Source organism: Telmatherina bonti (assembly GCF_933228915.1).
Source record: "Telmatherina bonti genome assembly, chromosome: 20".
Classification (NCBI taxonomy): Eukaryota; Metazoa; Chordata; class Actinopteri; order Atheriniformes; family Telmatherinidae; genus Telmatherina; species Telmatherina bonti.
The window spans coordinates 22,816,163-22,960,341 of NC_136618.1; the positions used below are offsets into that span (position 1 = coordinate 22,816,163).

Below are 144,179 nucleotides of genomic sequence, written 5' to 3' on the forward strand. Positions count from 1 at the left end.
TTTATCTGGAGTTCCTTTTGTCCAAACAGTTTTCAGATGTTTCTGCAAATAAAATCTACACTAATGGCAAGGCTGTAGTCACATGGTCCAAAAAATAACAAATTCATGATGTGGAAACAGCAGTAACAGATTTTTTTTTTTTTTTTTTTTGCTAATTAAAAATCTAAATTAACATCAAACAGATCGGCTTTATGTATTTCAACAAAATCTTTAATAATAAAACTTGGCATATTTAGGATTTTTGTGCGTTGTTAAATATCTTTTTTTTTTTTTTTTCCTTAACACAATGCCTTGTTTAGCTGAAAAAAAATAAATTGTTTGTTGTTTATGGTGCTTTGACAGCCACTGGTCAAATATAAATCCACTGCAGCAACATCTGGAGGCTGTTATCACCAAAATGTAGCTTCTTTAGACTCCATTTACATAATGATAATAGTTATATTTCTTCTATATATTCACACAGTGCACTCTGCTTGACAAGATGCTTTGGGACTGAATTTCACTGACCAGGAATTCAGTAAAGAAAGTGAAAAATTGGTTAACTGGCAATAATGAAGTGTTTTTATTCTCCATCTGGAAATCTGTAGCACTTTTACTTGATATGAACCACTTTTACTGAGACAACACACAATGGTCTCCTTTTTGTGGTCTTTTTTTCTTTTTTGCCAGAAAAGTCACAAGAAGAAAAAAAATGCTTTTGTCCTGAACCGTTTTCAGGTTCAAGAAGGTTCTAGGACGAAACAAAACACTGAAAACACACACTGATGTTGGTTTTCAGTGGGTTTCTTCCTGCTCCATAAAACGGTTTATCTTTGATCATCTCAGGATAAAATCTGCTTTTAAAATGTCCCCGTCACACATCAACACAGATAAACAAGCATACGTTCACACACACATACAAACACGTAGAGTGCGGGTGGAGAGAGCTGCATATAGGGGCTACTACACCTCATTGTGTTTTAGGATCCACCCCATATAGATTATTATATTTATGTACATTATTTATATTTTTACAATAATCTGGATGCCCCTGTTCTAATTGAAATAATACCACGAATCTGGGATTTTGTTTCGACCAGTAAAACATGTTGACAGGTACGGTTTCTAGTACTCTGGTTCTACTTCAACCTCCTAAAAGCTCTGAAAGACAACACGCGGTGTGACAACCGGAGCTGTGGCCCCGAACACAGTGTTCCTCTAAGGCTTCCTGCAGCGACAAGCTCCTGGTAACGGTTACGAGATCGAGCGAGGGTGTTTTACCGAGCAGTAAGTCAATCACTCAATGAGCCAATCAACCAACCGGCACAACACGAATTTAAAGAAAACGGACGACTGACGACCACACCATATGCAGGTTCAAAAATACAGTACATCTTGATTTTGAGAAATAAATGAACAACAACCGCAATATGCACAGCATACAAAAGCATGCTCGCTCTCGCTCACACACACACACACACACACACACACACACACACACACACACACACACACACATACAGAGAAACACAAGCGCAGTCAGGCTACATGTTGTAGGCCACATAGATGGGGTCCAGCTGGTCTTGTAAGAAGCCATCGCGGAGGTGCATGCGCTGTTTCTCGCCACGGGAGTTGATGGGGATGACACCGATGTCTGTCACCACGACAACACCCACGATCAGGTAGTGCTCCTCCAGCACTGCCTTGGTCACCATGGGAACCAGGTCCAGGGCTTCCTGCTCGGAGCCCTCCAGCTCCACCACCACCACCAGCAGGTTGGTCCAGGTGAAGACGGCACTGATGAGGACAGAGCATCACTTTTGACATCGATATGACTTCTGAAGTTAAATCTGTGTGAAACTGGACTTTTATCGCCAAACAGGAAGATGTTTAGGACGTTAATTTAATGATAAAATAAACCCACCACTCCATTATGCTCTTGTGTGCGCGGATGACGGAGGTCTCGATGTCGATGGGATGGTACCTCATCCCTCGCAGCTCCATGGCCTCCTCCAGTGCCCCCACCACAAACAGGGCGTCATGCCTCTCTGCTCACAAAGACAAACAGAAAAATCAGTTCTGGCTTTGGCATCAGCAGATAGAGGAAACTTCAGAGACAGAGGCATCATCACCTCCGTTGGCATCGGTAAGCTCAGTGCGGCGCAGGAAGCCCAAGTAACCTGTCCTGGCCCAGACCGTCTGGGTGTCACCAAAGCTGAGCCGGGAACTGAAGTGGTCCGACTGAAGGACCTCCTCGCCGTAGCCACTGTAGTAGCCGCTGCCATTATGAGCGCTGTGGACCCAGATCTGCAGGGGGAGCAAAAATACCCATGAACACATTTTTAAAAACACCTAAATAAAATTTATGTTACAAATATAAACGATAAAATATGGTAAAGACAGTAAAAAGATAAAATGAAGGAAAGGATGTTAAGCACATGAAACATGAAAAAACTAAACAAAATAAGAGGAAAGTAGAGTGACTGGTAGAAAAACAAAAGGAAAGAACTAAAAATAAAAGTAAAGACTTTGTTTCTGTCAACCTCTCCAAGATGAGAGTCTCCCAGCGGTCCTTTGGTTTCTGGGTTGGCGATGATGATACGAACTCCAGGAAGTATCTGTGTGTTTGTGGGGTTGGGTTGGGGGGGGGGGGGATTTAAAAAAAAAAAAAAAAGAAAAAAGAAAAAAGGTTGCTATGGTTACTAGTTCATTCTGAATCACACCTTTGAAATAGATGCAGCTGTTTACATTGAACAAATACTTTATTTTCACCTACATGGACTTTCATGACTGATATCACCATTAGATTTTTCCTCTAACACAACAAACAGTAAAACCTCATGTTCTACTGGTTAACTTGGAAACATTTTTCTTCTTCCTCCTCCTCCTCCCACACACAATGAGTCAAAATCAACAGCACACTGATCGATAACCGGCCCCCAAGCATGACGTCCTGCCTTTGTGTGTCAGTGTGGGGGAAGATCACATGTGACCAACTTTCAATGCTCAAAGTTAAGTTCAACAGTTTAACGTGCTTCACTTTCCTCACAGATCAGAGCTCCTTTTGAAACAACGCAACTTGATAAGCGGCAAGTTTCTGCCATCTGTTTAATGACTTGTTTAGGAAAATGTAATTGTTTTTGCTCAGATGTAAGATGTATAAAATGATTCAGTTGTATGCATGTTTGGTTCATTCATCTGATAGTCTGGAATTTATTTGTTGAATTCAACAGCATTTATTATCAAGTTGCATTAAAGAAGTCAGGAAATCCCAGAAGCCAGCAGGATGCCATCATCACAAACGCTGCACCAAATTAATGGAGATAAACAACATTTCATGGCTGACAAATTTCAGTCTGAAATTGCTGACCATCACTTTTATCTATGATACGAAATGTAATGATGAAACTGGAGGTGAGGAATAAGCTGAATAACGACAGCTGTCAACAAATCAAAATACTCCTGGAAGAGATAATGAACTCCAAACTACACTTCAATTGGTTTCTCACTTCTAATGTGCTTTAAACAAAGTATTTGCTGAATAAATGTAATACAAACAAGAAGAAATGTGCTGTATTAGCCATCTTGGTAAATGATGCAGTCTAACAGCATTCACACTTGCTTCATACACGACTGACACTTTTAGAACATGATTATTGTCAGTAAAATTGAACCAATAAACAAAAACGGTCATGTCTGTTTCTCCCCCTCAGACTGCCTGTTACACATTTAGCCACTGCGTACTGGTGCGAGTCATCCTGCCAACCTCTGTGATGGAGTACACTGGGATTGCACAAACTCTGTAATGAGACTGAAATGAGTGCTGCTCGGCCATTACATAAGAAGTGTGTAATTTGCTCCTGATTAAAACTGGAGATTTGAGACACCACAGGAAGACTCAGTATTTATTGAAGGATAAAAAAGACCAAATTGTTTTTTTCCCTGTGTTTGTATGGCTACTGGAAGGACAGAGTGGTGAGAGGTGGATGAAATCCTTACATGTCATCAAAAAAGTAATTAATAAGTAATTAAAAAAAGATAACTAAGGAAAACATTAGGATACCAGATTAAAGTACAATATGCAAAAATAAACAGGATACGAAACCACTATGTCAGAGTATAAGCGATCAGCCAGTTGCCATGGTTACTAGGCTCTGCCTCCTGCTTATGGTTACTAGGCTCTGCCTCCTGCTTTTAGAGGAAGAGCTGAAGCACAGCAGAGAGTGAAGTGGACAACACAAGACAAGATGTTTACACTTATAGTAGTGATGCACTTGGTTTTTTAAATAATATCTGAAAAAGTATACACTTTACATGATCAGACTTTGCATGTGCAACTGAACCGAGAATCTCCATCGCATGGTGTGGATTTATATTAATGTTACCCGTCAGCATTTTTGATGGAAAATATATGTTAATGTTTTATTTTTGCAGATATAAACTTGCATCATTACTTCTGTAATGAGGCTTATTTCTAATGATCTTAGGAAACTTGAGTCCTCCACATATTTCTGCAAATGTAGGGAATATTTAGGGTTTTGTTTCCAAGATGCAAAACTTCAATGAGCGAACATCCAGCATCCCTGCGTTTGTTATGTTAAATCTGGCAGAGGAACAAAGAAAAAACCAGCTGTCCTTCCACTCAAGAATGATGACAGAAATGGACGTGATCAAGAGGCAGATAGATGCTGCTCATCCTAAACCACCACGACAGCTGCTGTCTTTAAACCTGTTCTAAAAATAAACTCGCTTCACTGGACTTTATCGAGTGTGAACAAGCTCTCCACCCCAGGTTAGGATGTTTCTTCTGTTTCTTCATCTGTCAGTCTTTGATTAGTAGTTTATACCTTATTTTCTCTTCTATTCTCTTTAGATCAAAAAATGCATAATTTCAGTCTGATAACAACACAAATCCTTCTATTTTACTTAACTGCTTAGTTGGAGTCGACACACGCTCACACTCAATACTAACAGGCATGTGTTTGGACAGTGGGAGGAAGCTGGAGTACTGGGAGAGAACATGTAAACTCCACACAGAAAGGCCAAAGTTCAAACCTCCTCCCAGCTGAAACCATCTTTCTGGTTTTTTTAAGATAAACAATTTTAATCAAACAGTCCTCTAATGGTTGGCAAGAATGTACATAGTAAAAAATACTGCTTTATTTTTATATTATGGCTTCAATGAGCAGAAAGAAATTGCACACATAACTGCAGTCACACGATTACCGTCATCACCACTAAACAAACTTGTGTCTGACTCCAGGGTATCTGCACGAATCTCAGCTTCTCTGTCAGATAAGCACAGATGGAGGAAAGTCACCTTTGACTAAATCTAGTCAGCCAGTTAGCAAATCTATGGAGCAGCATTAATACATATATGGCCTCTTTATCTGTTGTGAAGCCTCGGCGAGCTGGAAGGACGGGGACAGTTTTTATACGCCCTTCTAAGAAAAAAGAAAGAATTTAGGCAAATATGAATAATTTTTCTTTAGGCAAAATAAAGGAAACTGGACACAAACCTACACAAACTGTTAGTAATCTACAAGAAAATTTAACTCAAGTTAAAAAAAAAAGCCAACAATAACGTGGTCACAAAATCATATGCTCCTATGGTCACGCCAGCCGACATCATTAACCAAATAACCTGACCACCTGCCCAGACATGACATAGGTACTTCTCCCGATCATCAAAGTGTCCAAAAAGCCACTTCCGTCACCACGAGGTGTCTTAATAATAGACTTAAAACATAAATCACTGTTGCTCATAATTTACATGACAGCCATGTCTGATCAAAAGGAAATGAAATACACATAAATGGCTGATTGGCAGATCTGTATTCACTCTAAACAGAGCAGTGAAGGAGTGACTATTTATTTATCTGTTAGGTTAAAATGTGATGAATCTGTGGTTTGATCAACCTGCTGCTCCTCTTCTCACAGACCACCACTAGCTGCTTTGAGAATGACTGCAGTCTCTGCAGGCAGCAGTCTAAAGCCTCGTATAGCCTCATGCTTCTCCTCCACTGCAGCTGCTTCTTTACACACAGAGGAGAACCATTTCAGACTTTTCTCATTTTTGGTTTCATGACTAAGGAGCAAAATGTTGTATCTGTTCTAAGTGCTGAATATTAGCTTTTAATGAGCTTCACTGGGTGACATTAATGGAGCTGAAGTGTGCTGAGATCGACAGTAAACTGAATTTAAGAGAAACTAAAACTGGGGAAATTTCTTAGATCTGCAGTTCTGCAGTGTTAATAATGGAAGAAGCAGCTTTCTTAACTATGTTTTGGAGTTTCCTCTCCCACATACTCACAGACAGAGAGGGAGGATGAACACTGAAGGCTCAGCGTTGACTCAAACCTGCTGTGTGTTGTGACTCACTGAATGTGGGAGGACATGCAATTAAAGCAGAGGAAACATCCTGAAAGGTGCTGTCAGTCACTTTTCACTCTAACATCTTAAGAATGTCCTGATTTATTTGGTATTTAAGACTTTAACAACTTGCTGTTCCCAAGCAGAGTCCAGAGCAAATCAGGTGTGTTTAAACTGATGTCTAGTTTAATCCACTCACCTTTCCAGACTCCATTAAGGGCAGGCTGTGAGGGGAACCTCTCTCCACTAACCGAACCCTGGCAGAGACAAAGGTTGACACGTCAAACTTTTCTACACCGAGGAGAGAAAACCAAAGCTGACAAGACCAACTCACAGACTGTCGTACCTGTCATGGCGCAGTGCTCTCATGTCCACGTACACCGTGGTGGGGTCTGGTCCAGAGGTGCCCTGCAGACAGTCACGATGGAGACAGTTTATTTAAACAGTTTCTGAGTTTTCCAGCTTTTTTTTTCCACAGAAGAATGAGTCTTAAGAATATATATATATATATATATATATATATATTTCAACCTGTAGACAGATGGCCAGGTTCACTCTGCAGCCGAAGGCCGTGCTAACAGATCGCGGGTGAAGGCCGAGGTCTTTGAAGAGCTTAGAAAAGGAGTGTGTAAGTGACATCCGGGGCCTCTCCTCGGCCACGACCACACAGGCCCGAACTCGGGACAGGTCCAGACCTCGAGCCTGGATGAAAGATGTAAAGATAACAAAATATTTAAAATCCTTTATTCTTTTTAATGCTTTAAAGCGTATTGTTCTCTCTTTTATTTGTACATTTAATTCCTTTTTTTTTTAAAATCTCAAGTCCCGTTCAGTTCTGAGAAATCCAAAAAGCTGTATCTGAAATCTCCTAAAGGTAAGAGAGCTCTGCTCCTGCTTCTCGATCTGCAAATAAACTGTTCTTTAAGGAAAAAGTCAGTAATAAAGAACATTTCAACTCCTCACTCTGTGTTCAGTCTCCATGGAGACTTAAAGACAGATAATGACTAAAATTAACTCTGCCGCATGTATCGGTGAACCATCAGAGGCATGTGTGTGTTACTCCAGCTCTCAGACGGTGCCTCCGGCTGAGCAGATGGAGACAGAGTTTATTACCACTGAACCAGAGGACAGACGCCTCCTGAAGAGGATGATGAAGCGAGTTAGATAGCAGCAGACTCTGTAGCGCTGCTGTCTCTGGGACTCAGGCTGTGGGTTTATGTGGCATTTTACATTTAGACTTCAGTCAACCTGTGCTGATGCATTCTGGGTAAAATGACAACACAGATCACCAACAAGGATCTCAGTGGGGGACTTTTCAGGACAGGATCAGGAGAAAATATGTTGTTTTTAATTCGCCATGGAGTCAAACTGTCTTTCATTCAGTTAAATATCTTTAGATGGCACCACTTTCTTACATAATTAAACCTGAGGTCATCTCCTGCAGTCAACATGAGTCCATATAAGACAGGAGAGTTACCAGAAAGATTTCAATAATGTGGTTAAATAACAGCATTTAGTTTTATGTCAAATGTTTCTAACGTTTCATTCAGAAACACCTGAGAAAGTTTTGCATGCTCACGACTGGAACATCATCAAGTGGGATATAATAACACATTCATCGTCAGTTTTCTCTCATGTCTCATCAACTTCAAAGTTCATATGAGTGTACCAGGCTATTTGTGGTTGTGTAAAACCCAGCAGCACTGCGTGGAATATGTTACATTTTTACATATGGCTGGTTTCACACTCTTGTAAGTTTCTTTGTAATTGCAGTTCTCCTATGCAGTTGCCACAAGATTAAAGGGAAAGGAAAGTTTATTTGCATAGACACGTCATGTACAAGACAATTCAAAGTGCTTTACATAAAACATTACAAGAATAACAACAACAAATCTGTGCAAGGCCAAATACTGAAACAAGGATTAGTAGAACCGATGTGTGTGGCATGCCGACCTTGAGTGCTTCTGTCTGCAGACCGAGTCCTTTGGTGCAGAGCTCCATGACGCTGTAGGAGCAGAAGGTGTCTCGCACCCTCAGCTGGCTGACAGCCAGCAGCCACAGTGCCGGGTTGGACTCCAGCTCCACTGGTGGGATCAGGATGGACTGGTGGCCAGAGTAAACACTGCAAACAACACAAACATTTTCTTTGCATGTGTCTCTGACAGTGGAACATAATTAAAACATAAAGTTTCCTGTAACAGTGTTGAAGCATTTTGCCTACTAATCATGAAATGTAGGAAATGATGAATTAACAAAACTAACTGCACTTCATATAACTATCCAATCATGTGAGGATTGGGATATATGTCCCAGAAAACCTTCAGAGCCAAAGCCACAGGGTCATATCTCATAACAAGCAGCCGCCAACTTCAGAATTTATGGAGAGAAGTAAGGAGACGTGCAAACTCGAGGATTTAGGGTTTGCAGACCTGTAAGGTTCATATGAGGAGCTTCAACTCAGCTCTTCCTATTTATGAGCTTTTTTATGTAGGTAAATTATAATCTGAGGGATCTGGCTTTTTTTTCCCTTTTATTCTGCTTGTCAGTATCATACAAATTCAGATTTTAAGGCTACAGTAAAAATAAAACATATTCAAATAATGGTTTATTTTGTTACTTTAAAGTATCTTTGTTGATGTCTACTTGAACACAGAAATCAAAATCAAAACCCCCTAAATAACATGCAGTGATACTGAGTTAAGAGATGTTAAATCTTTCTGCTCGTGTTTTTGGAGCTGCAGCTTCAGCAACACTTAAAATGAACATCCCAACATCAGCTGCTTGGAGGTTTAATGCAAAAGTTTCACATTGAATCACTGAAAACTTCATTATTGGTGTCAAAATAAGTGGCGGCACATATAAGGGTTTGACCAACCTGCAGAGACACCAGAGGACAAAGCCGAGGCCACAGTAGGGATCCAGACAGATGGCTACCTCTCTGGACGGGTACAGCTCGCACTGCAGCTTCACCGAGCGACAGAAGGCTCCAACTGCATTATGGGACATCTGAACAGCAGAAGGGAATGACAGAGAGACAGAACAACATACACACACAGACGAACAAGGAACAAAGTAGAAAAAGTGACATTTAGTTTTACACAAACACTTCCGTTGATTTGTGTGTTTTTGAGCTTAATGTGTTTTTTTCCTCTGCTCATGTTGCTGCCTTTCCCTCTCGAGAGGAAAAATAATTAACGAAGGAGGAGGAAAGCAGGCCCTGGTGACAGTGTGGTGGGGTGGACAGGATTAACGCTGAGCTGACCTGAACTCCGGCCAGCATGCCAGTCGTTGACACACTGAAGTCCAGATAGGCCAGCCCGTCGGGGTTGGTGGGCTTATGGAGAGCTGGAGGCTTTTTCTTTGGCAGGTCATCTGGAGTACAAACACACACACACATATTTATTTCATTACATTTAAGAGAGCAGTCTGTTGGGTTTTATCCGTTTCAGCAAGCCTGACCTGCAGCTGAACCTACAGAGTCACTCTGGCACCTCGGAGAGGAAACCAGAATATTCTGATGTAGCAGCTCACATGCTCCACTTTCTTTACTGGCAGCAGCTCATTAAAACACACGTCTTGTCATGTTATTAGTTTTTCCCTCATTGTCGATAAAACCCACGAAAAGACACACACCAATCGTTTCTCTGATGATCATATTTTCTGTGTGTTTATTCAAAGGCTGATGCAGTTTATTGCTCTGTGCTGCAGGGCTCCATTCTGGTCTGAAATTACTAAAAATCAATGACTCACTCTGGTAGCAGGTTCCTTTATAACCATGAAAACACACACTGTACTTTAATTTCACTACATCATCGACATCCACAGTCGTGAAACAAGCAAACCAGTGTCAAATGTGTGTTATTGCCTTGCTGAAAAAAACTCAAATAAAAAAACAAATTTTTTTCAAAATTAAGAAATCCTCTCTATTTCTTTGGAGGACTTTCCGGTGTGAGATGCGGTTTATTTAGTGGAAGAAAAATCATAAAACCTCTTGGCTCTGTACTGAATTCCTCTTAAGAGATAAAAAAAAAGATGACATGTCTTGTACATCTTCATGCAGTAAATAAGCATTTGTAGCTGTAAAAAAGGTGTTAATTATTGAATTCTGCCATTTCTATGGTAACGCTGAAGATGTAGCAGTGGCAGGGCTGAATGAAAGGATGAATGTCTCTATGCATGTGTGGACACAGTACCAGTGTCCAGGACAGGTGGCCAGTTTCTAATGTCCACAGTGGCCATGGCCTCCTTGGAGCGCAGCAGCTTGCAGATGACCGCTGTGGTCATCACGCAGGCTGAATGGCTGACCTGCAAGATGCAAACAGGACAGAAAGAGAGGAGGAACTTTGCATTGAAAGAGGTCATGTTTAGAGCATAATATGGATACTTATTTGTAACTTAGGAGGGAAGGTCATCATCAGGTCATCATTAAACATAGTTACATAATGCCTGTCTAAAGGCCAGTCTTGCATATTATTACTGTTTTTATGTGGTGCCACACAAGCCACTTGGCTTGAATTCAGCTACACTCATTAAACTCTGGAATTAGTTGGCAGCAAAGTCTGCATTCGCTGCTTGAAAACTGGAAGTCTGATTGGCGAATGAAGGACAGTTTTAAAGCTCTTTTTTGGATGTTGCTCCCTTTTGTTCCATTCTGCCAAGATGGTCCCAAACCGCATCAGTAAGGTTGACGCTACCTGTGGAGAGGATTCACCATAAGACCTGCCATTACTGGCATTCAGTCCAGTTCTCCCCCATTTCCCTTCCTTAAGAACCAGGAGGAGTTCCACTGCACCGCTCCTCTATCAGGTCTTTGATGGAGTTTTCCCATTATCTACTTAACATCATTGTGAGATACTTAAAATCTGCAGAAGATGGTCTTTTTAAACACCGACACTTTGTCTGTTCTCCTCCACTTGTCCAGTTTCTTCAAATGTTTTAAAGGACACACTGCGCTGCATGCTGAGAAATGCCGAATTTTCACGTAACACCTCTCTGAGAATACTGTTTCATGTCTGTAAAACTTTTATCTTCATTTTCATCAATGTCTACCTGAGAGGTTGCTGGTAAAAACTGTCTACAGATCCAATTTAAAGTTGGATCTTTCTTTTTGTCAGCTATGCGTCAACACAACACTGGTTCATGTGGCTGAACACTTGGCTAAAAACATTCAAGCTCAAAGACTGAAGAAATTTGAGTAAAAAACGAGTCATTTTCCAAAGAAACCTTCTCACAGACCTTCTGAAAGCCTGAAGAACTATTAAAGACTGCATTAATAAAAGATTGCAAGAAATTATGGCTGCTTAAAGGTAAAATATAAAGATATGAATGCTGGCTCCTCCAGTACAAAATGAGAGTCTGACCTCAACGATCATCTTGACGGTGGGCAGGGTGGTGGCGATGTTCTGAGGATGAGGTGGTCGGACTGTGATGGGAACACAGCCAGCATACAGGCAGCCATAGAACGCTGCAATTAGATCTATACCTGCAGGATGAAGACAAAGACAGACAGGGACAGGTGTCTTAGTTAGGACTTCTATGTTTTGTAAACAAAATGTTTTAACATGTGCATCAGTTCTGACCTGGAGGGTAGACCAGAGCAACATGGTCTCCTTCCTGCAAGCCTCCTCTCTCCATCAGCAGAGCCGCCACTCGCTCTGCCCTCTTATGCAGCTGCAGACAGGTGAGGGAGCTGGACACTGCCCCCTAGAGGATGGGAGAAACACGATAGATGTTGCGGAAGAAATGTTTTGTCATAAATGATTAGATGTGGTATAGCCTACTTTTATGTGGCACGAGTTATGACCATGGTCAGAAGTAGGGCTGTGATGGGGTTTTGTCCCGATTCGATTCTATTGCAATTTTTTGGGTGCCGATTTGATTTAAATTGCGATTCTCACAATTCTTCCATATTAATGATTTTTGTAGATTAAAAAAATAATAATAATAATGTCGCTCTTCATTTTTCTTGATTTCAGTTAGGCCAAACAATCATTCTGCTGCTATAATAGAAGGCAAGGTAAAAGATTCATAAAAACGATCAAAATGACAGAAATTTTAGAATGGATCATTTTTACTTATTTGAAAAAAAAAATTTTTTAACAAAAAAAATCGATTTTTAAATTGTCAAACAAAAAAATCCGATATTTTTTAATTAGATTTTCCCACCCCTAATCAGAAGTGTGTGCCGTTACCCGAGAGCTGAGAAGAGTGTAGAGGACATGGTCCGGTGTCGTCTGAGCTCTCCACTGCAAAACCTCTGACAGGAACAGAAACTACGATACAGAGGCATCAGTTATTTTCTATGTGCAACATTTGATCAAAGTCCTGCTAATAATCTCATATGTACCTCAATCTGAAAACTGAAATTCATAGTAAGTAACAACAGGAGTGCTTATGGTGTTTCTATCTGAGTTTTACTGTAACATCACCATGAAAAAATATCTCTTCAAACTGCAAAATTCTTCATTTTAGCCAACGTCAGAGAGAATCTGCAGAGCGTCTATGCATACATCTTCGGTTTATTAGCCATCAGATGGCGCCTGGGAAGATGTGCTTACTCACAGCTGCTGCACAACACAGTATGATTTATTTTTACTACTGAGTCTCCATCTACTCATTAAAGTGGTCTGATCAATATCACACCCTGTGAAAATTAAAAAAAAAAAAAAGTGAAAATATCACAACCTGCTGAGACACAGAATCAGTTTATTGATGAAGCAGCTGAAGCTTTGCTTCATCAGGCAGCTGGAAAGGTGATCAGCTGCTCAGGATGCTTATTGCTACTTTATGATTGTAAATAAATAAAGGCCTACAATGAAGTCTAGATGATTAATTATACAAACTCAGTAAAATTACCAACTTTTCAAATGAGCGTAATTAATTTAAGCAAAAATAAGATTTACTAAGTTTACTAAGAGCTAATTGTTTTTATCTTTTCTTTTCTTTAGAGCCACTAAACATTAGATTTCAGTCAGTAAAAATCAGTAAAAATCATTCGGTTCTAACTGTGTTGTATCTATTTCAAGTAAATGAAATAGATACAACACTGTGCCACTGTTTGTCAAAAAACAAAGTCGTAATTCAGAAGCAGTAGGTGAAACACTAACTTCATCCCATGATTCAATATCTTGTAAAACCTTCTTTACCGACAATAACTTAATGTAATTGTTTTCTGTATGCTAAGGTCAGTTTGTGACATCAGTGAGTGCAGAGAAGTTTATTCCCCCTCTTATTTACAATGCTGCTTCATTTCACTGAGGTTAACCAGCATTTGTCTTGCATTTTGGCTGGATCATTGCTGCAACTTCACTCTTTTATTTTCAGCCATTCTACTGTAGGTTTGCTGCTTGGTCCAGAATCCGGAGCATGACTAAAGTTCAGCGAAGTTTTACCTGTCAGACAGGGGCCTCACATTGGACTCTATAATACTTTGCTACAGAGAGGAGTTAATGCTCAACTAAATGACTGCAGGACATCCAGATCATGTTACTGCAAAACAAGTTCAAATAACCTGCCCTTCCCTACTGTGTGTAGCACAGTAGGTGCTTGTGTTGACATGGTGTGTTTGGTTTTTTGACGTCCTGATGCCCATTATGACAAGTTTTTTGTTTCTCCTGTAACTTTTAATGCTGAATTTGCTGTTACTTACAGCAAATTCAGCATTAAAAGTAACTTACTTCTTCTTTATAGGGATGCTTACACTGACTGGCAATCAGTTAATCAAGTGTATTGATTAACAGCTTTGAACAACTAGTTCAATCTCTTTCTAGTCTCTTTGCCACAGGAAAACAGATTGAAAACTTTTTTGTTTTGATGCAGAACTGAGTCTTCCTTTTTCAGGGGAATATTTTTTATTATCATGATAACACTGAGCGTGTGCTCACTTGGTCGTTGTCATCGGTCTGTCCCAGGTCTCTGCCGCTAGCTTGAGCGATCCTCTTCCCTGACACCAGATTCCCCACCATCACAGAAGCAGGTCCGATCTCTGCAACACAAACACCACATGGTTCAGAAAATGTCCACACAGTCATGACAGACGCTTTGAAACAGAAAAAACACGCTGTGAGTTCAGTCATTCCCATCCAACCTGGCTGTTTCTGCCGTGGTTTGGGCAGGTTGGTGACGCAGGTGTGAGGGCACATCAACACATTGCAGGGGTGTAGCCCCCCCTCCAGGTACAGTTGTTTGATCTCTGATAGATGGATGCCCCCCAGAGGAGTCTTGGGAAGGGTGTTGGCCGGAACTAGAGCCAGACAGAAGACTCCCACCCCATGGATGCTGTCTATAGCCTGAGACAACAGGACAAGAGGTGATATTGTTTAGCTTATTTGTTTTATTCAAGTTTTTAACTTTTTTAAATGTCAAACTAAACGTATTTCTTATTGGCATTAAAGTCCGAATAAAGGTCTTAATCTAAATCTTCTATCTTCTTCTGGGTTAAGTAATTAAAAACTGCAGATTATGGCAGAAACTAAACACAAAAACACCACAAGATTATGAGGATTAAAGGTTAAGAAAAGTCTGCAGTTCTGTTTATTATTACTTAATTTGGGGAGCAAATAATAAAGATGTTACAGTAAATGCTGGACGGTTACTTAGAATAAAATTGCATTATTATCTGACACAAACACTAAACACAAACACTAAACAAACAGCTTTTCTGCAGGACAGCTACCTGCAACACACGGCTCATCCATTGGAAGCTGTCCTCCTCTGTGGAGTCCGGCCTCTGTTCAGCTACCACCACAATCCTCTCGTCTCTCAGGACCGTCACAGAAAACACGGCTATCCTGCAGCGGCAGAGCAGAAACATCCACAGTCCAACCTCACTTTACCTCCCCCGGCATTTCAGCAGCATCATCATTTTCCATGCTCAGCAACAATAAACTTTTTGTTTTTGCATACGGACAATAAAAACTGTTCAGAAACACTAACATAAATCTTTATATGAAGAAAAAAATATGCAGCAGCTTCACGTATGAAATTCCTCCCGTTGGAGTCTGCATTTGGAGTCACATTACAAGGATCTAAAAACAGGTGGGAGAAACTGATGTCGTCACTTCTAGACAGAAACTCCACTACAGAAATATCTCACTGTGTTAGATGCAGGTGAGCTCCTGCTCTCACTTTATTCATTTTGCTGCATGTTTAGATAATGTGTTGCACAATACTACTACTTACTTTACAATTTTGATAACAAAAAAGGTGGGCTGAGTTGCTAGCCGATGATATGTGGGCTCCCCATGTGAGATCAGAAAATATGTTGTATCGGTTTCATGTGAGCAGAAACAGTTTAAACGTTAAACATTACATTTCAGCTGATGCACAAACACAAGGCAACGTGATGAAGATGTTGGATCACTGTCCGACAGACATCCGCTCAACCAACAGCTGATCAAGAATTATAAAAATACCACCGTGTCCCGATGTGTCAGCTAGTATAATTAAATAGTTAATTTCCTTTCTAAAATCCCCCGAGGGAAACAGCAACTCATCATCTGCTTGTGCGTGTGCTCCGTTATCTCTACAATCACTCTGATGTGAAAGTCTAATCTTTCCAAACTGATTTAGTCAAGTATGAACTTTAGGCTCCTTCAAGCCTGATCGTGTAAAAGTGGAGCAGATTATCAGTTTGCTTCAGGAATATACAGAAGATACACACAACCCCCCTCAGGTGCTATTAAAGCTTTGCAAACAGATGGAACTGAAGCTCCAGCACAAATACAAGAAGCTAGAATAGAAATGATCAGAACTGGATTGCAAACACTGTAAACCACAAAGAAGCTGATATTAACTAAAAACAAACAAGCAGCTTTCTTTACGGGGGTTTAACGGGGATTTTGTGTGTTAACAGTTCCTGCAGCTGCTCTACCCCCAAGTGAAAACTTTAAATAGCTCCAGACGACGTCATCAGAGCCTGTCAGGTAAAAGATGAATTTCCTCTTTGTTGGCTGTGGACACAATTAAACCTCACTCCGTTGCCGTGTCTGGGTTTATGCGCTACTGCTTTTCTTTATTAGATTTATAATGTGTGGGATAGTGCTCATTTATCAGCCGGACATTAAATGTGCCAATGCTGGGCCTGGCTGGATCCAGTTGGTTTTATATGGCTGTCAGTGGGAATAATAAAGTATTTGCTCTGCTGTGTGGTCGTCATGTGGCAGGAATATCACAGAATAAATATGGTTGAAGACGTCTGCCGTTCCCTTTCTTGAAACATAAGTAGGAGTCATGCTGACCTGCCCCTGTAGACAAACTTCATGGGCTCCACCGCCAATGCCGTGGCAACGATGTCGTCCGCGTTGTGCCTCCGTCCGCTCACCATGATGAGTCCGTCCATCTTACCGGTGATAAAGACGAGGCCGCCGGGTCCGATGAAGCCCAGCAGACCGGTCCGTACGAAGGCATACTCGCTGATCAGCCCCCCAGTGGAGCTGACCGGGTAAACCTGCGAACACATAGAGAAGATCAGCTGCACAGTTACTATGGCAACCAGCCAGAGCTGGAGCTAAAATAAGATATTTCATTACTCTTTTAACTTCTGAAATCCGACCGATATTGTCATCCTGCTTTTTGCTTTATGAAGTCATAGTGAACCAGATTTCCATCTGGAATATATACAGGCACTCACCTAACTTTGTTTTCTCAGTCATATAAAAACTTTGTTCCGACCACAATTACATAAAAAATCATGCCGCAATTCAGCAACCTTTAAACGGAAATCTTGCTCCGAAAGGTGACAGATACCTATATATATATATATATATATATATATATATATATATATATATACACACACATATATTTATATATGTATGTGTGTGTGTGTTTAACTGTTCACAGTAGCAGTTGTAGCCTTATTTATAGCCTGAAGAAAAAGGAGAGGCAGATAAGTGAGGGCAAAGTGAGACCGTGCAGGGAACACAAGCACCCGAAGAGGTTGGACACATTTTAGTGTTTTTCTCCTTATTGACCTTTTAAAAACAAAACAAACAAAAAAGCAGCCGAGCCACCATTAAAGCAAAATGACATACACTTCTGATCTTAAAACTTCTGACTTGTTTTGATGGCAAAGTGACATCCACTATGTGGATTCCTGGAGTCGTTGCTGCCCTGCAGCACCCAGGACTGGGAGCATTACATGACAGCTACAAAATGAGTTATGCGTCTGCATCACATTGGCGACTTTAGATGCGCACCATCTATTGATTGGAGAGCTCAGACGGAAATGGATGGAAGATCTGAATTAACCTTTGCTGGGAGAAAAAGTCCTAAACTTTGAATCAGTAATTTTCTCACAGTGAAACACAGTGGAAGCCAAAGCTACAAGACTAAAGCAGAAAACTATCAAAGAAAGAGATGTAACATGTTTGTTTTATAATAAATAATGTCACTTTAAAATAAAATCAACTTTATTAAATCACTTCTTCAAAAACAAATGAATGTGATCTGAATGGCTGACATTCAATCATTCTCACTGCACCTTGGCTTTAATTAAACATCCGCTAAACAGTAGAGTAAGGATGTTGCATAATTTCTGGGAATTTTCAGAGGGAATCTTTACAAGGATTACTCAGAAATGAAGGTGTTGAATGCATACATGTATGTCATTATTGTCAGATGGCTTTTACAGTGATCATTTGTGTTGTAGTGGTAATGAAAAGTTACAATCATAAACAAAAATGGAACCTGGTTTTGGCCTCTTCCATCAGCTGCTTACATTATAGGCCTAAGCCCACCTCACCTCAAAAGTACTCTTGGTCATGCCCGTCAGGCCATAGTAGGATGTGCCGGTAGCGATAGAGCAAACGCAGAGTTCACCAATTTCATCTGTCTGGCAGAGCTGAGGGACACCCTCTGGCTTTACCACACACACCAGTCCTGAAGAAAACAGATGGATTCACTTTATTCTTCACACACTAAGAGGATCCCAGCCACTCTTATGTCATTTCTTACCAACCTTTGAGCATAAAACAGGTTTGTTTGAGCTGACAAAAACAGGTTACAACTATAACTGGGTTAAAAACAGACTTGTAAAAGAAAGAAATTATTCCAACTTTCTGACTTTTCTAACTTTTCTATATAAACATTACACATCATGAGGTGAAACTTTTGCTTCCAAACTTTCTCCGTAAAGTTAAAAGATCCATAAAGTTGGTCTTAGTTTAGTTAGATAATCTAACTAAACTAAGATGTAATTCCCATGGTGAACACTTGGTGGTGTGAGTGGACAGCGAGAGGATGTAAGAAGCTGTGGCAGCCAGTGTGTTTGATCAGCAGGGTTTACATGCTCCCTTCTGCAGATTACTCACGTCTTTTTGGATTAAAGGAGAGCAACCTTCACTTACTCATGTGAACGCCATTTACATTCAGTCAGAGTGCTCACTGCACTGCAGCAGAAAACATAGACTTTTACTTTCAGTACTGGATGAACTAACTACATTTTACAACCATCTGCATATTTTCTACGGAAAACAACTGTAATACTGGTATGACTTTCAAAAAACGATTGTGAGTCTGGGTAGGAAATGGGTACTTCTACTGACTTCACTGCAAGTAATTCAATTCAGCTCAACATATGTTGAGATAAATATATATATATATATATATATATATATATATATATATATATATATATATATATATACATATATATATATATATATATATATATATATATATATATATATATATATATATATATATATATGTATATATATATATATATATCGAATTTCCCTTTAGGGTTTAATAAAGTATTTTTCATTTTCATTCATATGAACAAAGAATTGCATTTTAATGCAAGCCCAGTGGGGATGTAGTGCAACAAAGTGTTCTTCAAGATGGCATTTTAGATTTTATATTTAAGATGGATTATTCGCACAAAGACAGATTTGAAGTTTAAAATTATGTGTTTTATACCTAGTCTGATGATCAGCTTTCTTTACAAAGAAATCTGAACAAAATACCACAAAGTGAACATGCTGGAAGAGTCATTGTAGTCTTTACTGGTTGATACTACTGAGGTGACGATACCATGGTTTACGTCCTCATACAGGATGCTGTAAGACTTCAGTATCGGGGGAGTGATGAGTCAGGTTGTTATTTTCACACATACATTCAGCTTTGTAATGTTTTTGCTTTTAATAGTTGACATGTGTGTTGTTTTTTTTGTTTTTTTGTCTTTTTCTTGGACTTATGTTGTGGTAAAATTTCCTAGTTTGGTTCAATCAGTCTTGGTTTAATGAAGCACTTTGTTGTTGAATTAATTTTTATCTGTGTGTTGCCCAGATCCTGCTTATTGTATCTGCTTTGCTAAAGGATTTCTGTTATTTTTCTAACTGTATTCATTAACCTGCTTCTGCAGCACTTCGTATTTTTTGCTCCAACCTAGTGAATCATTAAAATGTAAAATGTTTGTTGGTTCAGCAGCATTTGAACAAGCTGTGTGGATGGGGCGTAGGATAGGCTACTTCATAGAGATGAGAATTCATCAATAGCAAAATATTAGACAGCATTTATTACTTATCATAAACTGAATTAATCCATCTATGACATGATGATAATAAGAATTTAATAAATAATCAGACTGGTGTGTGTGGATGAATTATGTATGTGTCTTATATCCTGGCGAGTGAAACTCAGCTGATTAGGATGGATTTTAGTCGTATTGAAAACTATTTTATCTTCTGTTTTTTTCCTCTTTTCATTCAAGCAATCAAGGTTTTGATAATGTGAAGCTGAACACACTTAACTTGCTCAGTCAGGAGCAGAGAGGGAGGTCCAGAAATTGGACAATGATGAACAAGAGAGGACACTCATTTTCTCATTCTTATAACTAATTTAACAATTTAATGGACTTAATGGACTTTTTGCCATTAAGTCATGCGGTGCGTGAAACAACGGAGGGCTGATGGTTTAACTCTGAGGAGCAGAGAGCAGCCGCAGGCTGATGCTTCATCACATACAATAACCTTTACTTTGATTTAAGATGTTATATTAATGCGGCTCTAGTCTAACTTTGAATACCACATGGGGTATTAAATAAGTTTACCTAACTTTTTTAATGAACTGTCAACAAAGCAGCCTTAGCCTTCATTTGTAAGTGTGCTTATGTTTGTCATTATTTTTCCTTTCTTTCTGGTCTCTAAGAGCACATCTACAGTGTCTTCATGTCTCTTTATGTGTTTGTTTGTTGTTTGCCGTTTTACAAATAATATGCAGGCTTTTTGGATCTTTTACTCACTAAATAGGGTACCAACAGATAAAGTAGGAACTAAAACAATAAAGAAGCTATGAAATGACCTGAACACCATCATAAATCTCCCTGTAGTGTTTTCATGTTCTAATTTTCTAAGGTTATACTTGACTGAAGGGACTATTAACAAAAACAGGCTGCACTCTTTGTTGGGAAATATCTCATTTACTGAGTCGTTCAGATTAATTGTGGATTTCAACGGTTCACTCCCACCTGTGAGCAATAACATCAAACTTCCTCATCTTTCTCTCCAAACAACTTCAACTTTCTCTTGATTTTTGCTTTAATATTAAAAGCAAATTCCTCTCAGCAGCTCCTATACAAGTGTTTTCTTGTTTTCTATCAAATCAAGGAAATCTGACTTCTTGTAAATGGTCTTTATTATTTAATCCAGGCAGACATTAGAATTTATCTTATAGCTGCTGTCACTACATGCATACACTGCTGGTCATAAGTTTAGGAACAAGTTTTTGGACACAGAAACACAGATTTACCTCCTGGAGTGACGGTGCCCACATCCTGCACGGTGAGCACAGACAATCGTTCTTCTGTGTCCACCCGGACCACTCCGTAGCTCAGACCTTGCATGGACAGGACGCCTCGACCTGGAGGCTGGCTGCTGTCCTCCACCGGCCTAAACATCAAGCATGACATGCACACACACACACACACACACACAAATACATTGATGAACTACAGCACATCATCATGAGAATTGTTCAGACCAGCAGCATTACATAAAATCCACTAGATCTGTGTGTGCCAGTGTTTGAATAAGTTGTTCATGGAGTATTTGACACATTTGGTCAATACTAAATGTGTAAACCGATTAATATTACTGACTAGTAAACGACTGGTTAGTTACAGTGAGTTAAACATTTGTGCATCATGGAAGTTTAAGTAAAAACATGACCTTCTCGTGTTATACTGTGTATTCACTGTAGATTTTTGTGTGTGTATGTGTGTGAGGCTGTTTGCATATTTATGCAAATGTTTGTATTTGTGTAAACTGAAAAGTTAGTGTGTACCTCCTGATTGCGACAGTGAGGGCCTCCGGGGAGCTGGCGCAGGGACAGATGACCTCGGCTCTCAGCCCTTTCGTTTGAAAGACGTTGAGGAAGGCGTCACATGACGAGATGGACCCTATCAGACAGAAACGGTCGCAAACATCAGAGCAGACATAGAGCTGCTTCTACACAAGCTCCTCAGATCTGATCATCAATCAAACACCATGAAACTGAACTTAATATATTGCTCTTCATGAGTCCAGGTGAGCTGTTATAACTTTAGGATGTGATTGTTATCATCAGTTTGGTCATCAGCGAGGTTATGTCTTTCATGTGTTACAAGATATATCATGAGCCAAATCAGTTTTGTGCTATGTATGAAGAGGAACAATAGAGGAACCAGTTCTGACAACTTGTAGGGTGAAGTTTCAGAGCGTATTAGGATGTGCTGTGAAGAACTGATGAAGAAACAATGAGATATAGGTATGCTGCTAAGATGAGCATAGGCTAATATCAGCGGCTGGCAACATGTTCCCCTGCATAATTTTGCTTGCTCTTGTTTAAAACTGCTCTTTAGAGTAAAGAAGTAGCCGAAGCACAGCACAGTCAGGCTTTAACAGAGCAGGGACTTCGTTGTTGGAAGGTTTTCACACAAGCACAGATCTCCATTCGTGTAGTGAGGAAAAAAACTTGTTGGATGGAGACATTTTAACACATTAAAGGTAGAGTATGTAAGATTTTCAATATTTTCAAAATAAATTAGCTAAAAAAATTACTACAATCATAATTAGATAGTTTTTTAAACATGTAGGTTCCAGTCTGTCCATATTTGATGCATTATTAAATTACAAGTTTAATTAATGACAAAGACCCTTCTTGAATGTTTTCTGACCAGTAAAAAAAAAAAAAAGTACTTTTTTCCACCAGTAGGGTGAGTATAAACCCATTTATTGCAGAGCGGCTCTGAGCTACAGCTCACAAGCAATTCCTGCTCTCATTGGAGCTGGCAAGGAGGGGGGTGAAGGGTGAGTTTTGCTCATTACTGGTCGTTTGTGGAGGTAGCAGTTTTGTGGTTTTGCTCACAACCTGGTGTTTGCCACCTAGTGGTGGAAAGAATCGCCTTGAAATCTTACATACTCTGCCTTTAAACATCTTTCATTGCAAAACTATAAAAAAAAAAATACAAATCTTAAGAACACATTTGAGTTTAATAACTGCTGGAGCAAGACTTAAAACATGGTTGGGAATTATTTTTCCTTATTCCATCACTGTATAAACAGAGATGGAAGAAGGAGGCTACAGTGTGCTACTGCGACTGAAAGGGATGAAACATGGTTGAGTCGTTGAACCACTTCTACAATCTCAGCAGGGTCTTGAAGGGAGTATAGTATTTTTTTTCCCAACCAGATTGTGCCTTGTAGGTTTGGAGAAGTTATTCAATTATGTTCCTTGGAAGGTGATGTGGGGGAGTGCTTTCTGTTGTCAGAGCTTGACCCGCATTGCTGGCAGTCAGTCAAATCGGTTTACACTTATTTAAATATGTTATAATGTTCATAATATTTTTCTGGGGACAGCGGAGTTGTAAGGGAGTCCAGTTTGGTGAACTCAGGATGATATAGTTCTGTTTTTTCATTAGGTTGGGATCTTCAACTCTTCAGAGTTTGAAGCAGCTGGTATGAGAATCAACACTTCCTAATCCACAATCATGGTCCTCAGCTGGAACACTGTGATGTGTCCTCTCTGGGTTGCGATTGAGATCCACCCCAAGTGGAGGAGTTCAAGTAACTTGGTGTCTTGCTCTTAGATGTGGGAAGAATGAGATATGTGGATTAGTCTGGGCTCAGCAGTGATGCGGCTTTACCGTGGAGAGGGAGATGAGCTGAAGGGTAACACTCTCCATTCACCAGTAGATCTACATTGCTACTCTCACCTGTGTTCATGAGCTGTGGATAATGACCAAAGGAACGAGATCACAGATACAAGCATCAGAAATGAGTTTTCGCTGCAGGGTGAGTGTCTGACATGAAGAAAATACTGTTGAAAATTTCATGGCTGCAATGCTTGACTGAATAGCTGTATTGTCAGAAAAACAAACCTAATGTACTTCTGAGGGCAATAAGACCAAAACTAGACAGATGTGGAAACAGTCTGTCTGTATTTCAAGTTAATGTTTTGTAATGAAGCACCAAAGAGAGGCATCACCTTCTACAAATAAAAACAACATGTGATCATGATGCTGGTTTCACTAACTCAATGGTGTATCGGTAGGAGTGGGAAATCAAATTGAAGAAATTGAATATCTGGATTATTTGTGGGCTGCACGGTGGCATAGTGGTTAGCACTGTGGCCTCACAGAAAGAAGGTCGCTGGTTTGATCCTTGGCTGGGGCAAGGTTTGGACAGTGGCCTTTCTGTGTGGAGTTTGCACGTTCTCCCTGTGTATGCGTGGGTTCTCTCCGGGTACTCCGGCTTCCTCCCACTGTCCAAAAACATGCATGTTAGGTTAATTGGTTACTCTAAATTGCCCCTCAGAGTGAGTGTGAGCAGGAGTGGTTGTTTGTCTCCGTGTGGCCCTGCGATGGCCTAGCAAGCTGTCCAGGGTGTACCCTGCCTTTCACCCAAAGACTGCTGGGATAGGATCCAGCTTCCCCACAACCCTGAACTGGATTAAGCGGTTAGGAAATGAATGAATGAATGGATTATCTGCTACACAATTTTAAAATCAATTTTTTTTTTGGGTTAAAAAAATCAATTTATTATAAAATTGACAAAAATAATTCATTAAAAAATTTTTTTGGTCAATATTGATCTTTTTACTTGTCTTCTTGGGCATTACAGCAGCAAAATGATGGTCTGGCTACTGTGCTGTTTCTTTCTGATTGAAACCAAGAAAAATTACGAGCAAAATATGTTTTGCAATATTTTTTATGTTTTTAGTCTACAAAAGTCAGCGATAATAAAAAAAAAAAAAAAAAAAAAGGGAGCATCTCAATTTAAATCAAATTGGTGCCAAAAAAATCATTATTGAATCAAAACGCAACAAAAGCATATCGTCACAGCCCTGTATGTTAGTATGCTAACATCAAGGGAGTTTCATCCACAGCTAGCGATGCAGGAAATAAAAGTGGTGAACTCGGAAGTAAAACATACAGCATTCAACATCAAGACCTAAAAGACACAAACACCATCTGTGTAACTGTTTTTTCAACCTTTCTTTCACTTAATTCTGGCTGGAAAACATTTACAGTGCCAAATGTGCAGAGCTGGACACATCTTAAGTCTATTCTTGTAAAGTGACCCAGTTTCCAGGTATCCCAAGAGAATATATCAACTTCCTTGACATTTTCTGTCTGAAAAGCACCTTGCTAAAGAGCTAAGCTGTGGAGGCCGAGTGTGACCTTACAAGGGTTTGATCCATCAGCCACCAGCAGCATGCGCAGCGAGCTCAGGTTGATGTCCTTCTGGTCTTTGTGAGCCACCAGAGCCCAGTGCATGTCTCTGGACTTCACACACGCTACCTTAGCTGCAAGGCAGAATCCACGCACAAACAAAGAAAGAGAGAGAGAGAGAGAGAGAGAATGAGCATTTATTTGCTTGAGAGACGGGAGGATGGCATGACATAAAGGAGCTGAGCAGGGAGGGGTTTGACCTTTGTACTGGCAGACTTTCTGGATCCACGACAGAGGATTGACCTTCATCAGCGAATACGGCACACTGATCACATGCATCATGTTCATCACACTCTGCAGAAACAGACATACACACAAAGATTACTTGGTATATTTGAAGCTTTTGCTTCATGTTATACCCTTGCAACAGATTTATAATTAAATCTGTAGATTTCATGTGTTTATAACAGACATAATGAATCTTGAGTTGACACATCTGCCAAAAAAGGCTTAGCAGCAGGTTTTACCGTCAAGATGCCGTGCCAGAGGCCCACGTCCTTCTTAAAGTCCAAGACGTTCACTATGGTCTCGGCTGCAAGTCAAGATGGACACAGAGAGGCTAAGTGGCTCAGTCAGGGCTTGGACAAACAGAATGTGTATGTGTTTTTGTTGTTATTGTTTTTGGGTGTCTGTGTGTTTGCCTACCCTCAGTGTAGCTGCAGGACTGGGTGAGAGCCTGGCAGTGTGTGAGCAGAGCGATCCTCGTCACTGTGACTCCCAGCACGCTGCCATCCTTACAGGTTTTATACTGCCATGAAAACAACAGATGGATCATTCAAATTTGAGGAATGGGAAGCAGTCAGGGGGATTCACACTACGCAAAAGTCACAAAAGAGGCACAGTTCTCAGAATATGTGTTGAAGGGTCCTCCGCTGCTTGTGAAAGAGTTGCAAAAGGTTAATAACAATTCAAATGTTCACTTTTGCTTTTTACAGTTTAATTCAGATGGCTGAGCACGGAAGAAACCTCAAGGACCTCAACAGGACAAGCTTCAGTATGTGACTGGCAGCTGCGGTTTGGTCTGGGGAAACAGTTATCGTTTCCAGAATTCATTGCTGCAGCAAGACTCAGGCCAAACTCGGTCATAACACCTGTCTCCTCCAAGAGAGTGGTGCTTTTTGAAACTTACAGTCCCCTTGGGAAGATCCAACGGAAGAGGCCAACAAGCAAAAACAACAAAAGCAAACTATCAAGACTTTGCTGAGTTCTGCAGGGAAATGGATGGAAAGCCCATTGCAAACCCATTACGAAGGGCACCAGAGGGTTGCAGAAGAGGAGATTCACTAAGAACATTAGTAAAACTAGAGGTAGCACACTGCTTGGATACAAGCCAGGGTCTGACCGTTGCTGGATGGGTCACTCAAGTGAAGGTGTCCAAATGATCTAGGAATCTAAACAACTGATAATCCTGAGTTCTTCACTGATAACATAACTAAGCTGCCCATAAATAAAATAATGTTTCCTTTAAACTAGCAAAGTCAAATATTACTGGCCAATACTGACTTTAAATGCAATATCACAAATTATTGATATTGGTTTTTACTTTTTTCATGACTTAGCTTGTACACAAAATGTGCATGTTATATATCAAACTCTTCAGCTAAGTTGCCTCTAACTCAAAATGACAAAATAAAAGAGATGTCATGTATAGTTTTCCAGTTATTTTTGTTTGTTTATTGCACAACTCGCTCCAAAAATATCAGTATGGATTGATATTGACAGAGTTGGACAACATCAAATCAGATATTGGTAAAAATTACAATATCATCCCTATTTTAAACTGATTCTTTTTTCATTTTGAATAGATTTTCATGTCAAATATCTTGTTTTTGTTTAAGGTAAACAACAAAAGGCAGAAAATCCTCTTGCTGGCAAAGACTAAATTTAAATATCTGGCTGCATTTATGTTAGTTTATACAAAATGGTACTAGATCACTCGTAATGGCTGTTTCAGTTTGGATGTTGATCTGTTAATGTAATTGTAATTTAGTTGACATGAACCCTAAGTCTGCAGTTTTCCTTACATATGCAGTTTACAGCAGGAGATCCTCAGCATGACAGGTGTTTTAACTGCAGCAAATACTATAGTGTGACATCTGCGTAGAGCTCGCAGGAGGCTAAATATGATGCAAAAGTCACATTTTGCTTTGTTCACAGATCAATGAACACAGCAGAAATGTTTGTTCGGTGAGGATGGCAGACGAGGCTCTCTACTCATCTGTTTTTATGTTTATGCCAGCGCCATCTGTAAATAAAAGCTTACACATATAGACATGCTGAAGACAATATTAAGGCCAGCAGAAAAATGCAGGAGGAAGTAAATGTTTACACAGAATGCAGATGTTGTGTTTTTTAAGATTGAGAGCCTACAAAAATCAGCAATATTGAAGAATCGTGAGAATCGCAACTTAAAACAAATCGGCATCAAAAAAATCTGAATCCAATCGCGTCGGGATGAAAGCATATCGTCACAGCCCCAGTATATATTACGTTCCTGGAGGTTGCACAAACTTTCAGGAGAGAAGAATCTCTATGACTTAAAAAAACAAACAGAATGCGTTTTCTTGCCTGGATGCACCATGTGCAGGTGAAAAGATAGGAATTGGTGAAAATAATATTCATAGTTTTTATTTTCTTAAATCTAATCTGGAAACTAGGCTCTGCATTTTAACCATCTCTACATTTATCAGAGGGCAGCAGGTTGCCATATTTTGGCGCTAAAGGAGAGGTTGAAGAGTCAAGGGCCTTGCCTAGGGGCCAACAGTGACTCATCTTTGTTGGCACGCCAGAGACTTCAGCCAGGGTCCTCTCGTCCTAAGCTCACATCTGTAACCACTGGCTACAACCCCCCCGTTTATGATGCAGCTTGAATAAAACCATGTGGGGAGGTAATTTTAGATGAGAGGATTATGTACCCACATATTTAATGGAGTTCCAGATGGGATGTAGGCACTGTCAGAATTCACTGAAATTGATGTCAGAAAGCCGTTTACTGTCCGCAGCTGCTTCTATGGTACATTCTCATTTAAATCAGGCTTCCAGTGTACGTGGACAAGCAACCGACTATGACCCCTTGCTGAAATACAGCTCGACGGAGGCGTGGTGTGACGCACTGCAAGCCGTTCTCTGTTTTCCTTCTTTCATGTCTCCATTGATCTACCTTCTCTAACTCTGACACATGTAGTGTTATACAAGGTTATATATGTTGAGCTTTGATATGCCGAGTGTGATATGGCCAAAACCCACCACCTGATCTTTTAGCATTAGGTTGGGATTTTAAATGACAGTCTTTACTGTCCTTACACACTGATACGTCAGGAATTATTTCCCAAAGCAGCCTTTCCCAAACTGGATGTCTCGTGTACGTTATCTTGTGAGCCATGGCTCAAAAAGCTTTGGAACCACTGATCTAAAGTAAAAAACTGCAGAGTAGCAGTTCTGTTCTCTTTATCCTAACATCAACAATTAATTTCTCTCTGGTGGAGGGATGATATTAGACCTGGCCATTGTCATATCCATGTCTCTCACACATACCAGAACCATTATCATTAGGCTGTGATCTACGATATATGTGGATATATTCTTCCCTTAGTGCTATATAACTGTGGAGTTGTGTGATTTTTAAGGGTAAAAAAAAGTCTGTTTCAGTAAACATAGTTCTTCCTATATGCTGTTTGCCTGCACATACTCACTGTGGTTGCTAATCTGCAAGTGATTGACTGCTGCACCTCAAACCTATGAAGCTGAAACTTTACAAAAATACTCTGAGTCTGAGTTTGAGATTTGTTTTCTCACATGCAACGCTTCTGAAAAAATGCCCAGATATTCCATTGTTTGTAGAATATCTGTGAAAACATGTTCACACATTTATTGCAGATAAATACATATTTTGAAAAACATAAACAGAATAGATTAATTAAAAATACCCCGAGGCTGTGATATGTGAGCTTAAATTAGAATTCCTCATGCTGATATTCCTCTTAAATCATCATGCTCTCACAAATAAGCTGGTTAATGTATTTCTATATTAATAAAACAGCTGAATAGAAATATCAACTGCATACAACATGGCTAAATGTCCACTGTGAGGGAAGATGTAACATACAATGTCAAACCCAGTGGGCAGTGAGGTGATCAGACGAATGTCAGTTCAAATTTAAGCCAAGTTGATGCGCGTGCTTATATTGGTGTGTCAACAATGTGTCATTGTTTGCTTGTGTTCGCTTACCTCTATGTAAGCAGTGTCATTGTTTGCATCTTTGATGTGAGGGAACCAGTCTCTGGGAGGTTTGGAAAGGTGCTTGGACTCTGTTACAAACCACAGAAGCTTGGGCCAACCTGCAGGGACGATGCATGACCGTTTGGAAAGAGTTACAGGATGAAAGGATAAATTCCAACAGAGCAGAAAGATTTGTTGTCATAAATTACCCAACCAGACAAAAGAACTACTTGTCTCTGAAAATTGTGAACTTTCTCAGTATTTTAAGCAGTCCCATTATGTGCACCAATACAAGCAACCCTCCAACCCTCCCCCCATTAGGCTTTTACAATCCCAGCTTGATTGATGATCTTTTGCTCTCACCTTTGAACTGTGGGATTTCGCCTGTTGCGCTTTTGGGAAGTCCCTTATGGCAAGCATCGCTGGTCAGCGCCACGGTAACGCCACAGCTGCCTAACAGGAATCCAATCTGCTGGCTGCCGGCATCCTATTGAATAATGCAAATAGTAAATTAAAAAAAAAAGAAAAGTAAAAAGGCAATAATTTTGATTAAAATGTGAAAATAATTCAACTACTGCAAATAATTTCATTGTTATTTGGGAATAAAAAGGCCTTGTCTGAAGTGGTTAACATTACAAAGGCTAAAATGATCATTAATCTTTTACTTTACAGCAGATGAGTCACTGGTTGGATCTAAATTCAGAGTCCCACTGGTTAGAAAGTGAAAGGTGCCTTGTAGCCTTTCCGAAACTACAAACGTTCCTGTTTTTAAGTATATCATTTAACTACTGTTCACTTCGACATTTTGATTTTAAATATCTGGGCAGCGAAGCATTAGGGGCAGGCGAGGGGCAATGGCACTAAAATCCCTCCTATGGCACAATCACTATTTATTGATAGTAAACTGACCATTTACAAGAGCCCCATGGGCAGGTAGTGGAATATATATGTGCCAAAGTACATAAATGGGAAAGATTGCTAGCAAGTTTTTTTTGGCTTCTACTTACAAGATCCCTAATCAATAATCACTCAGGAATTTATTGTTTTAGACTACACTCAGCCTGGAGACACACAGCATCCAGTGGGACTCCGAACTAACACTGGATCCAATTGCTGCTTTAACTTTAAATGCCCCTGAGAAGATTGTATTGCTTATTGACCTGCAAATTCATTCATTCATTTTCTGAACCGCTTAATCCAATTCAGGGTTGCGGGGAAGCTGGAGCCTATCCCAGCTGGCTTTGGGCGACAGGCAGGGTACACCCTGGACAGCTCGCCAGTCCATCGCTGGTGAGCTGTCCATCAATTTTATATCCTCTGATTACACAACTCCCTGCAACCCTGCATTACACTAAGCGGTATAGAAAATAAATGAATGAATGAATGATTATGCAATTTAAAGGACAATATTGTAAGATGATGTGAAAACTGAACTCATCAGTTGACTAGTTTTAACACTTATACAACACCACAGAAAAGATATCTGATGGGGTGAACTCCTGATCCATACTGCACCTTCTGCCCATACAGAACAGTCGGCACTTTAATGTATTCTCTGGGTAGGTTGCCCAGAGGTTTTTTGTTTGTTTTAGAGTAAGATACTAAAAACTGCATTACAATTAACAAATACAAAATTGACTATGGACCCTGAATTGTTTTTTTTTTTTATTAGAAAGTACAAGATTCCAAGTCATGGTGAAATCACAGAAAATGTGGTTGATCTGCATGATGGCCGCCAATAAACCATTAGCTCAGAGGTGGCTACCTCCCCATAAATTCCCAGTGAAACACTGGTTTCCCAGCAAGGCAAAGCTGTGTTCCATCTTTTACTTTCCAAACCTGGTGGAAAGGAAATGATGGAGTGAAAAAGCTTCCTAATACTACTTGACTTGATTTTGATTGGTTAATGTCATATTTTATATTGTTAGACTTCTCTAAAATATATGTCCTTTCATGTATTGCACTATTGATCTGTATTATATCTTCATCTGTTTATCTATCTTGTGTTGGTGTTCTGGAAAGGGGCGGAAACATTGCTTTTTGTAAAATTGGATGTTTTCTTAGGTTATAAATATCGATTGAAACATAAAAAAAACCAAAAAACTTTATATTAATTCCACAGAAACATAACACATGGTAGTAATGCTGATCTAATAAAAGTGATTTTGTTGCATAGTTTTTCCTGCTTAAACTGGACTTTTATGAGAAATGGTGCAGCATGTATGCTGGCTGGAGAAAAGGGTTCAAAAAAGAAAGCCAACGTTTAGCAAACAGCATTTTGTACTGCAGCAAGTAATCACTGTGTTACCATGCCAACCATAGTGCTGCAAAGACAGGCAGTTATGTCTCACTGCTGGTCCACAGTGACCACAGATTCAAGCACAAAGAACTGTGTGTACTGAAAAACAGCTGTCAGCTCAAAACACATTAAATCAAGAGAGAAAAGATTTTTTTTGTTTTGTTTTTTCCTGTACAGTCCAAACATGAAGCGCTATGTAAAAGTTCAGCCTTTTAGAAGATTTAGTTTAAGTTGCTGAAATTCAACAGTTGGATGTAAAGGATGACTGGGCAGCAGGGGGGCTGGCAACTTGCGTGTCAGCCATGTTTTTCTGCTCCCTGTTCAGAGAGGATTATCTCCTCAGAAACACTTGCTGCCAGCAAACAGCTGAGACTAAAGATCCAAAACACTTTTTTCAAGATGGCTTTACAAACTGAAATGACCACATAAATGGGACTGACATAAAACGCAGCAGGAGTCTGGAGATTCTTCTTGCGTGTGAGATGAAAAACGGATGTGATCAAACCAAAGAAGATTAACACGAAGCAGCGGCGATGAAGAAGTTTACATTACCTGAACTCCAACAGGGAAACGATCGTCCTGCAGAACAAGCTGTGAGTGACTACTTCAGTGTTTCTCAATGCAGGTCCTCAGGACCGATTCCTCTGCATGTTTTAGACATGTTCCTCCTCCATAACACCGCAGTCAGATTATTGCATTCCTCATCAAGTTCTCTGCAGCCTGTTAACAAGTCCTTTATTTCATTCAGGTGTGTTAAAGTAGGGTTACCTATAAAACATGCAGGGCGGGCTTCCTGAGGACCTGGATTGAGAAATGCTGAGCAAAGGCAAGGGTGTGGAGAGCTAAGATCTAATGTAGTCTGTTTGATCTGCTGTGAAGTTCCGTCAGGGGAAAACATTTTCTGTTCAACTTGACCCTTATTTAAGTGTATTTGCATACAAACCTTCCGACTTAGGGGTACTTCTATGGGAACAGGGACCACCTCAGCCAGTAGACATCCATAGAAGGCCACCATGAAGGCCACTGGGTCGTTGTTAGGAAACACTAGCGCTACCTGTAAAGGAAAGAGGATATAGGTGTGTTGTCAGACATTTGGGAGCCTGTTTTTGGGACAAATCCCTGTCCTTCTTAGTCCTGCTATTTTACACCACATCTCTGTTTAGCAGAGGTGATGCACCTGTTTTCTTCTTTTTTTTTTTTTTTAAAAAAGGCACATTTAGTGCTTATCTGGACCCCAGTTAAAGGACTAAAAGGGGCCCCTTTCATCTGCAAGATGGAGTGGTAGTGCCAGGGGGAAAAAATCTGAAATTAGGCTGTAAAGTATTTCACTGCTATAAAAGTAGACAAAAGGGTGGAAAAGCAATAAATATTAGTTCCGATAAAATTACAGCTGGGCTCGTTAGTAGCATTAATTTTTGTTGACGGTTGTTTCTGACAGATTAAAAGAGTATTAGAGAAATGAGCATCAGAAATATTTTACTGGCAAACAGAAATTTATTTCAAACATTCCCAGGTAAGATGCCAGGGAACTAAGAAATGCAAGACTCTAATAATAATGCTTAAATTTGAACTAATTTTGTCCCTTAAATTGGCTACAGTTACATAATATTTTTAATTTGGAATTAATAATTCTGGATTAAATAAGTCTGAATAAAAGTATTGTCGTTTGAGTTTACATGGAAAAAATAAGTCTGAATTGAGATTTACATGGAAACATCTCATTACTTAATTCCTCTGTAGATCGGCGGGTTGAGAGTGGTTCTGATTGGACAGAGGGTGGACGTGGCATACTGATGTCTACCGGAAATGAATAAAAGTCCACTTCCTGCTTCTCATCTTTTCGGTTTGCAACTACATAATCCGTACCAGTTTTACCTTTATATTGATTATAATTTTGAAGTACCAGCTCGACACAAGTATACTACTTCACTTTTTTTCAGCAGCTGAGAAGGAGAAGGAAGGTAGACTACCAGAGACTGGAGGCAGAACACCACACGGGATATGTGGGTCATCGGGAAAGGACAACGTAACGAACATGTGCCGAATGATTGGAATTAACTTAAAGCAAAACAAACATTTACATGATAAAGAAATTAGTCAGTTTGGATTTAAAATGTGAATAAACCAGCCATTTACATGTTTAATTCTGAATGATCTTTTTTCATTCAGAATTATGTGTTACGCAATTTTTAAATTTTTTTTTATCAGATTAAAGCTGCAGATTTAACTTTTACTTGGAATTAAGGAGGAATAAAATCTCTCACGTAAATGTCGCGATTAACTACTTATTTTTACATTATTGTAATTGAGAGTGGTAAAAATTGTGGTTTTACCATCTCTGACATTCACCTTTTGCCTTCTTAAAGGGATCAAGCTTTTCCTTCTCATCTGACAAAAAAAAAATAAAATAAAACACAAAAATGAGGGTGCAGATTTTGGAAAACAATTGAATTCTGAATGAAATTTGTATTTCTTTATTTTCATCCAACTTTTTTAAACAGGTGAAACAAAAAATAAAAATCAGCTCTAAACATGTGAAAATCAACATAGGTACTTCATCATCAGCATAGACTTGGCACCTCTATTAATAAATAACACAAACACTTTTTTTGTGGGTAAAGTGTCAGAGAAATGTATACTAAATAATGATTATATGTTTTTTTTTCAGCCATCTTCCAGAAGAAATATATTAATGTCTTGTATTTAGCCACTTTTATGAAACAGTAGCCTTTACGCGATGGGTATAGACATAGACAAAAATTTTAAAATGGGATCAGAAGCATTATTTTTTAAAGCAAATTAAAAAATAAAAAATACATTCTGATTGGCAGAGCAGAGTCGGGCTCACAGTCTCTACAGCTGCTCTTCGCCAAGCTACGCTAACTACCTGCAAACTGTCATTAGCAGGTAGTTAGCGATGTTATAAATTGGTGACAACATTCCTCGAACGAAACAAATAAAAAAAGTAATAGTTTTATAACACAGAATGAAAAGGAAGAAACAAAAAAAGACTCCTAGGTCATTACGAACAGCACACAAACAAACAAATATGTCAGAGTAAAAGGAGCACAATAACAAACTAACTACAATGTGTGTGTGAGATGGTGGGAGAGTGTGACTCACCCGATCGCCTGGTCGCACCATGGGTTCCTGCTTGCTGCCCAGTTTGTGGAGGATGTTGTAGGCAAGCTTGATGCTGCGAGACCAGAGCTTCCCTGCAGGGAGCAGACAGCACAGACAGTATGAAGGTGTGAGAGGCTGAAATCACATGGTCTGAAAGTATCTTTGTTTTCTTTAAAAAGAAGTAAAAACATCTAAAGTGATCATATTTAACAGTTATCAGCTGTCCAGAAAAGTTATTATTGATTTGGCTGGATGGGGATTATCCTTAAAAGCAGCTGTTGTTTATTGGACTGTCAGACACAGACACAAAGAAGAAATGGATTAATGTTTAAAGGGAAAACGTCATCCTGCTTCCTGTCAGTGATCGCATCATTAAAAATGCCCACACAGTTTCCTGAATTAGACTCTACATTAAAATAAGACCAATTTAGGTAAAATGAGAAGACTTATGGTGGAATAAAGGAAAACACCAAATTTTAACATAAGAATCTTATGCCAGCTGTGAAACATGGTGGTGGTAGAAGCATGGTTTTAAAAAGCTCACCATCTTTGATCAAACAATCAACCGGAAATAATCTGTGGATTCAGCTTTATAAACTAAAACAACATCCCTGAGGAGACATGTGGTTCTTCCAAATAAAGGTGAAAAGAAATTAGATTTAACAGTTTGCAGTGCTAAATATAACCACTTACATTAAAATATACCAAAATAATGATGCAATTTGTGTCTGGTTACCGTATGTGAGGACATAGAGGGGTTTCCCTGCTGTGTCCAGGCTGGTGAGGCAGGGGGCTTTTGGGGAAATGGTACCCCAACGTTGAAGCGCAGCCTCCAGGGAGGGTGGCCAGTTGGTGACAACTCCCAATGCTTCTCCGCGTACCGGCATCATCTCTGCACCCTCTGGCCGGGGCTGATTGGGGTCCGGTTGCTGGACTGGAGATGAGAAGACAAACAGGGTCATGAGTTTTTACTTTATGGTCTGCTTGGGTGTGAAAACATAACATGGAAATATTTCACTGTAATGAAATGATTTAGAACATGTTATTACCACATATTTACAGGTGGAGATGTTTAGATTTTAAGTCTGAACGGCTGATTCATTTTTGGAGTGTAAACAGCAGGAGGGGGGGGATCTGGCAGGATTCAGCTGTAAGCTGCTCACATCAGAAATGGAGTGTGAATGTACTGAAAGTCTTAACCACAGCAAAGACTGACTGGAGATGAATATATGTAGAAGAATGAAAAACACAGATGGTGAAGGCTGAGCAACCTCAGCAGTTTATCTCTGTGCTTGATATGTGCTAAAATAAAAATTGCATTTTAAAAAATGTTTGAAAACTTGTTAATATTTGTGCTCTCTATGAGCCAATCAGATCGCGGTGATCTGTTGCACGAGGCTATCTGATTGGAAAATATTAATTACTCTGACTCCAGGATGTGCAACTGAAGGCAAAAAAAAGAGTGCCTGAATAGAAAAAAAAAGCTGACGTATTGTGAGTATTAAAAGAGGACACTGATTTTATTTTTTTCCAGCACAGTTTAAGCTAAACTTTCTTGTATTACCAAAACTACACAGAAACCATGTTTGTACGATAATACCTAACTTCTAACTTTCATTCCCCAGTATCACTGGTTTAATTATACCCTAACATTGCTAAACATACCCAAACACTATACTAGTCTTATCAATTTATTTATTAAGTGCAGAAAGGTTTTTTATATATACCATTTAATAACAATTAATTTTTGTATCTAATTTAAATATTTAAATTTGAAATTAAAATTTAAGATATCTAATTTAAATTCTGGTGTTCCTCTCCAAACCTTCTCCCAACTTTGGGAACCACTGCTTTCTAGTCAATTTTAGGTGGTTGAATAGAAGGAGGTAGTGGTGGGAAAGTCAAATCAAAAAATCAAAAATCAAAGATTTTTTGCTTCACAATTTTAAAATCAATTTTTTTTTATTAAAAAAATCTGATTTTTACCCAAATAAATATAATTAATTCATTATAAAATGTTTGTCATTTTTATAGTTTTTATTGATCTTTATACTTGTCATCTTGGGCATTATAGCAGCAGAATGACAGTCTGGCTACTGTGCTGTTTTTTCCTATTTGAAATCAAGGTAAATAACAAGCAAAAAAAGTTTTATGCCTTTTTTTTGTTTTTAATTGACAAAATTCAGCAATATCAAATAATTGTGAGAATCGCAATTTAAATGGAATCGAATCTGGACAAAAGGATATTGTCACAGCCCTAGAAGGAGGGGAACCAAAACTTAACTAACCAAAACTGATGACCTTTTAGTCCCAGCTTAAGACGAACATCTGTCACTTGCTTTTTATTTTTATTTATTTATTTACACCCTTTGGTCTACTGCTGCGGTTTTTTGTCTCTGTGTGGCCCTGCAACGGAATGGCGAGCTGTCCAGGGTGTACCCCGCCTTTCGCCCAAAGACTGCTGGGATAAGCTCCAGCTTCCCCACGACCCTTCATCGGACTAAGCGGAAAGGATAATGAATGAATGAATGTTCTACTGCTGCATGACTTCAAGTATTCAGTTAACAATATGCATTTAAAGCATGTTAGGTTTGGTCATAAGGTATTCGGTTTGGGTTAGGGTTAGGTTAAGAAAACATCCGTGTTAGACTTAGATACACTGCGACTGCTACAGGTTGGGACATAAATATAGTGAGCTCCAAAATCAAGTCATCACCTTGGGATATGCTGCTGTATTCGCCCGCTCTTCACCAAACCTAACCCATACAAAGTGTCCAGTTCAACTGTCAGAAAGCCCAACCTCTTTCCTGTTTTCCACCCATAAGCTAACAGGCTCGCTTCGCTGCATCCACCTGCAGTCTCCATTCTCTCTGTGATGCTGAACAAAGATGACAAGCACCGTTCAACAACACTAACATGCTAAAATGTAAGGCAACAACTTCCAGTCTCCCTCTCCGTACTCTAACATACCACCAACATATTCTTTCTCAAACATGCAAGAGGATCTGCAACATCAACACTCATAACGCTTGCCCTCATCATGTCCCTGCATCATGCCAACCATGAGCTTTCACATACTGAGAACCACAAGATAGAGACTAATTATGATCATTTATCAGATCAAAATGCAACCAAAGACAGACAGATGGACAGAAAGGATGTCATGCAGACAAAAAGACAGTTTCTAACCCTCTAGAAGCTCATCGAAGTCATCAACAAAGAACTCTCGTAGCGGCGGTCTGCGAGGCTGCTTCAGCGTGTTAACGAGCTGCTGGATCTTAGCCGACACACGACTGCTGACTGGAACACCTGAAAAAATCCCAATGGGAAAAAAAAAGGCCTCAATAACTTTCAAGACTGATCTTTTCAATAACAGCTCCGAAAAACCACAAGAGTTACACGTTTTGCCAAGAATGAGTTCGTATCTCAAGACGGGCTTTTAAAACTTACAGAAAATCACTGAATGACAAACTCTTTCATGATCAAGGAAATCATCGGCCTGCTTTGTGCTGATAAAGATGAAGATCATTCTAAACTGCTCGCAGTTTTTTTATTTACCCACTATAAATGAATAAAGGTTCTCAGTCAGCTTTGCGTAGAAAATAAAGTGTAAAGAAGAAAAAAGAAAAAAGGACCAAAGCATGTTTTGTTCATCCAGGACATCAACAGAAACAATGTAATTGGCCAGTTCTCTGAGGCACTGGTCCAATTTGAAAACACTTTCTGATTAAAGAGCTGCTATTTTTAATCAGACTGGCTGCACTCAGCCGAACAGTGTGCACTGTATCTCAAGGCGATGACTCTTACCATCGCCTGTCTCCATGCGCTCTGCGTTGCCGTACTTCTGCGTGTTCCTGGCAATCGTTCCCATATTGGACATGTGGTGACGCTCGGTGTGGGAGTGGGATGAGTCCGATGAGTATCCCGTCACATCCGGGGGGGCTGAGTGATTCTCTGTAGAGAGACGGAGATAAAAACGGTGAGGCAGACGGGTGGAGACAGAAGAAAAAAAAAAAAAACAGCAAGTGGTGACTCACTATTCATCTTTATCACTGCACTGTTTGTCAAGTGTTGTTTTGTCTCCATGGTCAATTAGACAGATTTTGATGGTCATTTTCTTTCCTGCATAACTGGGTCACATCTCTGGCATACACAGAAGTGAGTTGCACTTCTGCTTGTTTCAAGACAGCGATCCATTTATAGAAAGATAAATAAATGATCATACAAAACATAGAATTTCCAACTGATCCTACTCTGAAAATATATTCATAATAAGATTTTTCTAGCTTCAGCTTATAAAGCGTACACTTATAACAAATCTCTGGTCATTTACTGTAACAAAATGTAAAGGCCACTTGTCAGAAGTCCTCAAGTTCTGATCAAAACTCTTGACAAAAATAAGCAAAAATGTGCTAAAGGCTATACGTTTCTAAAGTTATCACATTTATCCTAACAACTACAGGCTCCACTGGGATGAAATGTAGGCTACATTCAGAGACAGAGATGAGGAAAGGATTTTAATTTGTTGGACTGACCATCAGACTCCAGAGGTGGCGGCCACAGCATGTCAGACCCAAACTCGCAAGATCGTCGCAGAGATCCGCCGTTCTCTGCTACACTCAGAGCTCCCTTCCTCTTTAGAGAGAGGTGGCCAATCCCTGGGGGCATAATATATAATGTTTAGTGTGTTTATTGTGAAGCTAAATGTACAGTTGTTGTTTCCTTTTGTCCCTCTGAAGGGGTCACCCCAGCAAATCATCGCACAGGAGAATTGGCACAAGTTTTATGCCGATGAAACCCTCTGCATTTATCCAGGCTTGGGATCGTGTCCCCATCGGGGCTGCAGCAGCGTAGGGGAGCAGGACTCGAACCTCACACCATCAGGTCAAAAGACAAGCAGCTCTACCACCTGAGTCACTGCTGCTGTAGCTTAGAGTGAGTATGCAAAATAGGCAAGGGTTTCTTATTTGGCTTAAAAAGTAAGTTACTTAAAGATTACTTAAAATGGTGGATATTAAAAGGTTAAAATGTAACCTCTGCCATGTTTAAAAGTCCATAGCCCATTAAGCATTTAGCTTGTCAAACTGAAGATAGAAAAAGAAATTAAATTGATTAAATAACATAAAAAAAAAAAAAAAAGCTTCAAAACAGATGTAGGATGTGGAGTCAAAGCAGCAGTCGGACATCACTCTCCCTCATCTCCGACTGCATCCCTTCATTTTGCTGCTCTTTTATATCTTTATGTTACTCATCATGTTTGTAAATTTTGCCCAATAATTGAAAAAAATAAAAGAAATAATGTTTGTAGCAGCATGTAAAGATCCTGCTCAAAACAGCATGTACATCCGGTTCGCAGCATTTAAACTACTGTTTAAATCACATTTCCCCCAAGAGGACATAAGCCAGTGTCTTCCCTGTACTGATCCCAAGCCTGCGATAATGCAGGAGGGTTGTGACAGGAAGGGCATCTGGATTAAATATACCAAATCAATATGCGAATCGCTTTAGTATCTTGGAGACAAGGCAGATGATTCGCTGTGCCAACCGCTGACGGGAACAGCACAAAGGAAAAGAATCTGTGATATCAAAACCCCAGTTTGCAGGAAAGCTACTCGAACACAATGAGCTTTGAAGATAAAACTCCACCCGATACCTAAAGAAATTCTGATTTATCTACAGGGAATAAACATGCGTTGAAGGGATGTTTAAAGTTACTTCATGACACAGTAGTGGCTCAATCATTTATCTACTGATAGCTATATCAGCTCATAGTTCTGTCATACACATTTATTGAAGTGGTTATTTATTGAAGACTAATTAAAGGTGATGGATTTGGTTCATGTAGTTGTCATGGAAATTATGAATAACCTAAGAAGAAAATATGCTGTTTATGTGAGCTTGAAAGTCCATCTGTGGAGACGAGTCTTAAGTCTGGAACTGCTTCTATATAGAGATCATGTTCTTGTATTCACAGCAGCAGTCTGGTAAAGAAAATGCTCCAAATTCAGCTTATTTTGTGCTTTCTGGCTTTGTTTACCTTCGGCTTAATGCAGACAGCGATTTGGTACAGCAGCTGCTTTACAAAACTAGAAATATAATAAAGCTGTCGTGTGTGTGTGTGTGTGTGTGTGTGTGTGTGTGTGTGTGTGTGTGTGTGGGTAATTTGCAACCGATTTCATCATCAAACGATCATTTTAAGTACATTGTGAAGCATAATAACATTAAATGAGGGCTAGCTCTATGTTTCTCACACACTCAGAGGAATAGAGGTCTTACCATGGTGTGACTGAGACAAGTGGCTTTGCTGGTGGTGCGACTGGCCCAAGTGCGTGTGCCCCAGGTGTGTGTGACCCAGGTGCGAAATGTGCGCGTGCGCCAGTGAGTCGGCCAGGCGCCCAGCGTTTCCGCTACCTCCGCTCTGCGTGGATGAGGACGAGGAGGAGGTTGAGCCGAGGTGGGCGGGGCCAAGCTGGGAAGGGCGGCTCATCCAGTGCTCCATGCCCGACATGTCGTCGCCTGGCCCCGCCTCCTCCTCGGAGCCCGACGACGAGTCTGAGCACAGGGGCGACAAGCCTAGTGAGAGTCAGTTATAGGTTAATATCAAAGCTTCAAACAGCAGAGAAATAACAAGAACACAGTAAAATATCAATTAATATATCAAAAACAATGTTTCACAACAATGAAAAAGGAAAGTTTGGGAAAAGTTTTTATCTAACAGCCAGTTTGCTTAGCATTAAGTGTTGCCTGGTTACCGGTTTTCCGTCTTTAAATTGACTTTTGCTACATTGATGCAATATGTAAAGTATTAAGATGCCTTTTCTCAGTAGTAGAGGAAATCCTGTCTTCTTGTTCACTGTTGCTGGTTATATTGTTAAAATGCATTAATTATGTAGTAATGTACAATGTCTAAACGCAGTGAGTCTTCTTTCTGGGTATTGTGGTGAGGCAAACACAAAGTTCATTCAGCCTCAGTTTAAATTCATGTGTAATTGAAGAAATAAATATAAGACTGAACACTTTACTAGAAATATTCATCAAGATGGAGAGGATTCAAAATGTGTGAAGGTGAGAGTGAAGGAAAGTCTGGCATCCATGACAACAGCTGAGAGTTTCAGCCATCAGCTGTATGAGCTAATCATGTTTGGGAGTCTAGGTGGGTGATTGATCGAGAACCGCTTCATTATAGTTTTTGCAAAGATTATGGAGACCATTCAGTTCACGTCCAAACTGTAATGTGATGCAGTTGTGGCTCAGTTTTGCTACTCTGGACGTGGACTTTTGTACGTTTGAGGTCTGAATTCCTGAAAGCAGTGCTAAATCTGATAACCAATGACCACAGGGGTGTGTCCTTGTTACCAATTGTTGCTGTTCGTGGTGATTTGTGAAAGCAGACGTAATTGGCTTACCAGCATTACCTTGGGAGTAATAATATCAACAGTTTAGTTCTTATATCCTGTGACAACAAGCAACACCCTATGAGTGTATTTCTATTGCACTAGTAGACAATACTACTACTACTGCGAAGCCAGTCTTCAGAAAGCTGTCAGAGGTAGAGCTAAGCTTGCAGGCTGGATGTCAGAGTATGCAGTGGAGTACAGTGCAAATATAAAACAATACTTAAGTATCAGAATCCAATGTTTTGAGCACAACCTCACTAGACCTTGAGTTGGCAGACAAACTTTGGGAACGAGGCCATTTTTGCTAAGAATGGTAAAAGAATTTTTGGTTTTGGGCCGTCACAGTTACATTTAACTGAGCTGCCTTGCCCTTTGAAGGACAGATCTGATATCGACCCGATCTGATGTGAAAACTTATATGCCATGTCAGTATATCAACTTATCAGTTTAATATGATACAAAATAATCCAGCAAATTTCTTTTAATACAAAGCTGCTGCAAATGAAATAAAGTTGTGTACAAGATGTGTAGCTGAACTGAAAAAAATGTCACATAAACTGTGTTTGTTTGGGTGGCAAAGAGGGACTTTGTAGTCTTTGTAGTCATTATGGAAACTTTCTGTTGTGTGGACATTTTTGTGTGTGGATCAGGAAGCTTGGATAGTTGTGCTTTAAATTTAAAACAACCAGGGTGGCGTATCTAACCCTCCATATTGATTTTAGATGTAATAACAATATATACTTGTCAACAAAGTCCTTAAATGACCTCTGAGTGATCAAAACAACAAGCTGGAGATCTTGTAGACAAAATAATCTATAACTAGTCAGTTTACACAGACTGGCTTCAGGTTGAACTTTAGTAAAGACTTAATCATTTGAGGACAGGATCAGACAGAGGAGGCCCAGTTGGCATCAGTTTGAGAGAAAATATTTAGATCTGAATAAAAAAACAGTGTTTAATATTCAGACAAAAAGTTACGTGAGCCTTTGGGGAGATGTCAGTTTCACTTAACAAGGCTCTCAAAGGTTAAAAAGCAAATTACCGAGGGAATAAAGTTATTATATTTCCTTCATTAAAATTCAATCAACCTCAAAAATTATACCATCGACTCTGATTATGGTCAATCTAATGAGCTCATATTTGAGGTAAAGGTCAGCTCTGCAAGCCCTTTCCAGCCACGATTTAGTAGTCACAGAGTGAACAAGAAACACTGAAATATTGCTAATAATCTGTATTTCTCTCTATTCAATTTTACATTTAACAAAAGCTGACAAGGTGTAACCTTACAACTCTCAATGGCCAGGTTTTATCTGTCATTGTGTTTGCCATTTTTTGATGAGTGTGTTTCTATTGGAACCACAATGTTTTAAAAAGTTTAGCCTATCTGGAGTTATGTGATAATCTGCTTTTATCATGTTTTTAAATAAAAAAAAAATTGATGCATCTGTCCCTCTATCTATGAAGGACCATGACAAAGAAGAGGAAGTCCAGGTGAGAGTTTTTGTCTGTGTGTCTTTACCTGGAGGAGTGTATGCATCCATGGAAGTCTGAACCACCAGGGAACGTCTTTTGGAGGGCATGGGCACTGCCATCTTCCTCTCTACGTGTCGTGCCAGCACAGCCTGAACTGCCTCTGTGTGGACGTCTGACAAACAGATGGGAAGTCAAGATCAGGTAGCAGAGGAGGAAAATTTTATCTGAAAAGTGTAACAGTAAGGTGTTGTGTAGTGGATCACTTTGAATCCTCCTGTGCATCAAACAATAACAAGGTTTAATGAAACAGCACTTTTTTGCACAAGTAAAGTCAACGGAGGAAGCACTGACAGTCAGGGCAAGAACAGACAAAATCATGCACTACGTTTCTTAAATTAGAAGACGAAAGAAACGCTCTGATTTTAGCTGAAACGTTTGACCTGAACATCAACATTAAGGTTAGAATTAGATATCCCTCCAAGATGTCAAATAATGTGGGTGATATCTGAAAGACTGTCAAGACTAGAAACAATAAAAGGGACAGAACTTTAGCTAACAAACAATCTGCTCTGTTTGCTTTTATGTCACTGAACTTAAGGAAATTTGGAGCAATCTCGGATTGGATGCCAGAAAGACAAACTGTGAGACTTGTAATGCTAGTGGGTTTTATGCACATGTACAGTTGTGAGTTGGGGCAAAGAAGAAAGAAACGGTTGGTAATTGTCAGCTTCATCAATGTTGTAAAGACACAGGAAGCCAATTCAGAGACTGAATGAAAGGCTGGTGTCAGATAGACAGTTTTATCTTTTTCAGTTTTTTTTTTTTTTTTTTTTAAAAATATAAATCACATAAGGTTTCATTAGCGGAGTCTTAGGGTACATCCACATCAGGATAGTCTGCTAGACTGGGTAAAACGGGGTACTCGGCTCAGTTATGAGGGGGTGTACCCATGTGGACCGGTACAGGTTGCACTATTCTAACCAAAGGTGGCGCTGCACTAGTATTTAGCAAACGAGAGGAAAAGACCCACGGGAAGAAAAAAACTGTTTCCTCCCCTTGTGAGCTAAACATGGAGCACAAAACTAAAACTTTTTTAATTTTGTCTTATGTAAGTATACTGCAGAAACACACTGCAACAATGGACACAGTATGAACAAGAGACGAGGCAGAGAACTCTTAACAGATACCCAAAATGCAATATTACACCAAATGCAGGAAGTGACTTTTTTTAAAGTACGCTTCCTGTATTTGGTCCACATGAAACAAACCGAGACCTGCGTTTGTAGGCGGACCGAGTTTGCTTCTTTGATCCGAATCAGAATTTGTTTGGCGCATTCACATTTCAGCAAACGAAGCAGACTTTCTGAGCAAACGGACTCAGATTCAGATCAAAGAGGCTGATGTGAATGTGTCCTTAGAACAGTGTTCCTCATTGCACGGCTCGCGAGCTGCATGCGGCTCACTGACTCTTGACTTGCGGCTCGTGAAGCAGCCACTGGCTTTCTGAAAATGCGATCTAAATAAGTCATAATGATCCTCAACAGTGCAGTTCTCTTCACAAACAAGATCTGCAGGCTGCTTGCAAAAACTTTGCTGTCGTAAGGGCTCTAACTTACCCTGTCAGAGTTGCCAGTTTTGGCTGATTTCAGCTGCACTGAACTTGCCAAAGAGTGGCTCCATTGGTAGCTCCGTATATATATTGAAAAAGAAACGCCCATATTCTGAGGGGCATTATTGTATTTCCACCATATACTGTTGCCTAAGAATGCCATTACTCCGTGCAATATTTAGGATGATTCCTTGCTAAAAAGCTGAATGTTACTGATTTGGCAACGTAGCATGATACGTAGCATATATAAAAAGATGGACGGAGCCTCCCTGACATCACCCATAGGTTTCTGAAGAGCTAAATTGAAGCTTGGTGGGCGGTTCCTTCCATCGCCATCTTGGCATGGGCATGCATGTCGTCTCTCATTATATGGGCAAAGAGGTAGAGCTGAGGGCGGGTCTGTGAGCGTCCTGGTAGATCATTGACATCGAGCGAACTCCGACCTGCCTGTAGCTAAGAGCTAACTGAGTTACCCAGAGATCGCAGCAGCTAATCAGCTAACAGAGGTGACGAAAGCTAAGTCACATTGTTAAGCTGCTAAAAACTGTGGTTGTTCTAGGTTCTTTTTACTTGAAACGGGAGATTGGGTACCTGTCAGTCAAAAGGACACGCCCCTAAATATGCAGAATTTTGAGATTAAATTACTTTTCAACGGGCAAGTTAGAAAAAAAATTCACTGCCCCCCCATAGTTGTCATGAAGTTTAACCTGACCTATTAAACCAAAAATGGATGTTTGAACCAGGCTGTAAACATGTTTATGTCTACTGTGAAGTTGGCCTTTTTAACATGGGAGTCCATGGGGATTTGCTCTGTTTTGCAGCCAGCCCCTAGTGGATGAAGGGGGAACTGCAGTTTTATGAACTTCCACATAGGCTTCACTTTTAACCGCCGGAGGTTGCCGCTTGGTGGGAACGCTTTTTTGGGGGGTGGTGGCTCTCCTCTTGTCTTAGTATATTGAGTGCAGCTCTTGCTGAAATAACAGTGAGGATCACTGCCTTAGAATATCAATATAGAGCAAGAAATAAGCACAATGAGGCTCATTTTGAGTTATCATAGCTGTGCAGCATGTGGAGAAAACATTTAGTAAACTTTAATAATAAAGGACAAAAAAGCCCACAAAGATGGACTACAGTTTCAAAGAAACGTTCTTTACAGATCATCTAGTATGCTATCTTATAAGTATATATACAAGTATTATTATTATATAAGTATTATATTATTATACAAGTATTAAGGTAAACATGATTTTACTGCACGTTAATATTGCTAAATATAAATTAGACAAAAATATTGCTGAAATGTCTTCCACTATAAGTCACTGGATACTCTAAATAAAATATGTAAATTAAAAACAATTTTCCAATCTGCTTAAAGGACGCAACCAGATGATGTCTTGTAGTTTCTGTACCTGATCGGTAGCGCTCATCTCTCGTGCCAGAGGTTCTCCGCCGGTGGAACCGGGCAGCAGAAGGAGGGCCAAGTGGGGCTCGATGAGACATAGGCCCTTCCATCCCTAAAGAGGCAGGCATGTAAGCAAGCGGACGGACACACACATATATGCAGACGCATTCACATTTGCACATCCACATTTGACAAAAGCAATAGATAGAGTGCCAAAAAGAAAAAACAAACATGGAGGTGACTTGATTTTGCAGAAAAATTTGTATTTTTCTGACTTTTTAACATAAAATAACCAAAGGAAATAACAGAAAACAAAAATTTGAAAATATGGTAATTTCATCTCTGCTTTGTAGCAGAACATCCCTCAGTATCCTGTGACCCTATTACTGCTTAAGCTTGTGATGTATGACAGGGATAAACCCGGGTGTGTGATGGATGAGTGTGTGTTTTAGTAACTTTGAGGCCTGTTGGGGCCTGTGAGTGTGGAGGCAGCAAGTGACTACAGAACGATTAGCTACAGATACAGAGGAGCAGGCCCAAGCTGAGCTCTAGGGAGTCCTAACCTACAATGACGGCGGCTGAAGACTGAATCGATTGATTAGAGTATGGTGTCAACGCAACTGTATTTGTCATGATACCAGATCGATGCTCCAGTAGAGGTATAGGAATATTTTAGCTGAGTGAGGGTGTGTGGAGGGGTCAGAGGTTGCTAAATTACCTCCAGCATATGCCCTTATCAGCTTGGACCTCTTCTTCTCATAACCCTTCTGAGTGATGTCCCCTGTAAACAGACAGAAATAAATAGAGTGAAAGAGCTGGAAATGGCTGAGTGGGCCGTTTTTGTCTGTTTATTCATATCAGTCTGTTTTATTACCATTAAATCAATTCTGTTTTTGGTAGTTGCTCATACTATTATTATAATCTTAATCTTTACTTTGTATAAAGAATTCTTGAAACTTGTTGAAGAAATAAGTTTATCTGGTCTGAGACATTTGTCTCACGTCACCCAGCCAGTTCCATCTCTCCCAGTCTTTAATGTTTGTCTCTGACCGGTAATTAAAGATGAAAATGTGAACATAAATAAAACATAAAATGAAGTTGCAAATAAGGATGAAAATGTAAAATTAAGAAGAAAACATTGCTTTTGAACAGTGGCATTTCTGTGTGGGGTTTGCATGTTCTCAATTTGTGGGTTCTCTCCAGGTTCTCCAGTTTCCTCCTATCCATCACTTTGGTTAATTGATCACTTCTCACATGTAAGTGGTTTTGGATAAAAGCATCTCCAAATGACTGTAGAGTAGAAGAGCTTAAACGAAATGGTTTACATCACATCACAAATGCTGATCTTAGCTGACAGGTAAAGAGCTCCTCAAACTTCCAGTGGAGAGATTTCACTGGTGTATTCGCTTTAAAGGATGCAGAGTTTTAACATTTACATGAAGTTTTTTTTTCTTATTTCACAAAAAACTTTGTCACCAATAAACATCCAAATGCAGCACAACCATAAGCAAAATCCATTTGAAGGAGAAAAAAGACAAGCATGTGGGTCCGTAACTGTATCTTTTGGCATTCAGACCATCAAGCTGTTTTAATGAAGGAGGCACAATGACAAAACCAGGTTCAGCAGATGAGTGATGAGGATGAAGAACTGACAAATTACGAGTTGAAGACTGACACTGGAAATATCAATTGTGATAAAAATGGATTTATAATAATCAGAATTCAGAAATTGTATCAAAACAATTTTTGATCACCTGAATCTTCATGACAGTTGTCTGACTGAGCTGTTGGTCACATGAACGTTGATGTCTGTTGATCTTCATGTAAGTCACAATTATTGACAAACAACCTGATGTTGCTTTACTTTTGTGGTTTGGATCATTGTCTTATTGCAACACCCAACAATTCCTAAGCTTCAGATCATGGACATGCATTACAGTTTTTGATAAACCTTTATCTAAATTACGACAAACATCAGAATCCTGAGACAGCAAAACAGCAGTTTACTTCCTTCATTCCAGCCTGTAAAGTAACTGATTGTATAGTCAATAAAGAAGTAAACAGCACAAGAGTTTGGCTTGAAGGAATGTTTTTGTAGCTCCGCAACTATCTTAAAAATCCATATCATGACAGAAAGCCAGTGTGAGACACAAATCTGTCCATCTGAATCTTGCAATCTGATATGACTTTTTTACAAGCCCATGATAAAGGGACCTGCTGTAACTGACAGTGCTGAAAACTAGACAGTGGCTACGGTTACATGATGTTTGTTTTTTTTATCTGAATGAATTATTCCGAATTAAATAATTTTCCTTTTTACATGGAAATAATAATTCTGAATAGAGGTTTACATGAAAACACATCGATTCCGCGTTAGATGTAGGGGTTGGTAGGGGTTCTGATTGGAGAAGGGATGGCGATGACGTACTTAGGTATATGGAAATAAATAATATGCACTTCCAGGATATTTTCTTTTCGGTTATACGACAAAAAACCCCATAATAATTTTTATTACATTTTACAAGCTCGACACAAGCTCGACACAAGCATACTACTTCATTTTTTTCTTCAGCTGAGGAGGAGAAGGAATACAGAGTGCCAGAGACTGGAGGCAGAAGACTGCATGTGCGTCATCATGATGGGACAAAGTAGCAAGCATGCGCTGTATGACCGCAATTAACTTAGAGCGGTATGAACATTTACATAATAGAGGAATTAATCATTTTTGGCCCAAAATGAGAACAAACCAGACACTTTTTTCAAAATTAGGTTTAATTGCAAAACATCCTTTCTATTCGGAATTAGGTGTTTACATGATCACGCAGATTTAATTTAACTTTGGAATTAAAGAGGAATTAAAACTCTTATGTAAATGTTGCCAGTCACAGGATACAGAATATCTGACTTTAGCATACTTACATGTGAGGACTCTCATGGTATTTGCTTCCTGTTTACATGACTTTACTGGTCTGCTTGATTTTCATAGCAATGTAGAAAACACAAGTTAATCAGGAAGTTACAGGGCAGGTAAAGCTTGTTACATACTCCACGAGAACAAGAACTGAGTTCTTGTTCTCGAGGCTGCAAGAAAAAGAAAAAACATCTTGTTCGTCAGGTCCATACATACTCCAGGAGAAGCAGGTCTGCAGCGGGGAGGGATCACTGCGGGGGGCGATGTCTGCTTACATGTGCAATGAACCCGGTTGTTACCTCCGCCGAGGAGGTTATGTTTTTCCCTTTAAGTTACCTTTGCTCAAGGTAACTTAAAAGTTTACGGACAGATTTTTTTAAATATTTCAAGAGTTGTTGCAAATGTAAAAATGAAGAACAGATTAAGCTCTGGTGGTGATCCGGATCACCGTTTGGATCCAGGAATTTTTTAAAAGGATTCTTTAACATTGTGCTTGGCGGAGGTTTCCGCTCTCCGAGTGCTTTTCTAGCTTCATATTTAACGAGCAACTTCGTCCGCGGCTAGGTGGGTCGTGCACTTGGCTGGGTCCGAGTGTTTTAATGCCACATGTAAAAATGTTGGTACTTTCTCACCACCTCGATCAGCTGTTTTATCAAAACAATTCGTTTTACCTACAACAGCAAACACACGGAAGCAGCAACTCCGCTTCATGCTTTCTTCGTGTTTACGACGCCCACTTCAAATGTCCGACCAATCACACAATACTTCTCGCAGCCCTGCAAGAAAAAAGTTCTGCCAACCCGGTGTGTCAAGAACTGTCTTCAAACACGTCCGTGAGAACAAAATGACGTCATTTTCTTCTCGGAGCCTCGAGAACAAGAAAAAAGTTCTCGCTTCTCGTGGAGTATGTAACAGGCTTAAGAAGTCAAGTTAATAATGTGCTGCCCTTCACCGTTCTTCTAATGCTCTGATGCTTCCATCTACAGCTTCTAGTCTTTGGTACTTTCAAATTATATTCTGTAATTAAAAGGGAGTACTAATGATTGAAGTTTCCCCACACTGGAACAAGTGTTCAAATTCTGAGGGTAACATGTGCTAGTATATTACCACTTCAGCCCGAACTTGTTTGTTTTTGATTGTGACTTTTGATTTTGGGATTTTGACTTTGGTATTTTAGCAAAGCTAATACAACTCAGGTAAGGACTTAATTAAAGTTATTCTTAAGTCATTAAATGGGCTAAAAATGCATGTAATCTGATTCAGGAACAACAATTTTATAGAGCATCATACATTTCCTTTCTGTGGCCTTACATTTTCATTTAAAAAATATAAAACATCTAAGATACTTCTTAAGACGAACAAGCATCAGCCACCAGCAGTCATGACCATGGAACTGGACTCATGTCGGTAACAGGTAGAGACAGATCAGTTTGGAGGGCCTCTATGGTAAAACTCATTACAGTCCCTGGGGGAGGTCTGTGTTACCTTGGCAACCTCCCTCCAATCGACACAAACAACAAGCCTATCAATCACAGCACCCTGGGGTCCTCACAGCAGGACTAATATGAGCTAATACTTCCTTGTTTGTCCCAATTAAATGCTGTTAAACTGCCTCACACCAGTTTGCTAATTACTGACGCTCATTTAATTGTCAGAGAGACTGGAAGTCTAATCAAATTCAATGATAAGAGAGGAGGTGCATCTTTCCACACCAGTACTCTAAAATATCATTCTGCACAGAATAAGTGGAGGCAAATTTGGTAGAAGCCATTTTGAGCTCTTCTAGAAACCAAAAACAGATATTTTGGTTTGATGAAAAAGTTAAAAAGCACTCAAGATTTTTTTGCTAATATCAAAAGACAGAATTGTTTTTACTTTTCTTTGTATTTTTATGATGATTTTTTTTAAAATAACAACTGTAGACATTTTAGAAAATGTTACCCAAACATAAGACGGTGTATCTGTTAGGGACTATTTTCAGCGGTAGATTAATCCAGCGCTAAGCGAGTTCATCCAGCTGCAAGATGATTTATGTGGGATTAAATCCAAACCTGTTAAGAGTGTTGTGTTTCTGTGGTTCAGAGAAAAAATACAAGAATTTTAGATACACCATTGATAAATATAGCTCTGGTTTTGATCCTTTTATTTGGGTTGTTTTGATAATGAGAAAACCATAGAGCTGTTTATGATCTGCACATTTATACCGCTACAGCTCCTCATGCTACATAATCTGACATTTATCTGATAAAACTAAACAAAAAAAGCACACCTAACAGTAAAAGGGGATACCTTATTACACCAGAGTGGGGGTCTTTGTCAGATTAGAAAAAGACTAGCTCAGCAGTTCATATACTGGCCACGTGAACTGAGAGCGCAGATGCAGACGTAAAGCTGTTCAGGCTACAAACAAACACTGAAAAATTACATTTTTTCAAACCGAAGCTTCAGTAATTCAAGTAACCCTAACCCTATCCGTGCACAGCAAGTGAAGCGCAAAAGTCTTCTACTGCAGCTCTGTAAATCCTTCAGGTAAAATGTCAGAAATATACAAAAACGGACAAAGAAATAGCAACAGATCTGTGGTGTCTGTGAGGCAGGAGTATTTGTTTTAAAACCTAAAAAACTGAATGAAATGTTGTTGAAAAACTGAATGAAAAGACGAAAAGATATAGTATCATATTTCCATGTTTTCATGAGGCAGAAGAAAGCCAAACTCACAGAGAGACAAATATGCTGATTTGGAAAAGAGATGCAGAAAAAGAGTCTGCTTTCACAATCTGATGGTGGAAAACAGCCAGAACATCTGGGTCCAATCAGCTCATCTGTTCTGCTCAGCTGTGTGTGTGGATCTGAGCGAGGCTCCTCTCAGATCAGCCGCAGTGTAACAATATTATTGGTTCTTCCCTTCTCTCTCTTGCTCACACACACACACACACACACTCTCACACACGCAGACACTCTCGTGGTCTGTGGGGAGACGCCATCTTCCACTTGCAGCGCAGCAGAGCAGGGAGGGAGTTGCCTAGCAACGGTTCTTCTGGAGAAGGCCTAAGACAGCCATCTTGGATTTGGAGCATCAGATGTGAGAAGAAGGCTAATGATACCTGCTCAGGTGGATGCATATGTGTTGTGTCTCTTATGTGTGTGTTTTTCCTCCCAGCCTGCATTGGCAGTCTGATTTCCACCCTGCTCCTCATTGCACCTCTCCTCCCTCACACTCGGCTGTTTTAATGACACACAGTGGAGCAGATCGATTGCGGCCAACTTCAGATTGGAGTTTTTTCTGCCCACTGAGACTGTGCTTTGTCAGGAGCAGCGCAAGCTAGTGATATCCTCTGCAGCAAACCCATCCATCCTGATCTGATGTTTTTCCACCCGTTTTCTCCCTGTCTGTCTGCAAGCTTAACTGGTCACAACTCACAGAAGCTGCTGCAATCTGTCAATGCATGAGCTGATTATTTATGTTTGTGTCTAGAGCTGCAACTATCGAGTACTTTTGGAATCGGGTACTCTGTCGATTATTTTTACGAGTAATCGAGTACTCTAACGATTATATTTTTTTTATTATAATTTTTAAAACATATACTAGAAACTCATCCAAAGTAAATCTATAAATGTATATTTGTGAAGCTGTTGCATGTGTTGTTACTACCTAATGTATGAGGATTTGGTGCAGCCAACATGTTTGTGCATGCGCTCAATGTGTGGAGAAACAATTCTCAACCAATCGCAAATTCCTGCCTTTTAAAAGATTTAAAGAAGAATTCACGTACAAAGAAGGATTGACTTGTAAACATGTCCAAAGTATCTAAGAACTAGTCTATGTCTTGGCGGACGCCTGTTAAAAGTGTGTCTGTTTATTACGGAATAAAAGAGGCTACGCCTGCCGTCACACGCTCCCTAAAACATGCGCTTTGACTCTGCGTGTGTGCAGGAGAGACAGATGAGGGATGGATTACAAGACTGTTAACGTGCGTTAGCAGCATTACAACGTCATTGCTGACTAATATCACAGGTTATAACACTGTAGATTTTAACAGTCGCTGCTGTTGTTGATATAAATCGGAAAGTTGAATCTCCGCTTGGAGCGTTGAAATGGGGGGCGGGGTTCCTTTCAGGTTTGAGATTTGCTTTACAGCACACACACTGCACTACGTTTTCTGCCCTTTTCAGTGTGAAATGGTCCCACACTTGCGACTTTTTCGGTCTTTTCCTCCCCTCTTCTTCATTCTCTGTCATTAGAGACCAAAGAAAAGAGAATCTTTAGACAGAAAGCAAACCGCTCGCCGGTGCTGTTGGAAATGTCCGTCATCAGTCCGGGTGAAACAGTCATACTGTACAGACACACCGTAGGCGACAGATTGTGTTTTTATATATTTTATAAATGTTTAAATATTTTACATGTTTACTGAAACAGTGACGCAGCGCACAGCGCAGTGGTCTGAGAATTCCACAATGACATTTAAATTAAAATATATCACCACGTGATATTAATTAAACGGAGACTTGAGGCAAATAATTTGCCTCGATCAATTTTTGTACTCGAGTTACTCGAGTTAGCCGAGTAATCGTTGCAGCCCTATTTGTGTCAGACATCATCTGAACAATAAATGGTTGTTACAATTTCCTTAATCTCCACTGAATATTTTGTTTTGCTTGTTATATCTGACCAACGCTGCCAAACCCAGATATTAAAATATCTTCTATATATTTTATTAACTTCAGTAAAAAATATAAAAGCACTACAGGCACTGCTGGGGGCAGTGTTGTCATTTTGTGCATCGTCTTTGTTTAAACAACGAAGAACAAACTGACAGTGGCGCAACCTGTCTCCAAAGTTTGGGGATATTTCACGCTAAACAAAGTGTCAAACAGGTGAAATGTGTCGTCTACCACGCAGAGTTGGCGTACCACGGCAGCACGACAGTCATGCATGAGCATCTGAAACTAAACCACCCCGGAGTCATGGTTTCAAGCGTTCTGGATGGCTAAGTTAGCATTAGCGAGTAGCGATGTGCTGTTGTTACCTCTGCCAAAGAGGTTGTGTTTTTACCGGCGTTTATCTGTTAGTTTGTGTTCAAGATAACTCAGAAAGTTATGGATAGATTTTTTGTTACATTTTCAGGAATTTTTGGAAATGTGAAAAGGAAGAAGTGATTTAATTATGGTGGCGATCCGGATCACCGTTTGGATTCAGGAATTTTTTAGAGGATTCTGGCCATTCTTTACCTTACAAAACATGTTTTTTCAAGATGTAAATAATCATTTCAATGGAATTCTACAAAAATTAAGTTTTTGTTTTCCTTTTGAGGCAAATTCTGTATAGCTTGGATATGACACTATAGCTAAGTTTGAATGTTTCTAAATAAATTAGTAGTAAGCTGTTAAGCTTCAATTTATTATTCAACTGGTTCAGGAATCATTCTTTTAACTTTCTAAAGGACATTATGTTGTGATGACTGGGAATCAGGGTGACATTCATATGATACAAATGAAGAGAGTGGGGTAAAACATACTGGAACCAGTAAAAAAGAGCTGCGTAAACTGGAAGCACAGATGGTGGGCGTGACAGAAATAATCGTGACTAATCGAAAAAATTATTTACAGATTAGTCGACTATTAAAATAATCGATAGTTGCAGCTCTAATCAGAAAGAAGATGCAATCACTATCCACCATACGGGAATGTGACTGGGAGTTATCACCACTGAGAAGACCAGATTTTGCTTCAGCCTACTTTGTTTCAGTCAACACCGGCTACATTTCCCAGAATGACTTGCACATCTTACTCAAAGTCCAATCTGTCTTATCCTGCTGCTATGTAGCTCCATTTCCTTCTACGGTTGTCTTCTCTGATTGATTTCTGCCCCTTCAAAATGAACTCAGGAAAAACCTGCTCTTTGATTCTCAGAAACTGATGTAAAACTTGACATTTATCATCTGCGATGTATTTTAACGGCTCACTAAATGGTGTCGAAGCATCAACTGTTGAAAATGTCAAATTATTAACAAATGTCATTCTACAAGTGTTATTCAAGCATTGTTTGATCACTGGCTGACCTAAAGAAAACTGACTGAGATGCGTCCAAAACAGCATCTGTACCAAATACCATATTCCACAAGTTACTTAATGACACAAAAATCCATTCGTTCTGATAAAGATGACAACAAAATTGTGAGAAGTCTGAACTTGTTGATTAAAAAAAGAATTATGGAAAATATGAATGTCGTTTAAATCAAGAACCGAAGTTCAGCATCAGCTTAGGAAACAATGAACTAACACAGGAATGTAACCCAGCTGCTGTTTGCAAAACACAAGTTTGTTGTCGGCCTATAGTTTGGTTTTAAACACACATGTACTGATCTTTTACCTCCACCTTTTCTTTCTTGTCATCATAAACAACCTACCACCCAGCAAGCCACCATGGTAACCAAATCTACTTCCAGCAGCCCACACACACACACACACACACACACACACACACACACACACACACACACACACACACACAGCTGAAGGACTGAATGCGTCACGCTTAGGGGACCTTGGGCTGTCACACTCACATGCAGGGACCCGTGTGGACTGCAGAGCATCCTTTAGCTCTACAACTCATTTGTCCACAGCAGAGCCAGGGGCCACACACACACACACACACACACACACACACACACACACACACACACACACACACACTTGCAGTAGCAGCCAAGAGTCACTCCCAAAACAGAAAAAAAGAAATGAGGCCATACTGTGGGAGCAGTGGGTTAAGATGCCACCAGTCAAAATACAATGTAACCTCCATTGGTCAACCAAAGTGGCCTTTTTAGTGGCCAGCGCTGATTATTTACAGAGCAGCTGAATCACTGTTGCCAAACTAGATCTATTCTACACTCTGTGCTGCACTTCATACACAAAAATGCAACTACTTCATTAATCAACACATGAAACCCAATGCAGCAGACAGCATCAGGTTTGTCTGCACTGCAGCTGTGTCTTCATTACTGTCAATTCATCATATTCAGAATGACCAGTGTCTGGGATCTCAAGACGGCAAATAGAACTAGACCAATTCATTATTAGAAATGATCATTCATAATATATTTATAAATACATTAATAATAATTACTATTATAAAGTCAACTGATCTTAATATCCAGGAAGAGAAGAGTCCATTCTATTTGCTTGCAATCAAAGTAGACATCTTTGAATGTCTGTGACAAACATTCAAGCTGATATTCACACAAAATCTTACACTATGTCACATCATCTTCAAACTACTGAATCTTTTCTATTTTTGCTTCTTTTTTCATGTGTTCTCTGATGCAAATGTCTCCACTTGACAGTAAAAGCCCATAGGACAGTCCTACAAGCTGCAAATGTTTGGTGTTTTCACTCAGCAAATGATGCCAGCTGTTCATCACTCACCAACACTAGTATGACACGAGGTTGCTTTTATTGTTTTTGTTTTGTTTTTTTGTTCAGCAGCAGCGACCCCTCTTGTCTCATCTCCTCCTACTCTTCAGTCTGACCCAATTAAAAAGGTTTAACTCTTAAAAGCAAACCCCAGAATAAGTATTCTGACACTGAAAGAGCAGGAGAAAGTGTTTCCTGCCAGGGTCCTGCTAGCACTGCACTCATTCATTTTCTATTCCGCTTACTCCAATTAAGGGTCACAGGGAAGCTTTAGCTTACCACAACAATTGTCAGGACAGAGGCAGGGTACACCCTGGACAGTTCACCAGTCCATCACAAGGTGCTAGCACTGCATGCCGACAACAAACCAGCAAAAGGCAGGTCACAAAGTGTGCCATGCAGGATAGACTATCTGAGGGATGACCAGCATGAGTGACGTTGGGGTCCTTGTCTTTAAACTTGTCTGCATTTATTATGCATTAGCATGAAGCATTTTGTCTTGCAAAGTCATTGTGGAGGATGTAACTGACTTTTAAAATTGTCCCCCACAAAACTTTTTTATGTTAGATCTTGTCCGTTTATTGGATATCTCACTCTTTTATACCTTGTGACAATCTGGCTTCATTGTGTGTATTGATTATTGGGAATCTGAAGGGTGCAGGAGAGCAACAGTAATGCTGCAGTTCTTACTGCTATAAGCTGAAGTAAGCTACATGCAAATCAGCACCCTTTTTCCTCACTGTAAACCTCCGTACAGAACAAAGCAGTCAGGACTTCCAACATCTCGTGAAGGAGGAGGGTTCTGGCAGATCAAGCACAGCAGACCTGTGGTCGTTCATGAGCCCTGATGGCGGATCGTCAACAAACTCATGACATTGATTTTCAGTCAGTCTGAACTATTTTGATCTGAGTTGTCCTCTGTGAGCAGTCAAATTACACAACACGCCCACAGAACCAGTCCACATTCTAGTTCTGGTCTTTGTGAGGCTCGGTTGGTAAAGTGATGGAGACAGGCGTCATTCCAGGCAGGCTGCACAACAACTGACTGACAAGCGCTGCGCTCTGTTAACACACCAACGCATCACTCTTTGAGATGTCACCAGCTGGCTTCCAAATCGCACACAAAAAAAAGCTCTGCTTTTATCCTGTGGTCTAATTATGTCAGATTTCACTAAATAACCAATCAATAAGAGATACTTTCAAACATCGATACAAATAGGTACTGATGGTAGTTTTTGTTGACAGAAGTCTTGTTCAAATAACTGTGTTTATCCCGTCTTTGGCTTCTTTGAAAAGATTAAATATGTTTGATGCCTGAGTATTTCTCAGAGTTTAGGAATTTAATTGCAGTACAGAGACTCAGATGCAAGAGCTCAAACAGAGAATCTGTAAGTAGTACGCCTCAACTATATATCGCTGTTGTTTTAAGTTGCAACGGCGCCACAGCGATTATGATAGCTAATTAGCATGCTATTCACAAGACATGCATTAGCAGAGATATATTTTGACATGTTATTGACACGTGTGAGCGCTATAGTTCACAATATTCGTTCTGGACTTAGTTTCTACCCAGGTCTTAACTATAATCTCTACAACATCAGCAGGACAGACAATGTAAAGACGTTCCAGAGCATTTGCAGCTGGTGTGCACATGAGCGTGTGTCTCAATGCTTGTGACAGGGGATCCACTCTGCAGCTTTCACTCACTCACTCATTGCTAGTATGGAAACATACATCCAGCACTCGTATCAACAAAACAAGAAGCATCATCTGTTGTTCTCGGCATGTAAGGAAAACACAGTGTCATTTCTGCACCATGTGTTGCCTTCTGCTCGCTTTGGGCAGCCAATGCCCTGCACTTCCTTCTCCCCTTACATTTCCAACCGGGACAGTGCATCTCTGGCCAAAAACCATGCACTGTGGTGCTATTGTGTGACCAGCAAGTGGGGAAAAGGATTGGAGTTTTTTCCTAAACATGCTTGGCATTCAGGTGTGAAAATGGCTATTGATAACCCAGCATTATCTGTACATGAATAAACAAACTGCAGCTTACATACTAAAAAGTCTGGATAAACTTTTTAGGTGATCAGAATATTTTACATCCAACCAACTGTTTGAGAGCTCGAGAAAAAAAAATGCATGACTAAATAGCAGCCTAACCAAATGCTGTTTACGTTGATAGCAGCATCAGTAACAATGACTTCCAAAAGCCAAACAAATATTAAAGAAACAACAATGTTGACATTGTAGAAGTAACATAATCAAACAATTCATGTGACTCAACAAAATGTGAAACTTTGCTTTGGATAGTAACACTATTAAACCATCTGTTTTATTGCTGTGAATTGTACTGAAACTACAACAATAACTACACTCCTCCGCAGCTTCATGGATTTATTAATTAGGTACACATCATAATATAATCAATGAAGATGGTGAAACTTTGCAGCGTGAAAGATGAAAACATAACTGACCTGAAAAGCACTGCTTCAGGCTACAGATAGACACTTGTTTTGTTTATTGCTCTTTAATGAGGCAAATACGGAAACTGCAACAATGCAACAATTTACAGGTGCAGCCACAATTAACCACTGGCTTCTAATAAATATTCAGTACAAAAAGCTTTGATGTGATGTTAAATATTTACTAGAAGAGAAAATGTGCCAAGTTTCACACCTGAGAAACGCTGTTGGTTAAATATGTGTGCTGGCATTTCTTTGCTCATAATCAGTTTCTATTTTCTTTTTTATTTTGTTTTGTCTTTTCCTGGTCAAGCATATTTAATCTAACACTTCAGGCTGTTTCCAGAGCATCCCACACATCAAACAAGGTGCCTAAACTCATCAAAAAGATCCATAACTGACTACAGCTTCATCATAATGGCTTCTTTGGGGTCTGCAGGACATCTCAGAAGTAGACTTTACAACCTCCACAATAGCCCTGTAACCAAAGGCTCCCAGATTATCTCAACTTAACATCCAACAAGTCCATTGGCAACCAAGTTCCTCACATCTGCAAGTCGCTCTGCAGAAGAGCTACGGCTAAATGCTCCAACACACTAAGGACCAGTGCCTTAAGTCCTTGGGGGCATAGAAACATGGAAGAGATGAGCGGAGATAGATGAGATGGAGAGCGGCATATCTGCCAGAGTTCAGCTGATTGCTGAAAACACTGATAAACACTGATCATTTTCTAAAAGATGAAGACTAAAGTTACTTACAACTCAACCTTTCACATCTGGCAGCCTAAAAGTTCCTTACTGCCTTTAACAGAGATGTTCTTCAAGCAGCATTCACCTGGAATCAGAGGTTTTAGTCCTTTAAGATATTTATTGGGTATGTCTGCAAGCACGTGACTTGAAAGTTTGCTTTTTTTTTTAATGCTTGCAATGAAACTAGTCAAGGATCAAGTTTTTACAAATTGACAAAAAACTGCTATACTTGTGCATCAGCAAGTACCACTATTTGTGCCACGTAGGGCTGCAGGATATTTGGGAAATATACTGCATGCAATATTTAAAACAATTGTTCAATACTTCAGTTGCAGTATGCTTTGCAATTTATACAAAAATAGATCAATATATGGTAGTAGTAACATCTAAACTGCATTTATCCTTCTGTTTGTTCAGTCTTAGTCATTCAGTTGTCAATAATACGCTTGTGCTGCTCATATTTTTAAGAAAAAAAATCTCTTTTGTATTTAATGTTACTATTGCAATCACAATATATTTTAGCTCTTCTGCAGCCAAAACTCAAGGTAATTAAATGCAGGACAGCAATAAAATGCCTTTAAGTTGTCCATAAATATAGCTCCAATCCTATCTCTGAAACATAAATGCCAAGTTAGCCTGCGTCTTGTTTTTTACTTTTATGTTTTGTTTTTTTAACAGCACCACATTTCAAACCAAGCTGTATGTCCTGTTTTCATTTAATAGTTGTTCATAATGACTAGCTTTGTTTCTTCTTGATTTAGAGTGAAAAACTTGTAGATTAAGGACCTGCAAATGTCATCTGTTGGTGTGTTCATGAAAAAAAGTAATGAAAGGCAAAAGGTAAATCTTAAAACATTTCTACTGAAAATGATTTAAGAACTTTTTTCTAGCCAAAATGCCTTCAGATGTCATGATTTCAATTTTGCATGTTTTCAAGATCACCAGCGAGAACAGAAGCAAAAGAATAAATGTTTTTTGGGCTGAAATGTACGTGTTGAACAAATTTCTCTTTAACATGAAACATATTTACTGTCATTAATGATGAGTGCTTCTTGAATTAACTGTAATAAAACAGAGAAATGGCCAGTATAATCGCCCAGAGCCCAAAGCAACATCTTCAGGTTGGATCCTTTGGGGCAAAACTCAAAGTTGTTCAATTTTCTGGTTCTGGTAAAGATGGAGAAATAGTGTGGCTGAGATATGTTAACTTAAATTAAATAGTTACCTAAATGCACAATCTGTCGTCATCAACAGGATTTCTAGAAACAAAATCAGCATTTAGGGGAACTTGTAGTTGATTTTAAGTCAAAACTACTGGAAAACAAGCACTTCCCTTCCTTTCCAGGTCCAGTCTAAGCCTCTTTGAAAAGATGCCATCCATTTCAACTGCTCCATCTCGTCGCAATGATCTTATTTTATAATGACCATACACACATACATAAGCCGCATGCACTCTCCCTGAGTGATCACCACACCAACCAAGAGTAGGCATGCCGTCAGCCTGTTTCTTTAAGCAAAAGTGACAGACAAACACACTGACACATCCATCATGAGGCCTGTTGAGGCTTCATCCTGCTGTGCTCCACCACTAACCCCCACCAGGCCTTCACTCACACACCTGAAGGTTTGGAGTGACATTGGGGCTATGACGTTTCCACTCCGTCCTGCCGTTTCCATCATTAATAACATCTGCCAGCAGCAGGTTCTGCTCTGATAAACACTCCCGGCTGGATTAGGAGCTTCAGCGGCCCTGCAGCTGCCAGTGTTTTACCTCACTATGTGTGTGTGTGTTTATGTGTGTGTCACTGCAGAGGGAGAAAATTAAAGGCTTTTATGAATGATGAGGCTGATCAGAAAGAACAAGGACCGTTTGATATATCGATACTGAACTGCTCTCAGGAGATCTCAAAGGCTGATTCAGCTGGGTTTTTTTTTTTAGATGATAACTACAGATTTGGGATTGTCTGCAAATGCAGTATAAACCTTTTCATGTTGAATTATTCAACATTTGTCCTAGAATTTACACTCTACATGGTCCTGGGGACCCTGTGACAGCACACAATATCAGCCACACAACATCCGAGGACATCTGGGGGGAAAAGCAGCTTTACTAACTGGATGTCCCAAACACCTGAGCATGTTTACATCAGCATACATTAAAGAGACATTTCAGGCAGTACAGCATGCACGAGCATGTATGGAGGCTTCATCACTCACAATATAGGCCTTCCCAAGCCTGTATTAATAAAATATGCCATTTCCATTATATAAGGAAGATATTCCCTGCTTCTATGCAGATGGGTTGGATTCAGATAAAAGGTGGATGGGCAGGGCATGAAAGTGTTTCTTGTATGTGTGTATGAAAAATGAAGAATAACGGAGGAGGGGGGGGGGGGGGGGGGGGGGGGGGGGGGGGGGTGTGAGAAATATTCCCAGGCATCCTCCTCATCCTCAGCTGCTCCACAGGCCCAAAAACAACCACACACACACACACAGAGGCTCGAGCCTGGGATCATCAGAAGCCAAACTGGCCCTCTGTGCGGCACCGTCATGCAGCGTTGTATCGCAATGCTATTATTACATCTCAAAACACGCGTTCACACACGCACACATACACACACGTACAGGTAGACTTGCATGATTGTGTCAACATCTCAAGGTCAAACGCCGGTTCTGGTATTGGACCCAAAGCGGATAAACAGGACATTTGGGTGGATTTAAATTTTTTTTTCCCCATCGCACTGCCTGAAACAAAGAGCAGCGGCCGCATCCTGCAGCGTGTTCCCGCTCTGCCTGCATCCTCTGTCGGCCACACAGAGCTGTTCAGGCCGGTTCCCCGGCAGACAAACATCTGGATGGGAGGAGCGGGAGGGGACGGGAGGAGGAGGTGGAGGGGCCCGCAGGAATGAACGGCTAGATTCCGTTAGTAGGTAGGCTCCCGGTGTGGATGGTGATGGTGATGAGATAACGTGATAACGATAGAAAAGAGGAAGAGGAGGGGTCGAGGGGGAGCCTTGCGCTTTTTTTTTTTTTTTTTACTCCCCTCTTTTTCTAATTAATTTCTTACCCTCTGACAGCTCCAGCTCCAGCTCCGCCAGCCGGGCTCGGATCTCCAGCGGTATCGGCGACGCCTCGCGGTCCGCCATTCGGCTCGTACCGTAGAAAATAACTCCCCGGTTAAAACGCTACTTCCTCCGCCGCTGGTGTAGCTACCTCCTCCTCTGCTCCGAAAGGGATAGCTGCTCTTCGGCGGCCCCTCCTCAGCGGAGGCGCGTAAAAGACTGCGCGACGATGGGAGGAGAACAAAGAGGATAAATGTGGGTCTCGCTTTAACAGGGGCCCGCCATGGCGCCCGGCACTTAGGAACGGTGAAGACCCCAGTCGGCTCTGTTCACTGCCGATGCGGTGGTTGTGGTAGCGGTAGTGATGATGATGAGGAGGAGGCTCGCGCAGCCCCAGTCTCAGCGCCGTTTGCAGCTCCTTGCTGCTGGTGTCACGTGACGCAGCGGAGTTTAGGGAGTGGGGGGGTGATTGGTACCGGTCATCACCGCCAGGTGGCGCAGGAAGAACCACCCCTCTCCGTGTTAACTACACCTGACTGCAAGAGAACCAGGGCCGGATTAAAAGTGCATAGTTGCCCTGGGCCCAGAGTATTCCAGAGGCCCCCTTTCCCATCGCAATATTGTGAAAATTGTGATTGATAGACTGTGAAACGACATTTCTGTGGTGTAACCATCTGGCTTTTATGTACATTTTGTTTCAGGTCCAAACTGCTGGTGTTTTCCCTATGTGGGCCCCACATGGGCGTGAGCCCCCGGGCCTGTGCCCATAATACCCATTGGATAATCCAGTCTTAATGAGAACCCAAAAGTGGCAAAAGAAATAAACATTCAGAAATGTAATACGTTACTTCTCTCTTTATTGTAAATGTTTGTGTAAGTTTAAATTCTAAAATAAGTTTTCATATATACTAATTTTAAAAAGGATTTTTTCCAATTAATATCCTCCCATTTACAAAATGTGTGATTTATTCCTGAGATATTTTCAGCCTACTCTGTTTCAAAGCAGACATACTTTAATATAAACTTTTAAAGTGGGTCTTGAACAACTTGGAAAACTTGTCATTTATATATTTTTTTTCTGCATTAGACTATTAGTAGGTAGTTACAAAACAAATCAGTTGCTCACTTTTCTTTACTTGTTATTTCTATGTACATACATTGGAGGATACATTGTTTGGCAAACCTAAAATAGTATTTTTGCACCAAAAAGGAGAATTTCCAAAAAGCTATATAAAACCAGCAGAGTGAACAGTATGAGGAAACTGGACAAGTGGAGGGCAAAACCTCCACTGTGTAATTCTTTTTTTTTAAAAATATCTACATCAGATGAACAGTCCCTGAGAGTGAAGTTTTAAAGGAATAGGGAAACAAATCCAGCAACAAACTGATACAATACCTGAAAGCTTTGAAATGTCCTTTGAGAAGTGTGGAAAACAATTGCTAAAGACTGTACCCAACAAAAAAATATTTGCCCCAGATATCTACCACATCTGCAGTTTTGTTTGGTCCACATTTGGCCTTCACTTAGAGCGCTGACTCCATATAAGTGTGGCTGCCAAAACTCAGCCACAAGGCCCACAAAGAACTTGCTGTGATCCATATTCTGGTTGGCTCCTCATATTGGATCCCATCTAATCTACACAAGGCTTGCCAGTACCATAACTGAGCCATAAGTGCAAAGAGTAGCCCAGATTAAGTCCCAAAGAGTATGCTACTTAAAGAAATGAAAAGAAAACTTGTCTTAAAAGTTACAAAAAGATTTTTGTTCATTACTCTGTTAATTTTTGCCTCTGCATGGTTCCCGTCATTCACTCTTTATTGACAATGAAATTTTCAGCACTGAGTTCTGTGACCCATTTACATTAGAATTGATTTATTCGCTCTGCTAAACGTTACTGTCAGCTTACTACATTTTAAAGACAGTTAATTTCAGTTCAGCCTGAAACTCATCACATTTATGATCAGCAATGTTTTTCTACTTCTGATTGGCTTTCACTCGGAGCAGCTGCTGCTGCTGCTATAGTGGTTATTATCCATGTCAACAGAAATATGTGATGTTTAATATTATTATATAAAGCAAAATATTTAATCAAGTATGATTAAATAGTCCTGAGTGGCTGTGACATAACTGTGAATCAGTTCGTCCATTTAATACAATGTATGTCATCAGTATTATTAATCTCCCTGATTATGACGGAAGCCTTCCAACAATCAAATCATTCCCACTGTAAACAAGTGTTGGTGCCACATTTGGAGTTACAGTATTGTGATAAAGCTCTTCTGCCATCTGCTGGTTACAAGAAGGAAGTTTAAATGTAATCCGATGCATAGATTGTCATCAAAAAGGGTGTGATGGGACTGAGCACAAATGTAGATTAAAATAAAATAAAGAAGGAAAATCTGGTAAAAAAAAAAACAACTCAACATATCAAAACAGGTGAAATCTGTATAAACACATATCATGTCTTTAATATCCTTTCAATAAAATAGCACGACAAGAGTGTGCCCGCTCTTCCTTTTTACCACCAGCTTTACATTTAAAATTATACAATACTAAAAGAAAAAAAACAACAAATAGAAAAAAAATATTTCACTCCAAATAAATTTAAGTTTTTAAAACCATTTAATGTTCTTTGTACTAAAACAGTGCTTGTTTGTGGCCACTCAGAAACAGCCTAATCCTGAAGAAGCACATTTCCGGATGCTTTGGAGTTACAACTAAATAACATCTTTGTCAACACAACACTAAAACTTAGACACACAAAAGCAGCTCTTGTTTAGAATAAATAAATAATAACAAATTTAATGTTAAAATTTAAATTTAAATGTAAAGAATGATATTTAGTGCTTTTCAAGAGCAACATACCTTTGAATTTCATCAAACTCCTCTGCTACAAAATTAAATTATTACAGTAAAGAATTTTTTTTTTCTCTTATGTGCTTTTTTCATGATGGGCCTTCACATCCCACTAACATGTATAAATGGAACAAAGTGGAGGACAAGCAGTCGATCAGAAAAGCATCTTTTTCACAGCAGTATTTTAGATTAAAAACGTAGCATGTATCAAGAAAAAGAAAACAGTAAAATACCAAATAAAGCTCAGAATCATGACAGAATATCCTGTACAGAAAGTAAGAGAGCAGTGCCAGTGCCACAAGCAAAACAAGACTAAATAAAACTGGAACTGAGCCCTCATTAGACTGACCTGAACCTTTAAATCAAGAAATTAAAAACAAGTCAAGTAGATCAACATTTACACGGTTTACAACTTCTAGTGTGAATCCAGACTAAAAATAAGTTTATTTAAATGCAGAGGGCCACATAGTCTTGCTGTAAATTACAATACAGGCTATTCTTCCTCGTAAATGTGCAGCCTATTCAAATGAAGGATGTCATTACGATATTTATTTGTATATTAAAAAAAAAAAAAAAAAAAAAAAAAAAAAAAAAAAAAAAAGGCCAAGTGTCCATCTTATCTGATTACTGTGGCAGTCGAGCTGAATCAGACTGGACTCCTAGCTGAAGGGGTGTTGTCATCAGTGAGTGACACTGCTGTTTTAAACATCCTCTCCTGCAGATCTCAGCATAGCTCAGTTTCTGGGAGTCCTTGTCAATCAGAGTACAGCATGATTAGGAATGTTGACACTTCTTACTCCTTTTCTGTATGTTAAAGGCTTGCATGTTAAATTTTTAATTTCTATGCTGCTTTTTTTTATCTCAACATAAACCATCCAACTCTTTAGCTGTACACAGATCTAATGAGACCCACATACTGTACACGATGAGCTTGACATTCAGATGTTCAAGACAATATCATCACAGCTCTTAATTAACATAAGTCATTAAAGTATGTTAAACAACACTAAAAAGAAAAGACGACATTTTCAATGTACGAACATGAAGTATGTGACTTAAAAAAAAATTAATTCAAATTTTCTTACAATTTTCTAGATATCATTTACCTACGTGTCTGCAAGGAAAATACAAAATGTTATTGCGATTAGCCCAACTCAAAGGAAACTGCATGATTGATGCATTTACACATAAAGGCACCAAAAAAAAGGTATCATTAGTAGACTCAAATACAAAGAACTTATGTGATGGTTTGTTTAACAGCATATTATTACCGATGTTCTGCTAAAATCACCAGGAGTTAGAAACAGTGTTGGGTATAATGGAGCAGTAGAGGAAGACAAGGTATAAATATGTAATATATAAATATATAGCATAGATAAAAATCTACATTTAACCCAAAACCTTTGTTTTATAGATAAGTAGATACTCCAAAAATATTAGCGTTTTGGGTATTTGTACAGCAGGTCCGAAGAGGCAACAGGTTATCCAGGTCATAATTAATGGTGGAAAGAGCACTGTATCTGTGGAATTAACCATCGCTCCATCCCTCTGGATGGTAATTATTTACTAGCTACAAAAAACTTCAGTCTGAACTCACCATAACAAAGGTAAAAAGGAAAAGTTTGGCTTGTAAAAACCTAACAATAAAACAAATGAAAGTATTGTAATTTGTACATATAATTAGATAAGCACACACACACACACACACACACACACACACACACACACACACACACACACACACACACACACACACACACACACACATGCACACACACCCAAAACAATAAGCAAGTAGAAAAAGTTGTGAAATAATTCTTACTGAGGCTTCTTTGTGAGGGAGCTGAGTCAATGTTTCCTCACTGGTTGAAACATTAGTGCTCTCCATCACAATCCTGCAGGGAGAAACAATAACCTCAGCCATCTGGAAAACTGCAATAGTTTGCACACAGATTATTTTAACAACCAGGCAATTAAGAGTTAAAAAATCAAATTAGAAAAGTCTCCACTGCAGCAACAGATTGTTATTCACGTTATGAGCAACTTTTTGATGCAAAATGTGAGAAACAGTTAAATGTTCATAAGAGGACAGACACGGTTAAATCAAGTAAAGCATCACCCAGTTGCTTTCGCGGGGATAGTTACAGCTGTGACACTGACTGAGCCTCCTCTGACGGCAGCAGTGTGCTGCTGCTTTTGTTAGGACCCTGTGTTGAAAAAAAATCACACATCAACCATCTCAGAATGAAACAGCAAATGTGACACTCAGAAATAAAGAGAAAAAGGTTTATCTAACTTGATGTGCCTAAGAACATTGTGTGTGTGTGTGTGTGTGTGTGTGTGTGTGTGTGTGTATTAGACAGTGTTTGTTACCTTTATTTTGCCATTAGTTGCAGGTGCAGTTGCTATGGCAGCCTTTTCCATAGAAAGAGTGAGGTTGTCCATCAGACTGACCTCTAGAGGAGGAAACGGTTGACGGAGAAGACCTGGTGGATTCTGTACCACACACAGTCAGCGTTGAGTCAAAACACTTGGAGATTAAAATGGTTTTGTGGCTCCTGTACATACCTGACGGTTTTGAGTAGCTCCTTCCCAGGACTTTGCTTTTTCTCTCCCCCTTTGACTAAAGTTTCTTCCCCTTCAATGCAAAGAGACAAAGTAAGTCACTGCTGTTGCTCAGAGAGAAATTTGATTGATACAGCCACATCATAGTGGTTACAACGGAGGAGTAGCCAGAATGTGTATGTTCAGGAACAATCGGTATGATATCATTTAGGAATAAAAAAAAAAGAAAAATCTGTCTATAAGGCATTTCTCATTACAAATATTAATTTACAACACAATTAACCCATTAGAGTCCAACATGATATATATAATGCACACAGTTTCTAAGACATCCTGAGCATCAATTTATAGTAAAAAAAAATATGTGTTCAAAATCGTGTTGACATATATATTTTTAAAACATTTAGTTAAAGGGACAATTGAAGACCTCAAATAAAAAAAAAGGACTTCTTTTATTCTAAATTTTCCCTGGGTTGGGTCTTTAAGGATTATAAGACTTCGAACTCTGCAACTAAAAACTACATCACATGTCTGCATAACAACATAATGGTTGATGATTTAGTTTCAACAAGTCTGAAAATTCACAAAGTAAAAGTCATTATTTTATCTTCTTCACAATTCCATAGCTTGATTATTTTCTAGTAAAAGTCTTTTTGGTTGGTGATTGTGTGAAATTTTGGTCTCACATTATTTGGTTTCATTGGCTTTGGTTTGATAAGTGTTAAAGCAGCCGAAATCAACCTCATCATCAGCTGGATTCTGAAGCAGTTTATCTATTAAATAAAATTAAAGACAATCAATGAAAGGATTTAATAAAAGCGTATTTTCATATCATTGTAATGAAAAGTGCTTCTCAAATACTTTTGGCTTATTTTTAATCTTAGCAAAATAATTGAAAACATATGGTATGTTCATTATTTATTTGTGATTGCGACACAGAAGAAGATAAACTGAGAAGATAAGCTGACTTTGTCAGTCTTCAGAAATGATTTTAAGCACTGAAGTTGCAGGGCATTACATCCTGAAGCACTTCATTCATAATCAACAGGAAAAGCTTTTAGTTTGTTTGTAATGAGTCAATGAGAATGTGACATTGACTTAAACTAAAGCACAGATGTCACCTTTTCCCCTTGTTCCAAAAAAAAAAGCAAAGAAAAGAAATATATTAAATAACTTACTAATCCTAGGTACTTTTTACAAAGACAGTGTAAGGACTGAACAAGTTCTATAACATCTGAAGTGTTATGCAGCATATTTTATGACCTGTTTCTACAAGAGTATGTGGACAAGAAGAACAACATGTAGCAAAAAACGGAGTTCTTACACTCCCTGCTCAGGTGTGGCTGAAAACACTTTCTTGTTTGGATCAGTCATTCCAGCCCTGATCTGTTGGTGCGAGTTGCTGTGTGTCCGGCCTCGACCACGTTTTGTGGCAGATGAGGAACAATACACTGATGGCTGCTCTGATGGCTGCGAGTTGTTGCTCTGCCAACGATTACTACCATGGGACAACCTCGAGCCTCTCCTGGAATAACAATACAATACCTCACTAATTATTGAGGCCATGGATCTCACAGTATTAAAATCAGACAATACACAATATCCTTTTACCTCTGCTTAGGCTGGCTGTGTGGCTTGAAGTTGGAAACCACAGAAAACCCATTTATCATGTCACCTGTTGTCAAGTGGGGCTGCTCGGAAAAACGATAACATCCGAATGACAATTTTAGTCTCACATAAGACTGAAGAAGCTCAAGAGGAGCCAAACTAATTGAGTAAACTATAAACAATATAAGCATTGAAAATCTATAGAAATAAATATATATATATATATATATATATATATATATATATATATATATATATATATATATATATATATATATATACATATATATAAATAAATAAAAGTTCAACCTCTGTAGATTCTTGATAGTCCATTGCTGCTGAATTCCACACCTCATTGTTGAAATCATACAACTGCTGTGCAGGCTGCTGGAAAATGGTCGGGGGAAAATACGAGGCGTATTGATTTCTAGTCTGATCCAGCTGGCCGGGTCTATAACCACTTTTTAAACCGCAGGTAACGACTGGTATTGTTTTAGCCTTTATCCTTGCCATGATCGGTTTTCCTTTAAACACCCGGATGTCTTCTCTCAGGTACTTGTAAGCCTGAGGACATACACACAGCAACACAGCGTCAAACTGTCGGAGTAAATCTCTTTTCTGATCATGTCACAAAGAGCACAGTTTGATGACAGTCGCTTACAAACACACTTCTGAAAGATTAAATAACAAAAAAGAAAAGTTTTATTCTCATTAAAATTCCTTGGCGATACACTTCAGTTTAACAAAATAAGACAGCATTGTTTTACCTGTTGTGCATCAGCTTCTGAATGAAAGGTGATGAACCAGTTGTCGTTGTGCACACACTCACAACTCATGAACTTGGGCAGGTTTTCTCCTTCAAAGAGAGCCTCCACCTCCTGCACAGCAGCAGTAACATCAGACACACCCCCAAAGATTACAAATACAGTAAGATTAAGCCACATTTCATGCCTCAGCTGGAGAACATGGAAGAAATCTTATTTTGAAAATAGGTTATTTGTGTTTTTGTAGCTGGGGAGATCTTACCTCACGAGGTGTGGTGTCAGGAATCTCACGCAGGATTACAACACAACGGCTCACAACAGGCCGAACTTTCATTCCACATGGGGAAATCTGGACCAGTGGCAGGGCTGCCAGTCAGGGAGAGAAAAATAAATACTTAAAGAAAACAAGAAAATAAATATAATTTTTTAAAATATTATATCTGTTATCAATATTTTACGCATATCCACATTTGGCTGGTTAAAAAAATCCATTATGAGCAGAAAAAAAAACACTGACTTCTAATAACATCAGAGATGACGTGCAGGTCTGTGGTGATGTTCTTGATCCTGTCAATGCAGGCCAGAGTGGCCACGGAAATGTATTGGTCACTGTCCATCTGAGACTGGAGGAACAGATCGCTGCTAAGGTTCTCCCTGCGGAGAGACAGAGGAGTTGGTAGGAACAATTCTGGCAAAAGTTGCTATTTTTGAGCTTTGTTTTCATGCTCATGTTAAAATAATCTAAACATGACTGAAGATGTAAAGCTCAAAACTATGGAAGTTGTTACCTGGTGAGACAGGACTCCAAGACTCGACCCAGTTCTTCTCTAAGCTCATCTGAAATCAAATGAATTCACAGCTCAAAGATTCAGTGCAAATAGTTTTTGTCTTTCAAGCTGGTTTCACACTTGAATCCTGGATTCTATCTGGAGAAAGACAGTATCTCCAGCCACCGTCTGCAGCTGCCCTTTCACATGTCATACACAACAGGAGTGAGATGTGTTTTCAGCTCTAGAAATCCACAGAATTAGCATAAGTATAAAATCACGGATGCTGCACATCATTCATTATATCCCTCGATGAGTTATATGTATATGGTAATGTATATGTAATAACATGTAATATCCATATTACATTAATATGTTCTACCTATGAGTACCTACAAGAATTGAAGACACAAACTTTTCAATCAATCATCAACAGCTTAAAAAACTTTTTAAATTAGTTAAACATAATTACTTACTTTCTTACATATTATTACTATATCACGTGAGATCCAGATTATTTTGACATTTGTGTTTTTACATAAAACAAATCCTGATAACTTGCACAAACGTCAGGGCTGCAGTGCCTCTGTAAAATTGGCTTGCATTTAGACCAACTTTAAAAAACAATTAAAAAAGATAAATACCCGTAACAGGTGGATCAGTGGACTGTCCAAAAAGCACAGGTACTTCAGATGTCAATGTCTGGTACTCCACAATACAGGGATCAACGTCAGCAAGGTCTGTGTTGACCTGTAACTCTTGTGGATAGCCTAAAAAAGAATTGAAAAAAAAAACAAAACAAATGACCAAACTGTACAATAACTCATTTGTGTCAAAACAACTACAACTCCAGCCTACCTTCCTGATGGATCAGATTATTCGGAACCTGTAGCCATGGCTGCTGAGTCTGTTGGTATGCAGCATCAGGGATAATAAAACTGAAGCTGGGATCAGTCCAATTTTGGGCTTCAGAGCTAAAGTTAGGGGCAGCCGCAGTTTCCTGAAATCAAGGCACATTTGAGCAAAACATAAAAAGGACTTTTTCTTTTCTTTAAAAACTCAACAGTGGGTCCAAATTCTTGGATGTTTTGGATTTTTTGTCATTTAAAATTTTAATCTGTAATCTGAGTAAAACCACAGTGGGGCCTGGAGTTAAGCATTCACCATTTCTAAGTGCTTCCTAGGTGCTGAAACATGGCAGCCCACTGCTCTCCAGCTCATCTAGAGATGTGTCAGTGCAGAGCCAAATTTCACAATTAGGATTTTTATCATTCGGATGCCTAATAAGACACCCAGAAGGGTAAGACTGGGAGATTAAAGCATTTTCTAATACTGAAATTCACTTCCAAAAAACGAGCCAATCACAAATAAATATTAATGGAGCATGAAATTTATCAAACAGTTTTGATCAATAGGAAAAGAGGAGAAAGCTCAGCCTTGGAGTTGGTGTGATCTGTCAAATAATTCACCATTTAATATCTTGGTTTGTAAGTGATCTCAGAAATATTTTTAGTACCATCATAGTCTTTAGTCAATCATTTTAATCATGGCATGAACACTACCATTCACTTGTAATCAGACAATGTTTACAACCACTCTGTAGTTATGAAAGATAACTTGATGGAAAAATATATTTTTATATCACAGAGCTTCAGATTAGCTCAAATTAAAATGGATTCAATTTAAATCTGTAGTCTTAGCACTGCATGCACCTGCTTAAAAAGTAGATACAAAGGCCTTATTAGAAAACTGACAGAATCTGAGGTTCATTACATTTTTTTTCAAAAGGTTGTATGAATTTATATGATGACTGAGTTATTTAATCCCTTACCTTAATCTGAAAAGTGCAGGTGCATGTTTTAAAGACGTGTATTAACATTCATTTACACAACCTCATAAGAAAACAACTGCTTCCAAACCAGTCGCAGTGTGTGCTCAGTCTGCATATGAACACATGCATATTATAAATTACTAAGTCACATGTCCTCTCTGATTCTTTCACTAACCCCAGTCAAAGCACATGTTGAGTGAACACTTACGGGCTGAGTGTAACTTGTGTGCCAGTCCCACACACAGGATCCCTGAGGCATCGTGGTGCTGTATGGGTAAGCTCCAAGCAGAGCCATAGAGGGCTGGATCTCTGAGACAGAGGGTGGGATCACCTCTGTGTTGCTGCCCTTTGTGCTTACACCCTGGTAGAGCTCAGAATCAGAAACCCCCTGAGCCCAAACCTCACAATTCTCTTCTACACCCAGCCTTATCCAGGGGTCGGGGTAAAGACGGAGGCAGACAGAAGACTCTGCCTCCTCTCCCAGCAGCTCAGATACTATCTCCCTCATCCCTCCATCCTGTCCCTCCTCAGCAGTAACAAGTGGTTCATTATCCAGGATGTGAATTTCATAAGATGGGGTTGAGGCGTACATGTCAATCTGACCTGGGTCCACATCCATCGTGGTGTGACCCTCTTGGTTGGTCAAGATGTTCTCAATCTGACCAGTGGCGTAATATAGGATGTTGTGTTTGTCATGTATGCTGGTAAGAGTGTGAATCTCGATGCTTTCGGAGGCAGTTTCAGAGAGTAAACCACTGTGACTCTCTGAATGAGTATCATAGACTAGAAGAGGGGACTCAACTGGGGATGTGTCCACCTTCATCTCATTCCTTTCCTCAATGTGATTTTTATCTGATGAGTCTTCTGCTTGAGGTAAACTGTCAAGAGCCTTATCCTGGACGTCAGCATCCAGTTGAGGGTTCACACAAGCGGAGGAAACACTGGAGGCTGATATTTTTGTGGATTCGGAGGCTGGATGACAGCTATGGGGGTGCTGCTCCACTGCATCTACAGATTTATACCTGACTGGCATCACAACAAGCTGCTCCATGTGAGTCTGCTGTTCAACCATCTCCTCTATTTCATTCACTGGTTGATTTTTCTCTTGTTGGATTTGGCTGCATCCCCTCTCGGCAGCAGACTCTTCAGTCTCAGACGTGAGCAGAGAGAAAGATAAAGGAGCTGGAGTGGAGGAAGTATGAAGAGAAAGCTGGCTTACTCCAGGAGGAGGCTGTGCGAGAGGACCGTGACTCAATTCCTCAGATATCTCCGGGCCCTGAGGAGTGATGCTTACATTTACTCCCACACAAGCAGAGGAGGGCTCAGACAAGATGTCACATTCTTCATTACTCCGTTTTAAGCTGGAAGTGTTTTGGTCCATTTCAGGGAAACCGATGGAAACGTCATCTATCTCCACTGGTTTGACTTTCTGATGAAATTCTGCTTTCGAAGTTTCAGCTGCCAGACTGTTAGTGAGGACATCCTTTGGGTCAAACACCACCTCACCCTCAGTGTGCCAACCATAGCAATTAAGCGCTTTGTCGCAGTAATCCAACCAGGTATCGCTAATCAAACAGTTACTTTGGACATCTTCGATATCTTCGCTTCCCAATTCAAACATCGGCTCAGTTGAGTTGACATTTAGAGTGATGGATTCACAATGGTGTAATGTATTCTTTGTTGAATGTAAGAGAGGAGCTGCACTTGTGAGGCCAGTGGTGGTCATTTTAGTGGGCGACAAAGAAAGTGAGGAGATAGTGGAAACCGAAGACACCTCTGTGAGAGTTGTATCAGCTGTACTACTGTGACCGACTTCACCCTTTCCATTGTGGATTCTGCAAATGCTCACAGGGATGGCTTCACTTTGCTGGCAGGACTTATCTGTCTCCATCTCCCCTCCGGGCAGAGAAACCACATCCTCCTTCTCTTTCTCCTCCTTGTATCGCAGTTGGATGTCGAGGTATGAAGTGTCGGGTTTAGAAGTGTCGGTGGCTGATTGTGAATTCATGATGTCCGACTCTGCTCTGAATTCAGACTGATGCAAATGACCAAAAACAGAATCACTGTTCTCTTCAACTTTTTTTTCCTGAAAGTCAATTATTTGTTCCTTTGTCATGTTACAGACTTCCTCTGAAGCCCAGCAGTCTTCTGAGTACATAGTCTCCCCTACTGAACACTCACTACGTACTTCAAAACTGTCCTCTGTCACTGTCACCTCCTTTGACTCCCGGACTGTCCCATTTTCAGCACATTCATCCTTCCCCTCCACATGGACACATGTAACTGGTATTTTGAGGTTTGAAACATCCCATGTGATTACATCTGTTTCTGTTGCAGCTGTCTGGGAATAAAGCTCGGCAGACTCACTGCTCTCTAGTGAGGAAACTGGAGGGTCTTTACTGCTTTGATGACTCCTAGTCAGGGGCCATGCGTCAGACAAAGAGTCCAGGGGCGCAGCACGTTGTAGATGGGTGATTTGTTCTGCTGAGAGTAAACTGTGTTCACAAAGTGTCTTAGGAAAACGTGATTGTATAGAAGTTGTTTCCTCATCGTGTGATTTGCTAATCATTTTAGTTTCTGCGGCACATGTATGGTCCCGGATTGTAAGTGCTTCTGATTGGTTAGAGACTGGGACTTCCGCTATGCAGGGTGGAGGAGCTGTCTGTCCTTCAGCTGTGGGCCGAGACTGTGTTGCTCCAGCTGTTTGGGACCAACTGTGTTCATGGTCATGTTCAAGGTCTTCATCATCAATAGAACATATGCTGTAGAAGCTCCGGTTTTTTGTTTCCATAACCTGACAAAGTGCTGATATGCCGACGCAGACTTCCCCACAATTGTCCTCCTGGTGTTCTGTTTTAGGATATTCCTGCTGTGTCCCCTGACACACTCTGGCCACCCGAGGCTGGTCATGTGATGTCTCACTTAGCATGCAAGCAGCAGAGGCTAACCTGGCAGGAGCTGACCAACAGCTCGCTGGCTTGGACTCCATTTGCTCCTCTGGGTGCTTACTGGACCATGATGCTCTGAGTGCCGTCTTCTGACTGACTGGACTCTGAATGGGCCTCTCCATACAGGGATCTGGCATTGAGCTGGGTTTGGCAGCACACGTTACACCAGAAATTATCTCTATGTTTGTATTCATGTTTGTGCTGGTTGTAATAAAAACTCTTTCCTCATAATTGTTCACTGGTTTAAGATCCTTCTGAGTCTGCACGTTGCTGTCCCTGCTGGACAAAACTACTTTGGTCCAACCTTTTTTGTCCAGTTCTGAATGGCCTTCATTGTCCTCCAGAGCCTTCACATCAGCTGGTCGGTCTCGTACATAATCCTTCTCTTCCTCCAGACACACGTGTTGAGCTAATGCAACGGCGTGCTGCCTGACTTGCTCCGCTGCTTCACACACTCCATTGTGGGGCTGGGACTGTATTAAACTCCTCCTCTCATTTTGTAGACTGGGGTTGAGTTCTTTACTGCAGCAACACCCCATGTTCTCCGGCCTGGAGTCAAAATAAACCACGAAACAAACAAAGAAAACACTGCTGTGGCCACTCACACTGGCACAACATAAGACGAAATCACAGGCAGTTGCTCACGACGACTCAGCTACACGAGAAAAGAGAAATGATCCCCTTTGCCCCCTGCCTTGTCCCAACCCCCCCCCCCCCACACACACACACACACTTTTCCCCCAGCCCAGAGTAGCAAATGTGAAGTAGCTCACATGTCCCTGCCACTCAACACAGGGCTGCATTGCATGTGTAAATATATGTGACGGCCCTGGTTAGGATACAGTTTGAGAGCGGCCAGTATGCAGCACATGGTCCAGCAGCCACCAATCACAAGCTGTGTTCACTCCTTCTCCTTCATTTTAAAATATCCCCCAACCATTCACATCTTTTTTTCAGTCCCAATGACATAGTTCAAATTCAATCACAACACTTTATTCCAACCTCCTACCTCACGTTCCTTATTGTTTAAGCTGTCTCAAATTAAATTAAAAAATGTTTGAAAATAATTTCTTAATGAAGAAAGAGCAGATTTCTGAATAAATAAACTTATTTAATCTGTCATGTTCAGGATTCCTCACCTGCCTCGATTTCTCCTTCTCATATGAACAAAAAGTGAATAAAATGGTTGTGTGTTGCATAAATTACCCTGAAAAAGTTCATTATTTTACAACCGATATAAATATGAATATGTCAGTGTTGCGAGGCTTTAGTACCTGGTTAGTGTAGTAAGAAAGAGGGATAAATTCTCCAAGCTCTGGCTGTTGCGGTAGATCAGCTGGATACAGGGAATTCTGGTCTAACATCATGTTGACAGAGGGGACACACACAGGACAAGTGCTGCTGTTGTTCATGGTCACCACAGAGACTGGCAGAGGAAGCAGTGCAAAGAAAGGCAGTGAGTCACAAACACCAGCTGGCATGATGGAAACACTGTTATTGTTAAATAACTCAATGGGGACTAAAGTAGAAACATATATAAACATATGCAGGTGGAATTAAATGTTTGTAAAAAAAAAAAAAAAAAAAAGAAGCTTATTTAAAAGATTCTGCCAAGTCTGTCAATGATGAATACTTTATTTATGAAGACATTCATTCTACATTTTGACAGCCTTTATGGTGGAAGTGTCAAAGTCATTTCAGTTCAGGGACTACATTCAATACACTTTGATCTCCAGTGGGACACACCTCTAACATATGAATGAAAAAAAAAAAACTATAAACAATAAAACCCTTAAATTTCTCAATGCAAAGCAGCACACATACGTTCTCAAGTTCTTTAAATTATATATACATACATTATATGTGTGTATATATATATATGATCATTTTTAATTTAAAATTTTATGAATTTCATAAATTGTTCATTTTTAGAAAATATTTGTGAAATAGTTCATAGAATTCTATTCATAAAATGTTTTATTCCTTTTAAATACATTTTAACCTCTTTTTGAAAATGTATAAATAAGGAATTGTTTCTATTTCAATTAATATTTTGTATTTATGCCTTTATATTGTTTTATTCATTTTGTGTTTTATTGATTTTATTCTACTTATTCTTATACTTTTATTTTACATTATTACATATGAACCACAGAGAACATTTTGCAAATTACAATGGATATACAAAATCACAGAACAAGTTATCACCTTGCCTTACATTTTATATTTACATAAAAACCTTTATTTCATGTGGACAAATTAGGCACAGTTACTTTCAATAGATACTTTTTTAAAAAACATACAACATATCAGTCCTCAGAACTTTACACTGGCTTCCTGTCTGTCACAGAAATTACTTCAAAATAATGGTGTTATCTTATAAAGGTCTGAATTGTTTCAAGCCAAAATACATTGAGGATCTTCTGGTTTGCAATAAAATAACCAGATGAGTCAGACCATCAGGGTCAAATCTAGTTTATGTTCCTAGAGTTAGAATTAAACATGTGTTCAGTTTTTATGCTCCTCACATGTGGAAGATGTGAGGAGCTGAAACTCAGCTGGTTAAATCAGGGGAAAAAACATTCACCACCCTTTAAAAAACCAAAAACTGTTAATTCATCACTCTGTAACGTTCATTTCTTGAATTTAATCTACTGTATTTTAGCCTTTTCTGGTTTTTTTTAATATTTCTTCTATTTCTTTTTTAAATTTGTTGTTCATTTATTTTCACTACATTGTCACATATATGAAATGTGCAATAAAAATAAGCTACCTAAATATTCACTATACCAATTTATCACACTAGCAAGATTGGATCCTCTAGTGGGCTGGTTGTGACCCCTGGGCCATAAGTTTGACACATGTTTTCAGGAATTATTATTGGACAAGGGTTGATGTCAATAAATTAGTTATATGAAGTTGGGAACAAACCAACAAATTAAGTCATCTTCAAAAAACAGTTTTACAGGCTTCTTGAAGGAAGCTTCAAAGCTCTAATTTGTATGTTGGTTGTCATTTTGCTCTTTATGAAAGTGATGCCACTCATGAGAGAGGTTTTCGGAAAATTCATCATTTCTTTAGACCTGTTGCCATTTATTTTCAGTTTAGTTCTTGTGTTATTTGGCATTTTTCAGCCTTTTCTCCCCGTTGTCCTTCCTTAAGAATTTCTTGAGGTCGTATCCTGTTTACCTGCTGTTTTGTTCAGTTTTTTTCCTTTTCTTTTAGACCTGACAGTTCTGATGTAGTGATGCTTGGAAACACAAATATTTAAGATAATGAGGATTACATTAAGACTCTTGCACAATACTGCAATTAATATTAAATTGAAATTAAATGTGAATCCTTACAAATTTATCGTTCTTTAAAGAGACACTACTAAACTTTGACTGATCTTCTCACTTTGGTGCCATTAACAAAGGATACGTTAGCATCTCTCCTGTATCCTGTCTCTTCTGTGATCTTGTTTTATCTTTTGCACATTTTCCCTGTTGTGTCCTTCACCTCCTGTGTCCTCTGATTGCTTTACTGAATCAGCCATGTTGTCTTTTTATCTTTATATTTGGTTTCCAATAAATCAAAGCAGTGCTACCTTTTAGTGTGATAAAGTTTAAACTCGAGTATTTCAAGGGATTTTACATTTAAAAGGCTGATAAAAAAAAAAAAAGACAAAGTAAAAATCTCAATAATAATCCCTAGTATAAGTCATTTCAACTGACAATAACAGTTATTAACCGATACTCTATCATCAGCTGTTCACACTGATTTTTACTATTTTGCTTTTTTTTTTTTTTTTTTTTACAGAAAAAACTCAGAAGGAAAGAAACAAAAGAAAAATACACTCAGCTGAACCCAAATATACATCATTGGATACTTCGCGAAGTTTTCATTACTTTAATTTTGCCTTCATCTGACATGATGCTTCCTAACGCTAACTTTTCCAATTAAAAAAGTTCATACATACATTTACATAGATGGTTAGAAGAAGAAAAAAAAGAAGGGAAAAAAAAAGTTTTTCGTGTCAGGTATGTAACATTAGACTTGCTTTGCTGTCAGGTTCCCTGTCAGTCCTCCGATATTATTCAATGCAACTTGACAGGTCAAGTTATATGAGACACACTTGCACAACAATTAGTCAAGTTGTCCAAGTTGCAAACTTGCTGTCCTCCAGGATGTGAGAAGCACTTCAGCTGAAGATCATCTTCAGACTAACTTAGTCAAGTGAAGCTAAGAGAGGAATCGACGTGTTAACAGAAACTAACGGTTTCTAAACGATAATTCGTGTCATCCTAACGCAGTTTAGCTTAACTCTGCCTTAACAAGCGGGCTCTGTTAAGGCAGGGGACTCACCTGGAAACACTTTCCTCTGGGACACTTGGCGGGTCGTGTTTTAGGGGGGCGTACTGCTTCCTCCTTGCTTGTTTCCATAAAACAACTCGTTTATTTCCCCCCTACTGACAGCGGTGTTGCCAAACCTTCTATCAGGAAAACTAGGAACTGGTTGCCCTTGAAGTCGCTAAACTACGTCAGCATATAATTAGCATAACGAACCAAGTTGTCATGGTTTTGGTTTGGGGTTATATTAAGTTCTGGTTTCCTGTTTTATTTTGTAGTTTTCTTTTCCTTATCTTTTCTGTCTTGCTTCGTTTCCTGTTTGTTAGTTAACCTTCAGTTTTTCCATTCCATCTATGTCTTATGTTTCCAATGCATTTATATAACTTGGTCTCAGTCCGCCTTTACCAGTTAGTTGTCCTTCTTTTCATTATTGTTATGTTATTGCATTAGTCATTATTATTATTATTATATTAGTTTTGCCAAGATTTAAAACATATTTAAATTTATATTAGCTAATGTTTTAGGCTAGTTAAGACAAAAATAAAATAAAATTTGAAAAAAAAAACCTGAAATAATAGTTTACTAAACCAATGCAAAGTTAAAATTCAGCAGTCGGCTTCAAACAGCTCATCTTAAAACCAACAACAAAGTCAGAAATCTTGGTGAAGTCCTGGCATCAGGCCCGAATTACAGCAGTTACATCAGACAGCTGTTAATTCAGCTCTTTATGGCATAAAGAACGTATTGAGGACTGATGTCTACGCAAGATTTAGAAAAACTTGTTAATGTATTTATTTTTAGTAGAATAGACTGATGCTGTCAATAATCTTTATTGATAATTAGAATGCACTGCTGAGCTTTAGCAGATTTTCTCACATTGCACCTCTAACAAAAGCTAATTTAGCATCCATCCTATATGCTGTCTCTTTTCTGAGCTCTCTCCAACGAGTAAAAGTCAGTCTGATTTATTGCCTTGACTTGCCTGGCTTTGTTCATGTTGGCCACTGGAAATAAATAATTAGAGTTTTTGAAAGGATTACTAATAATTCAGAGCATGGTATTATCACAGGGTGGAAGAGAAAAAATTGTAGAACTCTGAATTTATCTTATCTTGATGCTTTCTGGACATTTTCACATTTGAACTTGCTTTTTCCTGCTTTTTAAATTTATTTTTAGTCCAGTCCCTATTTTTTTATTTATTTAGCCATTTAACAATTATCCATGAATCATTCAAGTATGAAAAAAGGCACCCAACCTAAGGGATGAACTAGTAACATGTCAACACACAACAGCTAACTGAGCAGATAACAAAAATTCACTCGCAGCATGTCATAAAAGGCAAATCACGTGTCATAGATGCAATTAAAGAAATAGGTGCATATTCTAAGTATTGCATATTTTGAGACAAAATAATATTGTTACACCAATTTAGTAAGTTTCAAGAAGTTATCAGCTGAAAACTAGGCATATCAACGTGTTCTGTGTCATTAAAACAACTGAGGAAACTGGCGTAGTGGAGGAGGATAGAAGTGTCATGACGTGAAAACTATCTTCAGCAGAAGAACAGGATCTAAAAGTGATGTTCTCAAGAAGAGCATTTTTATATATTTTCTTTCAAATGAAATATTTTAGCAAACATAATCTGAAACACAGAAGAGAACTTTCCCAAAACGAATTCAAAGAAATAAAATGTACAAATGTTAGATCGCTCCAATCACACTGCTTAGTGAAAGTAGGTTGGTTTAATAAAGAAAATGCATTTTCTGAACAAAAATATCAACAGCAGAGCTAAGAAATAAAAGCTTTGTGCATAAGACTGAAAGACAAAAAGAAAACATGAAATTAACATAAAGAAAATAGTATACTCTGAAATAAGAAGACATCCATGATGCAAATGTCCAGAGGCGCAGTTAGAGTTCCAACACAGGCTGAAGGACTCAAATGTTTTAACTCAATCCTTCCAGAAAACAGTGTATTTATTAATTAAGCTGAATGTCAGTCTCAACATCCTGCAGCATACGCTGCCTCAACAATCTTAAAGAGTTTAGGGACGATGCCTGGTTATGGATCAGGAGTACAAGCTCCAGTAGATGATGTTGAAGAGCAAGTAGGACAGAGGGAAGGCCAGCCGTGAGTACGAGTCTATCATGTAACTGTTGTTGACAAGCAGGTCCACGTTTTCACGCACGGAGCGCTGCCGCCGTAGGCGAGTCCCCTCTGAGGGGCGGATGTCTGGGTTCTGGGTTGGCATGGTCAGAGGGTCAGAGGTCATTGTGGGTGCCATCCGAGCAAACGTGGTCAGCTCAATGTCATTGTCGTGGAAACATCCGTCAAAGGCCATCGCCTGGCTGGCGTTAAAAGTGGAGGGGATCTGAAAGAGGACATGATGTTGGTTTTCAAAGCCTTGTACTGAAAAGACTTTATTATTTCCATCCCAGCACATCATTACATTAACTGTCACTGTTGGGTAAGAAATCACCAATTAACAAAAATGCAGTTTAACTAGCTGCAGCATTTCTTAAGTCTGTAGTGGAAAAAATTAGTTTCCTTTCCTTTCCTTTCCTTTCCTTTCCTTTCCTTTCCTTTCCTTTCCATGTTTTACTTCATTTGGCTGCTTTTTTAACAAGTGAAAACTCTGTAAAGCCTAAAAGAATACACACTATCTACATCTTCCAACAGTGTGACAAACTGGGTATATTTGTATATGAGCTTGAGTAGAAATATATCAGGGTATTCAACTCAGTCCTCCTACGAGGTTCGCAGTCTAGCAGGTTTCTCATGTATTTCTGCTTCAAAACACCTGAATCAAATTAAGTGTATCTAACCACCTATCAGGTTCTGCACAAAGACTCAGTTAATTTAAGGCAGCTGTGTTGTATGATTGTACAATGTAATGATCGTATTTAGCCACAAGAGGGAGACATTAAGTCAAATATTCTGCTTTAATGGGGTTTCCTCCCTATTTTGTCTGTGAGCTGTTGGGTGTTTTGGAGGAATAATCCTCTTTGTCCACTGTCCTGACCTTCCCCCTTCTCATCTTTCTCATCTCCTCCAGCGTCGTGCAGTAGTTCACGGCTGCATATTCAATTACAGACAGGAAGACAAAGAGGAAGCTGGTCCACAAGTAGATGTCCACTGCTTTCACATAGGACACCTGGAAAATAACAGCACACACTTTCACATGTACGGCATATCCAAATACAGTATTTTACTTTTTTTTATTTCATTTCTATTTCCTACTGATTATTAATAAATGGAAAAAAAAACAAAGGAAAAACAACAAAAACAAAACATTTAGCTTTAGGTTGATAGAAAAAGTTGAAATACACAAAAGGATGATTTTGGCTTAAAAAAATGATTTTACCCGTTTTTATCTGCTATCATCTTTGCTTTAACTGGAATACTTTTGTGTTCACGGTCTTTAAATTGCATTATTTAGAGAATCTTACCCATTTTTTCACTAATAAACTTTTGTGAATAGTATTGTGACTGGAGTCATTCTCAGAGATATCAATGATGATTTTGCACTTTAATGTATCTGTTTGCACAGTACTGAATACAGTATAATTGTTTTCCAAAATACCAATATTGGCAAACTAATCTGGAAAATATTCTGAGATTTTCCTGCAGTTGAAATAAAGCCATATTATGCATATTTTTATGGTAGGCTATCATGATGACAAGTCCAGACACCAAACACTGCGCTTTTCAATCACATAAATTAGAGCTTAAAAGTTTAGATTCCTTCGCTCTTCAAACTTTACAGAGGCTCATAAAGGACTGAAACATCAGAGATATGTTGAAAATATAGATTGCAGAGAATCTCAGAGATAAGCAATGATATCTTGAAATTCAGCCTGCGAACCGACAAATGCAGCAGTTACCTGAGGCATGGAGGAGGACACTCCGGTGATGATGGTGGACATGGTGAGCACTGTGGTTATGCCTGTAGGAAGGCAAACAGGTCATAACAGTTTGTTTTCACACATAAACTAATGTTTGATGGATCCTTTCTTCATAATGTCCTTAAAGTAAATATGAAAGCTGGATGTTTGGTCAAAACTAAAATACTGCAGAGATCAGAGCTTTGTTGTAACAATAAGTCTTTGAGTTTATGTGTCTTACTTCATGTGTTATCAGGTTATTTATGATTAATCTACTTGATCAAATGTAATTTATGGATACATAAAAAAGAATCCCCTGTTAAGCAGCAGATTTCACCATGTGCCAGAATTACATTCCTCATGCTTTGGTCCATAGAGCTGTGTGATGAACTGATGAGTCCATGTGTTGAGGAATAAAGGGTCAAGAACTTTAATGAAGAAACATTTGTGTGATGGCATTTTGAGACCACTTGGGGGCAGTATTAGAACTCTGTGGGGCAATCAAAGATGTTGCCGGTTCTTGGTTGGTGGTGCTTCAGCTTCGCTTTGCTGTAGAGACAAAGTGGACAAAGATCTGCTTTGTAATGGAGTGAATCTAAGTATTAAGCTAACTTTCAGACAATGTGCATTAGAGCAACTTGTAGCATTTTCCCTGAGGCCTGTGCATTGGTAGGTATGGGGAGGCATCCCACACTTCTCTCAAATGGATTGAAAGAGACAGAGATGGAAAATCCTCAAGGATGTTGGAGGAAGAAATTTTCTCTAAAGCATAAGTCTGAAAAAGTCATAAAAATATTATTTAAGGTAGAAGGAGACACAACTGCTGTCATGGCATTTGGTACCTTATTCCACAATTGTGGACTTGCAAATGAGAATAATCTGGGCTGCAACTGCTTTCTGCAGAGTAATGACCATACCAGATGACATTTCTGAGAGGAATGCCGGTTGTGAAGAAGCATAATCCTGTATGATTTTAAATATCTGCCTTCCGGCTGCAGAACCTGCAGTCATTGTGTGGGCAGCATTGGTGACATAAATTTTATTCAGGCAGGCAATCCAGGGCGGACAGTGACGTTTCAGGGAATAATAATGGGTCATTGTCACGTGGATGATTGAACACCATATGCATTGTTGCCTTCTGGACTCTAGAAATTTCACAGTACTGGCTCAGAGATGATGACGCAAAAATATAGCAGTGTAATATCTGCCTCACTTACAGGTAAGGACTTCACACGTCTCCGCTTTAAAATGATGAAACAATCTGGTCGTGAAGAGGGAGGAATAATAGACAGGACTACAAATTTTGTTTTGGATTTGGTTACCCAGAGACACTCGAGCAGGAACAGCCCTCCTGTCAATCCAGAAAGACACCCAGGAGAGGACGACCATTAGCATTGTGGGAAAGTACGTCTGTAGCATGAAGAAGAAGATGTGCCGCTGCAGAATGAAGTTAATGAAGAGACGGTTGTACCAACCTGGCAGAGAGGAAGGATAGAGGACACTGAATTAGCCTCCATAGTTTCCATTACAGTGTACAATAATCTGCTTCCTTCCTTCGGTCTGCAGTGCTTTCCGCCAAAGTCAAAATCCTGCCAATGCGGATTTGAGCATTAGTAGCGTATGAGTAAAGTCCAACACAGATGTTGGGTGACAAGGTCTGCGATTAAGTTTGTCCCAGAGACTTCATGGCCCTGTACAGAACTGTTTTCACTATTGCATAAGAAAATCATTGCTATATGGAGTTTTATTTTTGTGTTAAATATAAGTCAGTATATGCTAAATATGACACATTTATAATCAATACTTACTATCAAATAAAAAAATCAATCAAAAGACCCTCCAACCTGTCTTCAGGCTTTTTCATTGACTTATTAATCTCCTGGAAATTATTTCTGACCCTAACCTTCAGTAATTTCTTTATCTATAACTTGATGAATTATACGAGGCGGTCCCAACAGTTCGGTCTCTGCAACACGAGTAATACCACAGTAAACACACACCGGTGCTGCTGTAGAAAGCCAGGCCACTAGAGGCGTGGAAATGCTCAATGAAGAACTGAGACAAGACAATCTCATCTGTCCTTAGAGAGTCGTTTCCGTTCTTCCAGTAAAGCATCAGGTCGTTTTCATTATAAGCATCTGCAGCAAGACAGACCAGGGAAGGAAAAGAAACAAGAACAACTTCTGGTTTGTATCATGATTTGAGCACATAAAAATGTCAATATTATCTTTTTGCATGTGTGTGTGTGTATCTTACAGCTCTCCAGCTCCAGTGAGCAATTCTGTGTGTCCAGAGGAAAGCTGCTGAAGTCCATCGAACATAGAGCGGTCACAGTGACCCTGAAACACACATTTAAACAGCTTTCACTACACTTATTGCTGCAGTGCAGAAAACTTTAATCACATCCCAGCAAGACTTTCCATGTCGTTGCCCAGGGAGGCTGTAAATTGCTTTTTCTTTTGCCTTCTTACTCTGGTAGTTCCCATTGGGCCACCAGCTTTGACCTCCGTTAAGGATTTGTCTGGAGCAAGAAGCAAAGCAAAGACAAGCTTCAAAGCAATGAGTTGTCTGTTTTCAGTCCAACAAACTTAGAATATGAACAAGATTTTGGCATGAAGTATTTTTGAGCAAATTTAAAGTGTTTTGAGATGATGTTCTACTGCAATTAACAGAAAGTCTTTTTTTCCCCCTCACTTCTGCACTGAAAAACTCTGTCATTACCCAGCTTTGAAACCCCAGTGTTTCAGTGGTACCAGTACTAATGTGTTGTCTAGCCTGACATGATTACTGTTTGCTGGTTGTGTATTTATAATGATGTTAACAAAACAATTGTTCACAAAAGTCTTACTTTATTTTCATACATCTTTTTTCCACTCATATATTAATTGAATTTTTTTACCTGCTTTATTAAAAAAAAAAAAAAAAAAAAAAAAAAGTCCTATAATAATAAAAAAAAACCTTATCTTTAAAAGGGTAAATTATCATATATATTAACCATACGTAGTGTTCACATTGTTTGCATTGGGGATGAAGTAAACAACTCCTGAGCAACTTAAAATAAGTTCTTTTGACTGTGTTGAAAAAAAAAAACAACAACTAAACAAAAACACGAAACAAAAGGAAGGTCTGCCACAGCTAAATAAACACTGGCTCCATAACTAAAAGAACAGCAAAAGGGTTATGGACTACTGGCCACAATAGAAATAACATCTGTTCTCTTGATTGATTTAAATGCTTAAAAGTATTTTTCTAATATTAATGTCCAACTACAAAAGCTAGGCTTATATAGTTGGGCTTTAAATTGTAAATTTAAACAGAAAGCAATAATTCACAAATTTCAGAAACCCCTTATTTCTTTCACAGAGAAAATAAACAACATATTCAGTGTAGAAACTGAGATATTATGCAGTTAACGGTTAATTTAATGGAAGCAACAAATCTTTAAAAGTTGAAATGGGCAAATACAGCAATTTTAATCAAATAAAAAGAAATATAGGAACATTTGGCAATTGATTTGTTTGATTGGCAGCAGATTAGTACCATGAGTGGGTGAAAAGGTAGCATTTCAGACAGGCAGTGTCTCTCAGCGTCATCCATCAACGAACAGTTCCAAAGCCTACATCTCTGACGGCATGGGGGGGGGGTTTGCATTAATGCACATGGTGTGGGCCCATCTGTGAAGGCTTTAATGCTTAAAAGTACATAGAGGTTTTTGAGCAGCATCTGCTTCCATCCAGATGTTTCTCACGGGAAGCACCTTGCATGTTTTAGCAGATGATGCTAAATCACATCCTGCATCCAGCAGAACAGCAGGGCTTCACAGGAAAAGAGGTGCTGAACCGCCCACCTGCAGTCCAGATCTTTCATCAAGAAAGAAAAAGTCTGGTGCATCGCAAAACAAAACCATCTAAAACCCCTGCAACTATTTTCCTCACCTCCCAGATGTTGACGGAGACTTGCTACATAAATAGGGATGCAACAATGTGGTCAAAACGTCAGCAGTGATAAACGTAACTATTTTGAGATATGTTGCTACTATCAAATTCAATATAAACTGATATTTTCCATTAGATTGTAAATTATTAGATTCAATTCTGAAACTTGCAATTAATAGTGTTTATAGTTATATTTTACACAGTATCTTAACTTTGTTGGAAACAGCGTCGTTCGAGAACATTTCAGAATAGTTCATACAAACTACCCTTTTATTTAAATATTTCTTAACTTTTTCTAATGGGTTTGATTTGAACTGAATTTTGAGTCTGGTCAAAGGAGATGGTCTAATTTCTCATTGTTTACTGGAATTTTATAATGGAAAATAAGTTATTTATCATAAAAAAATAATGAGGCATGTAGATGATATAGTTTTTGGTTATAAAACCTCCACAAGGTAACCATTTGTTAGCTAAATGATAATAATCTAAAGTGAATATATGTGTTTGCCAAGCCTTAACAGATGTCACAATGCTCTCTGCTGTGTCGACTTGCGTTTTGCCTTCACACAAGCCTGACTCTACCTGACGCTGTAGAGGATGTTTCCATCAGGGTAAACACGCAGCATGATGTTCTCCATGGTGGTGTCGTGGATGAAGGAGCGCTTTGAATGGACAAAGAAGACGTCAGGAACCCAGATCTTCTTCACTAGTCGAGAGTCAAACGTCCGGCTCTGGTTGTTTTGAGATGGAAACGCTAGTCGTTCGTCCTTCCAGTAGTGTCGCAGGTACAGAGTCATGGTGAAGTCCTGCATGACACAGACATGTGCAGCACCAACAGGATGGTACTCGTCTTTTTAACTGAATTTCATCATGAAGTTGCGACAAAATCACATTTTAAAATAATTTGTTTGTGAATCCTTGCTGTTCTTTTATTTAGATTTCTTTTAGCACCCCCAACCAATGCCCCCACCCCACCCACCCCCACTCTTTTATTTATGATTTCTACTTGAGCTCAGAAATGAATGAAAAGGAAAAATAAAATGCGTGTACGTATGTTTCTGGTAAGGAAATGCATACCAAGAATGTGTTGTGAATACGTAGATACAATGTCAAGTAGCCGCTCTTAAAGCATGTTTGTATTTCTATTAGGAGATTTGTTGGTTGAAAGGAATCTGTTCTGAGATCTACGATGTCTTCTGCACAATGCATGGAAACATAACTGGAGTCTGAACTCAGGCAGCCACGACAAAACCATTCATCTGTCCTGGCTGGAGGAGTGTATAAACAAGAAGTGGGATCAGTTCAAAGCTGCTGCTTAAGGAGTCACAAGCGAGACAAAGAGAAGCAACAAGAAGTGACTTTAGATCATCAGTTCATTACTGCAATAAAAAAAAATTCTTGTAAAATGTTTATATAAATAAAACAGGTCATATGGGACAAATATCAATTCTCTTTTTATGTCTAAAAGATACTTTTAGTTGCATAATCAGAAACTGAAGCAAAAGACTTTATGTTAAATATGTTAAATGTTAAATTAAAACAATTTAATTCTGTTTGGATTTCCAGCTGTGACAACTTTCACGATATATGTTGCAAGTTGACAAAATAAGTGTTGTGATTTGAACATCGGGCTGGGAGACACTCTATTCACTAACAAAACCACAGTTCAAGTCCACAAACTTTTAGTTTTCTAACTTGGGATTACTTTTGAGACCTGCGTTATCTTGTCTCAGTCATTTTTGAAGCAAATATTTTCACATTTCAGTATTAACTGATATTCAAACATTACATTTAGGTTTAATTAGCAGTTTTATTCATCACTCCATCTTCCATAAAATTGCTCTATGCGTGTGTTTGGGTTTTACTGGTCAGGCAAACTGTGCAGGTTGCTTTATTTATTTTTTTTTTGTACTTTTATTTATTTGTACACAATCAGATGACTGGATAAGTATTTCACTGCTCATAATGCTGGTATAGTTGTGTAAATGTAAAAAATATAAAACCCTGAAATCATGAAAATGGCCTCATAATTTGGACTTTTTTTTTTTTTTTAGATATATCACAACATTATAATTTATGTAGATTTTACAAACAAATCAATCACTCTTTATTTGAAGAGCAAATTTTTATACAAAAAAAACCATTGCAAAGTGCTTTACATTAAAAACATAATTAATGACAGCAATAAAAAAAAACAAGAAAAACAAAAATAGCAACTAAAAACATCCCTACCCCTCAAATACCCCAGACCACAAACCCACAAGTCATATATACACACAACATTTACACTCACAGACCCACAAACACACCCACATAAACATAAAATAATGTGTCTAAAAGTGATGTCCTAAAAATGCAATTAAATAGAAAATGTTAAGTGGACACAGAAAAAAAAATTTAAATAAAACAAAACATGGAATAAATATTCAAACAAATTCCTTAGATGCAAAAATGATAATTCCAGTAAATAAGTCATGACCAAAAAAAAACTGGTGAAACACATCAGAAAATAACAAAATCATTTCAGATTTTTAAATGATGTTACATCTGCACATCAGATTTTATATGAGATTAAAATACCAACTATAGTCAAGCAAAAGATTCCATTACAAACTTTCCTAAAAAGATACGTTTTAAGTTTCTTTTAAAAACATTTTCATTCCCAGCTGCCCTCAGGACACGTGAGAGGATGTTCAGGCATGGAACATAAAAACTTAAAAGCCGCATCTCAGTACATTTTAGTCCCTGCTTTATGACTAAATAACAAACTCGCCCCTCATGACATAAGGACTTTGGTTTCCAAATTAAAACCAAATCTTGTAAAAACTTAGGACAAACACTTTTAAGAGCTTTGAAAATTATTTAAAGTATTTTAAAGCCAATGCAAGTATCTTAAGACTGATGTAATAGGAACTCTCTCTGTGGTCTTCATCAGCAGATGAGAATGTATGTTGTTCAGCTGCAGCAGGTTTTGAAGAGGATTATTTCTCAGCCACTTGATGGAAAATTGAGTCATGCTTCAAGTTCAGTAGTCATGAGGAAATTGACATGAAATACAGAAACGAAACTCACCATGTTGACCTCTGATATGCTGTCTATGCTCTCCACCTGCACGTCGATGCCCACGGGGATAGCTGCACCTGAAAGGATGATTCTGTAAGTGTTGCAGTCAATAACACAAACTTGACAAATGACAAGGACTAACAGTAAGTCGGTTAATAAAAATGATGCAACATATTGCTTTCTTTACACCTCAGATGGTTTTAAAGGATGGTTAAAGTAAAAAAAAAAAAAGAGTCAAAGTTTCATTTGTTTGTTTAACTTAAATTGTCTGTTCATGTTAAATATCCTTGGCTCAGCAGCCTGGGGTGTAAGGTCACATGAGGGTTTGAGAAGAGAGGTTCACGGCACAGACTTGTTCATTGAGGCTGTGTGACCGCACCTCGCTGAAGCTGTAGGTGGAGATCTGCAGGTTCAAAGTATTTCCCAGAGTCACAGCACTTATGAGTCACTTATCTCATCATCTTATGTAATATCAGAAGATGTCTCACAAGCACATAAAACGTTGTCAGAGAAGCAAGATCTTAAAGTCAAGATTGCTAATTTACTTCCGAATCCCACTTCTTAAAATACAAATTAAAGATTTTTTTTGCAGGGACATGCAGATGTTAAGACACAGATGATGAGGACAAACAGAGCAGAAATAGCTTAACAGCACAAATCCCCATCCCCAAAAAAGAAGCTATCAATCATGGTTACGCTTTATGCTGCTTCTCTCCCACAAAGCAATCAGGTTCTGACAATGTTTGGTTCTCCAAGATGTTTGTCTGTCCCACAGCCAACTTTAGGAATTGTTCTGGTCTTGTTCTTGTCTGTAAATTTACTCAGCTAATTTTGGGATTTAATTGCCTGTGCAGCCTAAGATGATCATCCCTGCTTCCACCGCAAGCATCAACAATGATTTTATGAGTCTTAAACTCATAAACCCTTCTAGAAAACAAGTTGAAACCAGTTTGAAAAATCACCCTCACTTTCTGACTCAGTTTTGGAGGTTTGACTGCACATAAATTGAATTAATGTGAAAGAAAAGCGACTGTCCTCAGATGTCATCCCAGTGTTGGAGTTCAGTTTTTGAATATTTGTCAAAAAAACTATTTGTGAATATGATATCACACATAAGAGCATCTCAAAAACTCTGCTTCCTTTCTATTCAAGCCAGGAGTACCCAAAGTCTGTCCTATCCTGCAGGTTTTCCATGTTTTCATGTTCCAACACACCTGGCTTCCATTAAATGGATCCAACAGCAGATGGAGTTGTGCACAATGTGTGATTGGTTTGAGGCAGGTGTGTTGGCACAGGGATATGAGAAAAACCTGCAGGATTATGGCCCTAGATGACCGGAGCTGGGCAACTCTGATTTAAGCAGATTAAATTTATTGTGGTAACGCAGAGTCAAAATAATACTAATAGATTATGCAGTTCAGCTTAATCAATGGTTGTAAGTAGGACAAGTTTCATGAATAGTTGCCCTGGTGAGCCTAGATGTTTTGCATATAACAAATGTTCACAGTGAGAGGGAAACCAACTAAGCTGTAACATGCAGTGTCTGTAATACACTGCTCAGAAAAAATAAAGGGAACACTTAAACAACACAAAGTAACTCCAAGTCAACCACACATCTGTGAAATCGAACTGTCCACTTAGGAAGCAACACTGATTGACAATCAATTCCACATGCTGTTGTGAAAATGGAATAGACAACAGGTGGAAATTTTAGGCAATTGGCAAGAAACACCCAATAAAGGGTTGGTCCTGCAGGTGGTGACCAAAGACCACTTCTCAGTTCTGATGCTTTCTGGCTGATGATTTGGTCACTTCTGAATGCTGGCGGTGCTTTCACTCTAGTGGTAGCATGAGACGGAGTCTACAACCCACACAAGTGGCTCAGGTAGTGCAGCTCATCCAGGATGGCACATCAATGCGAGCTGTTGCAAGAAGGTTATGACAGACACATATGACAGTCACACACACACACACACACTACTGAGCCTTATTTTGACTTGTTTAAAGGACATTACATGAAAGTTGGATCAGCCTGTAGTGTGTTTTTCCACTTTAGAGTATAACTCCAAATCCAGACCTCCGTGGGTTGATACATTTGATTTTCATTGATAATCTTTGTGGGATTTTTTTTTTTTCGTCAGCACGTTCAACTAAGGAAAGAAAAAAGTATTTCATAAAAATAGTTCATTCATTCAGATCTATGTGTTACTTTAGTGTTCCCTTTATTTATTAAACAATGTATTTTAGGCATTTATACTTACAGTATTCGACAAATAGTACCAGAAACAATTTAAATCAAATATAAATCATTACCTAAACATAAAAAATGAAAAAAAAAAAACCAAAACAAAACACCAGAATTATTTTTAAAATAGCTGTAAAACAGTAGCAACAGAAGGAAGACATTTCGAAGCATTAAAGGTATTTGTTGCATTCCTTGTATTCATTTATTTCTTTTTCTATCACCAACAGAATCAAACTATCTGTTTGCAGCAAAAACAATATGATCTGAGGTGATACTTCCCAGTCAAAACCACAGGGTTTTGTATCTCACCTTCACTTTAATGTAGCATTTGTTCTACAACAAACCCCTCAGAAGACTGAGACAAATTAACCATTTTGAAATTAAATCATAGCAGCAATCCTTCTGATGTAACTCTAATAGAAAGGGAGGCAAAAATCTAAAAGAATGTGTTTTTATGCAGCATCATTACAAAGAATAATGTGCAACAAAGCAGCAGAAAACATGCAAAGTTTTGTTAGCTAAAAAAAAATACAGTCACTGCCAAGCTTGAAAATGGGAAGCATCTCTCTCTTACCCCCCCCCCCCCCCCCCAATAACAGTGTTGCATCATTAACATGTACGTCTCCTGTCTCAGCAGGTCTCCTTGGCCGGGAAGAACCGTTCCTGTTGTCTGTTGTCTTTCTGTCCTCTTCCCCCCCACACAGCAGAGGCAGATGGCTGCCTGTCCTTGAGCCGGGTTCTGCCTGTTCCTGTTAAAAGGGAGTTTTTTCCTTCCCACTGTCGCCAGTGTTCTTGCTCAGGATGGGAGATTGAGTCAGAGCCTCCAACTCAATCTGTTGGTTTCCCTATATCGGCTATTATGAATTGGCTTTCATTATTTTTTTTTTCCTGTCTGTAAAGCATCTTGAGATGGCATTTCTGGGATTTGACGCTTTATAAAGTAAGTTGAACTGAATTGAATTGAACTGAATATCAACAGTTCAGGCAGATGCAGATGATGTAATACTGCATGTGCGCGTGGATGGATGTGCAACCAAAAAATCTGTAGCAATTTTCTATACCTACCCAAAGCAATCTAATTTCTGTTCATTAGTTATTACGGACTAAACCCAATGAGGTAGTGACAATGTAGTTTTCTTTATAGTAGCACAGTTTACAATAATCACCTACCTAGCTATTATAGTAAAGTTTTCTTGCAAGGAATTAGTTGTCATTGTCTTTTCAGAGTTGATCCTGTGGTGTTTTGATCTCCAAAGACAAAACTCTCAGAGCAGTGTTGAACAAGTTAACTCAGTTAACTGAAGTGGAATTTGGAAAAGCATCCCAGCTCATATCAGAGACTAATACACAGTGAAAATGTTTTAATTAAAACTCAAACGCTGGTTATAGAGGAACCAGACTTTTCACCACAAATGAATGTTCTCATGCCTTATCGCTGGGGTAGGCAATGTTGGGAAGCTAGCAAGACGTAAAAGTAGCACCCTGTCTTTGCTCCTCCCCCTCCGGTTTTGCTCCTTTCGTGATCCAAGGTTTCTTTCTTACTTCTGCCAAGGAGGTTATGTTTTTCCCGAAGTTTGTCTGTTTGTGTTCAAGATAACTCAAAAAGTTATGGACAGATTTTGATGAAATTTTCAGGAGTTGTTGGAAATGTGAAAAGGAAGAACTGACTTAAATTAGATGGTGATCCGGATCGCTGTTTGGATCAATTCTTTAAAAGCCGTGGTGGAGGTTTGTGCTCTTCGAGTCCTTTTCTAGTTTGCAGCTTTTTCCACTAACAACAGGAGGAGGCAAATAAACCGAGACGAGTCGGGGAAATCCTTCCTGCATTTTCTCAGCCATGTTTGCCGTCTGAATTTCTTCTTCACTACTTTGTATTTTCATCCTAACATGCTCTTTATAAGCAGGACGTAGCTATGTGCTATGCGCTGCATGAGGGGGAGGAGGAGAGCCGGGAGAAGAAGCTTACAAAATATAAGAAATGAACAACTTCAATCCAGCACAAACGTTTTGATTGGTCAGAGTTTTTACAGATTTACCATAAACAGTAAACAGAGTTTAAGTACTGAATTGTGTGGATGATCTTTGTCTTTGCCCATTAACCATTTCATGCAAAGTGCCCCTTTTGTGGACACTTATTTACAAGCTTTTTTTCTTGCATATTCATGATTGAGGACGGTATTCTTGTAAATAAACCACTTTAGTGGATGTTAGTGAGCCATCTGATACGTTTCCACTCACTGGACAATAAATAAATATACTACATAATTGATTATAATGTAATTAGGTAGGAAAAGAAAATGATACAACTATATATTATAAAAGATTTAAATAATTTTGATCATGTTATTTTATAAATACTTTATAGAATACGTTAAAAAATGTTGCATTGTACTTTACTAATTTATGCAGAAAAGGATTTAAAAAAAATCTCTCTTAAATGAATGAATTAAAATACAAGATACAAAAAAAGTGAAAACACTTTATTTTGACCTGCTAATCACCAAAATCTCATCTCACTGGGTGAGTGTATCTAAACACTTTTGTGCCCTCTATCTGAACATAATTTTCCAGCTTAAATTCCTGCTTCCACCATCAGGTAGGGCGAGAGGAAAGTACTCTGAGCTGTCTGTGCATTTCTGTGTGCACAGGGCATAGTGTGAATGTTAGTGGGCCAGCAGCTCAATAAACACTTTATTTAATGAAGTTCATCTGACAGCCAGGCCCATAAAGCTCCTGCTGCAGCACGGTTTTTATCCCTGTGTGACTCGTGAAAACCACCAGCAGTGCAGACACAATTCTCATTGTTGCCCCGACAACGGCAGCCATTCCTGGGAAAAACCTAAAGACCAGGTCACTCGCTCTCTTCTCTTTCCTGCTGTTCCCATGCAACACCCAGTTAGAATATGCTGAAGCCACATGGAAGAAGGATGATAGACAGACATGTGCAGAAACCAGTTTGGTACAACTTTTAGGTTTTATCTTTTTTACACAGCCGGTTTTTCCAGTATATATAACAGACACACGTTGAAAGTGACATTTAAGAACAGCAAAATAGTTGCTTGAAGGTTTTAAAAGTTAGGTGTGCCAGGCATAAAATGCCTTCCTGGCTTTACATAGGGTTGAAATTCTCATGCTGAGCTGATTTTCAAGCACACACACATATACAACTTAAGCTTGAATGTCATGGTTTCTGGGTTCATGGTTTAGTTATTGTATTGATTTCTGATCATCTTTGGCTCCTGGTCTTCCTTGTCCTTCAGTCCTCTTGTTGCCTTGTTTCCTGTTTTGTAGTCTATCTTCTTGTGTTTTCTGTTTACTTTACTTTCTGTTTCCTGCACCTGGTTCATTGTCACAACTGCTTTTCTCTTGGAATTTAGTCATTCTGTATTTAGGCTGTTTTTCTTTGTCTTTTACCAGTTTACTGTGTTTACTACTACTGTGTTTACAGTTGACTGTGGCTGTGCCCCGTTGTTGCCTGTACCGTGTTGGTGTTAGTAGTTGTGTTAGTAGTTTTGTCAGTTAGTCTTTCAGTATTCTTCGTGTCCAGTTTAATTCAATAATCATCCTAAATATATAATCTAGTACATATCACTGTCTTACCTAATTTTATGACATACCATGTGTACTTTTTATGTATTTATATATTATTTATGTTTAATCTTATTGTTCTACTTATTGTTTCACAGAATTATAGGTTGATTTTTATTCAGTCATTTTTATCTTGTGTTTCTTTCTTTTTTATTTTTTCAACTTTTTAGAGAACCTTTCATGGGGATCTTCCGTGTTGGGGCTGTGCCTGTTTGGTCTGTGGGGTCATCGTGGTTGGGGTCGTCCTGGACGGGGTTGTTGGTAGGGGTTCTGCACTGAAGCCTTTTGGCTGGGGTGGGCGTTCTTGGGGCAGCTCCTGATGTGGATGCATCCCTCAGGTATGGTTTCCTCACAGCAGTGTCAAGCCAGATACTGAAACCTGAAGACAGCTCTTTTTCTTTATTTGTACAAATATGGGTTGAGAGAAGGTTGAGGTTGTGTATTTGGGCTGTGTGTGGTTGCCAGTGTGTGTGTAAGTGTGAAATTGTTTTAATGTTTTCATACACTTTGAAATGAATCTGTAGTGCTACATAGAGTGCTAAGTGCTATTTAAATTTAGATAGATGTGATTTGATTCATACTCACGCCTGCAAGTACCATTTGGGTTACATCGCTTTATCTCCTGCTGCTTTGATCCTTTACACTGAACTAACTTGACATGAGTAAGCAGTTCTTGATATGTATTTAAATTGCATATCCTGGGTCCAATTCCATCATATACTCCTAAAAGTCCTCTCTTGAAATGACCTGTGCGTCTTTTCACATAAATTGTGTTGTCACATCGATAATTGTATTTTTAAAAGGGCCTTGTTCTTGCATGTAAAATCTCTAACTTCAGTAAAAATTTTGATTCTATAAGTGCAAACTCATCTGAAAAATATCACAATTCAACAGCTAGAAAAAATACTGCGGAAGAAGGAATACCACAATAGTAATGAAGAATTGGACTAATTTGGAGCTGGATGTGGTGAATATTTGAGCTGCAGGACAATGGGTCATTGTCCACCAAACCAAGTTACAGGGATGCAGAAGTCAGCCCTGCAGAAGCCACAGCTATAAAACTAGCCAAACCAGTTCCACCTCCCAACCCTATATCTTCCATAAGTGAAGATATAGGTTACATGTAGGGTGGAATTGAGCTGATAAGCAAGACAATCTCAAATTTGGCTTTGCAAAAACTTGGGCAGAGTAAAGTACTCCCACTGTGGTTCTGGTCTAGCTGATGAACACGGGGAAAGTTTACCAGAAATCCCCAAAGTACTGGGACTGCAGAATGGAACCAGAATAACAACCAGAACGGTGTCTGCCTGAAAGCACTAAAAGGCCACAAATTTAGTTAAAGACAAGTCAGGACTGGTGCAGGATTGATAAGAACATATCCCTACTGTTCCTATCTCATTTTACACTGGTGAATTGTATGATTTGTCAGACAGAAGTAATCATTTACACAAAAAACAATTTAAAGGAACAAATTATTTTTAATGATCATTCCCACATGGGATGAAGCACTAAACTGAAGTACCGCCATGCAAGTTCACCATTCAAGACCTATAAGACAATCCCTTAACCAAATGACCATGGGAGTCATTAATAAAGTCAGACAACCACAACACGAGTCTTGTTTTGACTAAAGGAAACCAAACATGCAAAATGTTCAAGAACACAACAAGCCAAAAACATACAAAGTGGTCCCCAAGCAAAACATTTGTACTGGGTTGTAGATGGATCCTTAGATCATAGTGTGGGGGGAAGTACCAGACAGAGACCAACACCCACAGAAACCACATGTGGAAATACTGAACCAAAGGAAAGATGCACACAGACAAGGCAGCAGCAGCTGGGACCGCCGGCGTGGTTGTTTAACATGCCTACAAAACAAAAGCAACCAAAAAAAGAAACCAAAACCAAACTGAAGAAGTTGTAAAAGCATTAAAACACAGTTAGGCGTGAGCTATGCATACCTGGAAGCTGAGGCACATCTCTCCCACACAGAGGAAGAAGGTGAAGCTAAAAAGCTAATGAGCTCATAGTCAGTGGCAAGTTTGGAGGAAGCAAAGTTTAAAAAGTAAAGATGCAAACACACATTCTGGTCCAAATGCTAAAGCAAACAAACAAACAGCCTGCTGCAAAGCACAGAAACAAACAATACTGAAGCTTCAGAGATTGCATCACCCGTCCTGATACCGAGATATGAAATGCTGATGTGGAAATATTGTCAGGTGACCAATGACCTCAGAGCTTTAAATGTCATGGCTGCTTGACTTTATACTTCATTAATTTAAAAATGCATTTCAATACATTTCATCTGTAGGACAGCTGGATGCCATCTTTAACATTGTTCCTTTGAAATGCTAAACCGAGAAAGATCAAATCAATACTTCTATCTTTATTTTAAAGTGGAACTATTATGTGAATTTCAGGCTAATTTATTTTTATTTCTGAGACCAGAAGGGCTGAGATTGATCCAGTTATTAGCACAAATCGCTTTATTTACTTCAGACCGACCCTCTCCATAGGCTGTCAGATCAGCCTGTGGGCAAAACGAGTGGATTGAGACTCTTCCCACCACCGCGCTACATCGGGAGCGCGCACCGCAACTGCTTTCGCCATCATTGTAACATCTCATAAACTGAAAGATTATGCTAATATGAACTCAATAAAAAAGCAAAATACAATGTCAACACATAGCATACAGCCCTACATGTTGGAACCTGAATCAGACCCTGAAAACAAAGTGGAAAACAGCAACCCACAGCAACGAATGCAGCAGGATGTCTCTCTTTGGTAAACTCACCAGCCATCGTTGGAAATAACTTTATTTGACGTTTTCCACCCGCCTGATGTATTTGTACATGCCCTTGTTAACCAGTAGAAGGTAACCAATCACTGAACCTTATCCCCCGGGACGTCACAAGGATTTCCGAGTAGAAAAAACTCTCAAAATGACGCAATTTTCGTCGCCATGGAAACCGAACGGAGAGAGTGCTGGAACTCAAACTCAAACTCAAACATGCGTTTAGGTGATAAAAAACAGTACCGTTCACATGTCTGATAAGGGTTCAACACTGTAACACTGTAGAAAGCTCAGAAAACTCCAAATACCATAATAGCACCCCTTTACTGAATAACTTTGTTGTACTGTCAGTGATGCAATCATTAATTAGCAAAAATGACCAAAAACAATGGCAAAATCCCTTAAAATGTATACAAATAAATAAATTACATACCTCTGAACACACGCTGTTGGCTTTGTTTTTCCTCCTACCCAAACAATACTCTGTGTCACTCCCTTCTTCTTCTTCTAGATGCTTTACATGCTTTCTTCTTTTAGGTCCACTGCACAGTCTGTTTGCAAGTGAACTGAAACCAGAGTCTTCTGTTTTGGACTGAATCAGAGTGAGGTTGGTGTTCACACTGCGCTACCATGTTATCTATGTAAACAGACGAAGGTCTGTTGAAAGCCATCCAAACAACTGCAGTGTGAATGAGCACTAAGGGCATCTTCTCTAAGTCCAGTTTGCATCTTTGCCCAACATTTAGTAGATTTATAGTTAGATGGAGACCTGAAGAGCCCTACAAGCTACAAAGTCTCACACTGATATTAAATAAAGAGGAGGAACAGTGGGGGCTTCAGCAAGGCTGGAATCAGGCAAATGTCTATTTGTGAAGGATGCATTAATAAAACCACACTCAAGATTATCCTAGAAAATCATTGACTTCCTTTTGTTAAAGCTGTCAGAAGATTACAGCAAAACAATCTTTCATGCCACAAAGCCAGGGGAGCCAAGAGATCCCCCTCTGTGAGGTTAGTGAGTCAAGGGGCTCCCCTGACTGGATAGAGCATGATTACATCAAAAGCCTCTCATGACCAACTCAGCCTCCACATTTATAAACCTCTGGAATCACGTCAAAAGGAAGATGGGTGGTCACAAAACATCAAACAAAGCCGGGTAGTTAGATTTTTGCTCAAAGAGTGGTAGAAAGTTCAGCACTTTGAGTTTTTTGGTAGCTGTATATTGCAAGACCACACCACACAATGAGAACTGCACCAGGTATGGAGTGTCATCCTGACACTCTATGTTGCATCTCTTTTTGCAAAGTCTTGACCACACAAACAAATGCAAAGCAGTCTGCATAGATAAACAGACCTATGTTTCAATCTAGCAGGAAACTTTTTTTCATTAAGTCAAATTAACTTTATTTTTAAATCAGTCAGAGGTTTGCCAGAGTGCTTTACAAAATAAAATATGTTAAAATTTAAAATTGGCAAAGCTAAACAAAAAGATATTAAACACACAAAAAGTACAAATGGTGGCATGATAATACCAGAGTAATGGCTAAAGGAACAGCAACAGAACAGAAAAATCACACTCAAACACAGACTATTTAAAGCTATCTGGATCTATAATATTGAAATGCCTATGAGAAGACATGTCCTTCAAGCCAGCTTATGTGTCCTCCGCCCTGCTACTGGAGACAAGCTGGTCCACAGTTTTTGTGTATGTACATTAAGAACGAATGTAAATGTATGTATGTATACTGTATGGGATATATACATTAATATTAAGTTTTATGAAGAAAGATTGGAAAGCTTTCAATAGCACAGTCCTGCAGGCAGCTGACTCCTACAGTACACACCAGGATGTGCTATGCCTAACTCTTGCTCTGCTAATCACCCAACTTGTTGCTGCTGTTTTGCTTTGTGTTAAGGAGTGCTTGTTTCATGGATGCACTACCTGTTATATATTCACCTGGGACTTGCGCTGTTTTCCCTCACCGGCTGCAGTGTTGCGTTCACGGCTTTTATTTTCTAACCTATCCTTTATTGGACATGGTGTCTTACTACCCGCTGCTGCCCTCCAGTTGAACTATCAGGTGGCTGTGGGCTCGACTAGTGGACCACCTTAAAAGCTCAGGCCTTTGGTGGTCTTAGCCTTCCAAGGCCCGGCACTAAATCTTGTTCTTTGTCTTGGTCGACTTGAGTATTTAAAGAAAGTTTTAAATTAGTGTGTGCTGCCTTTTATTGCATTTGTTTCTTCTTGTTATTTAAATGTTCTTACATTCTGTTTCATTCAATCCCAGTGGTCTGAGAGCTTGGGGTTTCAGTAGTGCCTCCTTGGTTTTGCACATTCTGGTGATACCCCCTTTTGCCCTAATCCAACCCACCTCCTCTACTTTTTTCTGCATGCTGATCACGGGTGCCTGTGCTGTGTGTTAAGTAGTGCTAAAGTTCTTCCCGAGTGCCTGGAGTGGCCTTATGCTGGATATTTTCACTTTACTTTGGCGCAGTTATTCCAAATTCAATTCAGAGTCATTTTTGGTTGATTGGCATTAAATAATTTGTATTATCAAAAAAGATTCTTTTAATCTAATTGGACCTTTGTCTCATGCTTCTATTTGTAAAGCAGATCTGAATACCGTCGGGTAAAGCATATCTTAATCTCTGGATGAAAGTCCCAGAGGGGTGTTGTTGGAAATTATATTAACTGAAATTTACATAGTCCCCCTGTGACACTGACATAAAATAATTTTTAACTTGGTTTAAGAGTTTGGAGAAAACCAGATCAAATATTTCCAGATTCAGGGTATAAAAAGACAAGTTATGCAATACACAACTTAATTTACCAAGCGCAAAGTTCAGCAAAAGTTGGTCTGCTTTTTGCAGATGATATGGCCCTGTTGGCTTAATCATGCAAAGGCCTGGTGGACTGGAGCAGGAGACTGATGAGTGGATTAGGTTGAATTTAAAGTGGTGCAGAAACATTGTGGAAAAGAATGCTGAGCCAAAGGGAAAAGCTTTCAATTACTGCTTAGACACTCTAACCTTCACCTAAGGTCATGAGCAGTGGGATGTAACCAAAAACATGAGAATACAAACACAAGAAGTGTAATCACCCAGGTATATGGTGAGATTAGTCAAACATGATATTCTATTCTACAGTCAATTAGCAGACGCTTTTCTCCAAAGCAACTTTCATCCAAGAGTGAGAACAACACAAGCAAGAAATTAAACAGGAGACATCATAGATAAGTGCTTGTACTTAGCAGTGCTGGAGGTAGAGCAAGTTTCTTTTGTTTTTTGTTTTTTGTTTTCTGTTCCCTTCCCTTCCTGTAATAATCCCATTATTAAAATACAAAAGACAATTGATTCAAAATATTGTTTTAGGAGCAGCTTGTTCAGAGCTGAATTGTTGCAAAGAACAGGACAAATGTCTCCAACTCAGTCTGATGAATTGAAGAGTTAAACCAAGTGTGAAAAAGCTCCTTGAAGAACTGAGTTTTTAACTTGCTCCTAAAAGTAGATGAGGACTCTGCAAAGTCCAGAGTTGAGCAGGTCGTTCCACCACCATGGAACAACAGAGGAAAAGAGGGTAGGACTGGACAGGTCCAAACAAAATGACCACAGAGACCAAAAGAAACACAAGTTCTGGTCAGAATAACAAACTGTCAGCATAATGGTTCACAGAGTGATCAGTTGTGATCAACTGTTGCTGGGTCAAATGATTGTTAGATGATTAGACCCAAAAAGATGGGAAATCCTACTTTCCTTGATGAATGGAGGATATTTCTGTGGAGCCTTCAGTTTCATAAACCAACCCTCCATTTTCATTATTAAAGGGTTAAAAGGTGAGCGAATTGAAAGGTAAAACTCTTGGTTGCTTTATACATCATAAACATTACATTGAAACTTTGGAGTCCAACCCGAGACAGACAATTTTCACGATAGTAATGTAATGAAACTCGTGTTTTACAGAATGACGTGTTTTTGGATTTCTTGCCAACACCCACTCATCCATGTTTATGAAACCTTTAGACCACTTTGTTAGTGGTTTTCTTTTAACTCCTGATATTTCCTTTACATCACAACTAACCTTTTTGGAAGTCTGACTGTACAATTTGGAAACATTTTTTCCTCTGAATTCCTGCCCACTTGTTGGAGTTTTTTCAGTGACATCTGGCTATAGCTGTGCTTTTCATCTGTTTTTGTAGTAGAACAACTGAGCTGATCACAGCATCACAGGATAAAGACAGTATATAATCTCCCTCTGCCTGGGTTGGTAAAAAAAAAAAAAAAAAAAAAAAATCCTTCATGCATAATGAAAACAGTGTAGCCTGTTGTCTTGTCATATGCTGATCTGTTTGGCAAAAATCGGGTTCAACTTGGTCAGATTGAATGAAGTTCGTAAGAGGCTGGAAACTAATACAAAGTTGAGTTCATAATGGAGAAATTAATTGCACTGCCAAGGGAAAACATATATTTTGTAACAAACATTGACTTGTTGTTACATCTACTTAGATTCCAGCACATCCAACCCATTCATATATATATATATATATATATATATATATATATATATATATATATATATATATATATATATATATATATATATATATATATATATATATACATATATATATATGTATATATTTATATATATATATATATACTCTCAAAAATAGAGGTACAAGATAAGGACATTTCTGTACCTATAGGTACATTTTAAAGAAATGTTCTCTCAAAAGTACAATACTGGTCTTTAAGAGACCAGAAGCACACCTTCAGAGTAAAATGGTTCAAAGTGACATAAAGTACAAATTTGTACCATTTTAACCACAAGGGTACCTGCAGCATTGAAAAATGTTTTTTGTGAATAAAACTGGTGTTAGCAGCAGTGGTAGGATTTTAATGAAAAAAAATTTTAAAAGTCGCTTTAAAAGAAATGTATTGTTAATACCGGTTTAGACCCACAAAGGTGGAGAAAAAAAAACTATTGCGGCTGTAATGTTACAAACTAGAGCAGAGTTGAGTGATGACAGTAGTACTACTAAACAGTCATTTACTACACCAGACAATGAAGGTCAGATGCTACAAACTAAGTGTACGGCTGGTCAGTATTTTGAGTTTTTGAAGATTATTTCTAGATTAAAGATAAAATAATATTGCTAAGTGGCATGGACCAGGCCTAATGCTGTGGAAAACATAAAAAAAAATAACTTGATAAGGTGAGGTTGAACTTGATGAGGTACAAAAATAGGCCAGAACTGAAGGGTACAGAAATGTCTCTTTTTCCACCACACAAAGACATGAATGTTCTTTTAATTGGTCACTAAGTTGCCAAAGAGGAAAGATTTTGACCTAAAGGCTTAACATTGTGTGAGTTTAAATCTAAAATTGCAAGAAATAATCCTGACACTTTGTGGTGGCTGAGTATGATTTGATAACTCCCCCCTCCCTTTTGTCTTCTAATAAATAAATGACAAATTCCACATCTCAAAATACAAGTCATTTTACAGCAGATTTTATCCATTTCCATTAGTCAAAAAATAAAGATTTTATTGAAACGTATGACATAGTAAAAATTATTACTTGCCTTGGGGCTACACATTAAGCATTAATTTGGAGAAATAAAAATAGATTGAGGTCATTTTTGCTTTTCTTTTAGCTTTACAGCAAGTGGTTAAAAACATATCCCTGTCATGTTAAAGATAGCCTTACGGCATCCCTTCGTGACATCTAACCCAACGACCGTTAAAATAACCAATTTCAACATGTCATTCTGTCAACTCCACATTATATATTATATGAGTAAGCAGGAAAATCCTACTTGACTGCACGTAAGGATCAACTTTTAGCATTTTGCATGACCTTTGGATGCCACCATCCTTCCTCATTTAGACAGGGTCATTAGTACCCTTTGACCCCCCCTAACCAGGTCACCCACTGAAAATAAACAGTGGATTTATGATGGAGTGAAGTTTTACTTTGTCTTATAAGGTGTTTTTCTTCTCTTGAGTTGGATATAAATTTTTTGAAAAAGTGTTTTTAACAACACAGGAAAAGACCAAAGCGGTTGCAATCAAAGTCAAAATAATCAGTGATATTTTCCTCCACTTTATGCTGGTTGTAATGACAGTGGTGAAGCTGTCATTCAGAAACAGCATCTGACACCTGAAACAAGGGCCAAATGAGGCCACATGGAGCTGCAGCCAAAATACACCACCTTTTCACAGGACACCAGAAACAAGCAGGCGGTGCGACTCACTCAGAGTCTGGCATCATGAAGTGTAATACTAGAGTGGACAGACTGAGGTGGCCTGAAGTGACGTTTAAGTTGAATCTTGTACGGCTTAATTTAGGTTTATAGACACGTGCAAAGACGAAATGTCACATGTAGTATTTCTGGACTGTGGGCTGCCTCTTGAGGTATCTGAGGAGGGGATGGTTTTGATTCTTCAGCTTTCTGGATCTCACAAAAACAGGCAGCAGCTATAGGCTTATCTGAGACAGAAAAATGCTGAGATTTTCCTCCATGTGAAATTATAGTGCAAGGAAATGCCACAGAGCCGTGGGGCAGACAGTGGTGCTTTTGTTGTCCCACCCTAGATGACAGGCAGGACCACAGAGACACCAACCAACCCATATGGACACAGACGGCAGAAGGAGGCAGGATGGCGGGAAGATGAAATGTGTAGTGATTAAAGAAAGACAAACTTTTTCATTTCATAGGTGAACCCTTTCATGCATGGATTAATAAAAAACAATGCAACACTTTTTTTTTTTAAAAATACAGCATTTTACCTCCACAGACATATGCAATGATACTTTTTTTTTTGTTAATTAGTGATATTTAGAATTCATCATGATTTATGATTAATCTAAACATGTTCTATAAAATATTTATAAAATAATTCATAATCATAATTATAATATGTAAATCTTTTATTAAATATAGCTTTATTATTTTTTCTATTTACTGCAAAGGCAAACTTGCATAATTACATTATGTTCAGTTATATTATATACTTATTTATTGTCCAGTGAATGGAAATGTATTGAATGACTCACTGACATCCACTGAAGTGGTTTATTTACAAAAATACCCTCTTCACTCATGAAAATGCAAGAAAAAAGCTTGTAAATAGGTGTCTACTATATGGCCACTATGCATGAAAGGGTTAAATGGTAATAATAAAAAAAAAAAAAAGTCCAAAAAATTCTTTTTTGCCACTTCATTAAAAGGGAAAGGGAAACACTAAAACGAGTCAGTTGTAAATTTTTACTCAAAATTGATGAAAAAAAAAAAACAATAAGTACTCAGAGTATCAAAGGAAAGAAGAGTACAGTGTAGAACAGATAAGTCAGATAATAAGAATAAAAGGAAGAAACTGTCATCCCCAGAAAAATGACAGCATTGTCTCCAGTTTGAAGCTTCAAAAGTTCCATGTTTACGTTTAAGCCTGCAGCCTCTTAACATTGTGCAAATAATGAACGTAAAACTTCTAAAAAGCCCAAGAGACAGGGTGGCGTCCCCTGAGTGAATCCTGCTTCTACCAACAGCCGACAGTGTTATCTTTTACTCCTTCAGAGGCACAAAGCAGAGAAATTTCTGGCTCTATTATTGGACAGCAAGTCATCAAAAAATTGTAAGCAGACGCTTACTGGCAGCACTTAGAAAACAATGCCTGCATGTCATCATGACTTCCTGTACAGGTTACCTTGAAGCTTCTCAAGGCACTCTTCCATTGAACTTTAACTTCTTCACCCCAAAATCTACAGTCTCCAAGGGTGGTTGGTTAACAAGGTCATGCATGCCAAGATGTAATCACTCTCATTTTTATCATGTTTAAATTTATTTAAATACAAAACAACAACAAAAAAAACCCTAAAAACAAACAAACATATAATGGATTATGTGGAAGGAAATGGATTTCAATCATTTGGAACTTACATATAAGTGGTTAAAGCCTGAAATGGCTGCTAGCTTTTAGCTGTCTGCGTAAAAGCCATTTGAAGTGTGAATTTTCACTGTTCTCTTATCAGATGGGAAAAAAAATGCTTTGAAAATAAGAAACAAAAAATAAAAAAACAAACAAGTCGTTGCCCAAGTACTACTGTCCTTCAACTTTTATATACTTTTCTGTCTTTCCTGTCATCGCCACTCCAACCAGTCGAGGCAGATGGCTACCCTCCCTGAGCCGGGTTCTGTCGGAGGTTTTCTTCCTGTTAAAGGGGAGTTTTTTTCCTTCCCACTGTCGCCGCATGCAAGCTCAGGATGGGGGATTGGGTTGAAGTCATGACTTGATGGAATCAGTTGGTTTCCATTATAGGATATGTATGAATTGGCTCGAAATGATGTGTATGTTGATTCGTGTATGTAAAGTGCCCTGTGACAACATTGTTGTGAAGTGGCGCTATACAAATAAAGTTAAAGTTGAATTGAATATGCAACCCTTCTCCAACACACTTGAATTAAACGGCTAAATTTCCTCAATCACATGCCATCCAGCTTTGCAGAGGCCTGGTAACAAGACATCCATTTGATTCAGGTGTGCCAGAGAAGAGTAGCATTTAAAAGTTGCAGGATAGTGGATCTGAGTTGGCATACCTGATCTACATAATCTTCCATCTGCTCCATCTCTGACAGGTTTATTTTGCTCTGAGATGATGTGGCAGCTTGAAACCATGTACCATTAAGGGTTTTTAAAGTTTGGATAAAAGTAAAAAGTTTCCTTCCAATGTATGTTTTTTAAAAATCTGGTGTGGTGGTACAGAGAACTGATTGACTGATTAAAACTTTAACAATTGCTTGGTATCTAAAGAGTTTAAGATGGTTCAGGTCAAACAATTAAACTGAAGCTTTTTAGGTGTTAAAAGACAAAGGTAATGAAGAATGAAGAATGCTCTCTTCCAGTGAACAGACCACCCTTCTCCACTGGAGAGTTGTATGTTGTCTTTGACAGACGTAGATGGTATGTCCAAGCAAGCAGCTAAATGCTAAATGCTAAACTAGCTAGTTATTTGCTCCAGATGCTCAAAGAGATGCAGAATGAGACTCTAACAATAGGTTTGGTGCATTGACAAAAAAAAAGACTCAGGCCATATCATATCTGATCCTGACGTGCTCTAGTATTTACCCACCAAGTTTAATAAAATTAGCCTTGTTAGTTTTTGCACCAATCCCACATTTTACCTCTTGCTCTGGCGGAAGAAACATCTAAAAACTTCTCTTGACCAGAGTATTCTAGTAAACACAGGAAAAGGGATGTAAACTTCTGCCTACACTGTTACAAATCTGTGGTGTGAGGGCTTATACCATCTCCCCAAAATGTAATTATGTTTTCTTTAACACTGATTAGGAAAAAGGAATTACCAGAAAAAGCAACAACATTTGGGAATCGGGTTAAAGAAGATCTTTTGAAGGCAAATAGTTGCAATACAAACACTGTGTGAAATATTTAAATGTTAAACCTGAATCTGGATTTCATCAGAAACAACCGGCTCATTCAGAAGGATCAAACATCAAGCAGCAGTAAGAACGATAACCAAAACCTCTTTTTGAGTGGTTCAGGGCTGGTGCTGGACAGAAGCCCACAGGAACACAGACCACTGTATTTGTCTTGTTTTCCTTGCACAAACACAAAGGTTGCACCAATAAGAAATGACAGGAAGAGAAAAGAAAATGTACCTTTCCAGTTACAAGTTATTAATTAAAAGTTCTAAAGAGGTGGGATCACAGGAGGAAGCAGCACATTTTATTTAATTTATTTTTACCTTTGTGTTAAATTATAAACATGAGGAGGAGGCAGCCCAAGCGAGCTCTCCTCTGGCTGGCAGCTAATCCTGTCAGGCTGACATCGACTTCAGTGAAAAATTATCCTTGTTAGATGCATTTACAGTTATCCTCATATGTATTCATACCCTCCCATTAAATGAGGAGAAAAATAGCTGTCTGTGAAATAAACGAAAGTACTGATAAATTAAAAATTTTATGTAAATGGCGACATTATTTTCTAATTCTGGTTAAATAGAATGTTTTTTAAAAAGCAAACAAATATGATAAAATAATATGTGTTACATCACAAATTCATTCATTGATTATCCCAACCGCTTAGTCCAATAAAGGATCATGGTGAAGCTGGAAGCTAACCCAGCAGGCTTTGGGTGTAAGGCAGGATACACCCTGGACAGCTCGCCAGTCCATCGCAGGGCCACACAGAGACAAACAACTATTCACCCTCACACACACGCCTTTGGGCAATTAAGAGTAACCAATTAACTTAACATGCATGTCTTTGGATAGTGGGAGGAAGCTGGAGTACCCGGAGAGAACCCACGATACATCACTCATATATTAATACTTAGTTGAACAATCTATTGATGTTTCCCCTCGTCAAGTGTTTTCTGTTCCTCTCAATCAGACTTCTGCACCTGTTAAAAGATATTTTGTCCCACTGTTCATCACAAAAGTGCTCTAATTTGTCCAGGACCGATATGTGTGTTTTTTTCTTTAACTCAATTTTAATGACAAAACAGTGTCTTACATCACCAAATTATTACTTAGCACATTTTTAGTGATTGTTCCTTTTTTCAGTCTCCAATTAATTGAGTGACTGTAATAAATACAGCCTTTTCTTTAATGATAGGGGACAGAGACATTTGAGGGCGACTGTAATTAAATTCATTTGTGGTTATTGGACACAATGCCGCTGTCCTCCCAGCTTGTCTGCTGGGACAAATATGTGTGTGTATACACATAAATATAAATAAATGAACGGTCATGCTGGTGTGGTAACTGTGTTGTACCTACACCAGCGCTGTGCTGCTCATTCTTTTCTATCAGGCGCGCAATGAATTCTGGGATAAGAGAGGTCGCATAGGAGGCATCGCTTGTAGTCTTCGTTTTAAGATAATCTGGAGCCAAAAGGATTTGAAGGAGCCTTTGAATTGGGACAGCACTTGGCACGCCACTATGACGTTTGCAGCCGACGAATCCGCACAAGTGTGCAGACCCTGAATTGAGACACAGCAAGGGGCTAAATGGAGGAGAGACAGGTGCAACACATGGGGGTAATGATGGGAACACAGGTGCAGTCTATAATGGCATGAACTGAGGAATCCTGGGAGATGTATTGTAGGGGGTGGTGATCATGGCAGGTATCATGAGAACGTGCGATTTTTATTAATAACGCAGTTGCAAACATTAATACATTTAGTGAAAATGTGAATGCTACCAAATGACTAAATAATACTGCAGAACCAGTTTTCCAGGGGCGGATCCACTACAGAGACCTGGATAGAACTGGCCTATGTAAGGCTGGAAATCCAGAAGTGGATACACTTCTAAACCTTTTCAATTTAAAAGAGTGATAGTAATAGAGCGAGAGTACAATGTGTATCAAGTCAAGAGCATTTAGCTGACAAACATAACATTTCAGTCCACAGTTCGAATCATGGAAAGATTTTGAACAAATATGGGTCTGTGTGAATCTGTTATTGTGTCTTTCATGATGATGATCTTCATTGCAGATGTCAGTTTGTTTCCCACCCCTCCATCTGCTTCAGACCTGGAATATAATCCATATTAATGCACACGAATCCCCCCGACTCACACAATAACCACACACTCAAACTCACACTGGCCACCTCGTTATATTGCAGAAACACACACAGCATCTCACAATCACAATTGAGTGGGTCGTACTGCATTGTCCAAATGTATTTACTGTCACACACACACACACACATTTGTATTGTCCCAAAAATGGTTAAAATCTGGGTCAGCGTTGGTGTTTTTAGATCGGCACATCCGTTGTCTGGGTGACCCAGTGCCCATCATCAAACCACTGCGTTGGCATCATCAGTTCGGGAGTGATTTTCCCTGGTAGATGATGTGTGAGTGAGTGGATTAAATCATCAGGGATCAGAGATGAGATGAGGAAAGCCTTTGTCTGTTAAACTGCTGTGTGTCTGTGTGTGTTCAATAATTTGTGCATGGGTGTCTGACCTCCAAAGCCTGGTCTCATAGCAAAGTCGTGTTCCTCGATCCTCAGCAGTTGTTCACTTTTTATTAGCAGTGTTTTGGTGCTGTCCTGCCTCTTCAGCTTGTAGTCGATACGTCTGCAGAAACAACACACACACACACACACACACACACAAATCATGTCGACTGATTAGTTCTTTTAAACCTGTAATTACAGGGTGTGATTAGATATAACACCGTTTGTGGTTTTCTCTCCAGGTATTCCTCCTTCCATCCAGCTCACTGCGGTTTTGCCAAACCATAAACTAAATTAAAGGCGTGTCATTGCTCTTTGAACAAACAACAATGGCTCATGAAAATAAGCGCATTCGCATGTGGACAAAGCTCTGTGGCACTTTAGAACTGATAAAACCAGCTGCAGTCATAAAGATAACTCTATGAAATACCAAACCTTACATTAAAACAGTTTAATAAAGTTGCCATATGGCCATGTATTACTCTGACCTTGTCTTTATTTTTAACCCCATTTTTTTTAAGTCTTATATGACAATATAAACTTGTACCTTAATGTGTTGTGTTTCATGTCACGAGGAGGGGCTTTGCATTAACTGATAACACTTTCACAAGTCTGCACAATTTATTTTTTTCTTTGCATTTGCATTTACAATCATCCGTCCATCTATTCATTTTCTATAACTGCTTAATCCATTATAGTGTTGTAGTCCAAGCTGCCATCTGGCGAAAAGCAGCGTCTACCATGTACAAGTTGCCAGTTCATCACGGGGCCAAAACCAACACAATCATGCTTGTTCCCATCCACCCCTATGGTCAAAGCCAGAATTAAAGATTAAACCAAACATGCATGGATGTGTAATGTGGATGAAAACTGGAACATGCAAATTCCACATAAAAAACACCAAGAAAACTGATTAATTTGGGGTGATTATGTAACCACAAGACAGTGGCAGGCCATTGTTTTTTTAAAGGTTTTATATGGTAAATTGAGTTTTATAAAAATAATATATTGTATTTACTGCAGTGTTGTCGTTTGGTGTAAAATAAGCCTTTCAGATGAAGCACTAAACAGTCACATGACTGCCTCTTTCATAGCCTCAGCTCCTGTAAAAAATACACATACATACATGTGAACTGTGGGAATGAAAAGACCTTAATTACATGATGAGCCTCAAAGCTGCTCTGCATGTGTGAATGCATGTTGTGTGATTAGACAGGGTAATTATATAAACACACACACTCATGCAGGTGAACACTGATGGTGTTTTTAGATTTTTTATGCTAATGAATTAAAAAGCTCTGTGTTGACACAAAGAAGATACACTTAGTCACCAGCTGTGATGATGAGACCAGTGACATGTTAGTTAAATAGTTTTACATAATCTCTTTATTTAAAACCGTACTCCAGTCCTCTGCTAAATAAAGACATTGAACACCTTAAGGTTGAAGGTTAGTATTTTAAAATCAACATTTTTTAAAACTATTTTGTTAAGATGACCCAAAATTATTCAACTGAGTGCAACAGAAACAACAGAAAAAATATTTTGCACTAAGAGCCAGTCCATGTGGTATGGTGGTGGATGTGGTAGAAGTCCATGTACTCATACTTGAGGTATTTGTCATCTGATGACTTATAGTTTTATTACATCGTTAAAACTTCAACAATAATTTATTTATTTGATGAATAGCTAGAATTGACAGTAACTCACTTTTATTTTGCATCTCTGTTTCCTCCTCCCCTCAAGTTGAGAACTCAAAGATTATCCTTAGCTCTACCTAATTTCGTTCCTCAAGATCACTCAAGGATGGTAGATCAGCTCCCGTACTGATTATTGCAACTCTCTTCTCCTTGGCCACCCCCAAAAGTTTGTTTATCACCAAAACCACTTCATATCATCATACCACCCCTATCCTACAGAAACTCCACCGGCTTTGGTGAAGCATCAAATTTAATTCTATACCTTCAAGGTCTTAATCTCACCCCTCCATATTTGTCTGACCTTCACAGTGATGCCCCTGTCTGCTCCCTCAGATCCACTTCCTCATCCATCATCCTCACTGTGCCTTATTATTATTGTTGTAAGTATTTGTCATAAGTAGACCACATATCAACATATTCATAAAAATTAGGCTCAAGCCTAATTTGAAAACTGTAGAAGTAGTATTTTTGTCAACTTCTTCAGTTATGTAATCTACAAATGTAACTGTTTCTGAAAAAAGTGGAGTGTAGTTCCAGAGTTCATCAAGATTTCAGTGAGTGTTTTAATCACTAAAAATTTTCAGTATATTTATGTTCACTTTAAAGCAAATGAAACCAAGATCAACTCACATATCTCTATTTTAAAAAAACTGTGGTTTTTCTATGAAATGAAAGGTCAGAGACTAAACCATGGGGATGTCTGGCTTATGTTATCATTAGAGGTGGCATTACATATTCCACAGAAACAGGAATTAAGCCTGCTGAGTTCAATAGAAACTAAATCTACCTACTTATTCAAGAGAAAATGATTGTTTCATATCTCCTTTTCCTGCCATAATGCCACAATTAATGCCACTTAAATCTTTTGAGTGTGTTGTCTTCTTGCTCTGCCATTAGCATCTTTACAGCTCTGTATTCATTTAATCTTTCAGAGGTAAATCTGCTTGACTGTTTGAATAAATCAAAAGCAGTACTTATTTACAAATTGTTAAAATGGAAAAAAAGTACAAGAAAAAAATTGTGAAAAGAAAATAGATGAAAAAGAATACTGGGGTAAAAGTACATTTGAAAAGCAATAACAGATTATCATATAAATGATTGCATTTGCATTTAAATGATTTTGATCATTTTACATACAACAATTATTTAAGATTCTTTTAAAAGATTATTAAATTACTTTTCTCAGAGGAAATAATTAATTAACAAACCGAACCAGAGCAAAGAAAAAAAGCAAACACCGCTATAATGCTAACATGCTAACAACATGCTAACAACATGCTAATAATGACAAAGCTAATATGTTTAGTCTTTGCCATGATGTTCATCTTAGTTTTAGCACGCAGACATTTACAATTAAATCCTGGTTTAAGTAAATATTCATCCAAATGTATCACAAATTAGAACTAAAATAACAAAGAAATGTAATATTAATTAGGGCGGCCAACTTTTGAGTTGGTGTAAGAAAGTAATAAGGTGCAGCGTTAAATGTGATCAACTTTCAAACTTAATGGTTACACCCATATGCCAACCTCATGCAGAGTGGAACCAATTAAAAATAATGTCTCAGCAGCTGACGATTGTCACTTTGATTTTCCAAAAAGCTTTAAAAAAGCTATAATGTTTGGGTTTTTTTTCCTTTTGTTTTTTCCTCCTCTCTTTTAGTGCACTGATCAATCAACATATGCATCCCATAACTGCTCTAAGGTTTAGAAAAATGTCATACAGCAGGAAAAGTCCAGTTGATGAAATAATTATTTCTCCATATGCCATCACTTTGTCTTCTATGTTTTGTATGCAAGATTTATTGATCTAAAGTAAAGGATTTCTTCGGTGCCACAAGTTGGTGTAATTTTCACAATTCACAAGTTAAACTGATCTACTGCCTAAAAATTGGCACGTATGTTTTAAATAATTGTTGAAATTATCAACATTTATGCAACTATTGTGAAACTTAAAAGATTGCTAATCTGACTTTAACGCTAAAGAAATTTGTTTAACACCCCTGTTTGTTTTAACCTACTGCTTCATGTCAGCTCTGGCAATCTAATTATTAATGGTAGAGGTTTTGCATCTCAGCCAGCCTCACAGATCTGTGATGTTTTCAACGCAATGTCGTCAGACACTGCATGTGAAATTCCTGTCAACTGCCAAATACAGAGAGATTTACATCATGCTTATAAGCTTTATCAGATTTGCGTGAACTCACTGGCAAGAGTTTGAGTGCAACAGACTCTGCATTCAAACTGCAGTGAAACTACAACAGCTGGTGGGGCTAATTCGCTGGTCGATGGAGTTAAACCATAGCAGAACAGAATTAGATAATGGTGTTGGACAAATTGTCTGTAGGACAGCTAGCAGATAGAATGTGGACGACTTGAGGTTACGTTTTATTTATTGTTTTACTTAAAGAAAATTACAGATCCCTCATGTTTTCACCTTTCGCTTTTATTCCAGGTCTCTTTCAAGCTTGATGCCAGCTAGCTAAAATGATTATGTCAACAGCATTTTCAGATGATTTATTTTGAAAATTAAGATCTCCATTGTTTATGTGGAGTTTGAAGGGTTTTATTGTTGAACTCTTATTCATTTTTGTAAAGTTGCTTCAATCAATCCTGACTCAGATTATTAAGTGTTACAAAAGGAAGAAATACGTAAAAGTCTGTGTTTGTTTGTCTTACCCTCCAAACTTAAACTTGCTGTTTTCCCCGAGGAAGACCTCCTTGTGTTTCCTGCGGCCAGAGCTGCGACCTCCAGTCACCATGGCAACAAAGCTGGCTGCTGTCAGAGCCAGGCAAGTCAGCGCATCCACCTTCATTTTTCACAGGTTTCCCTGCCAAAAGTGACACAACTCCAGCATCTCCCCCCACAACAACGCCCCCCTGTCCACCTCCAGGCCTCTGCAGTCAAATCATCTGCTCTACAGCTGGTGGTTTGGGTCAATCATCCTGCATCCAGCAGCTGGATGTTTCCTCAACCAGATTACTCCAGGATTGGATCAAGACTTCATAGAAGGGCAAAAACCAGAATGAAATCTGAAAGTTTTTCCTCACAGCTGACGTTCGCGTCGCTCTTCAGTCTCCAGGCATCTTCTGCAGTCCTTTGATTTTATCCGTTCACTCCCCTTGTCTCTCCCCGGGAATCTGTTGGCTTTGTCTCTGGTTTTACGATTCCATCTCTGATTAAAATCAATATGAATTTATTCCTCGTGGCGATAGAGGAATGACACTAATTCCACCCTAATCCTCTTATCTACTGCCACAGCAATCTTTCTCTAACCTACAAACAGTCATACGCACACACTCCCATCAGTAATCAGGATTTTCTCAGTGGGACAATGAAAAAGCAGGCACCTGCTCTGATTATTTGTGCTCTTGCCACACCTTAAATGCACGTGTGTGTTTGTCTGTGTGTGTGTGTGTGCTCAGGGGTTTTTGTGAGGAAAAAAAAAAGAATGATGGGTTTGGAAGCCACTCAAACCACAAAAGATTGTAAAGATCAGGAGATGTTTAATCCTACCTGGAGTTGAGTGAAATGAGTCTAATGTTTCAACGAGCACCTTCCTCACTTTACACCTCTGGAGGACATGATCTCACTGAGACACTAAAAAGCATCACACAAAGACAGACACAGGCAGACATTTTTAAAGTTTTATTTGGTTTTTGAGCAATTGAAAGTTTGAAGGAATTTCCTTAGTTGTATAGGGTGGTTAAGATGAAGTGAATTTTAATCGGTTCTACATTTTATAGTGATAAGAATAAGAATTGAAAGTTTGAATTACCAAAATGACCGGTCAATGATATCTTTTAATCCAATGCCTTGAGAGGATATTTCGGTAAAACTGAATGTTTTTTGGAAATAACTGAAAAAAAATTTTTTTTTTTCGTGCATTGACAAAAAGGTTTAAATGGGAGATTTTTTTCCTCGCTATTTTCTCTCAACATTTTTGGGTTGTTTGCACTTGCAACTGCATAAGTCAGTGACTTGACACAGAACCCCCTCATCATCTTTATTGTATATTGTATGATATGTCTGAGCTTTACACTTTAAAAATATCTAAATATAATAAACATGTTGACCTTATTTGTTTTTATCTCCCCTGGTTAATCATAATCTAGTTTAATCATTTTGTTTTTGAAGGTACAATATGTGACATGACCATAACAAAAACTAAATCTGTAATTCTTTCGAAGTTTTTGGGGAAAAAGAAAACTAAATTCACTTGAATTGATTACTGTTCCTTTCTTCAAGCGGGCCCAGTGGGCAAAGCCTGCCCATTGAAAAGGGCCCAGTAACCATAGCAACCACAGGTGTATGTGTCCGGTCTTGTCTGCACTTGAATTAAACTCAGTCTGGCTTATCATTATGTAACATTAGTGCCAGGTTTTTTGTAGATGTCTTAATGTTGAGTTGAAGTTGCAGAGATTTAACCAGCTGGGTTGCATTTTAGTAGATTTTCTCTAAAATGAGCTTAAACTTGTGCAGGTTAGTAACTTAGTATTGCACAACTGTTCCTCATCGAGTGGGACATAACTTAGTCCATTGACTGGCTAGATCATGTTAAAAGCAGCTGCGTTGTGGTGAGTATTTGTGTTTTTTTGTGTGAAATTTCATCCGCGCATGTGAACACATAATATGGCGGTTTTACTTTGTTTCACTGTGTCCTGGCAGCAGGTCTGCCTCATTTACATATTTGACTGGAACATTGGTTACATACCAGAATATAGCATGCCAAAGATTTTATATGGAGGCGACTGGCAGAAGAAGAGAAGTGGTAAATGTGACTTGATATTTAACATCCACAACCTTTTCAACTCTCTCTGATGCCACAGACATACACAGGCTGATATCAACGATGGACCTGGTTGTCTACAGTTAAACCCTTCTTTTCACAGGGCTTTTCAAAACATCTGCTCTGTTTAACTTCTTGCCAAGGAAAGTTGTTTTGTGGACAGAAATCTCAATATTCACCCCTGACTGCTGGAGGAACTAACTGTGTCAAAACCTTTTTTCATTAGTGTAACTTAAAAACTGGGTCAAACTCTAAAGGTAGGTTGATTTTCACTGACACCCATGTTTTACTTCAGCTGTTGTCAGAAAAAAAACAGGTTTTGATGGCTCAGAACAAAATAATGGTTTGTTTAGTCTTTTTAAGACCATTTCTTATCTAAACAACAAAAAGGAGCTTACAGTTTTATGGAGCTCCCATTACAATTTAAGATAAAGACTGCACTTTGTATTACAAATATGTGTCTTGGCTGCTTAACAGATCCAAGGTACAACATCTGTATGGCAACTTACAAACCAGAAGATAATGTTGAAAGGGTGGAACTTTTTGTTCATTTCACCGAAACAGTCAATGGGGATGGTAGTGGATATGACTGTTAGGTTATTTAGTCATCTGTTAGGTTAGATAGTCATCTATATTTTATTTAATATAAACTAAAAATGATTTTTAAATTTATTTTAAAAAAAAAAATACAACACATTTTTCCACATGATTCTGAATCACTGTTGTAAAGGATGTGAAAATGAACAGCTGTCTTAATTTTTGCATGATGTAGGAAAATGGGGCACTAAAAAAACATTTTTACAGATAAAGTCACATGTTAATATAAGAACCCTTCACTGATATTCCCTTTACCAAACATAACAATGGCAACACACCAGGGACGAGCTTGATAACAGTTGTGTTTGTTCAATATATTTTATAAAAAAGTACAAAAAGAAACCAAAAAAAGGTTTTACCAACTGCTGGTGGTGCTGCTGCATGAAGAGATGGAGGGAGTATGAGAAAGGTTATTTATGCCTAATCTCAAACCACAGAACCCAGTTGCTCATTCAGCTATTGGAGACAGAAAGTAGCACAATAAAACAGAAAATACCTTAAAACAGGAAGTAACGGATGCAACACCATTAAACTTGTAAGTTTACAGACAATTCCAGCCTTGTTCTCAGTGAGAGACCAATATTAACTCCTAAAGTTACTGTTTGAAAGTATACTGACCGTGGTGTCAACAATCTTCTTAAAGCCATATTCAGCTTGAAAAAAGGGGGAAAAGGATATAGTTCTGGGTTACACTAACAGCTGAATTTAGTAAACAACTATCCACCTTTGCTGAATATGTATGGAAGCATAAGGGTTGGTTATTAGTGCACTTAGAAATGTCTGGTACAGAAATACAACACATACAAATACCCTTGTTTTACCATACCAATGTCCAAGTGTGTCCAAGTGTTTGTCAAAATATGTAAAACTTGTATAGTGCAGTTTCTCTAGAAATACACGTGCTAGATGTCATTGTGTCATTGAACAAGTTCAGGACGCAGAGTTTTAAGGTAAAAAAGTTACAGAATGCAGGTGTGTTTGGCCAGCCAGCCTCTGTTCCTCCAACCCTCCCATGGTGGCTGTTTGGTGTGGCTGTGTGATTCCAGTGAGATGCCAACTCTGTGCAGTGCAGCTGGCTTTTGGGTTTGTGAATATCGGCTGCTCGGTTGGATGCTGGGTGTACTGCTCTGTCTGCTCAAATCACGGCACGGATGAGCAGTGGCTTCTGGAGCTTTATTCTGCAGACTTTCTGGGTGCTGTACCCACGCCAACGATGAGACATCAGATCCTTGGACGCTCCTTGGAGGACTGCTGTTTTGGCTCCTCATGGTTTTCTGTCCTGCTGGTTGGGCCCATATTCTACTCACTCCTGCTCGGTCCCGAGTGCATCAGCTGAACAGACAGCTGCATGGAAGGGGCAAAGTTTGGCTGTTTAGGGCCAATACAGAAGAATGTTTAACATTCCCATTTTTAAATTGTTGTTTTATTTCATTTTGCCTGTTTGTTTTAATAATGTAATTTCTTTGTAATTTTTTTTCTTTTGCATGTTTATCATATTGTTTGGGCCCACAGTTTTGCCCTGTGGATGTTTTATTAACTGTCTCCTTCTCTCATCAGGTGCCGTGGACACAAGATGGCTGTCCCAACTTTGGGGTTGGTGTTTCATTATGGTCTTCTTGTGCTGTGACTGTGTGTGTGTGAGTGAAACATGGGTGGTTTTGGTTGAGTGAAGGGTACTGCTGCATGGCAAGTCCTGGCCCTGGCATGGTCCCCCTTCGTTGCCACAGTAGAAAATTATTTTTTATGGACCTAGTGTGTGGTTGCTTTGATTTGATTTTATTCTTTTTTTTTCCTGTGGTAAATAATTTTTTTTCTTAATTGAAACATATTGACCTGTGATGTATTTTAGAAGTTGTAGACCCCACAGTCAACTGACTTTCTTTTTCACAGCACATTGTTTTCCATTTCTCCTAAAAATGCACCTTAATGCTGTGGATTTGAGGGCTGCTGGCAGGGAAGAAAAAAAAAAACTTCCACACAAGACTTGAGTAGGAAGTCTTTCCAATAAAACTCCATACAACCGATAACATGGCTTGCTGATTATGACTATAAAGTCTTTACAATGTACTTTATCACTGGAGGAGTAGCAACATCTGGTTAGGAGGCTTCCCTGAAACCTCCACAATGAGGTTCTCTGAGCACTTTCTCCCGGGAGGAGGGACCATGGAATACCTCCAACATGCTGGAGGGATGACATGTGGGAACATTTTGGGAGCCACCCCAGTTAAGCTGGTTAAAATTACATGCCACAAACATGTAAATGGTTGTTTATACTTTGTGGTTAATTCACATTTTTCTTTGAGATCAAGTTGCTCAAAGCAGAATAAAATATGTTGAAGCTGAAGTCCAGTCAAAGAAAATGTACAAAGCTGTGAAAAGATCATAGAACATTTTAGATGCTATTCCAAAATATGGGCACAGGCTCCTTATGTTGTCAATTACCAATCATAAGGAAGCTCCATAACATTTTCTAGGGGCAGTCCACGTGTCCCTATATGACATGAATGGAGCCTGATCATGCATCAAGGGTTTGATAAGGTGGGGATGAGAATGTGTTGACTAGTAATGAGCAAGACTGATTTCATTTAATGATATGAGCTATATAAGTTTTCCCTCTATATCTAGTGTGGTGCCCATAGGTTTTGTTCTATATTGTAGAAAGTGCTCAGGCAACAGCCTCACTTTTCAACACAGTTTTTAATTGTTTAACTTGGATGTGATGACATACTAAATGTAAAAGTTTTTCTTGTGCTTGCTAAACCTGGTCCCAGTTAGGATATTAGAGTAATATTTAAGTGTTTCAACTCAAGGGCTATGTTCTGTACTGTTTGCAGGGACAAGCATTTAAAGTAAAAATACTATTCATTATCCCTGGGAATTATTTGATGGCTCTTTGTAAACTTCAACTGCAGCTGCTGTGGATGTTTCTGACTAAATAACTTGATGTGATGGAGGTTGCACTGGGCATTATGTTTGTTTTTATTCTTGATGAGGTTCCCAACAAAACATTTGGCCAGTTGTTATCTTGGCTCTACATGTTTGTATTAGCATCAAATTTTTCCTGGTGGTTGGCAATCTGCTTGGTAAATCATTGCCACTTCTTAGTGCTGGTGAATGCAATACTTCCAGGTACTGGTTAAACACTTGACACTTGCTTGGAGACTCTTCCAGCCAAATCCAGTGAGTCTCTCTTTATGAGGCACAACCCCAAGATAACATATGCTGTTGTTTATTGTCCACTGCCCAAGCTAGCTTGCCATCTGCTGAATCCTAAAAATTACCACTTGACCAAATGCATGCTTGAGGTTGAGACAGAGGAGCTTCCATGAAAGGAAAATTAATTCCCTGTAACTCTCAAACTTTCTTCAAAAGGGCAGACAGGTGTTTTGGATTCCTTTATCCTGCTCTGGTCACAATCAACCATAATGTGTCTGAAATAATTTTTTCTTTGCTAGCATTAGGTTTGCAACGATTTAGTGCATTACCGCCAACTAATAGGAAGTGTTGATCAAATATCAGATGCATATATATATATATATATATATATATATATATATATATATATATATATATATATATACACACACACATATATATATATATATATGTGGCAGCTAGCTGCCCTTAGACCTCATTCCCACAATCTTTTTAAAACATCTAATAATTCTTTTGATGCAAGATCTTCTCAGTACAGCCATTATTTCCTTCAGATGGGAATCTTCCTTTCAGTACTTATGAGGCCCCAAGAGAAGGGATTTAGATCCCTTTTCTCTGAGCAGCTAAAAGTCTGTATTAAATTAGCCATTTTAAGCACAATATTAGAGAAGCTTGTCTTGAGTCAGTTGCATGACTTCTTATGAAAACATAACATTGGTAAACAATCCCAATCTGGATTCTGCAAGGTGCAACGTTAATGATATTGTGTGGATATTGATGTCATTTGTGAAAAGATTGCATTTATTTGGCAAGATGTCATATTAAGCTGAAAATGAATCATCTTAAAAAGAATATGGGACAAATTAACAGCTATTAAGTCAATATTAACACCAGTAATTATAAGATTGTGAGTGTATTCTTTAGATACTGACAAGACAAGCCTTGCCATGTGTGGTATTTCAGGCTGTTTCAGCTGACAGCTGCTTGACTATACTTGTTGAGCTTGTGTTTGCTCATTCAGTTAAGAATGCAGCTCCAGGTTACTTAATGTACTTGTAGTAGAGAAAAGGTTAAAGTAAACACTCCCTCTTTTTTTATTCCCATCTGGTATCTTCCTTTATTATATTGCAAAACATTTTAACCCTTCAGATGTAAAAGCAGAGCTGCTCAGGTGTGGATGTAAGTAACCATGCCGGGATTTCCCTACAAAAGAGCACAATGCACTCAGTAAAACTTTCCAGGTTAAACAACGATTACTCATCTGTGACTGTTTTACTTCCCTTTTTAAATGTAAAGGATACCAGTGCAGTTTTGTTTTCTTCATGTTTGATGACGTGGTGCTTATTTACTTGTTGCGTGACCTGATCTTAAAATAAGAGGAAAATACGGGCCAGTCCTTCAGTGCAGCTTCTGTTCCTGTGTTTGACTCAGCAGGTGTTTGATAGCTTCACTGCTGCCTGTCTGACATACATTGCATAGCGTATGGCACACAGCAAGGGTCAAAACAGCTTTACACGTTGAAAACCAACTCCTCTGACATTTCATGGCGTGAAGAAAGAAACAGTGACTTTCCTCGAGGGTCTTATGTGTGTTTGTTTGAATTTGCAAGTCATGAATAAACTCCACCCATTCAGAGGAGGTGTGTGTGTGTGTTTGTGTATAACTGAGATGTGTGTGAGTCAGTGGGTGTGCAGCCTATTTTCTGAATAACTTGTTGATCCAGTCAAGCTAACACTCAGTCTGTGGAGGCAGCAGGCAGCTCCTCTGCTTCTAACTTCTTCCTCTTTCTTCTGGATTTCATCTGAACTGTATCTGAGCCGCGGTAAGCCTCTGGTTTCTGGATTTTCCTTGTTTCCACACATTTTTTCAACACTTCACAGCAGAGAGGACTAACTTCAGCTCTGTATCAACTCCACATGTCAGCAATAGAAGTTTTATTTAGAGAGCCTTCACTGTTGATGCCTTGGGGATCCTTTAAGTACTAACTTAATGTGTTTTTATTTTATTTGATTTAAATTGAGGTGAAAGATTGAAAAGTTTAGGTAATTCAATATGTTTCAGATTCTTTTGAATGAAAAGCAAATTCATTCATAACCTTAATGAGGAGCATGGCTGTAAAAATAGTGTTTTCTTTTATAAAAATCAATAAGCAGGTTCGATTGAAATCAATGCATGATTAAGATGGCTGCTGTACAGCTCCAGAGTCACAGAGAAGTCTTTAAAACTTTCAGTCATGTAATGTATCATCTCACTAACCTTAAATGAGTTTATTTTTAGCTTCCATGTGGATGTACACACAGTCAGAACTGTTTACAGATAAAACACTTAAATCAGTCAGTAATTTGGTTAAATATCTAATTCAACAAATAAAACTCATATTCTTAAATTGATTTTCATTGGTTTCATGTAAAAATAAGAGCATTAATGGAACATGTGTGTATAAACTTAATAAATTCTGTATGCGTACACAAATATTGTGTAAAATAATGTTTTAGCTTTTTGGTTTTAAACGTTACAGGAGAAAATTCAAATGACTTGCTTAGTCCTCTGTTCAAACATTGCATACCCACAATGAAATTAGGATATTTCTACAAACATGTATGTGAATATTTTTTGGAGTTACTGTGAAGTAAACATTTATGACATAAGATTTGCAAATATCAGTGTGTATGTTACTGGTGAAGAAAACATGAAGATGGCATAAAGGACAAATGCAAATGTTTTGGGATATCCATAAATAGCACAAAACCAAACAAACACAGATAGTTTAGGTAAGCGCAATTTGGCATCATCCATTTATCCAGGTTTGTAAAGGTTAAGAGTAAACTGGAAACCCTTTTTCCACTTTTTATTCGAACACATTTTCATACATCCTACGACACTTTCCTAAGATTTCTGCATGAATCTTTTATGTTAAGTCAAAAGTAAGTGTCGTAATATACTAATATTAATAATTACAAAGTGCATTTATAATGCAATAACATAATAGAACAATGTAATTTGTTTTTCGCTCATTAAATCAAAATGTTATAAATTGTTTTATTTATTTACTCATTTTAAATATTACAGCTTCTCCTAATTTGTCTAGTTATCAATGGAAAAAGTCAAATAACTAAATCAGTCAATAAAGAAAAGGAAGCTAATATCAGACCTCACGTAAACTATTTAACTTTTATCATTATTAGGGATGTGCTTCTTCTACAATGTGTTCATAATAGCAAGCAAGTTCAGTGTTTATGCCTCCATAATATTTCTTTATTTCAGCCAATTGTCATTCTTTAGATTAGAGTCCTCTCTGTGTTATTACCATTTATCCCCTTAAGCTTCTACATGAAAGGCATCCTCACATTTAGCCTGTAAAAGCTTTACAACTGTAAGGTTTGATTTGACAACCCTGTGATCAGGAGATAGAAGACACTCAGTAGGAAATGAAAGAGTAAATAGAAGCCTGGTGACATTTATTTAGTAGTTTTGTTGTTATTGAAGCTGTTCCAAAGCCGTCAGCTGCTGGATGATGAGATTTGTTCCAACAGAAATGAAAATAAAACAGCTGCTACGTTTATTTTAGTCTCAGCAGGATAAAATGGATAAAGATAGAACATTATCATATCTTAACTCTAATACAGATGAGATATTTCCATATTTTAATATACTAATGAAGATACAGTGGATGGTCATGTAATGTGTGTGTTAAAAGTTCATTTGTTAAGAATCTGAAAGGCTCCTGGCGACCTGTTTAGGGCTTACCCTGCCTCTCGCCCAGCGATTGCTCGGATAGTTCTTTTGCTTCCAAGGACCTTGAATTGGACAAAGCAGTTAAGAAAATAGATGAATTGCTCTAAAAGGGTTATTAATTTCTGTCTTGGACATAGCAAGACTTGTAGGGCATTAAAGTGACCCTTCTAGCCAAGACATCAATATAATTAAGTGCAAACTTGACCCACTTTTGCAAAACGTTTGATCTGTTACTGACAGACAACAGTCCATCGCAATATATATATTGCGATGGACTGGCGAGCTGTCCAGGGTGTACCCTGCCTGTCGCCCAAAACCAGCTGGGATAGGCTCAAGCTTCCCCCGCGACCCTGAATTGGATTAAGTGGTTCAGAAAAGGAATGAATGAATGAATATATATGTATATATATATATATATATATATTGTCTTCAGTTGTAATGCAGGAAGAATCCATCCTAAACAGGCACAGACTGGTATGACACCCATTAGATGTCAGTCCTCCCGCGCCCACCAAACATCGCCATATCTCATCACTTACTCATCACTTCCCACATATTTCAAACAAGTGTTAGTAAATCTCCGTAACCTTTGAGATTGACTGCTCGGATTTCCTCACATCGTTTAAAGCACGCCAGCAGGTTCACCTGTGTTTGTTTAGGAGAGTCAAGATAGTGTCAGTATAGCATGAGAGGGTTCTATCATGCATGTCCAACAGACACATCCTTTTCCTTTCACCTTATCAAACCATTAGGGAGATAAAAGAGAGGTTTTAGGTGAAGGATAAGAAGAAGAAATAACAGAGTGGAATACCTGAGAACAAAGGAAAAGGTTGTAGGTTTACAGATTACATGGAGGATGAAATATTACAGGATCTGGCTGTAAACCTGACAGATTTTTACCTTTCATTGAGAAAAAAAGAAGTACATTTTAAGAGGGAAGTCCTTGCTGCTCATTAAAAGGATCAAACTTCAGAATAATCAGAAAGCAGCACATGTTCTGTCTAGATTTCATTTTTTATCAAGAATGTCTCTAATTATGCTTTTCCTCTTCCTTCTTCCTTGTGTGTCTGATGCTTAACCACCCAGAGAGATTCAAAGACAAACCTGCCACAAGGGGGAAAAAATAAGAGCAGAAACATACGGCTGAGATCACCACAGCGGAGGGAGCCTGGACTCGAGTCCTGCCTGCAAGAATTTTTTGTGGGTTTGTGAGTCTGTCTGCATCTTAATCGTGTGCAACTGAAAGGAAATCATGTCAGCGATACACACCTGCGTCTGCTTCCTTCTGTGGATCAGTGTTGCCACGCAGAACAAAACCCCAGGTAGGACACAAACACCTCTTTGTCCAGCAGCTTCAACTGATCCGCCAGTAGGGAAACGTTTCCAGGTTTAACAGACTAAATGCTTTCTTTACAGAACCTGATACACAGAAAACAACAGGAATCTCTGAATCCTGAAGCTGCAAGCTGCAACATTTTTCTACTTGAAATCAGGCCCTGGTTCACATTAGTCATCCTTTTTCCTCTTCTTCTTATGCAAGATTGGAACTTGGGCTGGAAAAAGTTCAGTGAAAGCAGCTGAACTTAAAGGAAATCTGTTTGACTCACATCTGTGGAAATGTATTACTCAAATCTCAACAGTTTTAATAGGAAATGAGCGTTAGGATGAGAAATGAGATGGGAATTGAACTCAAACGAGTTCAGCTTAACTTTAAACTGCTTTATCATAACACCATGAAAGCTACTTAAAAATTGCACTTTAGTAGCAACATAAAGATTGCTGCATTTGCCCAAGGCAAGACAAATTTATTTCATTTCATGTACAAGACACTTCAGTGTGCTTTGCAAAAAACATGAAGACATGATAGCAGAGGGAAGCATTAAAAAGCACATAAAATGAAACTTTAAAAAAAATAAATAAAGACAAAAAGTAAAGTATAAGAGAAAATTAATTAAAGTAACTGTGTGAGGAATTAACACACAACAACAAAACAAATGAAGACTGCTGCTGGTAGAATTATGGTGGATTGCATACAGACGTAAATGTTCAAGGAGGAGGTGAAAAAGAGCTCAGGTTGGATAGTCCACTCATATTAGTCTCATCTAAAAATCTTAAATCTTCCTAAGTTTCAGTAAAAATGTGAAATTAGACTGTATAATGTGTTTGTTATAAAATAAAGATCTACTAACTTGTTTCTCCTGCGCAACTCTCTGCTGGGGCACAAAATGTAACAGTGATCTGTGATAACGCTGCGTCACAGCTCTGGTAGGCCAGCCAACTCAGGTCGATTTGTTACGTCACACAGGTGTGAGTCATACATCTGAGTCTGTTGGGACTGCTGCTGACAGAGGCATTTACAAGAAATGACAACAGAGATTCATGTTTAAACTGGGAGAGTCGAGAAGGTGAAGAAATTGTGCTTGTTCAGAGGTCAATGCTCAGAAAGAAAGAGGGCAAGAAAGACAAACTGGATGATATGCGACTGAAGATAGAATAATTAAGTATATTTTTAAAGAGGAGTTTAAGGAAAGTACACCAGTAGTACAGTTTCTACAACAGGAACTGAAAGCGGAAGTACTAGAAGAGACCAGTGAAGTCCTCCACTGTTGAAAACTTGAAAACAATCCAATGTCTGTGCTATGAAGTGGGATTAACATACCCGACGTACCTCTCCATTACTTGGGTGGGCTTACCCAGACATTGAGAAGCAGTGCTATGAAGCTGATTACCGGCTTGGTAACTGGACCCGAGGTTTATCAATCTTGATTAATTTGTGCTCACATAAAATAGATGGTGTTTGCAGCGTTTTACCATCTGCAAACATTACTTTTTGTATCTTTTTAACTTACCAAGGGGATTTATTCTGGAAAGACGTGAACATGCGTCGTAGGACTGAAAACCTAGGGTTAGCCCTGAAGTCACCTCGTGAAGAGAAAAATCCAACTTCATAGTAGGGGCTCTGAAGTCTCTTGACTGCAGCTCATGGATAGAATGTGATAAAGGTAACTATGCAGTATACAACATGGGTAAAGGACCGGTTGTCCTAGCAAGTGCTAGCTGCTAGATGCTGCTGGAAGGAGGAAGTACGGGCAGAGCTAGATAAGCATTATCAGTGAGGTTCAGATTCATATCCAAGTATTTTTATGGTAAAACGTGGTAAAAAGATTCTTTGAGGATCAGAGATGAGTCTTTTAATTTGACTGACAACTGGTGGAAGGTGACTTTAAAAGACCTCTTCCTGTAAAATCTGCTAATCTGAGGCTGAATCATGTTGTTATGAGAGATACCCACTTAATTCCAACAATACACACTTTCTAAAACTTTTCCGAAAGGGAATACACCTACCAACATTCATTCACCACAAAGCTCAAAGAACATTGATGCTTTGGATTTCTTCACAAACCTCTGACCATCACTTAACCTATAAATTTATGTAAACTGTCTTTAGTCTAATTTAGTCTGCTTGTTCACAGATAGTTTCTTATTTTCTCCTCTTATTTTCCAAATATCTATGAGGAGGGTTTTGTTTTTGACAATTACACAGTCTTTTTCCCCATAATATTTCTTAAAGTGGAACACCCAAATAAATTTGGTTAAGTGCATTAGCATCCAACTTACAATACTCAATTCTATCAGCTGCACAGGACTGACTGTTAACATCACACACCCCATTCTTCCTGCTAAAAACATAGCCAGTACACCATTCCCCAATGGCCTTAATATCTGCGTCCCTTCTGTTATTGATGTGACGACATCACAGTTTACTCACCTTTTATGGACCAGTTCGCCTCACATCCTACCTGCTTATTCAGATTTACTTGTTTATGTTTTTAACAGTAAACATAGATACGTTCTGGATTCTGTTGAAGAAAAGAGATTAAAAATAAACTGCAGAAGGGCCGGAAGATGACTGCAGAAGCATAAATTAACCATAACAATGACAGTTTTAAAAAACAACTAAAAGCATTAATAATACAAGACAAACATATTTCACTAGGAATCATTACAGAAAACCACAATGACCCAACAACCCTTTTTAAAATCATCAACCTTTCAAACAGGTCTATTAAAGGTGCAAGTGACATTGCAAGTGATGTTAATGTCAGGAATGTGCGCTATACCACTATCCATACTGGGAAAAACACTGGAAAGTTTTTTTTTTGTTTTTTTGTTTTTTGCGGTTGATGCAGTCGTGTCAACAATAAGCCACGCTGTTTATATACGAAAATGTATTTATTAACAAAAAGAAATTAAAGTATGTGTATGCAGTGTGTAAAAGTGAAAATAGGTGGTGTAAAGTGGTTGCAAGTCAGTGTCTGAACAAACCAACAAACCAAGCTGCAGGCTGAGAGAGCGAGAGCAAGAAGCCTTTAGCCTCATATAGGCAGGTGCGCTACAGCAAGGTAAACTGATAACTGGAACCACCCATATGGCACACCTACCTACAGGTAAAGGAAGAAAATAATTAAGGGTAGTCCGTCACAGCTACATAAAGTATATATATATATATATATATATATATATATATATATATATATATATATATAGATGATACACTTATTAGTGTAATCTGTTGAGAAACAGAATGGATGCAGGTAGCAAAATGTTGTAATCGTTCTTAATCTGTCTGCATGCATGCAATAATAACAGATGCATGCATCTATGGAATGCATACACTGTAGTGCAGTGTCTTAGAATTAGAATATTGTGAAAAACCTCCATCTCAAGAAGTCATGGTGTCACACCCTAATCAACTAATTAACTCAAAATACCTGCCAAGGTATCCTAAACCTTCAAATTGTCTCCAAGTCTGGGTCAGATGGCCATATAATGTATAGGTTTCACATTTTGAAATGAGTGATGAAAAATATTGAACTTTTTCAGAATATATATATTCTAATTTTCTGAGATGTACCTGTACAAATACAAATAGGTCCAACTGTTTCTGATATTGTACCAGATGGCAAGAGGAAAAGACCTAAGAGATGAAGACTCAGGAAGTTTTAGTCGCAAAGACTGTATAGGAGGATGTTGTTTAAACATCGGCAGTGGCTTGTGAAACATCTGGATCAGAAAATGTAGTTAAATGTGCACATTTGATAATTTGATGGGGAAAAAAAAAAAAAAACTTTTACTCTGGTAACTGAAAATGATAATATTCATAACATGAGTTGGTCAGTCCAGGTAAAAAGCCTTAATCACAAAGACGAATGTGCTTTTGAGACCTCAGTGGTACAGAAACCAGCAAAGGTCCACAGAGAGGTGAGAGGCGGGGGGCTGAGAATGCTCTGGTCACATGAGTGATTTGTCGCGTTCTTGGCATGCGTTCAAGAGAATGCCACAGCTTGAATGCTTGACCCATACAGAGCAGGGATCTGGTGGCTCTGCTATGTTGTGGAGAAAATTTTGCTGGCGTGATTTAAGTCCTTTTGGCCTCCCAAGGGTCACTTCAAAATGGCAAAGACTGATGTCATCATGGATAAAAATATCCCCATCCGTGCCTTGATTGTCCTTTGAATGATTTGAAGGTTGTGAAAATGACATGTGTCGTTGCTTTTACTGTCAAAGGCTTCTAACAATATGTTAACACCATTATCAAAACACCACATCAGGGAATATCACCTTCAGGAATGTGGTCCGTCAATAATGCTGGATGTAACACTAACTTGTGAAGGGCAACCACCAATCTAGCAAGTTGGTGTCTTGAAGATAATACTTACAAACACAATCCTTGTATCCATGCATTGTTACATATGAAAATACCTGGAAAGTGTCAGGAAAAAGGGCAGGGACAAATATTAAAACCCAGGAACAGACTCCATGAGTATGCAACTCAGTTGTTCAACTCAGGGTTATTTACACAAGCAAATAGCAAAACAACAAATTATGTGCATAAATGACATGAAATGGACAGAAGTGTCCACCTGTCTTATTAGACAGACAGGTGATTTTTATTTTCTGGTCACAGCATGTCCTTGATAATAGCCATTGATATATTTCAAAATATTTCCCAAATTAGACTCTGAGCAACACTGCAGGATCTTGTCTCTTAGTCAATCAGCTTTGACAAGCATAACAAACTTTACCCGTTGTGTCGCCTTAAGCTGAATGTCAAAATGGATGTATATTATTTAGTAGGCTACTATGCACCAAAAGTTTGTTGCTTGCCATGAGAGCGTGTCTTCTCCGATGCTAACACACCGCCATCGGTGGACAAGCAGTGCCCCTCCAGATGATTTGTCAGTTTACTAGTTTGGTGCGTTCAGGTGTGTTTTGACATGATGCGAAAGAGAAATGCTATCAGCAGCTTTTATTTCACTAAAAGAGTGGAGGAGAAAAGAGAAAGCTTCTTCTCTCTAAAGAAATTCAGATCACAGATAAGCAGAGCTGAAGCACTTAATACAAACTGTTAAGCCTGGTGGTGGGGGCTAATGATTTGGGTTGTTTTGTCACCATGAATTCTTACGTATACCAAAGTGTCTTATCATGCAAATTGAGTTCTGGGTTTTTGGTATTATAATCTTAATATTTAGGTGGCAGAAAAAGCCTTTTAGAAAAATCTGAATAAGATTTCTTCCTCCACTTCGGTTTCTGGTGAAAACAAATGTGTCAGACTTTCATACACAAAGTCAAGCTGTGCCAGACCTTTGATGACATTTTCGTGACTCTTCCTGTCATGTTTCAGATGCCATCGTGACATGCTTGGTTTCTGAGGAGTGTATGCTTCCCTGCAACTTCCAGCCCAGCACGCAGGTGACCGTTGAGTGGTTCTGGCAAGACGTGATGGTGTACAAGTTTGCACGGATGGATGATACTGGCAACAGGACCACCAGCAGCAAGGAGCATTTTGAGCACGAGCAGCTCACCGGACGGGCCACCGTTTCTTCTCTCCAAATATCCACCGGCAACGCCACCATGATCCTGCGGAGAAGTGGCCTCAAAGACAGAGGCACTTACAGATGTCACGTGCAAACCTCTGAGGGAGAACACAATGCAAAAGTCATCTTGAAGGTTGAAGGTGAGTTTATGAGTTGAGTTTAACTTTTAATCTGCAACTATCAGTCAAGGAAAGAATTTCCTTCCTGTGTGTTGCAGGAGAAAGTGGCAATTTTGGCAACACATCAGCTCTTTAACACTTGTAGGACTATAGAGAGATCATTTGATCCTCCTGTTTGGAATGTGGTCTGACCAGTATGCTAATAATGTGGCAGCTTCTTGCTGCGAGTTGAATGCAGATTGTCAGAGCAGCAAAAAGGAAATGAAGGAACAAAAGGAAGAACTCAGTTTTACAGCAACTGAAACTAACTTCATTCCTTCTGACTCCGATCTTCCTCTTGACAGCTTGAATGTTCCTGGTTTTTTGTAAATATTTTGCATTGCTTAGAATGGATCACCACATATTTCTCTTTTTTGTTGAGTTCAATTTAGTAAGAGACATGAAAGTAAGAGAATGAAAAACATACAAAATAGAAACTGTGTTTATTTCGAATGGTTTATTGATATTTTTTAAACAACATTGCAGAAAATGCAAACAATATTTACACATATTTACAGTGTGTATGTGTTTGACATCACACAACTTATTCAAAACTGTCCTTGGTCTGAGCAGACCTGGCACTCCCATGGCACTTTTTTTTTGCACTTGCCACATGTAAACTTGTAGCAATAAATACATTGTTCGGTAGCAGGGTTCTTTTTGCACCGGTGCAGGACTTAGAACTTCTTCCTTTTGCCGAGGTCATCTGGTGCGGTGGCCTGTTTGCGAAGACAGTTTTCCTTTTCAATCTTCTTGTCTGTCACATGAGACTCGGCCAACTCACTGGCAAGCCGCATCAGAAAATCTGGCCGCCTTTCCTTCCTTCCTGTGCAGTCTTGATATAGCACATGGGTGTTCAGGGTTGCCATGTCAATCATGTCATAGAAGACAGCGACCGTCCATCTTCTTGTTCCTGCTCGTACGCTGGTTCATGGTGTTCGACACCGCATTTTGTTAAGTTGTACTGGGTGATGGTGTTTGGCTTTCTTTTGCGGCTGTCCTCAGTCTGAATGACATCATGCATACTGCTCGTAACTGTCTTCTTCCGGCTGGCTCCGTACGCTGTCAGTGTGGCGTCAGTCATTGAAAAGACCTGAGTGCTGAACTCACTGCAGTTTCTCTTTCGAGCCGAGGGGGGAATTTCTCTGCAAATCTTGTTGAGTGTCTCAATAATGGTGGTTTTCCGGCTGAGCAGCTTCTTCGCAAGTGAAATTGATGTGAAAAAATTGTCCGTTGTGAAATGGTTCCATCAACTTCATTACCACACTCTCAGACAGTCTCTCCTCTTTGGGATGACTGGGGGTCTTTGCCAACGTATTGAAAAACATTGCAAATATACTTTGATTTCAGGTCGCAAGCCACCCAAAATTTTATCCCAAACTTATCTGGTTTCGTAGCAATATATTGCAGAAAAGGGCAACGTGTCTTTGATGGGTAAAGCTGTTCACCAATTGTGATGTGCCGTCCAGGTCTGTAGAATGTGACACAGTTCTTTCTAAATGATTCCCATAATTCAGAAATTGCTGCAAACCTGTCTGTCTGCACTCGCTCAGGCCGGGTGTTCTTGTTATCAAAGCGAAGGTGTCGCATGATTTCTTTGAAGCGGTCTCTGGCCATTGTTGCCATGACCCATTTGTTTCCATACATCTCGGACCAGTTGTCAGACAATGATAGAACCTTCGTCACCCCTCGCCAGATGATGACAGCAATGAAAGTCATCAATTCTGGAACAGCCATGAACCAATCCACAGTTTATGTCTCCCTTGCATGCTCAATTGTGCATGCTTGAATGATACAAAGCATCTGGTGAGTGAGAAAACAGAGAAAGCCTTGAAGGTGAGTTTTGATCCTTTTTCTGGCTTCATGTGTTGACTCTCCATCTGCGGCATATGGTTCAATAGGAGTGAAATCCAGACGTTGTCCAACCTCTTCCTTACGCCAAACTGTGCCATCTTTTGCAGTCTCTGTTACCGTGGTATCCAGCCGAGGATTCTTTTTCAGAGGAGGGGGAGCATCTTCCTCCGAAGACTGCTCCAAGTCAGATTCTGCTTGAAAGTCGGTGTCATCTGCTTCAGAGTCAAAAAGGCTTGCTTCACTTAGAATCATTTGTAAAGCCTGCTCAGTGGTGAATCTTCTCTGCATCTTTGTATGTTAAAGAGGTCTTGGAGAAAATGATGAACTGGTTGGTTGTCCACTGGGATTTTGAACTGCTCTGCTTCTGTATCTAATCAATAGAAGTGCTTACAGTCCCATGCATGATTATTGTTGTTTAGATAGAGCTATGAATTGCCTCATGCAACCGTGATGAGTCACTCGTTTGCTTTCATTCAAATAGAAAATTCAAAATCAGCTCAGTTTTAGAATCATATCACAAGAAAACCAAGGCCTCATTTACATTGCACACCTTGCATTGTACTCCCAGCAAGTGGCTGCTTGCCATTAGTGGCACATTTGGATAACAAGAGTGACTAATCAGCCACCACATTCCAAGGCAGGGGCTCAAATCATCCCTCCTCAATTCCCAAAGGAGTACCCGAAACTTCAGTCCTGCCATTAGTGATACATTTGAATCACAAAAGGGGCTGCTCAGCCACCACATTCCAAGGCAGGGGATCAAATAATCCCTCCTCAGTTCTCAAAGGGAGTACCCAAAACTCCTGCTAGTGTTACCTCTAAATTGTTGGTTTGATAGCAGTTTATCAAGTTGCACTGTAATATTCTGTGGCCCAGTACGAGATATACGTCAGTTTTAGTACCAGCAGACTCAGCTGCTTCTTTTGGCTTGTTTCAGTATTTACTGTACGCATATTATTTTTACTATTATTTATGGGATGCAACCCAGATGTCAGTCTTTTATAGGTGCTGACTTTGTTTTGTGAAAGCATTAATGTCTGTCTTTTTAACAGAGGTCTCATGTTATCTGCATAACAATGACGTCACCCATTGCCATGCCATGCTATATCAGGCTCTGACATTTAGCGTCTATCACTACAGGCTTCTAAGAAACATTTAGCACTTTGTAAGTGTTTTCTCTGTGTGTGTTTGTGTGAGTAGCACCTATTCAAGGCCTATTTCTGGAGCACTCCAGACTGAGCGGCTATGAGGAGATGAAGTGCACCGTCCGCAATGTCTTCCCAGCTCCCAAGGTAACCTGGGCCACTGAGCCACCCACATTCGAAGTCTTGCGACCAGTCACACGGATGCTAGCTGACAAGAAGGGTCTGTACACGGTCGACAGCCGACTTAGGCGACTGAAGGGACAACCTGATCTAATCTACATCTGTAAAATGACACCTTCATATGGAGGTCCGGCCTGGACCACTTCACTCAGGGAGAGAGGTACACAATTTTCACAGTGTTGATGATTTCATGTGTTGCAAGATGAGTCTATATTTAAAAAAAAACAAAAAACTGTGATGTATGGGGCAAAATATCTGCTAAAGATAAATTGGGTACATGTCATCATTTCTTGTGAAAGTTCTGTTCCATAGATTTAGTCTCTGAAGGATTTGTTTTTCTTAATATCTGAGTTTACATTTCAATATTTTGTGCAAATGAAAATATTTGCACGTAAAATACTCAGTGAGTTTATTCATGTCATGCATTAATTATCAGTAGAGTAAGGGCAATAACATGAGATGTATGTGGGGCTTAGAAAACAAACCGTTTCTTCCTAATATTATATGAAACAGGCACAAATCTAATTGTTATTTCTTTTATGTTTCAACTTCCAAAGAGATAGAAATCAAATGGAAGTTAAGTTACAAGACAAGTTACACATAGATACAACAAATCTCATGAGCAAATATTTTATTCTCTTTATAACATACCAGATGTTTACTATTTCTAAAAACATTTAATTTAAAATTAGATTGCTACAGTGTCTCATTAAGGTCCTGTTGGAGGTAAATTTGCATTGACTTTGATGACTTTCTTTATAAAATTGTGGAAATAAACCTGTCCACCTTCTCTACCAATTGGTCTGGATATGTAAAACCCAAACTAATAGTTTGTTATAACACTGTTTCAAATTTCAACCATTTCGCTGTTGTTACACTATTATTAACCCCTTCTTTTTAATATCTCAACCATTTGCTAAAAAACATTTATTCTGTTTATTTTTGTCTAAAACAAACAGAAAAACACAGATAAACATTTTTCTGGCATTTTTGTTAGTGTGAAAGTTAGGGGTTAATGTTGAGACAGGGCTGTGTTTTACTACCGTGTCTAGTCCGGTTCAGCCACCAGTTTTCATGAAGCTGTGCTTTTATGATAGATACAATATGCAGTCTGGCATTGTCTTACTGGAACATCCAAGGTATTCTCTGAAAGATACATCACCCAGATGAGATCGTATGTCGTAAAAAAAAAATGTCTTTCCAGATGTGCAAGTTGCCAGTTCCATATGCACTAATGCACCCACATGGTATCAGAGACTGAGGCCTGACAGCAAGCCAGATGCTCCCTGTTCTCTTTCATCCTCTGAAGGGGTCATCATTTGAACAAAGAATTTATAATCTAAAACTTAAGTTATTTTCATGTAGGTGTCTCTTGATAGTGGACTTTGACAGTCATGTGCCTTCTTACATTTGAGTGTTTTTGACTTTGTTAAAGGTTAGGCGTGAATTTTTCTTCACAAAACACAGAAACATGAATATTTTTTGCATTTTATGCCTCTTTTGGTTTATTTTCAAACCGCTGTGGGTATATGTAGCAGTTATCAGTTTTCATGTTATATAAGACATAAGTACATTTCTAAATGGACAACTAAACACATACTGCCACCTTTTCCATCTGACAGAAATAGCAGGAATTCAGGGGAAAGATCTAACCATCCCCTGCAAAGTCCCCACTTACCTGAGCAGCCCGTCTCTACAGTGGACCTTCTCCAAAGGTGAAAAGTTTTCCCGCATCCTTACATATGACAGCCGTTCAGGACGGAGCATCTACTCGCCACCATGGGACAGCCACATGGAGCTGAACATCTTCAGGGTCCCGTTTGGAGACGGTTCACTGCGACTAATGGACCCCAAAAGCTCGGAGCACACAGGCATCTACACATGCAAGTTCTCCGTGCCGTACGGCGTTCACACCGAGCGCAATGAACTGACCATTCAGGATGTTAATGGTGAGGCCATAAATCTTCATGTGTTACATTGTTGTCCCAACAATGGAAGGACTTTATCACTCATCTGTTAACAAAGTATTATAGCAAATTTTTCTGGCGTCATTTATTGTTTGTTTTGGTATTTTTATTGGATTCCAATTGATTTCTGGGGTCGGCTTGATTTGGAGTTGTCACATTTAAAAAAACTGTTTTGTGACATATTGATGTTGTAATGATATTAATGTATTCTTCATTCATTCATTCATTCATTCATTCTCCTAACCGCTTAATCGGATTAAGGGTCATGGGGAAGCTGGAGCCTATTTCAGCGGTCTTTGGGCGAAAGTCAGGGTCCACCCTGGACAGCTTGCCAGTCCATCGCAGGGCTTAATATATTGTTATTATAATACAGATCATATAGATGAGTGATCAACTGTCAGCAGTGATAATGTCAAGTGAATGTTTTCTGTATGACTTTTGGAGTTTTTCCACGTCATTTAGGAGGACAATGTTTGTCCTAAATGACGTTCCTCCTTCTTTACTATGTTGGTTCAGTTCATTGAAGTTTGCAGTAGTGGTTTGTAGCACTGTTTCAGCCAGGTTAGAGTCTGGATGAACTTGCTGGGAAGCTAGTAAGATTTATGCACTGCTCCAACATTTTTGATCATTCATTCATTCATTATCCCAACTGCTTAGTCCAATTAAGGGGCGTGGGGAAGCTTTGGGTGAAAGGCGGAGTACACCCTGGACAGCTTGCCAGTCCATTGAAGGGCCACACAGAGACAAACACTCACACTCACTCCTAGGGGCAATTTAGAGTAACCAATCAACCTAACATGCATGTCATTGGATGGTGGGAGGAAGCCAGAGTACCCGCAGAGAACCCACGCATACACGGGGAGTAACATGCAAACTCTACACAGAAAGGCCACTGTCCCAGTAACCTTCTTGCCACCATGCACCCTGCATTTTTGATTAGTTGTGTTAAATTTTTTTGGAGCTAAAGACATCGATGAAACAGATTTTCTTATGGATGTGTCCCCAGCGACAACTAATTTAGCCTCCATCTTTCATCCCTGAGCTCTCTCCAGACAGTCTTATCTCTTAAAACTGTCTCTTTCTGTATTTTTTTTCCCTCTCTTACTCCAATAAGATCTTTTTGTGTTTGTTTGCTAAATCAGTATGATCAAAACTGTGTGACATAGTACATACAGCAAAACTCAACTGGAATGTTACGCAGCTTCCTTGTTGTACAATCTGGTTGGTGCTGTTTCTAGTCAGAAACAGCTCCACCAATGAACGTTATCGTTATCACCATGTCATGAAATGAGTCAGGAACGCTGAGTTTAAAAGTCTAAAAGTTACATTGTGCGTCATGAAAGTTTATGTAGATTTAGACCTACTTTTTTTTAGAGAAAGGAAGTTTAAAGAAATGCTAATGGATTTTATTATTGTTGAGAACAGTACTGTAAATACTGTAAAATACTGTAAATGAAGTCTTGGTGTGCTCTTTTTCTTGTTCAGGTCAGCGAAACGTATCAGATGATTCGTCTTATTGGTGGGTCATCGGTGTGGTGGCTGCAGTACTGGTTGTGGCTTTGGCAGGATTGTTGGTCTACCTGAAGCTGAGAGGTAAAAGATTAACTCAACAATAGATACACAACTGAACTGCATTAAAAACAATATCAATATATTAAACATAAAAAAAAACTCAATCTGTTTAATTTGGTGACAAAGACAACTAAAGTGTCTTAAAACAGTTTGGGATGAATTTTGTTGTATTTTTGCAATTACTTATAATAAAATAATAGACTTCAGATGATTTTTTCCAAAGAAATTTATAGTTTGGTCCTAGCTTCAGTTAATATCTCTTGTCAAAAGGAATGTGAACGCTATATGATATGAAGCATGATATGACATAATAGAGGTTGAGTGGAAATTCAGGAATTGTCTTTCCCTTTATTTGCAGATAATTATCTACAACTCACCACACTCATGTTATATAAATAAAAGTATTTTTTACATTTTATAGCATGTTGTATAAGGGTCACTTTAGGTTAAAATAAAAATCCTTAGTTTGAAGATGGTGGTGGATGGATGATGAATTTCTGATTTAAATATTCTTACGTTTAAATGTTAAAGTGATGGGTTAAGATACAAGTGGAGAAACAACAGCATGTGAGTTTGCAAGGTTGAATTAACTTTGTTACATCCCACATTGTATGACAGCAGTGGATAAATGAGTTAATTCAAACATTATTAAAAAAATGAGATCATGAGCAATGCCTAGAACAATTACATTATAAAATCTTATCAAATGTGTCTCTCACAATATACATAAACATTCATATGGGTCTTCTTATTATATTGTTTATTCTGGCTCTGTATATGTTGATAATCTCAGGAAAAAAAAAAAATATATATATATATATAGTAGTGACCCTATATATATATATATATATATATATATATATATATATATATATATATATATATATATATATATATATATATATATATATATGTATATATATATATATATATATATATATATATATATATATATATATATATATATATATATATATATATATATATATATATATATATATATAGGGTCACTACTATATATATATATTTTTTTTTTTTTCCTGAGATTATCAACATATACAGAGCCAGAATAAACAATATAATAAGAAGACCCATATGAATGTTTATGTATATTGTTCAATTATTATCACATTACCCCTTTCCTGGTTTATTTTGTTTATGTATTATTTATTATTTATTCTATTTTACTATTTTTTTTATTATTATTTCACAAATAATGGCTAAAATATGACTGTAATTAAAGATAAATACTTTATTTATAGTTTACAAGTCTGTGTACATATTCTACTCATATGAGTCCCTGTTTAACTTTGAGTCTCCATCAATTCTTATCTGCTGTTTACAAAATATAAACATTCAGTCACAGATGGAGCATCAGACAAGTTTAACTGAAGAAAAATCTGTACAATGTGTGTTTATGTAAATGCAGCTTTGAGGATTTTTTGCTGAGTCATTAGATGCTCTCTACTCTGTCTGCAGGAAGAACCTCTAAGCTCAGTAGTGACCCTGAAGAAGTAACAGAGCTGAATTTGGTCAAAGGTTGGTTATTAAAAAAAATACACAAAACTGGACTGATACAAAAAGGACACTAGGTGGAGCTAGAAGGCAACTTTAGCTGTCATGAGACACTGCCGCTGTTTAAAAGCTGAACAACTGTTTAACATGAATGAGGTTTTTTTTGCCAGCATTTTCTAATTTTCTTTAATTGCTGATTATTTAAGTTGGATTCAGGATACTGAAGTCTCATGCTGAGCAGGTTACCTGCAGCAGTTTCACATTTTCATACAAAGCAGCTGAATTTAGTTCAATTTTCACTCTATGTATATGACTTTCTAAAAGTAAGAGATGTTTGTCTATTAGCAATGGGCATGCTGTAAAAAACCACATAAGTTTTGAATTTAATAATTTTACAGTTAATCTGCATAACCTTTGAATCTGACCATAAACATGTTTGTCATTTTTCAGATCGAGCAGCAGCAGGACAGTAACCTGAACAAGAGCAGCTCATTGACCATCTGCAGTGATGAAGGACTCTCAGGGCTCTAATCCGAGCACTCTCAGGAGCAAAAACCTGAAAACACCTAAACTAACCAAGCCTAAACAGCAAACACTGAAACAGCTGGTTTGAGTCTGAACACAGAAGAAAGCACCATCTTCCAGACTGTTCATGCTGATAATGCATCTCCCAAAGTTATGGCAACATCTTCATGCTGGCTTTATGAACACTGAAAGTGCAGCTATGATTCTTCAAGTATCCCTGGAACTCTTTGGGAAACTTTTTTTTTTTTTTTTGTAAAGATCCAAATGTTTCTACATTTCACCCAGGAGAATCATTGCTAGAATTATGTTGCAAAGTTTCCTCTGCTGGACCAATAACAACTGTGGCAGAGGTTGGAGTGACAGTGGACACTGTTCAGCGGCCTAAAAATAATTCATATTTCCTCTAGACAAGTGGCTCATAGGAACACCATGATAAAATAAATGAATAAGCATCTTTATTTAGTGTTCTATACTTATCGCATTGTGTTGAATGGTACTCCTCTATCCAGCTGGGTTAGCTTCTGATTCGACATAGTTTCCACTGAGATTTTCATCACATTTACAAATGCTTTTAAACATATAACTTTATTGAAAAAGTGGGAAAATGAAGACGTGTTTTAGTCCATGCAATGAAGAAAATAAACATAAGGAATAGTTAATAACAGCTTTTTCCATTTACAGTTTTTAGCTACGGTGCTGATTTGTTTTCGCTTAAACGCTGGTGTGACCAAGTCTTTATTCAACCAGAAAATAAGATATTCTAGATGTCACAAGGACAAGAAATGCACATGCTTATTAAGGTTTACTGAGGGTAAAACAGTTGTCACGTTGACTGTCACAACGTTTAGCAGCCAGCTGAAGCAAGTCATCAGAGGAGCAATGTTTTTAAAAGGAGGAAAACCAGAATGTTGTACCGCAAAGCCTATAAACTCTATGTGTCATACTTATTTACTGTATGACCCCAATTTATTTAAGAAAAAAAAATTATTGGGGTGACGTCTCAAATGTAAATGGTTTTTTTTTAAAAAATGTTGAAAGTGAGGCAGATCATCAGGACTGTTATGGCAGCAATGTATGATGTATGTTGTGTATTCAGGGTCCTCTCAACACTTAACACCAGTGTGTAAATAGCAGCAGCCATGAAAAGGTCACCTGCTTGACATTTTTGGCTTTAATGATGATGGCAGATTTTTCAGGTGGTGAAATGTTTGAACTGCAGGCAGTTCAGTCCCACAGCTGGACTTTTCCAATATCCTGCTGTAGGAGATGCAAAGTGCAGTTTTCGTCCTTCTGAAATATGTGAGGCCTTTTCTGAAAAAGGCGTTACCAGGATTGGAGCGTGGCTTAATCAAAAATGTATAAGGAACTTTCAGTACTGATGATGACTTTCCAGATGCCAATTTCTAGAGAATTACTGCCATAACATCAAAAATTAACTGAGCACTGATAACAACCGATTGTCCACAAGGGGACATGGTTTCTTAAATAAAATTCAAATTTCAGTTTGTGTATTTTTCCTTTGTCTTTAGATGAGTTGTGTGTGTGTTTAATAAACAGTCATACAATACTGATTTATAGCCGTGCCCTTGGCATACACACTAGACTCTTTTCTGGTGATACAGTCTGGAAATAATGGGAGATTTTAATTCTTTCCATTTTAGGATCAAGATAAATATTCTGGAAAAATTGCTCCACAATTTATCCACATGTTTCTGGTAGATTGCTGAACATCTGGCTGTCTTAACTCATGAAAGTTGCCCTTTAACCTAATTGCATCATGATCACCCATCTGCTTCTTTCTGGTTCTGCTTGTCTTGTTGCCTCATGCCAAGTTTTTTATGGATGTGTTGCTGACTTCAAATCCAAGATGACCTGATATTCTTATGAAATAGTAATGGTCATGTGTCACTTTCAACATTTGATATGTTCTCCATGTTTTTTAGTTTAAAAAAAAGATATTTCTAAAGTGGTTACTTTGTGTTTTGTTTGACATGTTCACAGGACCCCTACTTTGTCATTGGGGTTGTACCAAAAGGGAGTCTGTGTGATTTATGATTCAT

The 144,179-nt window shown here is 38.8% G+C and overlaps 4 protein-coding genes across 6 annotated transcripts in view; 1 reads left to right on the forward strand and 3 right to left on the reverse strand.

The window, feature by feature from the left end:
• Window positions 1-1,092: 1,092 nt before the first annotated feature.
• On the reverse strand, window positions 1,093-63,323 carry LOC306770765 (disco-interacting protein 2 homolog C-like). Its single transcript, XM_079259693.1, has 38 exons — window positions 63,188-63,323; window positions 47,304-47,366; window positions 46,593-46,697; window positions 43,621-43,746; window positions 40,981-41,277; window positions 39,240-39,362; window positions 38,512-38,658; window positions 37,894-38,013; window positions 35,441-35,638; window positions 34,705-34,796; window positions 32,525-32,635; window positions 29,646-29,769; window positions 29,292-29,401; window positions 25,709-25,811; window positions 25,531-25,595; window positions 25,264-25,357; window positions 25,018-25,137; window positions 21,637-21,751; window positions 21,103-21,242; window positions 18,095-18,231; window positions 16,590-16,798; window positions 15,026-15,140; window positions 14,438-14,639; window positions 14,220-14,335; window positions 12,543-12,623; window positions 11,931-12,054; window positions 11,712-11,833; window positions 10,545-10,656; window positions 9,614-9,723; window positions 9,227-9,357; window positions 8,305-8,473; window positions 6,883-7,053; window positions 6,698-6,759; window positions 6,551-6,608; window positions 2,523-2,597; window positions 2,112-2,286; window positions 1,904-2,027; window positions 1,093-1,776 (listed from the first exon to the last, which is right to left on the reverse strand). The coding sequence occupies exons 1-38, from the start codon at window positions 63,264-63,266 to the stop codon at window positions 1,524-1,526; spliced, it is 4,878 nt and encodes a 1,625-aa protein (XP_079115819.1). The 5' UTR covers window positions 63,267-63,323; the 3' UTR covers window positions 1,093-1,523.
• A 3,323-nt stretch (window positions 63,324-66,646) lies between these two features.
• LOC306770588 (uncharacterized protein) lies at window positions 66,647-77,145 on the reverse strand. 2 transcript variants are annotated; one of them, XM_079259466.1, is made up of 15 exons: window positions 73,783-77,145; window positions 72,602-72,743; window positions 72,388-72,513; window positions 71,765-71,813; window positions 71,494-71,630; window positions 71,239-71,342; window positions 70,980-71,090; window positions 70,522-70,776; window positions 70,216-70,295; window positions 69,929-70,129; window positions 68,608-68,677; window positions 68,413-68,535; window positions 68,185-68,246; window positions 67,862-67,934; window positions 66,647-66,789 (listed from the first exon to the last, which is right to left on the reverse strand). In XM_079259466.1, the coding sequence occupies exons 1-15, from the start codon at window positions 77,059-77,061 to the stop codon at window positions 66,664-66,666; spliced, it is 4,938 nt and encodes a 1,645-aa protein (XP_079115592.1). In that variant the 5' UTR covers window positions 77,062-77,145; the 3' UTR covers window positions 66,647-66,663. The 2 variants fall into 2 exon arrangements, with proteins under 2 accessions (XP_079115592.1, XP_079115593.1); XM_079259467.1 differs by lacking the exon at window positions 66,647-66,789 and having other exon boundaries at window positions 67,861-67,934; window positions 68,159-68,246.
• A 5,777-nt stretch (window positions 77,146-82,922) lies between these two features.
• On the reverse strand, window positions 82,923-116,863 carry LOC306771079 (gamma-aminobutyric acid receptor subunit rho-3-like; the record flags this gene model as incomplete). The annotated part of the gene is made up of 10 exons (XM_079260135.1): window positions 82,923-83,225; window positions 83,877-84,008; window positions 84,739-84,800; window positions 86,061-86,213; window positions 86,739-86,876; window positions 86,995-87,077; window positions 89,256-89,479; window positions 91,746-91,813; window positions 112,359-112,471; window positions 116,727-116,863. 10 exons carry the CDS (start codon window positions 116,861-116,863, stop codon window positions 82,923-82,925), a joined length of 1,413 nt encoding a protein of 470 aa, XP_079116261.1.
• A 7,411-nt stretch (window positions 116,864-124,274) lies between these two features.
• Window positions 124,275-144,179, forward strand: part of LOC306770486 (uncharacterized protein) — a 20,229-nt gene continuing 324 nt past the window's right edge. Inside the window, exons 1-8 of one of the 2 annotated variants that reach the window (XM_079259340.1) lie at window positions 124,275-124,412; window positions 127,412-127,647; window positions 133,011-133,343; window positions 136,416-136,700; window positions 138,163-138,489; window positions 139,993-140,100; window positions 141,559-141,618; window positions 142,045-144,179. The exon at window positions 142,045-144,179 is cut by the window's right edge and continues 324 nt beyond it. In XM_079259340.1, coding sequence (XP_079115466.1) covers window positions 127,578-127,647; window positions 133,011-133,343; window positions 136,416-136,700; window positions 138,163-138,489; window positions 139,993-140,100; window positions 141,559-141,618; window positions 142,045-142,067 — 1,206 coding nt within the window. In that variant the 5' untranslated portion in view covers window positions 124,275-124,412; window positions 127,412-127,577 and the 3' untranslated portion in view covers window positions 142,068-144,179. Of the gene's footprint in view, window positions 124,413-127,411; window positions 127,648-133,010; window positions 133,344-136,415; window positions 136,701-138,162; window positions 138,490-139,992; window positions 140,101-141,558 lie in introns of both variants that reach the window. The other variant, XM_079259339.1, reaches the window with a different exon arrangement.

Excerpts from the sequence above, each read along its gene's own strand:
- LOC306770765 (XM_079259693.1), bottom strand. The coding sequence starts at position 63,266 with ATGGCGGACCGCGAGGCGTCGCCGATACCGCTGGAGATCCGAGCCCGG. Across the intron at positions 7,054-8,304 it reads TGCAGACAGAAGCACTCAAG|GCTCGAGGTCTGGACCTGTC; the intron begins GTCGGCATGCCA and ends TCTTTCATCCAG. Across the intron at positions 1,777-1,903 it reads CACAAGAGCATAATGGAGTG|TGCCGTCTTCACCTGGACCA; the intron begins GTGGGTTTATTT and ends TGTCCTCATCAG.
- LOC306770588 (XM_079259466.1), bottom strand. The coding sequence starts at position 77,061 with ATGGGGTGTTGCTGCAGTAAAGAACTCAACCCCAGTCTACAAAATGAG. Across the intron at positions 72,744-73,782 it reads ACACAAGTTACACTCAGCCC|GAAACTGCGGCTGCCCCTAA; the intron begins GTAAGTGTTCAC and ends CCTTGATTTCAG. Across the intron at positions 71,343-71,493 it reads CATCTCTGATGTTATTAGAA|CCCTGCCACTGGTCCAGATT; the intron begins GTCAGTGTTTTT and ends CCTGACTGGCAG.